Genomic DNA, 116,032 nt, shown 5'->3' on the forward strand with positions numbered 1-116,032 from the left:
TTTTCATTAAAGGTTATTACAAGTATTGAATATAGTTCCCTGTGCTATACAGAAGCAATTTGGTTTTTTAGCTATTTTTATATATAGGGGTTAACATTTGCAAATCTCAAACTCCAAATGTATCCCTTCCCACCCCCTTTCCCCAGTAACCATAAGATTGTTTACTATGTCTGCAAGTCTGCTTCTGTTTTGTAGATGAGTTCATTAGTGTCCTCTTTTTTCTTCTTTTTTAGATTCCTCATATGAGTGGTATCATACGGTATTTTTCTTTCTGCTTCTGGCTTACTTCACTTAGGATGACATTCTCCAGGGCCATCCATGTTGCTGCAAATGGCATTATTTTATTACTTTTTATGGCTGACTAGTAGTCCATTATATGACTATACCACAACCTCTTTATCCAGTCATCTGTGATGGACATTTAGGTTGCTTCCATGTCTTAGCTATTGTATATAGTGCTGCTATGAACATTGGGGTGCATGTATCTTTTCAAATTAGAATTCCCTCCAGATATATGCCAGGAATGGGATTGCTGGATCATATGGTAAGTCTGTTTTTAGTTTTTTGAGGGATCTCCATACTGTTTTCCATAATGGCTACACCAAACTACATTCCCACCAGCAGTGTAGGAGGGTTCCTTTTTCTCCATAGCCTCTCCAGCATTTATCATTCATGGACTTTTGAATGATGGCCATTCTGACAGGTGTGAGGTGATACCTCATTGTAGTTTTGATTTGCAGTTCTCTGATAATTAGCAATATTGAGCATTTTTTCATGTGCCTCTTGGCCATTCAAGTGTCTTCACTGGAGAATTCCTTGTTTAGGTCTTCTGCCCATTTTTGGATTGGGTTTTTTTTGTGTTATTAAGGTGTATGAGCTGTTTGTATATTCTGGAAATTAAACCTTTGTCAGTCACATCATTTGCAAATATTTTCTCCCATTCCGTAGGTTGTCTTTTTGTTTTGTTTATGGTTTCCTTTGCTGTGCAAAAGCGTATAAGTTTAATTAGGTCCCGTTTGTTTATTTTTGCTTTTATTTCTATTGCCTGGGTAGACTGCCCTAGAACATTTCTAAGATTTATGTCAGATAATGTTTTGCCTATGTTTTTTTCTAAGAGGTTTATAGTGTTTTGTCTTATATTTACGTCTTTAAGCCATTTTGAGTTTATTTCTGTGTATGGAGTGAGGGAGTGTTCTAACTTCATTGAATTACATGCTGCTATCCAGTTTTTCCAACACCACTTGCTGAAGAGACTGTCTTTTCTCCATTGTATATTCTTGTCTCCTTTGTCGAAGATTAATTGATCATAGTTCTGTGGGTTTATTTTTAGGCTATTTCTGTTCCATTGATCCACGTGTCTATTTTTGTGCCAGTACCACGAAGAGCAGGTAATTCTTGGGGATCAGATCAGGAGTAAGAACATCATTTATGACAGCAAAGCCCCCATATTCCCTCAGGGAGAAAGCATGGTGATGTTATCTCCTCCATAGCACTCTACTCCTCACTTGTTGTGTCTTTCCTTGTCCCCACTATCTAAGAATGAGAGCAAAAAGAGTTCCTGATGTTCTCCTGGTGTTTTGGAAAACCCTGGAAGCAGCATTCTTACCAGTGTCCCAGGTAGGGTGGCCAACTTATTCTGGCTTGGGAGTTTCTTGGTTTTAGCACACACAAAAACGTCCCACATCCTGAAAAACCCTCAGTCCTAGGCAAACCAATGGTATTGGTCACTCTAGTTACTAAAGTTTAAACCACTAAATTGTTAGCCAGGGGTGGGGGAGGATTTTCATCCCCTAGGTGGTCTCTGAGGTGAAAAAATCAGTTGATTGCATTTAAAATCTAGAATCCTTTAGGTATTATAGTACTAATTCATGTTGAACCCCATGAGAGCAGGGACTTTAGTGTGTTCTCTGCTCTATCTTGAGCATCTAGAGCAGTGTCCCATGCATGGGAAGCATTAAAATTTTGTTGAATGAAGGTATGTATAAGTATGCAAATTGAGAGGCTGCAGTAACCGAACTCTACAGTCCTTACCAGTTCTACCATTTCATGGCAAGTGCTTCAAATTTCTATTTTATTCCAATTTTAATTTATCTTAAAAGATCTTAGTAGGGGAGGGTATAGCTCAGTGGTAGAGTGCATGCAGGTCCTGGGTTCAATCCCCAGTACCTCTGTTATAAATAAATAAATGAACCTAATTACTGACCCCCTCCAAAAAAATAACAAAAAGGATTTTAGGTCTATGTTCCTAGAAGAGCTAACTTTACCAATAATGACATTCTACATGGTTTAAAAAATGAGACCCACAAATGCAAGTGTGTCCTTTAATAGTATCAGATTTAATTGGCAAAGAGTTTTATTCTTTGAATGTTAGAAAAACTCTGAAGACCATGAGCTAAAAAAGCAACCTAAATAACCCAGTGTGATTATTAAATTATGAGAATAAGATAGGAAAATTTTCATGTAATCCTCAAAAATATGATAAATATAACAATTTAGTTTTGTCTTAAGAATTATTTACTTTGATGGCTTCTTTTATTTAATTTCATTTATTACATAATGAGTAGAAGCTTAAATTTTGACAATAAAACCACCAAGATATACTTGTGGATTTTGCAGGACAAGATTTAAACATTTTCTTTTGAATTATTTGATTCTAAAGTTTAGTTTGCTTATTTAGAGTCCTTATTTCAGGAAATTATAGTCAATTTCAACATTGGAGATACAGTGTATGGGAGTTTTAGTTTTTGTCAGAAATACACTGGCAAGCAATGTCTCTCTTCTCACCTAACAAAGTTGTTTATTGGCCTTTGTGTGTCCATCTTGGAAAATTAAGTCAGTGAGAAATCAATTATTGGGCTAGAAGACCATACCAATGTGCCAATATGTGACTTTGGTTTTGTCCTATAATCCCTCTGATTCTGATTCTTTAACTGTAATATAGACTGAATATTTTAGAAAATGGCCTTCATTAGGTATTCATCACCTATTTGTCAGTGACAGGACATTACTTGGTCTCTCTTGACTTTCTCTCTAGAATCCTTATAGACCTCTGACGTGCTAGTTTTAACTCAAAAGGAAAACATGGCTGACCCTACTTTGGGATTCTGCAACCAATTGAGCACAGTAGAAATATAGACAGTAAGTCATTATTTCAGCCCTATAATATCTTCCCCCTGTGGCAGAAACAATTAGATGTGTTCATCAAGCTATTTCATTTTTTCCTGGGCACACAGAAAGACTACATTTTCCCATCATGCTTGTATTTAAATGAAGACATATGACCAGTTCTCTACAATGGATTGTAAGCAAGGTTATTTATCCTCCTTTGGAGGCTAGGCCCCTAAGATTTTAATCTCCAATGAGATCTTCTAAGCTCTCTCCTCTTACCTCCTCCATGGATAGAGAGCATTCAGTGGAGGATTCCAAAGCTGATCTATTAAAGAAGATGCCTTGAACCTAACGTCACTACTTAGAGAAAAGTTGCTCAGAACAACTGCTTAGCCAGAATAGCTACTCCGAAGTTTATATTGGCAGGAACTGAACTTATTGCTTCAAGGTTTAGAGTTGATTGTTACAGTGCTTGGACCTATCCTGAATAATATACTCCCTTCCATTCTGCAATTAGCCAGCAATTAATTATTTTATGTGGCTTGGTTTCCTTTCTAAATTAAGGAACTAGACAATAATTCATGATAACAACTGATTTGACAGTACAGTCAGATTTTGAAATGGTTAGATTTGGGGCACCTGTAGACATGAACTGAAACTTATCTCCAGGATTCATGTCCCTACACTGATAATACCTTTATAGGTGAGTAGAGAAAGAAAAGATTAAGGAGCCATTACATATTATTAAAGATAACGTCTTATATTTCATCCAGAGGCACATAGGAAGGTATTTAAAATATAGAGTTACTAGACCAACTTACCAATTTACATATAAGTTTGAAAATTAAAAATTAATGTTGCCCTTGTAATATGAACTCTTCTGAATTCTGTATTAACTCTGGGCCAAGGTCAAGTGGATGTAGCTAAGCCTCAAAGTAGAAATTTCCATAAAATTATGAGAAACTGAAAATAGTGTTTTATAATAGAAGTCTGGAAAAATTTAAATTATGGCTTTTAACTTCTTTTGGAGAAAGGAAAAATACTTCGTGACTATTAGGGGAAAATATGTTTTATTCCTAAGAAATTGAAGCATGGGTTTATATACTTAAATAGCATTATTATTTATTTTCCTGTTACAAAATCAGAATATTTATTTTTAGAAGTGTGTTGTTTAGTCTACAAGTATTTTAGGAGGTTTCTAGCTATGTTTCTATTACTGATTTCTAGTTTAATCCTCCATTGTGATCTGAAAGCATACTTTGTATGATTTCCATTTTTTAAATTTGTCAAGTTGTATTTTATGGCCCAGAATGTGGTCTACCTTGGTGAATGTTCCATGTTAGCTTGAGAAGAATGTGTATTTTGCTGTTTTTGGGTCAAGTATTCTATAAATGTCAATTAAATCCAGTTGGTTGATAGTACTGTTCAGTTCAATTATACCCTTACTGATTTTCTATCTAATGGATCTATCAAGTACTGATAGAGGAGTATTGAAGCCTCCAACTATAATTATGGATTTGTGGAATTCTCCTTATAGTTCAATCAGTTTTTGCCTCATGTATTTTGATGCTCTGTTTTTAGGTACCTACGTATTAAAGATTGTTATGTCTTCTTGTAGAATTGACCCCTTTACAGTTATGTAATGCCCCTTTTTATCTTTGATAAGTTTCCTTACTCTGAAGTCTGCTTTGTTTAAAGTTAGTGTAGCTACTCCAGATTTCTTTTGATTAGTGTTCAAATTGCATACTTTCTCATGCCTTCACCTTTAATCTGTGTCTTTATATTTAAAGTGTGTTTCTTGTAAACAGCATCTGATTGGGCCTTATTTTTTAAATTCATTCTGACATTCTCTGTCTTTAATTAGTATATTTAGATCACTGGCATTTAAAATGATTATTTATACAGTTAGATTAGTATCTACCATATTTTAAATTTTTTTGTGTGCCATATTTTAACTTTTTAAATTGTCCTTGTTTCTTTGTGTGTGTGTGTTCCACTGTTTTGCTGCATTCTTGGGTTTGAACTGAGCATTTATATGATTCCATTAATTCTTCTCATAGTGAAAAAAATACTTAATTTAATAAAATTATTTTTTATACTTCTTTAAAAAAATTTTAATGGTTGCTGTAGAGTTTGCTATATACATTTACAACTAACTTAATACACTTTCAAATAACACTATATTGCTTCACGGATAGTGCAAGTAACTTGTAACAGTGTATATTCAGTTTCTCCATCCTGTCCCTTATACTGCTGTTGTTAATTTCACTTATCCATAAGCTATAGTCACCAAATACATTGTTGCTATCATTATTTTGAACAAACTATTCTCTGTTAGATCAATTAAGACCAAGAAAAATAAAAGATTTTGTTTTGCCTTCATATATTCTTTTCTTTATATAGATCTGTGTTTCTGGACTACATAATTTTCCTTCTCTGTGAATAATTTAGTATTTCTTGCAAGACAGATCTACTGGTAACAAATTCCCTCAGTTTTTATTTGTTTGAGAAAATCTTTATTTCTCCTTCACTTCTGAAGGATAATTTTTCAAAGTACAGAATTCGAGGTTGGTTGTTTTTTTCTTTCAAAACTTTAAATATTTCGTATCACTCTCTTTTTGCTTGCATAGTTTCTAAAGAAAAGTTCGATAAAATTCTTATTCTTGTTTCTCTGTATGTAAGTTTGTCCTCCCCTCTGACTTCCTTCTAATTTTTCCCTTTGTCTTTGCTTATTTGCAGGTTGAATATTATATGCTATTATGAGTTGATTTGTGTCATTCCCTCCACCCCTCAAAAAAGATATATTGAAGTCCTAATTCCCAGAACCTCAGAATGTGATCTTATTTGGAAATAAGGTCATTGCAGATGTAATTAGTTAAGTTATAATGTATGACTGATGTTCTTCTAAGAATATAATTATGTACAGAGATACACAGGTGAAATGCCATGTGAGAATGAGGGCAAATATTGGAGTTATCCAGCTGTAGGCCAAGGAATGCCAAAGATTGCCAACAAACTACCAGAAGCTAAGAAGAGGCAAGGAAGGATTTCCCTACAGGTTTCAGAGGGAGCAGGGCCCTGCTGACACCTTCATTTCATACTTCTAGCCCCAGAACTGTGAGATAAGAAATTTCTGTTGTTTTAAGTCCCTCAGTTAATGGTACTTTGTTATGGTAGCCCTAGGAAACTAGTATGTGTAGGTGTAGATTTGGGGTATTTTTCCAGCTTCATGGTCTCTGAGCTTCCTGGATCTATGGTTTGGTGTCTGTCATTAATTTTGGAAATTTCTCAGCCCTTATTATTTCAGATATTTCTTCTCTTCCTTTCTCTGAGTCTTCTCCTTTTTCTGTTTCTTAAGCATATTGTTGCAACTTTTATAATTGTCCCACAGTTCTTGAATATTCTGTTCTATTTTTTCTATCCTTTTTTTCTCTGTGCTTTTCTGTTGGATGTTTCTATTGACATATCTTTAGGCACACTACTTTCCTTAGCTGTGTCCACTCTACTGATGAGTCCATCAAATGTATTCTTCATTTCTGTTAATGATGTTTTTCATTTCTAGCATTTCCTTTTGATTTTGTCTTAGAGTGTTGACCTTTCTCCTTACATTACCCATCTGTTCTTGCACATTGTCCAATTTTTCCATTAGAGCCCTTAGCATATTAATTATTGTATTAGTTTTCTAGTGCTGCCATAATGAACAGTCTCACAGATTGGGTGCCTTAAACAGAAATTTCTTTTCTCATAGTTTTGGAGGCTAAATGTCCAAGATCAAGGTGTCAGTAGGATTAGTTGCTTCTGAGGCCTATAGATGGCTGTCTTCTCTTTGTGTCATCACATTGTCTTCCTTCTGTGCTTGTCTATGTCCTAATTTCCTCTTCTTATAAGGACACCAGCTATATTAGGTTAGCGCCCACTCTAATGAATTCATTTAACTTTATTACCTCTTTAAAGGCCCTTTCTCCTAATACACTCACATTCTGGGATACTGGGGATTAGGACTTTGACATGTGAATCGGGGGGCGGGGGACACAATTCAGCCCATAACATAGCTATTTTAAATTCCTAACTTGATATTCTAAAATCTCTGCCATATCTAAGTCTGTTTCTGATGCTTCCTTTTTCTCCTTAGATTTTTTTTTTTACTTTTTAGCATGCCTTGTAATTTTTTGTTGAAATGTAGACATGGTAGACTGAGTAGAAGAAACTGAGATGGATATGCCTGTAGTGTGTGGTTTTATGTCTATCTAGCGAGGATATTTACTGTTTGCTGTAGCTGTGGTGTCAGAGACTACAGTATCATCTAGTTTTCTTCTTTTTGTCCCCCCTGTTATCTTTGGATTTCCCTAGAGACTTCTTAAATTAGGTCTGAGGATTATAGTTCTTTAAGCTGTAAACCCCTGTTATTATACAGGGGCCATATTGATGTGATAAAATGTGAGGGTAGGAGAAACATTTTATAATCTTATGATTAGGAGTCAGTCTTCAGTGAGACTGTGATTACTAAATTAGAGTAAGATGGGAAACTTTTCATGTACTCCTCAAAAATATAATTAATGTAACAATTTAGTTTTTACTTAGGAATTATTTACTTTGATGACTTCTTTTATTTAAGTTTCATTTATTACATAATAGGTTACATAATAGGTTTAAATTTTGACAGTAAAACCACCAGCTATACTTACGGATTTTGCAGGACAAGATTTAAACATTTTTTAAATTACTTGATTCTAAAGTTTAATTTGCTTATTTAGACTCCTTATTTCAGGAATCATAGTCAATTTTAGCACTGAAGATACAAAGTATAGGAATAACTTAGATGAGATAGTAAGACTACAGGGACCTGGAGTTGAGTATTTCCCTTCCCCTAGATCAGTTAGGCTGTGGTAAAATCTAAATGGGTTAGGCTCTGGCAAAACAGTTTCCCTTGTGGTTAGGCCATTGTTAAGGAGAACAGAAAGCTCTGGGCTCATTTCAAATTCATTACTCCCACAAATCCACCCCCAACCTGTAGCACAAGGCAGTGAGAGCCAGAAAGGAGAGAGAGATTTGAGACTTGGAAAGATACAGGCAAGAAAGCCTTGTGAAGACAGGGGCAGAGATGGGAGTGATGTTTCTACAAGCCAAAGAACATACTGAATATTGCCAGTGCCATCAGAAACTATGTAAGTGGCATGGAACAGTTTCTCTTTCAGTGTCTGCAGAAGGTATCAACCCTGCTGACCCTTTGATTTCAGATTTCTGGCCTCCAGCACTATGAGAGAATACATTACTGCTGCTTTAATCCAAATGTGTGGTAGTTTGTTACAGCAACCTTAGGTAACTAATACACACATTCATACAAAGATGCAGTTGTAGTAATGGCCTATTTTATTCTCAGTGGTCCCCTTGAATGGTAAACTTGCAAAAAAGTCATGTTACCAGACTTACATTGTTTTTATAATACTTGAAGAACTCATGGTGATTTGGAAAGTTTGTACCCACTTCCTACTTCACCTCTCTTTTGTCCCAGTTTTCCATAGCCCTTTAGACTATGAGTCAGCATCAAGCTAGCAGTTTGTCAAAGTAACAGCTGTAAGCATTTCAACTTTCCCATCCCATGACACATTTTATCATTTTCTTTCTTTTTCATGGCAGTTGTAAGGCCAATCAACTGAGTATATCTCTACTTGTAATTTGTTTTTTACTTAGAGTTCTAATTAGCATAAAGGGAATTGAAGAGTCATTTCTATGTGGAATACTTATTACCAAGGTTAAGAGACACTGTGTTTAACATTTAATTGGTTTATAGTTCTGTGAAGCTAGTCTTCAAGGTCATAAAAATCTTACTTATGAACACACACAGACAAAAATGTTAACAGCTGTTTTAAAAACATCAAAGTTGCATTTTCTTCTTGAGCAGTGAGGAGTTGTTCCTTGCACAGAACACCAAGTCTAATATATCTTGAAACGTTCCTTTGATTAATAGAAGTAAACTTGACCCTGTCCTAAGAGCAAATGAGTTGCTTGCAAATGCGACTTCTTTTTATTCCCCTAACATCACTGTGCACGAACCAATTTGCCAGTCATTCAGATTATACTGACAGGAAATAAGACCCACTTGTGAATCTGCCATGGTCTCACAGTCTCATACTCTCCCCTCATGCAAAGACTTGTTGACTCAGTGCTCCATTGCCAATAAAGTAACTAACCCCATACTGTCTCCTAACTTTCTTTCCCTAACCTCCTGTTCACCACAGTCCATTTTTTATACAAAACCCAGAATAACCATCTAAACATTTAAAATGGAATCTTTTACTCCCTGTTAAACTCTTTAAAGACTTTCTACTACCTTTAGAATAAAATCCAAACACACTACATGATCCAACCCCTCGCTGCCTCACTGCACGCTCTTCTTATTCTCAGATTAGCATTTGGCCATTCTTTCTGCCCACGGATTTTTCCCATGGTCACAGTTTTCTCATCAGTCAGCATTCAACTCAGTGGTTACAAATTCCAAGAGGCCTTCCAATGGCCAGTCTGTCTACATATTGTAACTCAGTTTTATTTTGTCTAGAATTATTAATCATTTCTATCTGGACTTGATGTTTGTCCTCATCACTCTCACCTTACACTGGATTATAAACTATTAAAGTAAATACTTTTTCCATCTTGAGTTCTGCCTGTCACTCAGCTGGTTCTAAATAAAATATTTGTGGAATGGAGGAATAATTACAACCAGTTTGATAAATGCTACTATGAATGTAGTTCTTTGAAATTTACCATTTATCACCAATAATTCATGTTTCCTTGAAAAGATACTCTTATATGCAATTGTACATTTTACTCTATGACCATTGTATTTGTTATTTATGGCTGAGTAACAAATTACCCTCCAAAATTATGGTTTGAAATAGCAAACATTAATTATCTCATAGTTTCTGTGGCTCAGAAAACTAGGAATAGCTTAGCTGGGTCCTCTGGCTCAGGGTCTCTCAGACTATAGTCAACCAAGGTATTGGCCAGGGCAGCAGTCATCTCAAGGCTCCAGAAGAGAAGTGTATGCTTCCAAGCTCACCCTAGTTGTTGGAAGAATTGACCTGTCACAGGCAGTCAGACTGAAGGCTGAATCAGGCTGGCTATTGGTGGAGGCTTTCCTTAGTTCCTTGCCATATTATGGGTCTTTCCATAGAACACCTGATGACATGGCATTTTGCTTCATCAGAGTGAGAAAGTGAGAGAGAACAAGAGAGGCTAAGCAACATGGAAACTAGGTCATTTTGTAGCCAAATCTTGGAAATGACATGCCATTACTTTTGCTATATTCTGTTAGAAGTAAGTCACTAGGTCAAAACCAAATTGAAGGGAAGGAGATTTCTCTTGAATACAAGGAAGCAAGGATCATTGGAAGCCATTTTAGAGGCTGCCTACCACAGCTACATACCTCTGTATTTGCAAAAAGTTTTTGCCCCATTCCTTTTACTCTGACTTGTTTTCCTGGAATTTTCTCCTCTTGGGTCCAAAGCACTGGTCATCATGCCCACTTTGTGTCATTTTCCTTTGAGTTATTCTTTACCACTTAACAATTTTGAGGGAAAAGTTTTAAGATATATAGTAAGCTGGGAGAAATAGCAGGTCACAAAACTTCAATAAAATATGGGTATCAGAACAATATGTACCAAGGACTGGTTATCATTAGAAGATAAATATTCATTTGTTCTTTCAAGAAATGTTTGTTGAATGACTAGATGTGCTAGATGCTGCAATACATCAGTGTACAAAACAGATAAAAAGCTTGCTTTCATAAACCTTTACAAACTAATGTAGAAAGAAGATAATAAACGAGATATAAATTAAAATACACTGTGTATTTTATGACAAGTGCTAAAGTGAAAGAAAGAGGATATAATGTGCTAGACTGGGAGGAGGGTGACAGTTTAGCTACAGTGGACCACTCTCCTTCCAACCCAGAACATTGTATCCCTCTCTTTCTCCTTATCATTTATCACTATATCCGCATTGAGAAGATGCCCTTTGAACAAAGATCTGAAGGATGACCTGAAAATATCCCGGGAAAATTATCGAGACAGGTGAAGGAGCAGGTACAAAGGAGAGACCAGGACTGGTGTGTTAAAGAAAATAAAAAAGTTTACTGTATCTGAAATGAATGAAAAGGGAAACACATAGGAGATAAGGTTGGAAAGAAGGGCAAGATCATGCATGCAGAGCATTGTTAGAACTTTGATTTCTTTTCCCTCTGAGTGATGTGGGGAACCTTTTAGAGGATTCTGAGCACAAGAGTGGTTATGATCTGTCATAATATTTTAAAAGAGTCATGTTGGCTGCCATGTTGAGAACAGACTAAAGGGGACTTAAGAAGGAAACAGACCATTTAGGTGGCTTTTAAATAAGCCAGATAATAGATGCTGGGGACTAAGGCTGAAGTAATAACAGTGGGGATGAATGAGAAGTGATCAGAACCTGGGTATATTTTCAAAACAAAGTTAAGAGCATTTGTTAGGAGATTTTGATGGTATATGTGGGAGAAAGGGAAGTCAAGGATAACTCTAAGAACTTTGGCCTGAATCAACAAAAAATGAAGTTGCCATAAACTGAGATGGAGGAGTCAGTCCATGGGAGGAGACGTTTAGAGAAAGATTACTAAGGATCAGTTTTAGACATGTTAACTTTGAAAGGTCTACTAGCCATATCAGAATGGAGATGTTGAGCGGGCAATAGTCTGGAGTTAGAAAAGAGGGTCTGTCTAGAGAGGTATATTTGCAGAGTTAGCATCTAGAAGATATTTAAAGCAATAACACTAGATGGAGATACCCAGAAAAAACAAGAGGTGAAAATAAAAACATCAAAGTGAAAAGCATGATTCTTGAATTAGCTCTGTGCTCAAACTAGGTCCAATGATTCAGAGTATGGTAGGATTTCCCTGCTGAATAGACAGCTGGGATGCTCCCAGGACGGTCCTGCTTGTTGAGATTTCTTCTAACCAGGACTAACATGAGTTAATTCAGAACTACTTCTTGCCTTCAACTAGGCAAGTCTCAAGGCAAGCTCTGCTCCACAATTAGGTTTCAAGAAAGTCCATTGTTTCCTTTCCCCAGCATTGGCCATCTACTTCCTCTGGGTCAAAGATTCTTGAACATCAGTATGTATAATAATTCCAAGGAAAGCTTGTAGTTTCTTACCTCCAGAGAGTCTCATTCTGTAGGTGGGGCTAGAAATCTTCATTCTTAGCAGGTACCACAGTTAATCTTAATGAGAGTGCTCCACTTTGAGAAAGCTTGACTACCATAAAAAATAATACTGACTATTCTATTACTCTAGAAAGTTTAAATATTCACAGTGGCTATTGACCTTAGCTTTCTGATAAGTATGTGGTTACTTCCTAAAAGCGGTTAAAGATTTTATACTGAAAATTATACATAACCAGTTAATTAGCTGCTTGAAAATCCGTATGGAAAATTTAAACACTCTGACTCTATTATTCTTTAAAATATCTTTGAAAAGAATACCAATCAACTATTATTGATTCAGGGAGTTAAGTCTTTGAGCTCACAAAAAGGCATTTCTATCTAAAGACTGTTGCGATAGAGTCATCTGTGTTCTTCCTAACCCAGTTTTCCTCTCCTACAAATACAGAGAAGTATTACGCATTGGCAAACCATGTAATTAGGTCTGGCCAATATTGTGAGAAACATTAGGTGTCACTTCCAGACCAAAGTGTTTCATAGCCAGTGTTTGACCTTCTAGTATTTCCTTCCTTTCCCACAGCAAACGTGGAGGAGATATGTTGAGTTGATGGAGATGAAAGATCAAAACAGCCTGCACCTCTGGTCATCTCATGGAATTGTTTACTTTGGAGAATCTCTAGACCCACCACAGACTTGGTGAGTGAAATCTAAATTTTGTGTTAAACTACTGAGATTTTTTGTTTGTTTGTTTGTTTGCTCCTGTGGCATAAGGTTATCCTATCCTGACTCATTACCTGCCAGTATATCATAGGATCTCTATAAAAGTATACATCTGGAAGATATGTGATTGTTGTAAATTTCTAACTCTGATTTTTAGACTTCATAGCCTTCCCTTGCTATAAAAACAAGCAAATAGTCTCTCATGTAACAGCTCTTTGCCTCTCTCATCTCTACAATTTCAAATTTATTCTTTAAATATAACATGAAACTTTGCTGCCTGCCTATTCCAAAATTGTTCTACTTAATTTATTTGGAAACTGAAACAAAGTGCATCCCATTTTTCAAACTGTTTTCTTTAGGCATTGTTTCCTGTCCTTTGCTCCTCTTTCATTCCTCAGTAAGCCTGTTTACCACCTCATCTTTTTTCTCTCTTTCCTTTTTACACTGGTTGGGCTAGGTGCCTACCCAGCATCTCCCTTTGCTGCCCCCATATGCTTCCATAACATCCTGTGCATACCTCCCACCACACGGTATTAAAACTTGCTGTATACATATTAGATTTGAGCTCTTTACCCATGGGGCTGTATTTCATTTGTGCCTAGTACCTGACACACAGAAGGCACTCAGTGAATGTTACTGAACTGAACCCAACTATAGAGAATGTATATAGCTTCTAAAATGACATCTGTTTCTTCACCAACTAACTTAGACCCTTGAGAAAGAGATGTTTCTCTGGAATCTCAGGCATAGCTCTCATTCCAGACCTCAGATAATGTCCCAGGTTTCCATGATGATACTCATAAGAAACACTTCTTCTTAAGAGGAATATTAACAGTTGTTATAGACATGAGATACCAATTGATTGTTCCATATCAGTGTGTCAAAAGAATCATAAAAGCATAGAGAATGCAGCCACATTTTAAAGTAGTCACCATATGCAGTAAACACTGATTTCTCATTCATGAAATTTCTATTATCCATCTTCTGAAAATGAGTTGGGAATCGAGTTTTATAGACATCTAATTTTAGTTGATTAGTTTAAGGAGCAAAAGCACGAGTTAATGGTGTATTGCCATTCCCATGTACGAGAAAGATGTGTTAATGAAATATAATTGTCAACTATTCCATACGTTAATGTGAACCATATGTGAACATTTGATGTGCTTGCTTGCTCTATAAAACATCTTGAAGAGGCTTTTATGAGTATTTTACAGCTAATTCCGAGATCTCAACCACAGCCAAGAAGAGTAACTTGATTTTGTTATCACTATCTACCTTTCTGCAGAGTATCCCTGCAGTTGGAGAGCACAGAACACTTTTTTCTAAACCATGTTTTATACAACACTAGTGATCTTTGAGATGTTAATAGGACCCTGTGAGCAAAAAATTTGGAAATAATAGGTAAAACAAAAGTAAATACGTTTTCTCTTCACAAGACCTCTGCGAGTCTTTACTTATGCATTATGAGCAGGACTGGACTGATGTACGATACTTGTAGGAGCCCACACAAATATTTTAATTTCCTTTCAAATAAGAAATATTAAAACATAATAATGAATCCACCCTGGATTACAATAATATTTATGCCAATGTAGTCATAAATATATTTTAATAGCTTTCTATGGAGTAAGTAGCCCATGAAGGCAAATGGCTCAAACCCATAAATATCATAGTGCAGCCCTGGTTATGATTCTCTAAAAGGTGTGCTATGCAGGATTTTCCAGAAGTTACTTGTGCATGGATATCTTTTTGTAGAGTTGCTCAGGACAAGGGTTAAAAACATGTAGAAATATTTATGTAGTGAAATAAACACTGGACCAAGAGTTATAAGAATGAGATTTTAGTGATGTCTGTTACTAACTAACCATGCATCTTTGAGTAAGCCATGAAATCTCTCTGGCCTCCAGATTGTTAAGAAACAGAGCGATGGCATTCAACTGGATGTCTCTACTGTGCCTTCCAGCTTAAAGGTAATATGATTTTATATTTTGAATATCCTTGTATGGTTTGCTGATTCTTTAAAAGCTTAGACATATAGGTTAGAACATACATTCCAAGGGAAAAAGTATTACTCTGGAACAAAAGTCAGAAATAGAAGTTTCAGCCCCACTTTTGGCCTTAACTAGCTTCTACCAATAACAAAATTCACCAAAGGTTTCTCTCTGAAATAAGAAAAAGAGTAAGAAATTTTAAAAATATTTGTATCTTTAGCATGTTCTCTACTCAGGTACATGGCAATTAAGCTGAAAGTCTTCTCTCCTTGTGATGGGAGCTGTGGTGGGGTAGGGGTGGTGGGTGATGACCAAGAAAGAAAAGGTAAATAGGTGACTTTGGGTGACCCCTTGGCTGGTTGTACTACCAACTCATCTTTTTGACAGGTTCAGTTTTGGGTTATTTGTTGGGTAACAAAAAACAGATGCACTATAGATGGCTCTATACATGAGCCTAAAGTTCAGGAGAGAGACCAGGTCTGGTGTCTTGTATTTGGGAATCTTCTACCTAGTGGAAGTAGTTCAGACTATTGGAGTAAAATAAATAACCCCAGGGAATAATAGAGTGAGAAAGATAGTGGACTAAGAATATAAGTATGGAGAACATCAACTTTGAGGGGTAGTTATGGGAAAATAAATTCCCAAAGAGAGGACAAAAGCCTCACAAAATAGAAGTACAAGGAGAACTAGAAGAGGATATTATGGAGGAAATAGAACAGAGAACATTATAATGAAAAGAGAGTAGAAAGTTTTAAGACCAAAAAAAGGAAAACAAGCACTCATACCCATTGCAAGTGAGAACGTGAATCTCCACCACTTTCCTGGAAGTCAGTTCAACATTGTGCAGCAAAACCTAGAAAATAGTTATACCCTTGCACCCAGTAATTCTTTTTCAATAATTTATTCTAATGAAATAATTCCAAGGAAATTGTCAAAGACTTATGTTTAAGGATGTTTATAGTAACTTTATAATAGAAAAGATTAAAAATATAGGTCAGATAGCTAATAGAAAGAAGCTGGATGGTGGTTGAATAGGACACAGGTATAAGGGTCTTTTCAAATGAAAAGGTCTTCAGGTGTTTATAGACTGAAGGAGGATCCAGTAAAGAAGCTGAGAAAGAGATGACTGACAGAGCAAGGACGGGGCAGATACAAAGGGAGATTGAGTCGGGCTACCGGCATGAGTTGGCCTTGAACTGGTAAGGGACATTGCAGACTTCTAGAGTGAAGGAAAGAAAGTAAAAACCAATGAATATAGATATGTTTACAGAAAAATTGAGTGAGACCTCCCTGATGACCTCAATTTTTCCACTGATGTAAAGGCAAGGTCATCTGCTGAGAATGAAATCAGCAGTTGTTTGGAGGAACAACTTGGGGTAAGTTTTAGAACAGGCGTTGATGGGAATGGAAAAGAGCTGACCAAGACCAAGTAAAATAACTGGCAAGTGTACTGGGAAGCCACCCACATTTGGAGACCATAAACGTGTGGAAACCATTGTGTGTGAAAATTTTTAAATTTAACAAGGTGAAGCTACCAGGTGCAAATAAGGTAGTGAGAAAGATAAAAAGTATTAACTTGTGGTCAGAAAGTGGGAAGCTAAAGTGGACCAGTTTCTAAGCCAGGACAATGTTTAGGTCATGAACTTTTGAATGGGGAGCTAGAGGAATCACAAAGCCATGAAGTTGGATGAAATATCTCCATAAACGTTAAAATCTCTTAGAATTATCCTAGGAGAGGAAGACTGGGAGTTGGGCTTTTTGGTGAGGGAATAGATAACCAGGTGGCAAGTGGATTGGCCACAATTAGGAGGGACTGAGAGTAGAATACTAGTGGGGTGCATCTCCAAGGAGAATGCGATTTTACAAAAGAATGGGAAAACTGCAGAAGCAACCTTGAAAATGCATTGAAATGCCAACTCACTTCTTGGATTCAAGGCTCACTGTATGGGAGACCTGGCAGCCTCTGCTCAGATGAGCTAAAGGGGAGGAAGTAGGGGGCTTAGGAAGGGGCTAATTATCATTAAGGCAAGAAGAGAGAGAGCTTTCTTCCCCTCAGAAGCTTAAGATGGATAGGACTTTGGTAACAATGGAATGAAGTTTTCAGTAGGCTCCACAGTTGAATGGAGCCAGTAGTGAAAACCATCAGGAGAAGAACACAGAGAATGTTAAGAGGGTGACGATACAAGAGAGACTAAAACAGGCTTATTGTTCAGAAGTTAACCAAGGAATATATAGGGGCAAAGTACTGGCCTTAGATGCTCTAAATTTGTACCAAGTGGTCTGGGGGCAAGAACTAGGTGACTCCCAGGCAGTGTCTGCCTCAGTGAGGTGGTGAGTAAAGCCACGTATGCACATACTTAAAAAACTATGATAAAACATGGAGGAAGAAAGCATTTTTTCTTCATTAGGAAAAAGTCTCTGGTATAATGTAGTACTGGATTTCTGCTTTCTAAAAGCTATAAAATCTTTTAAAGTTGTTTTAGAAACCTCAAATTTATGTTCAGATTAATACTCATGTCATATTTATTAAATACATAGTCAAGGAAAAAGCCTGATTTTTGAAGAGCTGAACTTAGGTTGTTGTTTTATTTTGTAATGGAAGGAGATCAATACCTGTTTGTGTTTTTTCCAGATATTTAACTTAGGAAGAAATAGTCAATCTTAGAAATAGGTTTTTTATGACCAATATCTGCACCCTATTATGTTCTTCTGTTTGGAAGGTGCCTGCCTTACACATCACTTTTCCAGGCTCCCTTGCAGCTGTGGCCTGGACATGTAACCTGGGCCTGGCCTATCAGCTGTGCACACATCAGGCTTTGAATCAGTAGCTAGGGATGCAAATAGGCTGAGACAGAGGCATTTGTTTCCAGCAGTAACAGCCATGGAAATGCAGCATTATGAGTATGTGGGCAAGAGTTCAATGTTGACTGTGCAAACTATGAGGTCTCATACATAGCATGACTGAAACATTGTTCTCCTGATGTTGGCTGTGTTTCCACCCACCTGGCTTTCCTTTCTCCTTGCCTAAGTGATCTTTCAATAAATTCCTTTCTTCTTAAATCTGCCAGAATTGATTTCTGGTGCTTGCAACTATAATCCCTGATTGAAACTTTTAGACTTGTACTGACAATTACTGAGTATTCTGGACATAAGCTTACTCTGTACTCCAGCAATTTTACTCCTAGGTATAAATTTAACAGAATGCATACATGCACTAGAATGTTTAGAACAACATTATAATAAAAACTGAAAACAATGCAAAAACACATCAATATTTGTTCATTATGTAAAAGGAACATATAATTTCTGGCAAATTCTTGCAACAGAGCAATGACAACGAACAACTACTACTATTTCAACTATATGGATGAATCCCAAACCAAAAGTTGAGCAAAGGAAGCTAGACAACAAAAAATATATACCTATGAATTCCATTTGTATAAAATTCAAAAACCTGCAAGGTTGTATTATGACATTAGAAGTCAGGGTAATGTTACCTTTGGAGGGCGGTTAGTAACTGAGAGACAGCACAAGGTATGGGCTTCTGGGTTTTTGGTAATTATTAGTTGACCTATATGATGATTATGTGAATGTGTTTCTTGTTTGATAATTCAGACAGTACTCTTATGATCAGTGAACTTTCTTGTCTGTGGTTTTTTGTTTGTGGTTATCCATGAAAGTGCATATGGAACAAACGAAACTGAGGCTGAGAGAGACCAAATAAATACCCAGGATCATGTAAGTGTTCAGTTAGCCAGGCTGCCTGACTCCCAATTTCAGGCTCATATGGTTGCCACAACGAACTTGGGAGAAAGGCGTTACTAGCATCACTCAGTGAAGAATCCAAGGTTCAGAGAGTTGGGTGCCTTGCCCCCATCTCAAAGCTAGTTGGTAAGTGAACTAGTTCCTATGTGCTTTCCATTCACCACATAGTTCTCCTGAAAGTGGAAAAATAGATGATACTGGTGGCATACAAATAGCACGTATAAAAACTTTACTGCAGATAGGGAATGCTATCTGTGATATACTTACACGAAGTCAAACAAACCGGGTACAGAATAATGTTTATGGTGTACTACCATTTGTGTAAAATTTGAAAATTGCTGTGTGTGTATATTTGTATTTTCTCTCATAAGTATTAAATATCTCTGGAAGGATCCTCAAGAAACTGGTAACACTGATTGCCTCTGGGAAGGTGAACAGACTGACTGAGAGACAGAAATAGAAGAGAAAATTTTACTATAGACCCTTTAAATCATTTGAAGTTTGAAACATGGGAATGTGATGAGTATTGGAAAATTTATTCAGAAATCTTAATTCCACCTCTAACCAAAGGTAGAGCTCCCCAGGGTAATGTATGAGTGGAGCTTAGAGGTAAAGATCTCAGGATTTTCAGGGACTCAGTTTATGTGCTTATTTTGAGTGGACACTTATTTTCCTTGTGCTTTATGTTCTTAATCTTATAATGAAGTAATATATGTCTTAGCTCCTTCTTGGCACTTTTGGAAGGTCAGTGGCATAAAAGGAGATTAGGAAAAGCGATGCTTTTTTATGATTAAAAGCCCTTCTCCCACCTGGCATACCACTAGAACATGATCCTCTGCTCTCTCTGCCTTCCCTCAGTAAATGTACCCGCGGATTTTCCACGGCTAATCCCTCCTCATTCCAGACCTCCCAAACACCAGTTATCTACAATGTGAAGAGCCTCTGCTACTTTCCAGGAGCCCTAAACCTAAAATTTTGTGTGTGACCTAATTTTAAAACATTGAGAGACTTGGCAATAGTGCCTTAGTATGTTTGTAATGAAAGAGAATGAGTTATGTGAAGTACAGGAACCCTTTTCTTAGAAGAAATTTCCTAACAGAATTCTAAACGTAATAAATGAATGGACTGAGTAAAAGAAGGAACTCTGCCCATAAGCATTCACTATTTGGAAGAACTTTTGCCTTTATTTTGTCCTGACATTTGGTCCCCAGTGCTATCAGAGCCAGAGGGTTAGTCTCTTGATAACCTCTTTTATTATAGAACTCAAGGATTGGCCTATACTTTGGAAAGCTCAGTATGCATTATTTTGATTTTTCAAGACATCAGTTGATACAAAAATATATATGGAAGTCTTTTTTGAAAAAAGGAAGCTTGTCATTTGTGACAACAGGGAGTGAACCTGAAGAACATTATGCCAAGTAAAATAAGCCAGAGAGAGAAGAGAAATACTACATGATCTTACATGTGGAATCTAAAATAGTCAAACTCATAACAGAGAGTAGAATGGTGGTTACCAGAGATTGGGGGAGGGAGAAATAGGGAGATATTGATCGGGAGAATAAAGTTTCAGTTATACAAGATGAATAATTTATAGAAATCTCTTGTACAGCAATGTGATCATAGTTAACAATGCTGCACTGTACACTTGAAATTTGCAATGAGGGTGGATCTTAAGTGTTATTGTCACACACAAAAAATACTAAGAATGTGACTGATAAATAGTAGCTTGATTGTGACGATTATTTCACAGTGTATGCTTATATCAGAATGCCAAGTTATACACCTTAAATACACTCAATTTTATTTGTCCATGATACTTCAATAAATCCGGGGAGGGTAGGAAGAGAGAAAAACGTCTTTTACAGTCAAGAACTTACAAAAGGCTGCCTTTAGTTTTATGCCTCACCAGTCTAGCTCTCAAGCAGTCAATAGTGGTTTAATATTGATAAGAAAAAAAGCCCAAAAATATATATGGAGGCAGACAATTAGCACTATCTACAAATTAATTGTCCTTATTGAGCATTTTGGCATTAAGTAGTTTCCAGATAACCCTATGTCCTAATTGTGTCAAATCTTCCGTATACAAAGAGAAATTCTCTACCTTGTGTATCTGTTTATAGTTCTCTCTTTCCATTCAACAATCCTGCAAGTAGTCGCCCAGATTTACATAACTGAATACAGCATACACAAATATATGTTTGGAGGTAAACCAGTATACTCATCAATAAAATGTGCATGAAGATTTTTTTCCAAATGATGTTGAGGGGGAACTGAAATGTTTCAAGGACATCAGAAGCAGTCGGCAAGCCTATTTGTATTGATGAAGCTTCTTGTGGGGAAGTATGTGTGAAAATGAAGAGTCATCCTGGCAGAGTTTTAGAAACTATACTACCTTATGGTTTTGAGTATTGCTTTGACATTTTTTAGTATGGCTCAGTGATATTGCTGGAAATTTCAATTCTTTGTTAATATTTTGCACTTTGTGACGAAGTAACTTTGTTTCTTTAAATATGTGGTTTTAAAGATTTGTTCATTCTTTTTAAAAACTTTTATTGAGGTATTACAGTGAAGCACACAAATTTCAACTTTTAACTCCATGAACTTTTGCACACACATACATACATACACCAGGGTAACTGCCACTCGGATCAAGATACAGAATGTTTCCCAATACCTCAGAGGGTTCCTTCATGATCTTGCCTCTCATGCCATCCTCCCAGAGGGAACCACTCCTCTGACTTCTATCACTGTACATTTGGTTTGCCCATTATTGAAACTCATATAAATGGAATCTACTCATTTGTGTCTGGATTTTTGTTCTCTTCATTCTGTCTCTGACAAATCCATGTCATTGAGTGTAGCAGTGGTTCATTCTTTTTTATTGCAGAGTTGTATTCCACTGAATGAATACACCACAATTTGTTCATTTTACTGTTGATGTGCATTTGAGTTTGTTTTTAGTTTGAGGCTGTTATGAACAAAGCTGCTAAGAACACTCCCATACCTGACTTTTGCACTCATTTTCATGGAGTGCAAATCTAAGAGTGCAATTGCTAGGTCATAGGGTCAACATTATGTCTAGCTTTAGTAGACACTGACATTTTTCCAAAGTGGTTACATCAATTTACACTCCTGGGACCAATGTATGAGAGTTCCAATTGTTCCACATCTTGGCTAATACTGGGTGTTGTCAGTGTCCCTAATTTTAGGTAGGTATTTAATGGTATCCCATTGAGGTTTTAATTTGCCTTTCTCTGAGAAGCAATAATGTTGAGAATTTTTACATATGCTTATTGCCCATTTGGGTATCCCCTCTTTGTGAACTAATAATATATATCTACTATCTATTTCTGACTTGAGTCATTCTTAGTGTTCTTTATTACATTTGTAATCCAGTGGGTTTCCCTCAAAAGTATAGAGGTCCATTGGAAAACAAAATAAATTTTAAATACATTCACTTTATGACATCTTTGCTGGGCTACATCAGTTTCTTTAATAAAGTATCTGTATGTATATGTGTGAGTCGAGATGAAAGGGAGAATATGTGTACCATTTCAAAAATAATTGATCAAAGAACTTGTATTATCAACTAAGTATTTGTTCCTTTTAACTAACAGCCTATCCTACCATTGTAAAAGTGAGCTGTATGCATTGACAACATCAAATGCTGGTAAGGATATTGGGGCATCAGGAATTCCCATAAATTCCCTGTGGGAATGCAAAATGGTACAGCTACTTTGGAAGATAGCTTGGTGGGTTCTTAACAAAACTAAACATACTCTTATCATATAATCCAGTAGCCATGCTGCTTGGTGTTTACCCAAAGGAGTTGAAAACTTATGTCCACACAGAAACCTGTACATGGATACTTGTAGCAGCTTTATTCATAATTGCCAAAACTTGGGAGCAACTAAAATCTTCAGGAGGTGAATGGATAAATACACTTTGGTACATCCAGACAATGGACTATTACTCAGCATTAAAAAGAAATGAGCTATCAAATCATGAGAAAATAGGGAGGAATCTTAAATGTACATTATTAAGTGAAAGAAGCCAATATGGAAGGGCTTCATACTGTATGATTCCAAATACCTGACATTTTGGAAAAGACAAAACTATGGAGACAATAAAAAAGACTAGCAATTGCCAGGAGTGGGGAGATGAGGGGAAGAGATGAATAGACAGAGAACAGAGGATTTTTAGGGCATTGAAAATATGCTGTATGATATGTATTGATATATATATGTATTATTATACTTTCATCCAAACCTGTGGAATGTATGACACCAGGTGTGAACCCTCAGGTTAAGCTATACACTGTGGGTGATTATGATATGTTCATGTTGGTTCATCCTTGTTTAAAAAAAAGTGTTCCACTCTGATCACTGGTTAGTGATGCTCACAATGGGGGAGCCCGTTATGTGTTGTAGGGGCAGAGAGTATATAAGAAACCTTTGTACATTCTTCTCAATTTTGTTGTAAACCTAAAACTGCTCTTAAAAAATAGTCTTTCATGGACATAGAAAACATACTATGGTTGCCAAAAGGGAGAGGGTAGGGAGGGACAAATTAGGAGTTGTGGATTAATAGACACATTACTATGTATACAATAAATAAACAAGGACCTACTGAATAGCACAGGGAACTATATTCAATTTCTTATAATATATAATGGAAAAGAATCTGAAAAGAAAATATATACATGTATGTATATGTATAACTGAATCACTTCACTGTACACCTGAAACTAACATTATAAATCAACTACACTTCAATTAAAAAATTTTTAAATAGTTTTAAAAAATGAGCCAGATTCTTCCAGAACATCCTGCCTCTTGCATTTTACTTCTAGAGCCTGAGATCAAGATGTGGAACCTTAATTTAGTAAATAATCATCATTCACTTTGGAACAACTAACAGAAACTCTGCTTATAGGACTTTGTTAACTGTGCATTCTTGCCTCATTAGATGTATAGAAGACGCAAATATACACAGTTTACAAAGTAAACTTTGCAAAAATGACTTCATTACATTTTGAAGTAACGATAATAGTAACAGCATGAAAAACAATTTTTCGAACCCCATTTATGTACATATTTTCAACAAGACTGGTGACAACCTGTGAGAAGGGTAAGCTGGGTATATTATTTACAATGTAAAATTGAACAAAAAAAGCTTAACGGTGTTTGTGTAAAGACATGTTTCTTCACTTCAAAAGTACTGATATATCAATAATGAGATATTGATCTGTCGATGAGCCATTCTTCTTTGCCATCTCAATTTACTTCTCTGTGGAAACGAGAGAATGTCCTCTCTTGTACTCATCCCCTACTGTTCACAGAACCAAATCAATGGACAGTTGATCTAAGTATTTTCTTGAGTTAAATCCATCTCAAAATGAGCACAAGATTGAATATTCTTTGGTGGCTTGTGACATCAACTGAGCAACATGAGTGAATTACAGCTGCATGTCCCCTCCAGGGCTATCTATTATCCAATATGTCTTATTTAATTTTCAGTTTCAGGCAGGCAAATTGACCATGTATACTTGCTTGTGTCAGTAGCTAATTTTAGATCACTAATCTAATTGGAAGTGGCATGCCCCTTTATCTTGTCATGTAAAAATTCACATTTTCTGATTAATGTGATTCATTTATATTAGATTTGACTTGACAGAATGGCAATGTGTAATATAGAAGGCAAGTATGACAGGATTTCTCTCTCCCACTCAGTCACACTCTTTATAAATGATCCAGTCAAGGCATCAGCCTACAGTGTCTTCCCTTTAATGAGATAAATTTTGAACTCACACCTATTTTAACGTGACTTTTTTGGTGTTTTCTCACAAGTAGAGCAACCTTTATCAGAATGGCAACAGTTTTATCCATAGTCCAACATGTACATTCATTTATGGCAGATGGACAAACTGCTATGATAGAAAGATTGCTCTTTCGTTACTGTTATTGTGTGTCTGTTTGCGTCTAAACTGCTTGCAGGTTGGAGAAAGCTGGACATTACTGTTTTAAATGCGATTTAAAAGCAGTGATAGGAGTCATGAATTACATAAGTGAGATGTAATGTTGCAGTTAGCATGGGAAAAGTAAGAGCTGGTAAAACGAGAATTGCAACTAAAAATGAAATGTTTAAAAAGACTGAAAAAGGAACCGTATCAGGTTAGGAATTTTTGTTATTAAAAGAAGACAACTTTACTTTAAATAACTTGTGAGTTTTACACACTCTATACCCTTTTTAAATAATTTTTTCTTAGTATAATTACTAATTCTCAGAGGTATTGAAGGTTCTTTTTAAACTATTTTTCTTTGAATTGGATAGGAAAGAAATGCTCTACCTGGGTAGCATTGCTCAGATTTACTCTTTAAAATATCTATAGGCCTCATATCTGTCTTCTCTTCCTAGTTAAATCTCTTCAGAGATTTTAGAAATTTTTATTGAAATAAATTTACAGATAAAAGTTGTATATATTCAAGGTGTACAACTTGATGATACGTTATAAGTATATATGAGTACCACGGTTAAGCTAATTAACACATCCATCATCCCCACATAGTTACCATTTTTTACCATTTTTTGTTTATGGTGAGAACACTTAAGATCTAATCTCTTAGCAAATTTCAATTATACAATACGGTATCATTAATTATAGTTACCGTGATGTACATTAGATCTTCAGAACTTTTACATCTTATAACTTAAAGAGTTTGCACCCTTTGACCAACATCTCCCCATTTCTCCCACCCCTAAGCCCCTGGCAGCCACTATTCTACTACTCTCTGCTTCTGTGAGTTTGACTTTTTTACATTCCACGTACAAATGAGATCATACAGTATTTGTCTTTCTCCATCTGGCGTATTTCACTTAACATAATGTCCTCCAGGTTCATCTATGTTGTCACTAATGGCAAGATTTCCTTTTTTTCTCAGGGCTGAAAAATACTCTGTAATATGTATATACCACATTTTCCATACACTTAGGGTGTTTCCATAGCTTGGCTATTATGAATAACGCTGCAATAAACATGGGAGTGCAGATATCTCTTAACGATACTGATTTTATTTCCTTTGGATATATACCCAGAAGTGGGATTGCTTTATTATATGATAGTTCCATTTTTAACTTTTTGAAGAAACTCCATGCTGTTTTCTATAGTGGCTGTACCAGTTTACATTCCCACCAACAGTGCACAAGGGTTGCCTTTTTTCCACATCTTCCCCAACACTTATCTCTTATCATTTTTGATGATAGTCATCCTGACAGGGATGAGGTGATATCTCATTGTGGTTTTGATTTGCATTTCCCTGATAATAAGTGATGTTAAGAACCTTTTCATATATTTGTTGGCTAGTTGTATGTCTTCTTTGGAAAAATGTCTATTCAGAGATGCTATAGGTAGCTTTATATAAAAAGAATTGTGGGTCACGGTGGCCTTTGCCAGAGCAAATTTCTAAAAAGACATTCTACTCCTTCTTGAAGTTATTTTGCTCATATTTCTGCCCTATTCATTTCTGTAATCTACTTCGGCATGAAATTGGGGTGAATACCTAGATACTTGGAATAAGGAAAATCAGGGCTATTTGATGAATATGGGTGGTCTTCATGCAAAAGATCCAGAACTCTTAAATATAATACTTGCTTTGTGGGGAAAACGAAACTGTCAACCAAAGACAGTTATAACGCCAGTAAGTAGTAGAAACAGGACTGGAACACAGATCTTCTGATTCTAAGTCTGATGGGTGTTTTTTAAGACTCAAACCCCCAAAATGTACTGTAATTATCCACTGCACTTGACCACTAGTGACCTAAGTTGAGAATGCTAAATGGGAGTTAGAACATAAATATTCTTTCATGTAGCTAGTTGTTCTTATACCTCTAAAGGGATTTCATTACTTAGTATAAAACTGAGTGTTGCTTTAAACATTCTTTATAACTGTGTATTTCCGTGAAGGCAGATAATCACTGCTTCTGTGATTTCATTGGATGGTAATTGATACACTGGTTGGCCACTGATGGTTAGTGAAATGATTTAAGCTCTTTGTTCAATAAAACAGAGGAAAGTTATTCACAGTTAATACTAATGTTTATTATATCATAGCATTTAATGTTTCCTGTCTGAACATTTTGTCTTTCATATTAACTACTAGACTTTGGAACTGTCAAAATTATTACACACTCTGTGTGTATGTGTGCTTGCATAAACTAAGTGCTTACTGCTTAACCTGATATTGAAAAATACATCTTCCCTATATTTTGTGTAAGTTAGTGCCTATCATTGTATCTTGTATATACAGGCTTAATAAATACATTTATTTAATTTGAATTATTGCTGTCAACAATTTAAGAATAGAATACTATCAACTTATAGCATCAGAGAAGGCACCTATCCATCTACTTTTCAATGTAGTGTTTGTACAAGGTAGATTTCACATGGTAATAAAACACCTATAATCAGGAAATTCCAAATGATGACAGATATTCCAGTACATAGAGTCCAACCCTTTGTCACCGTTCCTTTGCATAATCCAAAATTTGATATGCCAGCTTGACACTTCTACAGTAGTTTCATGGCTCTCTTTCCTGAGTCTGATCTCCAGCCAGCCAGTTTGTCTTGTCATTAACAGGAGTAATTTTTCTTAAGGGCTACTGTAATTATGCTACTTTGTTTCTCAACAAATGTCTTACCACATAGTCTCGGTCCTTCTGCTCTAAGGCCAGTTTTCCATAATAAGAGTTATGCTAACATTTACAAGCTCACATGTTTGTTTTTAATCCTCAACAAACATAATTTTACAGATGGGAAAACAGACTCAGGTGGGCAATGATCTGCAGAACATCACAACCAACCTGTATTTGGCAGAGAAAGGGTGTGATTTCAGGATGCCAATTTCTGATCATTGTCATGTACTCTTTGAGCTCAGTCATATTGCCTGTGTTTATCTTTCTAACCTTATTCTCCTTACATTTCTACACATAAAATTGGCACTGGTCATTCTGGTATCCACACTATCTCCACAAATATAACATGCTTGTATGTTTCTTCATCCCAGCCCTTTATTGGAATACCCTTTCTCCTTCCTTGAGAGACTCAAATTCCTCCCATTTTTAAGGGCCACACAAGCCCCATCTACCATCTACTCTGTCTTCATTTGACCTTCCTCTCCTTTCAACTTGTCTAGCATGTCATGCATTTCCCAATATTAGCGTACTGTCATCATCATTTTATGGATGTTAATCATTCCTACCAAAACATATTATGCGCTGCCTGGGGGCAAGTACGATGTTTTATATGCCTTTGGTATTTCTTAGAACAGTCAGAAGCCCCTTGTAGATGACAATAAATGCTGGCTGTTTAAATGTTATTTTTGCTTTAAACCAGCCTTTCCTTTTTGGGCCTTTTTCCAATGAGAATAAAAAGGATTTATTCAAAGACTGTAATTGAACTTTAGCCATCAATCATTCTACATTTCAGCTTTGCAATATAATAACAGTAATTCTTATTAGGTTAATTTTTTTCCGTTCAACATAAAACAGTAAATGTAAAACATGGGAAATGACAAATTACTTTAAGAAGTATTCCGAATACCATTTGGAATTTTCAGGCTGACCTGAATAAATTATTTGAAAATGGTGGCGTCATGCATTTTTATGCCCCCAAAGTGGTCTATTAAAATGAAATATTTAATCATTTACTAAGAACAAACACAGATCCGAAAAATGTAGTAGGCAAGGTAAGATTAGCCCGTTTATTTCCTAATGTCACATTACATTGTCTAAACACCATAGTGATGAGGAAACAACTCTACTAAGGTGCTGGCTGGAGTGTTAACCCCAGCTTGCTGCCTCTTCAGGTATCAAGAGCTGCATTTCTCTCCCAAGTCCTCCTCCTCTCCCTTGCACCCCTTCCTGCCTCCCCTTTCCCTGCCCTGCCTGCCAAATGTCTCAACATTTCTTAAGATTGATTTAGTCTAAATAATTGTCTTTGGATTTTAGTAAAGTAACTTAAAGTTATTTTTCTTGGAATAAATGGGTTTTTTCCTGAATTAGTGTAGGTCTCAAAGCCAGAGAGAGAGAGAGAAATGAAAATAGACAGAGATAGGCAGGCAGGCACAGGGAATCTCCATAGTTGCTTGATAGAACATTTCTTTTAAAATTCCTAGTGATGACTCCTTAGATGTAAACTTTGTATCCTTTTTTGTATCTTTTTTATTCCTACATCACTATTTTCTCAACTTTCTTACACATTAATGATCCTGGAATAGGCATTTTCCAAGATTGATGGGTGACTAGCTAAAAGGTTTCATAGCCCAAGGCAAGGGAGAGGTTCATTAACTTCACACGGTCAATAATTTCCCTGGGTAATGCCCTCTTCTGAGATTTTATTACTAATAAAACCCATGTTTTAATGTTCAGAAAAATTAAACATCATTGTAAGTTGCTCATTCTTGAAATTATAACTGTCCTTGCCTTTTTGCTGTGTCTTCATTCCTCAAATATGTTGGTGCACTCTTTTTTATATTTCTTTAAAACTTAAATTTTGTTTGCTTTTTATGTATTGAGTCCCACACCGAGAAACTAATATTCATTTTCAGGGGACACGTTTATATAATTCCCTTAACTAAAGGAGTTAAGTGTGGTATCTGAAATGGAGTGTCTATAACAAATAGCTTTAGTCAAACTGTGTATTTATATCTTATGGGTCTACTAGGATTACTAGGATGCCAAACTACTATCTGAAAAAGGGAAAAAGGAAAAAAAAAGACACTCACCATCAATTGGGGGAAAATAACATAGCTTTGTTTTGTTGCTGTGCTGTTTAATGAATTGACTGACTCAGACTGAATATGAGGCCATCTTTCCGGCAGACTTTCCTTTTTCATCCAAAGAAACCTTCTGTGGACTATTACTGGCCTTATAGTAATTTGTCAGGCCATTTGAAATCGTTGACTCTTCATGGCTTTTAATTTTTAAATTTCTTCAGATCACAAAAGGGTCCATTGTATTTTCTGCAATATGTCCAAATGAGCTTTCATTGTAATTTAAGACAGAGTTTAAGGCATTAAATGGTCAAATGAAAGTGAGAAAGTTTACCTAGTTTTCACTCACTGTGATAAATTACCAGTAATCTATAGTCTTGCGTGCATACAGTCTCATCCAGATTGTACCCAAATACAGAATGCAGGGTTTCCAATCCTAGTTTTCTTTATTTCAATGATGAAATTTAAAAAGACAGAATGAATGGGTTGCAAATCAAAAAATCTTATTTTGAGCTCACACTTACCAGCCAAGTGACCTCTGGGAAATCAGTTAACCTACCAGTAGTATATTAGTTGTATATTACCTCTTCGAAGCAATGTTTAATGGCAATGATATTTGCCCTGCCTAGTTTACAGGGATGTAGTGAGAAGCAATGGAGGCAGTGTGGGTGAAAGTGATTTCTAAAATCTAAAGCCCCAAACAAATAAAAAGTGCTTATTGAGATAACTACCAAACTGGAATAGATTTAGCTGCGTTTCAGCCTTGCTAGTTCCCTTGGCATGAAATGTCTCTTTATAAATTACTTTGTCTGCTATTGGCAACTTGTGAAAGAAAAAAATCAAGGTCAAGAAAATATGCTCATGAGTTATTCTTCTGCGTGTTAATAAGTGAAAATGGTACCCATTATGGCCTTATAAGTTGTAAAACCTAAGGGAGCCATGTTGGCTAATTATGTTAATGGTTAGGTGCTGGAGGATGTTGAAGATGAATCCCTATATAGAATTTGCCCAATCATCCATTTCTCACCTGCCAATCTGTTCCAACTACTAATCAATCAGGCAGAAAGCACAGAACTCTAGCCATTAGAAAACAAATGGCCACACATATTTAACTACCAATGTGCCTGAATCCTTCATTTTTGATGAAAATATATGGCCTGTGATGGAATCCAATTGTAAATATTTGTTTGACCTTTTCAAATAGAATGGATTTACCTTTCTATATGGAGCTGTATAATATGTGCATGCATAAAAATGCCTGTGAATCAGGTCAAACAAATACTTCCAATAGTATTATCCCTGTAATCTGGTCTAGAAAAATCACTCAGTTTTCTAGTTGATTAGAAGACTAAATAAAAGAAGCCACTGATGTGAGGCAGCCTAAAATAGGCTGTGGGAAAATTATTAAAATTAGTAAAATGTTGGGCAGGAAATCTTCATCTTTGGATATTTATTTGGTACAAAAATATATATTCCTTACTAAATTAAAAGGAATCTCAACCGTGTGCAGTGCTTTCAACTAGAGTAGTAGTGTCATTTGGGAAAGAACATTTTATTGTGAAGAACTGTCCCTAAGAGGGCAGGACATTTAGCAGCCAAGCCTTTACCTTCTAATGATCCTACCTGTGGTCATTATGACAAATGGCTTTTAGGAATAGAAATAGCCCACTATTGAGGACCACTGGAATACAAATTCTACATGTTAAGGTTGGGGAAATTTAGGGTTTTGTCAGAGAGTGGATCATAGGAACACACAGAATGAATAATTTTGAAATGACAGATAAACGGAATTTTGAAGATAATTTTAATTAACAAAAGTGGAGAGCAATTTTAATTATACTTTATTATTATATTTATAGGTGAGTAGCTTCTGATGAAACCAACTTTTACATAATTCTTAATCACTTTATCCCTTTCAGTTATTTATGATAAAAAGCAGTTTACTCTACAAATGGATTATTCATTTTACTTACAAATTGACAATTTCCTTACACTGACTTTAAATTTCTCAGTAAATACTATTTGTCCAGATTCTCCCAAGAACTCCAGCTCTGCTGTCACAGTTCTTAACACACATCACCCTGTCCTCACATGGCATTGTCTCCAAGAAGTTTCCTGTTGCATTCTTCTCCACATATTTACAGACTGGCTAATAAATGCCACGAACTTTCCTTAAAATGTGTAGTCAAGAACTGATAGCTACAAATACCATCAGTATTTTGAAATAAGTTCTTTATTATGTCCTATAGGTTCAGTGTCATTTGGTCCCTGGCCACCTCTGAGACTTAATTTCCTACTTTTTAACTGTTCACTTCCCTACTTCCCATAGCTGCACTGGCTTTCTCGCAATTCCTGAAGCTCTTTCTGCCTGCTCCCACTTTAGGGACCTTGCACTGGCAAATCCATCAGCCTCAATCAATCGTGTTATTCCTGATTGTCATGTGGCCCTCTCCTTTTTTTCTTTCAAATCTCCACCCATCTCCTCAGAGAGGTATTTCATGACCAACATATCTACACGCGTTTCCTCCCACTCTTTCACTGTCTGTGCCCTTTAGGTGGCTTTACTTTTCTTTAGCGAGCTCACTGCCACCTGCCATTTACTCCATAGTAATTATTCAATAAATCCTTTATCAATAACATATTGAGGGGGGAGGGCCTAGCTCAGTGGTAAAGTGCGTGCTGAGCATGGGCAAGGTCTTGGGTTCAATCCCTGGTACTGCCATGAAAAAATAAATAAACCTAATTACCTACCCCCTCCCAAAAAAAGTAGAAATTTTAAAAATGTAACATATTGAGAAGAATAAGGGTAGGCTGCCTGGATTTGAGTCCCAGTGCTGTGCTTTACTAACTGGGTGACTTTGGGCAGATTACTTAACTTTCAGTGCCTGATTTTCCTCAGTATCCACGATATAGTGCTGTTATCCCATCCCCATCCTTGGCATTAAGATATATCCAAGCTAGAAAGAATGTTAGAGAATATTTACTGCAATTTTTCATCCAAGGCAATACTTCCATGTCTCCTCCTCTCCTGCATCCCCCTCTTCTTTCTTAATTTTTCTTTTTCTTGTTACTCAAAAATCTCAGGATAGTGAGGAGGAAGAGTCACCTTCAAAGCTCTTAGCATCTTGTATTTGGGCCCTTTTTATAAAAATCCTACATGGAAAATTTTAATAGTCTTGATTTCATCTCAAAACTGATTTTCAACAAACAGCGCTTCAACTGAACTGATTTTCTCCATCACACACTGCAAAAAGTGATCATTATCATTTGATTATTTGACAGTTTCAGTCACAACAAACATCTACGTTGAACATGTCCTCATAGGGTGTGTTAGGTATTTGGAGTAAGGGGGGAGGTTGCAGAAAAAGTTTAGATATAGCAATGCCCTCACAAAAGTTGGACTGTAATTATGAATATAAAAATTAATGCTTATCAAATATGGACTCTTACTTTGAGTTTTTTTAAACATTTGAGGGTAGGTTTTTTTGCTCCCAAAAGAAATTTTTTGCTGCTGCATATATTTTAAATGAATATTTTGGTAAAGTTAAAAACTAATCAGATTTGCTAACTCAGATTTTCTCATGCATTTATATTCAATTACAAAGCTTGTCATACTGCTTGCAAATCTAGGGCTTTTAACCTAAAATTGTAAATAATCATTGACACATATTCTTTGATTGATGTTCACTAGCTCACATTTAATAGATTAAATTACCCTAAACAACCTCAAATTTAATTAATTAAATTCCCTTAAGAATTTTAATCTACATTTACAAATTTAATATATCTGATTCTCACAAGTTCTTCAAAAGCCTCCCAGGACAATACTATAAACCCAACAAACTAAATTTTCCTGTCCACCTAAGCAACTCCTATGAATCACATAAAGCAGAAACATTAATACAATGGATCAGGACCATTTATACATTTAAATACTCTTATAAATTCAGTAAGATTCTCTTAAACCTTTAAAGTCAAAGTCACAAGTCTAATATTAAATAACCATTTCAAATGAAAATCGATTCACATGTCAGTTTCTCAAATACACCAGATTCTTTTAAACATGTTAAACATCTTCAAAGAAAACATACAGAAGTCATCACTGAACTAGCAAAAGGTAATCCTAAATTTAATATAAAGTAATATTACTATGGTTTTGATTTTAGTTAATTTTTTTGCTTTTATAGCCACAAAGATGTAACTAATGGGTCTAAGACTCGGGGCCACAATTTCAATTTGTGGTCAAGGCCAGGACATAGTAGCCCTCTCTTACAGTATTGGTTATCTCCCACTTGATTGAACTTCGCTAATCCTCTTACCACCTGATTGGATGCCATATTGTTTTAATACTTTTTCCTGGCTGGTTCTCATCAGCCACCACCATTGTATCATAATTTCATATAAGACTGTATAGCATATAAGAATTAAAATATAATATCTAATAGTTATACTATGCCATACATACTGCATGCAAAACAGTAAGCTATTTTTGTCTTACCTTGAGAATTTCTGAGTGAATATATACTGGTATTAAAAGATGACATTGTGTTTTAGCTCACATTCATGTTTCACTTCAGAAATACGCAATTGTTTATTAGCAGGTCTTAAACCAAACAGGATAGCAAAAAGCCCAGCATGTTGATTTTAATTGAGCACCTTTTTAGAGTGAATGAAAAAAGTTTATTAAAAGGTAAAAAGGATCTGAAATCAATTGGTGGTTGGAAGAATTTCACATAGAACTTTCCAAGCTTTTAAAATAGCTGTTTTTAAATTATAGTCCGAGTGTGACCTATTATACATGAAAATATGAGCTGATGGCCCATTTCAATGGATAAAAACATGTATTCAAATCAAAGTTTATTTATACTCCCTCCTTCCTTTCTTTTAAACTGCCTCAATGTATTGTATTAATGGCATTTTAACTAAACCCAGAGGTAGAGAATAGAATATAAGGACAGGAAAAGCAGTTGAATTAACCTTAAAGTACTCTTCATGTTAACCTTTAAAATCTTTACCTCTACAAACAAACAAAAAAACGTCTTCAATGTGTGACATTATTTAAAGGAAACATTCAAGTGCAGGCATTTGCAAAGCTGGCTGAAGGAAACTATAAGCAATGATGTAGCCAAAGGAAGAATGTCAGAACGAGCCTGAGGTTTCCATGTGAAGGCCTTGCTCCTAATTGTTATTATGCTTACAAGGACACTCTGTAAAAAGAAAAATGAACGCCTTGTTCAACACCTGCTGTAAAAAGATGCTGGAACTCCATGGCTTGCTTAAATCATTTTTTTTCCTGAAACAAATTGCCGAACAAGCCCTAGGCCATTTAATTTCCAAATACCAGTAATTAAAATGAGTAACATCGTCAGAATTTGGCAGGGCCACAGCTTTCTTTTCCCTTTTCATTTTCACATAAATTTCAGTGAAGGTCAGATTTGTTGAAGGGAGGAGACGGGGCGAAATCTGCCGGCTGTGTGCTCATGGGAGGTTAAAATACGACTTGTTCATAGTGTCCCTCATAGTTCAGGACTTAATGGTCCTTGACGGGGATAACCTAGAAGTTAATTTTACTCTGTGTCCCAAAAGCAGTCATTGTCAATGTAATCTTTCTTGTAGGCTGAAGGGTATCGTCAACAAATGATCTGACTTTCAATAGCAATTGACCAGCAGTGTCTCAACCCAAAGAGTCATGGATATGACTCCTTATTGATCTGTTTCCTACTCCTAGTGGTAAAAAATAGTTTTACCTTTTTATTTTGCTTTAGCTCTTATGTAGTTCATTTTTACATATTTCTCCCTAGGAATTAGTTCTGAATAGTTCTCACATTATTTTTTCTTAATGTCATTATCTATACAATTCATAAACTTTAAAAATCCTTCAAAATACATGATATACTTATATCAAGAAAAAAAAACCAAACTTTTTAAAGATACGGCTAGCTCTTTATTTGGGAGAAATGGGGTGGATCAGTGCAGAGAACATGTGCTTTGGTTTCAGTCTTTGTTTCTCATCTTAGCTCTGCTACTTCCTGGATGGACAAACTGGGTTGAATTATTTCCCCTCCTTTGGTCTCATTTTCCTAATCTTGAAAATGGAAAGATTAAAATTTGCCTTGGTGAAAATTCAATAAACTGAAGCATACAAGGCAGATTAACTTTCTGAAGAATAACCCAAGTCTAATTCCCACAAAGGACTCATTGTGGATAAACAGGTAGGATTTTTCCTTTCCAGTCTACCCTCACCCTAAAGAGAACAGTAAAGTCTGATCTCCTTGAGGTTTGGGTTCACCTTACCCAGATGAGAAAAACAGGTATTGATTTTCAAAATGTTAGGACCCTGGGTTCTTCTCCACAGTGGCCCAGACAGAAAGGATGACTGTTGGAATCTATGGAAGCTGGACAATAAATGCCAAGGACATGAGCATCAGCAAGGGCCTTGAGTGGCACAGTCTGCTGGAAGGGACACTGCACTAGAAGGGATGCACTCTATAACTGAAGGCTTCTAAAAGTGGAAAATGTGAGAATAGAGGACAAAGAATCAGTCTGGGAAAAAAAACTTTCAAAGGCAATGTAAGAGCACATGGAGATTACAAATTTATCTATAGCATGGAGTGTAACCCAATGTACTTTTGCAGATAAATGAACAGCAATACTGAGATCTGCCTGGTTCTCTCTAATTGAGCCCCATGATACCAAAAAAGCAACAAAAAATATAAAGTGATTAAACCCAGGACTTTGTGTTCTTGGGAGGACTACTAGATGAGTCTATGAATAGGCAGACAGAGAGTTTCTTTTCTATTTGTAGTTTCTGATCACATATCTCATAATACAACCTGAGAGTTGGTTCTCATCATATTATTTCCAGTCAGTCCACAGGAGATGAAATAGAGCAGAAACAGACATACAGAAACAGAAACAGAAATAGACAGAGCGTAATGGACATGGGAGAGAACTAGGTAAAGAGTGAGGCTTCTGTAAATGTTTCACTGCTCAGGTCATCTTCCCAGGCCTCACTAGTCTATGGAAATGTGGTTGCCTTGACAATAGGAACAGATTTTCTAGCCCTGACCCACTTTTCCAGGGCGTTTAGGAAACCCCAAGAGTGATGTGCTCAAGAGCAAGTTCACTATCAGATTGTGACAAGGCTGTACCAGGAATATTCTATTCTCAGTGGAAAAGACAGAGTAGATCTTTCCCCCTCTGTTAAGTTGGCTTCTGAAGCAGAGTTACTTCTAGTACATATGTTAATGAGGTTTAATGAAATACCTTTTTCAGTCTTTACTTAAAAGTGTTCTTTCATTTTAGCACTTACATAAATATCCAAGTAGCTGGAGAAATGGATTCAAGCAAAAAGCAGAATGTTTCTCTTCCCTTTGTGCATGTAAGTCTAGATTAAGCCTGTAACAGATATTGTCAGTGTCTGTCTACGTCCCCAGAACTTCATGTATGTTTCTGTAGGCTTCCAGTTACCCAAATCTATATCCCTATCCCTAAGGATCTCCCCAGTGCAAGGAAGTGCTGTGAAATTAACATAACACCCCTTGGGAGCACCCTCAACCATTGATTCTCAGTATAGTTGTATGAACTTCCCAGCTCCCCCACCTCTCGGCAACTCTAGGTGGGTATTATGTGCTGTTTCCCAGAGGATTTCAGCTCCAGGTACCCACTATGGTAGTTGGCCTAATTTATTGGCTACCTTCCCTGCCTTGTCTCATGACCCCATTCTACTACCAACATTACCTGCACTTCCCAACTAAACTACTTGAACTTGAATTCTTGTCTCAGGTCCCAAATCTGGAAAAAACAAAAACAAGCACCTTCAAATGAGTTCTCTTTAAAGAAGTTTCTAGCAACTCCTACATACAGACTCTTCTTTGGTCATGTCACATGCTCATCAGAAGCATTCAGATATGTCTGTGCCACAGCAGTAGACATAGCTTGAATTCTTTTCCAGGATACTTCCATGCTCTCATCTGGCAGGACAACTCCACCTGTTCAACAGCCATGATTTAATTCTTCCTTGGCTCAAGCTGTAACTCATCCTCCTGTACCCAGACCACAGCCCAAACTGCTTTTTTAAAAATTTCAGCTTTATTGAGGTATACCTGACAAATAAACTTATAAGGTATTTAAAGTGTACATCATGGCAATTTGGTATATGTATACATTGTGAAAGAAGTTCCCCCCATCTAGGTAATTAACACATCCATCACCTCACACAATTTTCTTTTTGTTTTTGGTGAGAATATTTAAGTTCTTCTCTCTTAGCAAATTTCCACTATACAATTCAATGTTATCAACCAAATTGCTCTAAGCAAGAAATAGCAAAAGAATTTTTCTTTTGCCATAAAGATTCAGTTATCAGAAGCTTCCATAGTTGTTTAAAGACACAGAGCATTGTGAAATCAAAAATAATATACTGTATGTAGCAACAATAATAAAAATAGTATTATGCATTATCCAAGATTATTATTTCCACTAATATTTTCTCTCTTATTTATTCTGAAGCCATATAAGCTAATTACTCCATTCCTTGCTTGCTTCATGGGCATGAGAAAGGGATGGGAGTTGGAGGAGAAGTTTGACTTTAACATGAATATTTGAAGATTAAAAATATTTTACCTTTAAATTGTTTTTCCAAATATATTTTATGAGAACACTACTGTTTCAATACCATTAGCCCTTGTAATAATCATATGGTATAATTATTTGAAGCATGACCTATTTGAAAAATATTTTATTTATATGTTCATTCCTAACCTTTTGTTTTCTCAAAAGACAACAAAAAAATAGGTGAATATAACATAACTCAGGTACAAAAACTCCATGTTATTATATTTTTTACCTCTAAATAGAAGTCAAAATCACAAATGAAATAACTGAACTATTTCCCATAAAAATCTCTCCGTATAGAAATAGTTACCTTTCCAGAGTGTGGTAGGCAGAATCCTAAAATGGCTCCCAAGATTCCCACCCCCTGGTGGGCACATCCTTTACAATCCTTGAATGTGGGTGGAAGCTGTGAATATAGTGAGATATAAATCCCATGGTTAGGTTGCTAATCAGTTGACTTTTAATTAGGTGGGCCTGGCCTAATCAGGCGAGTTCGTTAAAGGGAGATTTGGCCCTTCCTGAAGTCAGAGGGATTCAAAGTGTGAGAAAAATTCTTCTGGCCTTGAAGGAGCAAATATTCATATTGAAAATTGGCCTCTGGAGAGGACCATATGGCAAGGACCCCAAGAGTGGCATCTAGGAGCTGAGAGCTATCCCTGGCTGACAGAAAGCAAGGAAACTGGGAATCTCAGTTATATAACCTTAAGGAAATGAATTTTTCCAACAGCTTAAGGAAGATTGAAAGGGGAGATTTCCCTAGTCAAGCTTCTACAGGGGGACACAGCTGGCCAACATCTTGATTACAGCCTTTTGAGGCCCTTAGCAGAGGCCCCCCACTAAAATGTGCCAAACTCCTGACCCATGGAAACTGAGATAATAAATTTGTGTTGCTGTAAGCAACTGCTGTAAGTTTGTGCTCATTTGTTAAACATCAATATAAAACTAGTACACAAAATTTCCATGGAAACTCAATACCATGGCTAACCCATTACATTAAAGGTCCATAAATCCCCTGTATAAAACTTTTGCACATTAAAAGGCACCATCAAGAAAGCAAAAAGACAACTACAAATTGAGAAAAAATACTTGCAAATTATATTTCTAATAAGGAACTTGTATACAGAATATTTAAAGAACTCTTAAAATTCAATAATAGACAAATAACCTTAAAATGCAAAGAATCTGAATAGACATTTCTCCAAAGAAGACATGCAAATGGCCAATAAATACATGAAAAATATGCTCAATATTATTAATCATCAGGGAGATGCAAATCAAAACCACAATGAAATTTCATTTTACATCCAGTAGGATGGCTATAATAAAGAGAAGATGTGGAGAAATCTGCAACCTCATACATTACTGGTGAAAAATGTAAAATGGTGCAGCCACTTCGGAAAACAGTCTGGCAAGTCCTCAAGTGATTAAACATAGAGTTACTATAATGCCTAGCAATTTAACTCCTAGGTGTCTACCCAAGAGTAATTAAAAGGTATAGCCACACAAAAACTTGTACATCCTTGTTCATAGCAGCATTATTAATAGAAGCAGAAAGTGGAAATAATCCAAGTGTCCACTGGCTGATGAGTAGATAAATAAACTGTGGTATATCCATACAATGAAATATTATTGAGCAATAAAAAGGAATGAAATACTGATACATACTACAACATGCTGAGTGAAGGATGCTTGTCCCTAAAGACTCCGTATTACATGATTTCATTTATATGAAAAATCCAGAGTTGGCAAATCTATATAAATAGAAAGTATATTTGCGTTTACCTGGGGTGGGAGGTGGACATGGGCTGTGCTTGCTAATAGTACAGGGATTCTTTTGAAGGAGATGGAACGATTGTAAAGTTAGGTTGCAGTGGTGGTTACACAGCTCTGTAAACTAAAAGCTATTGAATTGTACACTTAAAAAAGGTAAGTATTACAGTATGGAAATTCTATTTCACTTAAGCTATTCAAGAAAAAGCCTAGTTTCTCTTTTGTTTTGCTTAGACTATGCTAGGAAAGCAAGTGTTCTGTAGAAAAAATATTTAAAAAATCAGTTCACTGATTGGCATAACTCATTGGCCAGATCTGATGCATTTCATGATGATGTCAGAAACGCAGCATGGTTGAGGGAGAAGCGGTAATTGCTAAGTAGTGTTTTCTTATCCGTGCTCACTGCCTAAGAACTTGGTGACCTCTCTAGCCTGAATATTGCCTTGAAAAAGGAGGGACTGAACTGGGTAAATTCCCAGTCACTAACAATTCTAAATATTCTATTCAGCCTGATGATTTAAGCAAAGATAGCCACCAGAATGATACTCAGATTATCCTGTTATACCAAGATATCACTGAAAATTTTTATCTTGATTATTTTAAACCAAAGAATTGATCTAAATTCAAGAATGTAACCAAAAATGACATCAAGCATTTCATGTCATCTCTTCTGTGTTACTTTTTTCTCTATTTTAATGTGAATTTAAGATCAGAATTTTATACAAACTATCGTTTATGTCTGAAGCACAATCATTTGCCTTGGGTTTCCCGATACTAATTTTGCTCTCATTTTTTAACCAAATTATTTTCAAAGCCTCTTTAACTGCTCTGAAAGCTCAGAAATGAGGAAAGGAACGAACACAAACCAGTTAAATGCAATGAAAAAAAATTTTCAGTTCCACTTAGAACATCTAAATGACTTTCCACTTTCCTTGGTCACTAAATACTCACAAGGCCTTATTCTGTTAGTTACTAAGGTAACCCAAAGCTGGCAGCATGTTGACATACCTTTCAAGGCCAAGAGGTTTTGCAGTATTTCATAGATAATGTCACATTAACCTCAAACTTGTCCTTTTTACAAAAGAACAATAATTGTTTGAATGAATCTGTTCTAATTTTATTCTTTGGGTTTTTTTTTTTAAGAGACGTTTGACTGCACTTTCCTTCAGCTCACGTTCTTTTTTAAATAATGTTAGTAAAAGTCAGATACCTTTATTGATTCCTGTTTTAAACCACTCGCTTCTTGTGTGGGTTACTGACAGCCTGGGTCAGAATCCATGTAGTCGTCAAAATGGTCCTGAAAAGAGAGGACATCCTTTGATCTACCCTTATAGCCCCATAAAGATAGACCTAGTGAAAATTAAAACAAAAAGGATGTAATAGGAATAAAAGATAAAAACAGATGGTCTGTTTCCCTTTTTGTCATTAATTACAGTGCATACACTCAGATGAAAGAAGCAAGATTTTCTGTCCTCGGGTTATGAATGAGGCGTTGTAGCCAGGAATCAAGTGTATTCCTCCCGTAGCCCATCATTACAATGTGAATGTAGGTGTGCCACTGACTGCGTCTAAGAATCAACTACTTTCCAACGTCAAACAGTGCAGAGAGTTCATTAATCTTTTCCAAATAATCCAAAGTAATGGTAAATTTAGATAAATGTAAATTTGAGTGGGTATATTAAATAATAACAAAATCAAATATACTGACAGAAGATTATTTCTCTGTTCATCAATTATACACTTAGGGAAATTCTGAGATAATTCATGTATAACAAATCTGATCCAAGAAAATGCCTGAATCTAAAATCGTGGTAGTGTTCAACTTGTGTACCATTGCCACAAATCAAGCACTAATATTTGTGAGTAGTGAATTCTTCCCTCTTCTAAAGTTCTTCAAGTTATTATTCAACAGTTCTTGGGAGCTCTAAGTTTATTTGCTTTCTGTTTAGTGCCTCTTCAGGCATCCTTAATCCTGACCTTATTCACCTAGATTCTATTAAAAAAATAATACTTATTTCTGGACTTTGCCAGTTAGATCAGTGTCATATTGAATTGATCAAAAGGGTTAATAAAAGACTCTGAATAAAGTATTTTTTCCTAAAGTGACAGCACTCTATTCAGTTTAGCAAATATTTACTACTACCCTGTAATAGATAAGATGCTAAAGACTGCAACTAATTCAGGGGTTTATTTTATTTACTTGTGTAACTGCCCATTTAAAGTTTGTTTTATTAATGCTAATTTTTATTACTTTCCTGTGGCAACCTATCCTTTGTCTAAAGAGTGAGGAAATTATCCACTATATTTTGTACTATATTATTAACATCCAATTATGTTCTAGTTAATTTGAAGGTGTTAGAAAATGATATGTTTTGCTTACTGAAGAAAACCTTGTCATTAAAAGTGCGAAATTAGTCAACATCCCATTTCTTTATTCATAATTATAAGAATACCAATTTGCATGACATTTTATAACTAATGAACACTGTGAGATTAGAAATTGGGCTTACTTTATGCCGTAATATTTCCCAAGGAAGATTTTGTAGCTAATAATCCTGTATTATATACACTTGAAAGTTGCTAAGAGAGTAAATCTTAAATGTTCTCACCTCAAAGAAGAGATAGTAATTATGTGACATGGTGGAGATGGTTGACTAAGCTATGGTGGTAACCATTTTGCAATCTGTAAGTATATCAAGTGAGCACATTGTATACCTTAAACTTACATAATACTATATGTCATTTATATCTCAGTAAAGCTGGAAAAAGACATATTTTGTTCATTGAAATTCATTGTGAAGAATATACAGTTAGAAAACTGAATAAAAAGCTGTAAGACGAAGAATTGTGTGCATGTTGCATAGTTGCATACTCAGTTTTGTCTCGGTAAAAATAATGTCCTTGGTCTTCCTGTTTTAATAGTTTCCTCTGCTTATTTATAGTCTTTGTCTCACTCTATCAGTGAAATTCTGAGAAAGGCACATTCAAATGACTTGGAGCTTTATTTTGTCAACTAACCCTTTGCTTTTTAAAACTAGGTTCAAAATTCAGCTAAGATCCCATAGACTGTTCACAAATAAGCTACATTAAATAGAATAAAACATTGACCATAACACAGAAAGATGCAAAAACATTTGGAAAGGAGCTGTTGCTTGGAAGAATTCTAAAACTTAAAGGAGAAGAGAAAGTCTTATCAGAGAATTGAGATTTTATTCTTAGACAGTAAAAAGGTTGCCTTTTTCTTGCTGGGTTTTGTAATAAGTGATACACCGAGAATTTTGTTTTCTCTGTTTTTGAGCTATACATAAGTAACTTTTCTTATTTTAATCTTCTTGTTGAGTATATTTGACATACAACTGTAAATTTAAAGTATACAGTGTGTTACTTTGATACATTTATATATTGTATTATGATGGTCATTGTAGTGATACTTACCACATTACATAATTATAGTACAATATTGTTGTCTTTATTCATTATACTGAACATCAGATCTCTATGGCTTATTTTCTGTTCATTGCAAGTTTGTACCCTTAAACAATATCAGTCTTATCTCCCCCACCCCATCCCCTGGTAACCACCATTTTGCTCTCTGTTGGTTTTTTTTTTTTAACAAGTTTGACCTTTTTAGATTCCGCATATAAGTGATACCATATAGCACTTGTCTTTCTCTGACTTATCTCACCACTTAGCATAATGCCCTCATGGTCCATCCCTTTTGTCACAGATGGCAGAATCACTTTCTTTCTCTGAATAATAGCTCCACTGTGTATTTATATACCATATCTTCTATACTTATTCATCTGTTGATGCACATTTAGGCTGTTTACATATCTTGGTCTGATTCTTTTTGAATTAAGAAACTTCCCCTTAAGTATTTCACTGCTCAATTGCTTCACTCAAGAAGAATACAGCAGCTAATATGTTAGAAGGTACAGGATAAACCTTTAAACTCACTTTATCCTGTCAGAGAAAACCTAGTTGTATATAGCCAGTTATAGTATGAGATAAACAGATAATAACAAAATCACAAACTTTTATCATTTATTCAATGCCCAGCACTGTCTAAGAAGTTAATGAATATGAGATAGTTATATTAGACATTTAAAAGAAATGTAACCTCATTTTGTAACTAAGCTAGTCAAGCAGGATATATTGATGACATAATCATGCCTTATCTTTCCTTCTCAACAGTAAACAACTTAGGATCAGGGACTGGTTCTTACTCACTTTGGTATTCTCTACGTTTTTTTTTTTAATTGAAGTACCATCAGTTACATGTGTCAATTTCTGGTGTACAGCAGTGTCCTAGTCATGCATATACATACATACATTCATTTTCATTTTTTTCATTAAAGGTTATTACAAGATATTGAACATAGTTCCCTGTGCTATATAGCAGAAACTTTTTAAAATCTATTTTTATGTGTAGTGACTAATATTTGTAAATCTGAAACTCCCAAATTTATCTCTCCTTTCCCTCGATAAACATAAGATTACTATGTCCGGGAGTCTGTTTCTGTTTTGTAGATGAGTTCATTAGTGTCCTTTTTTTCACTTTTTTTTTTTTTTTAGATTCCACATATGAGTGATATCATATGTTTTTTTTCTTTCTCTTTCTGGATTACTTCACTTAGAATGACATCTCTAGTTCTATCCATGTTGCTGCAAATGGCATTATTTTATTCTGTTTTATGGCTGAGTAGTATTTCATTGTATAAATATACGACAGCTTCTTTATCCAGTCCTGTGTTGATGGACATTTAGGTTGTTTCCATGTCTTAGCTATTGTATATAGTGCTGCTATGAACATTGGGGTACATGTATCTTTTCGAATTAGAGTTCCCTTTGAACATATGCCCAGGAGTGGGATTGCTGGATCATATGGTAAGTCTATTTTTAGTTTTTTGAGGAATCTCCATACTGTTTTCCATAATGACTGCACCGACCAACATTCCCACCAACAGTGTAGGAGGGTTCCTTTTTCTCCACACCCTCTTGAGCATTTATCGTTCATGGACTTTTGAATGGTGGCCATTCTGACTGGTATGAGATGATACCTCATTGTAGTTTTGATATACATTTCTCTGATAATTAGCAATGATGAGCATTGTTTCATGTGCCTCTTGGCCATTTGTATGTCTTCATTGGAGAATTGCTTGTTTAGGTTTTCTGCTCATTTTTGGATTGTGTTTGTTTTTTTGTTAGTAAGTCATATGAGCTGTTTATATATTCTGGAAATTAAACCTTTGTCAGTTGCATCTTTTGCAAATATTTTCTCCTATTCTGTAGGTTGTTGTTTTGTTTTGCTTATGATTTCTTTTGCTGTGCAAAAGCTTGTAAGTTTAATTAGATCCCATTTGTTTATTTTTGTTTTTATTTCTATTGCCTGGGTAGACTGCCCTAGGAGAACATTGCTAAGATTTATGTCAGAGAATGTTTTCCCTATGTTTTCTTCTAGGAAGTTTATTGTGTCTTGTCTTGTATTTAAGTCTTTAAGCCATTTTGAGTTTATTTCTGTGTATGGAGTGAGGGAGTGTTCTAACTTCATTGATTTACATGGTGCTATCCAGTTTTCCCAACACCACTTGCTGAAGAGACTCTTTCCTCCATTGTATATTCTTGCCTCCTTTGTCGAAGATTAATTGATTATAGGTCTGTGGGTTTACTTCTGGACTCTCTATTCTGTTCCACTGATCCATATGTCTGTTTTTATGCCAATATCATGTTGTTTTGATTACTGCTCCTCTGTAGTATTGTCTGAAGTCTGGGAGGGTTATTCCTCCAGCTTTGTTCTTTTTTTTTTTTTTTCTTCAATATTGCTTTAGCAATTCTGGGTCTTTCGTGATTCCATATAAATTTCAGAATTGCTTGTTCCAGTTCTGTGAAAAATGTCCTGGGTAATTTGATAGGGATCACATTAAATCTCTAGATTGCTTTGGGCAGTGTGACCATTTTAACGATATTGATTCTTCCAATCCAAGAGCTTGGGATATCGTCCCATTTCTTTGTCATCTTTAATGTCCTTAATCAGTGTTTTCTAGTTCTCCATGTATAAGTCTTTCACCTCCTTGGTCAGATTTATTCCTAAGTATTTTATTGTTTTGGGTACTATTTTAAAAGGAATTGTTTCTTTACTTTCTTTTCCTGCTAATTCATTGTTAGTGTAAAGAAATGCAACTGATTTTTGTATGTTAATCTTGTATCCTGCTAACTTGCCAAATTCTTTTATCAGCTCTGGTAGTTTTTGTGTAGAGCTTTTAGGGTTTTCTATGTGTATAGTATCATGTCATCCACATATAGTGACAATTTTACCTCTTCTCTTCCAATTTGGATCCCTTTTGTTTCTTTTTCTTGCCTGATGTGGCTAGGACTTCTAAGCCTATGATGAAAAGTAGTGGTGAAAGTGGGCATCCTTGTCTTGTTGCAGATTTTAGTGGGAAGGTTTTCAGTTTTTCACCATTGAGTATTATTGTATCCTCTACATTTAGTATCACTAAATCTCAAATTCCAAATGTGAACAGACATAGGTACCAAAATTAGCCTTTTTCTTCTTGACAATTCAGTCTAAATCTTGGTTAGAAAGGCTTCAATGATTATGATTTATCTAACTGCCCCTCTTGTTCCTACTAGCCCACATGATCATCTAAGTTGCTATACATGTAACAAACTAAAGAATAAACTGATCCTCAGTTGTTTTATCTGTGTAAAAAAAGTATCTTACTCATACAGTGACCTGTCAAGATTTTCTAGCTCTTTGTAGCTTTGGTATGCTTTACTTAAAACCCATACACACAAATCACTTTACAACCATTGTTGTGAAAATATTCTGAATATAGAAAAGCACTCTAATTAGTTTCCATATAATGTTTCTGACTGTTAAAGAATTTTACTTGGGACAACATGTATTTTTACCCAGAAAGCATTTCAACCTTTGAGAAAGGTGGTGGGGGAGGAGAGAAAAAATATTGATTTGTCTAGTTCTGGTCAGTTATAAAGATTGTATAAAAAAGCAACAAAAATTACCTAAGGTTCTAGGGAAAAAAACAAAACTATTCAACCAACATGCTCAACTCAGAGCTCTAGAACAATTAATTGTCTTTGACCTGTAGCCCCACTCCATCCTTGAGTTTCTCATCCCTAAAGGAGAATAGTGGACTTTTTATCTTGGAGCCTATGAGCTAATTTAAGTATTTTGTTTCCACATTCTGGCAAAACCCTTCACCACAACTTTTCTCTACTGATGCCTATATCTGAAGTTTACCCCCTCTAAGTCATAACTTAAATAATATTGTCAATATGTAGTTGCTAAGAGAAACTGGTTCACTTCCACTGTTGCCACTCTTCAAAAGATAACTGATTGTTAACTATTAGGAGTAGCTACAAATATTGCATGCCTAATCTGTTCTAGATACAGTATTAGGCATTCTATGCATGTTTCTTAATGACAGAGAAAAATTTGCTTCTTTCATTATAAGTATGTAGACATTGCTTCTGCAACAGATTACTTGGCCAAGGCTGTGAGAATCCTCAAAACGCTTGATATTGAGAAAGGTTAAATGCCTCTTTAATTCATTTTGTTACTCATAATGATGGACCAGACCACACATATACCACAATTATATAAGGGAAAAGCCTCACACATACTCTCACCAATGGCTTTAGGCATTGGTTTTCTTCTTTATTGTAGCTCTAAGATGGTACCTTGTGCAAAATTATACACTTAAGATTGTAAAATTGAAAATTAAGGCAGGTTCTCTTACATTGACCGCTTAAGAGTCGCACTGTAAGAAGCAACAACCTCTCCTCCTCCTCTCCGCCATCTCCTTGGCAGCCGCAAAACAGCAACTATGCATGAGTGCATCTCCATCCACATTGGCCAGGCTGGTGTCCAGATCAGCAATGCCTGCTGGGAGCTCTACTGCCTGGAACACGGCATCCAACCCGATGGCCAGATGCCAAGTGACAAAGCCATTGGGGCAGGAGACAACTCCTTCAACACCTTCTTCAGTGAGACGGGCACTGGCAAGCATGTGCCCAGGGCAGTGTTCGTAGACCTGGAACCCACAGTCATTGATGAAGTTTGCACTGGCACCTACCGCCAGCTCTTCCACCCTGAGCAGCTCATCACAGGCAAAGAAGATGCTGCCAATAACTATGCCCGCAGTCACTACACTATTGGCAAGGAGATCATTGACCTTGTCTTGGACTGAATTCAGAAGCTGGCTGACCAGTGCACAGGTCTTCAGGGCTTCTTGGTTTTCCACAGCTTCGGTGGGGTAACTGGTTCTGGGTTCACCTCCCTGCTGATGGAACGTCTCTCTGTCGATTATGGCAAGAAGTCCAAGCTGGAGTTCTCCATTTACCCAGCCCCCCAGGCTTCCACAGCTGTAGTTGAGCCCTACAACTCCATCCTCACCACCTGCACCACCCTGGAGCACTCTGATTGTGCCTTCATGGTAAACAACGAGGCCATCTATGACATCTGTCGTAGAAACCTCGACATTGAGTGCCCAATCTACACAAACCTGAATAGGTTGATAGGTCAAATTGTATCCTCCATCACTGCTTCCCTGAGGTTTGATGGAACCCTGAATGTCAAATTGACAGAATTCCAAACCAACCTGGTACCCTATCCTCGCATCCACTTCCCCCTGGCCACATATGCCCCTGTCATCTCTGCTGAGAAAGCCTACCGTAAACAGCTTTCTGTAGCAGAGATCACCAACGCTTGCTTTGAGCCAGCCAACCAGATGGTGAAATGTGACCCTCGCCATGGTAAATACATGGCTTGCTGCCTGTTGTACCGTGATGATGTGGTCCTCAAAGATGTCAATGCTGCCATTGCCACCATCAAGACCAAGTGTACCATCCAGTTTGTGGACTGGTGCCCTACTGGCTTCAAAGTTGGCATTAATTACCAGCCTCCCACCATGGTACCTGGTGGAGACCTGGCCAAAGTACAGCGAGCTGTGTGCATGCTGAGCAACACCACAGCCAGTGCTGAGGCCTGGGCTCTCCTGGACCACAAGTTTAACCTGATGTATGCCAATCGTGCCTTTGTTCACTGGTACGTGGGTGAGGGCGTGGAGAAAGGAGAGTTTTCTGAGGCTCGTGAGGACATGGCTGCCCTTGAGAAGGATTATGAGGAGGTTGGTGTAGATTCTGTTGAAGGAGAGGGAGAGGAAGAAGGAGAGGAATACTCAAGTTAAAATGTCACAAAGGTGCTGCTTTTACAGGGAAGCTTATTCTGTTTAAAACATTGAAAAGTTGTGGTCTGATCAGTTAATTTGTATGTAGCAGTGTGTACTTCCATATACAAGTACTAACCTATGCTTTAAAACACAACACTTTGTTACGGGCCCAAGCTATCCATTTTTCTGATGGATTTGAATAAAGTATTCCATCTTAAATGAAAAAGAAGAAAGAAAAGAAAAGAAAAAGAAAATTAAGGAGTTATTGTTAAGTAAATCCCCACCCAGGAGAAGGAATAGATGGAGCTCTAATGGATGTTTTCCTTCCCTACACAGTCCACTGAGTGAAAGAGAGCATGCTCACACACCACCTGTGTACCTACTATAGCATCCCAAGGGGCGTGTGACCCTCAGTGGCATCACTTCCTGCCTGGGGAGAATGTTGTTGTTGAAACAGCCTAGTCTGGAACTTCAGCATCCAGAATACTGCCACAAACTTCCTAGGTAACTTCAGGATGTCGGCTCCCTTGCTCAGGGCCATGGTTTCTGTATATAAAACGAAAGAATTGGGCTATGCTTCTCTTTAAACTGAACAATCCATAAATGGAACTCAGAAAAATTGTACTAAGTACATCTTTACTACTACTACCGTACCTCTAAGCTGATCAGATTTTTAAAAAAATGGCTAGCACACACTACAGACTTATTTAATGAAAGCATATTTAAGAAAGCAAAAAGGTGTCCCTGCATTCTGCAACTGTATCCTGTATCCAAGGAGTGTGCCCTGTGAACCAAACCACACCCCTTCTCCAAAAGTTAGGCAATGAATATTCCCAGTCCCTAGAGCACATCGTCAAAGATCAGCCATCTTCATCCCATAAAGGCCCAGCAGTATTTATCCCTCAGCACCTCTTAAAATGTCTACATTTTTCTCAGATTAGAAAAAAAATTGATATTTATGGTCTAAATGCTGATGAAACTATGTCATTATCATTACAATGTTTTCCTCTCTTGTTTTAGTTTGTTTTTTTGTCCAAATCCCACAGTGCCCCCGGCAAAGGACGTGTGTTCACCATCCTCTATTTCTGAAATGAAATGTGAAAGCAGTGAGATGATGTCCATTATTTAAAACTGTCTCTTCAATCCTGGAATGAGTTTCTTTTGTAAAAGATCAGTGGAACTGAACAGTAAATATAGAGAATGGAGCAATACACAGGTCACTGACTGCAAGAACTTGCCCTTTTAAACTCTTGAACACACAGACACATCAGGTGATGTGCCTAAGGTTTATAAGTAAAATCTTTGGTTTAATCCCCAAATACCATGATTCATGCAGCAGTTAGGTTTCACGATTCTAATAGATAAAGTCACTTAACAATACATTTATTTTTCTAATAATAAAATGATATATATTCATTGTAGGAAATCTAGTGAGTACAAAGAATGCAAAGCTAGCAAATTATCCCATTAACCAGAGAAAATCACTATAAACATTCTGGTATATTCCTTTCTTCTACATTTCCTTTAACACTTACTGACTCATTCATTTGACAACTATTTATCACCTAAGTTCTCAACCTTAGCTACACATTGGAATCACCTGGGAAATTAAAAAAAAATACTCTTGCAGGAGTCCCATCCTCATGGATTCTGATTCAACTGGATGAAGTAAGGCCTGGGCATCAAGATTTTTTTTAAAGATTCTCCCTAGGTGATTCTAATATGTAACCAAGATTGAGAACCACTGATCAAATTTCAGTGATGTGTGAGACATTGCTAGGCATGGAAACTCAATGATGAAGAGATGTAGGGTCCTCAAGAACCTTAAAGTCTTGTGGAGCGACAGACAAATGGACCAACAATTTCAGTAACTTAAACAGTATAATGGAAGAGTCTTCAAATAACCATGGAAGCATGGGAAAAGGAACACTTAAATCTATCTTGAGAAGTCAAGGCAAACAGCTCAGAGATTTAGGCAGCCAAATAAGATAAGTGTTCCAGTTGTAGCAGCATAGGAGAGTAGAGAATGCTTGGAAAACTCTTAAGTGGCTCCACTGAGTGTGACAAGGGAAGTGTCTGGAGCTGATGGTGGCCATGTAGGCAGCAAGCAGGTCCTGAAGGACCTTGTAGGTATTTGGAATGATAGAAAGCCCTTGAAAAGTTTTGAGCAGAGGAATACATGATTACCTCCATGTCTAATTTACTTGCTTACCTTTGGCATCAGTGGACTTAAAGGTCTAGGTGAGACTAGCTGTAGCAAGACTAGAATGAAGTCTGTAACAAAACCCCAAGAAAGCATGACTGTTTATGACTCCCTAAGTCTCCTGGTGGTTCATTGTTCATCTTACTTATTACAATAACTTGCATTTGTGTACTAAACAATCGTGTTGAAGTTTTGTTTTGTAGAAAAGAAGATTCTCATAAAAGCCTAATATTTTCTTCCTGGGGATTATAACACTTCTTAAAGAAGTTGTATCTGTCAGGATCCCAGTAGGAAACAGAATTTGCCCCAACATGATTCAAAATAAAGAGATTTTAATACAGAGTTAAGGGGGAAATTAGGCATGACGTAGTGCCCAGGAACTAGCAACAGTGTAAATCCATTACCATCAATAGGGCTGAAAGGGGTAGGGGAAAAAATCAGAGCCCAAAAGAATTGGACTTAAAGAAGAGATCTTGCCAACAGATGTGGAGGGATGCAGCTACTGCCAGAACTATAGCCAAAGCAGGGATGACACAAAGAAGAAATACTCTAACCTCGTTTTCTTTCTTCTCCTAATCTCTGATCTGCTGTTGGCCAGTCCATCCTGAAGCCATCCAGTAAAGGATCCCAGGAGATTCGTTTCATTCACAGTAGTCAGACTCTTTGGGGCATAAAGTAGATCAGAAAAGGTCAGAGAATGAAGGCCAACAGAGAATAATGAGCCCACAGAGGAACACAAAGTCATAGCAAAAAGTTTAGACATAATATCCATCACTGTTTTCAATAGACACCTAACAGAAATCACAGTAGACTGTATAACATACCCACTGGCAAAAAAATAGAAACCTTTCCATGAACCAAAGTACCAGGAAATTCCTTACAGTTAATAAGGATTTTTGTTGGAAAAAGTTATCAGTTGACAAGTTGAGGCCATCTTAATTAAAAGCTAAAATTAGAAAGCAGATATAGTTCAGCTGTTAAAAGTTTCCAAAGCTACTCAGACCTTTATACATTTCCAATTATTCATCTAAGGTATAGCAAAATCAAGAACTCAAAAGAAATACAACAAAGTAAGTATGATATGTAAGATGCCAGGTATATAGAGTTAACTAACAGATGCTCCTTGAGTGCTTGGAGTAACATTCTAAAAGGGGCACACAGGTACTGTGTGCTAATGACTAAAGAAGGTCCTTCCTCCATTTGGCAATTGTGGCCTCTTAAGCAGTTTACAACTTTGGGAGGGTTCAGTGGTTCACAGAGAAAGAGAATACCTTTATAGACAGCCAATCAGAAAATCAGCTCTGGAAATAAATGGGATACGACTAGACTACAGATATCCCAAATTAAAACATCTGGTCCCTCCTTTCAGGGAGTTAACAATTATCAAATAGCAGATGTTAAAATTATAAATCTAAGGCTTTTATTAGTCTGCACATCAGGGCAAATCTGAACCACTGGAGTGTATGAGATAGTATTCACATGAAATAATGCAACATCACTACTATTGTCTATATTGACAAGTGATATTTTAAGATGTTCTTAATTCATTTCTGAGATTCTGCAGCAATTATTTACACATACCTTAATATATTTATTTAAAGATATATTTTATTGTAGTTACCTGTGTGAATGTCTTTCTGTTTCATCAGATACTGGGGGCCAGAGGGGCTTTGTCCTGTTCTTTTTGTAGCTTTTACATAACCTAGTATACTTTCTTGCATATTATAGATTTTCAGTAAATCTATATTAAATATCAAGAGGAACTTCTACATTAAATCTATATGTGACTTTAAAATTATATTTCTCATAAAATAATCTGTTGAGTTGAAGGCACTATACTTCTGTGCCATACTTGAATCCTCAATTTTAAAAGCATTTAAATCCTACAAGATATGTTTAACATTTAAATGATACTGAAGTTATACCATCTTCCTTTGATAATTTGGGGAAACTTCTGGGATGTTTCAAGACCTCAGGGTCACTAGTGAGAATATCAGTTTTCAATGATCTGTGTCGAAGAACCTATTTAATAGGAATTTCTAGTTGATAGAATACCAGAAAAACTAGAGTTTGCTATATTTTATTATGGTTGATTTTCATTGAAGTGACTGGAATTTTGCCTGTTGACCTTTATATTTAAAAGGCTATCATTGTATTACATAATGTTAGCTCTCAGTATTCAAAATTCCTTGCCTCCTCCTGCTTTCCATAGCCCATTTTTTTTCCCATGTAAAGTGATTTTATTCAATGGGAAAAACTGATTTATTCTATGACCTTTAGAAACTTTTGTCAGAACACTGAAAACTCTTTTACTATCAGTTATAAATGTTTAGTGAAATTAAAGAAATAGTAAAACTAGTATTTACTTAGTACGCTATAATTTAAAACATTAAGAATTATCCATAGTCCATTCTTAAAAGAGGGGAAAGTCTTTAAATTTTCCTAAGATAACTGAAGTTGACCCCGGACTTGAGTAAAAGACATCTCTTTTAGGTCTATAGTGGCAATTTCAGTCTTTCTTAAGATCTCCTAGTTCACTGCCAAGGGCTTAAAAAAAAAATCTGTGTAACATTCAGCTGTCCATCAAGGCTTAATGCTGCCACTAAATAAAAGCTTTTATTTTAGATTTAGGCAAAATGTTCCCATTACTTAGGAGTCCGCTATAATATAAAATTCCTCATACGGTTGCAACAAAGACATGTTTGAATGAAAAAAAATGAATTATACTTTTTAATAATTGAAGAGATTTCATACAGCCTTTATTCTCCCACACATCTAAGCTTGATGAAAAATTCTACAAAATTCAGTTTCCTTAAAAGTAGTTTCAGCTTCATACTTTTTACTTGTTTCTTTCAACACAGCACTTTTCTATATACTACCTCCAACATAAATCAGTTTTCATTATTTTATTTCCTATTTTTTATATAATTAGAAACTATTATTTGGGTTGCAGTGCTGGTTATAGATTTCTTTCAGATTCTTTTATACCAGATGTGTCTTTGCAAAATGGAAGAATTTACACACACACACACACACTTTAGCTGTTCCTCTTACTAATTGAGAAAGCAGAAAAGTCCTGGATTTAATTTTTTTTAATTGAAGTATAGTCAGTTACAATATGTCAATTTCTGGTGTACAACATAATGTCCCAGTCATGCACAGATTTAATTTTGTCCTACAACCTTGCTTGCATGCATTGGTGCATACTAACAGAAATGAATAACTACAGTTTCCTGTACCTTAGTTACTCTGGGAAGCTGATACGTTCTCTGTCATCATGAGATAGAAATTCTATAAGTTGGCCTCAAGTGTAGGAGTGTCTTTTTAGCCAAAGAGAGAGAATTTTAATGACGCTAAGAGTAACTATGGTTTTTATCAGTTGTCACTAGATATGTCCAGCTTGTTCACTTTCCACTGAGTCCCGACCTTCAAGCAAGCACTTAAATTATCATCTAGTTTAGCTAATAGCCTGGTTACTATGTAAAGGGAGTCTCTTTATAAGATTCATGTTAATTGCCATGGGGAAAATCGAAGACCAGAGATATATTCCAGGGATTTTCTCCAGTTAAACATGCCATTTAATGAAACAGGTAAGTTTCAATAGAAGAATTTGGAAACTGCTACTACTTATACCTTGTCAGCAGGTCTGCATTCTATAAATTATAGGAAGAACTTTAGACTAAAATGACTAGTACTATCTACTTTTAAAAAAAATTAGGGCTGAGAAGAAGATATGAGCCAATTTTCAGGTAACTATGTGTTTATATATATATATAATTTTAGTCAGTGCTATATATATATTTACAGTGCTGTGTCAGTTTCTGGTGTACAGCATAATGCTTCAGTCATACATGAACATACATATAGTCCTTTTCACATAAGTTACTACAAGATATTGAATATAGTTCCCTGTGCTATACAGTAGAAGCTTGTTGTTTATCTATTTTATATATAGTAGTTAGTACCTGCAAATCTTGAACTCCCAATTTATCCCTTCACACCCTTCCCCGCCCCCTGCCCTGGTAACCATAAGTTTGTTTTCTATGTCTGCGAGTCTGTTTCGGTTTCATAAATCAGTTCATTTGTCTCCTTTTTTTTTTAGATTCCACATATAAGTGATACCATATGGTATTATTTTTTCTCTTTCTGGCTTACTTCACTTAGAATGACAACTTCCAGGTCCATCCATGTTGCTGCAATTTGGAGTTTAGTCTTTAATTAAAGACTAAGGTAAAATTTTGTACTAACAATTCAATAAATAGATAAATTCCATTATACTTTGGAATAGTTGATGGAATAAAAGAAGAATCCAACCCATTGTTTATACAACCGAACCCTTTGGTTATACAACATGTCCTAGAAAGAAGACTACCTTTGGACAAAAAGCTGCCTTTTCCTTCTTAGATATTTTGAGTAAAGATTGAAGTAATATAGGTTTAAGCAAAGGTTTACCTTTCTAGTTAGGAATAGACACATCAGTCTTGTGAGGGCATGTATGTATTTGCCATATCAGATCGCATGCCCTACACCCAGTGGTTCACTGGTACACAGTAGGTTCTCTGTTTCTGTTTTGAAACCAATTTCTGTAAATGACTTCTTCCTTACCAATAGCTATTTAGTTTGATAAACTGACATAGTTGTGCTTAAGAATAGCCTAGTAATTGTATGAAAAACTGCATCTTATGAGGATCCTAGACTGAAGGACAAAACAGGAAATAATGTGAGAATGTCTGGAATGATACATGGGTGTTTAAAATTTACCTGACTTTGATTTGTCCACATCTGCTCTAGGAAGTTTGTTTCATAGCATTAATTTAATTAACATTTATCCTATCAAATTGCCTAATAGTGCTCATTCCTTCTTAATTCTGTTAATATCATATGTAGTAGGCAAAATACTGCCCCCTCAAAAGATACCCACATGTGAGTCCCTAGAATCTGTGAATGTGTTATGTTACATGGCAGGAGACAAGGTTGCAGGTCGAATTAAGGTTTCCAATCATCTAACTTTAGGATAAAGATATTTTCCTTGATCAACTACTGGGTGGACCCAATGTAATCACAAGGGCCCCTTAAATGTAAAAGTGAGAAGCAGAAAAGTCAGACCCGGAGAGATGGCAACATGAAAAAGACTCAACTGGTCGTTACTAACTTTAAAGATCGGAGGCTGTAACCAGCTAAGAAATATAGGCAACCTCTAGAATCCAGAAAAGGCAAGAACTCAGATTTTCCCCTGGGGCCTCCAGAAGGAACATAGCCCTGCCAACACCTTGATTTTAGTGCAGTGACACCTATTTTGGACTTCTGACCTCCAGAATTGTAAGAGAATAAACTCATGTTGATTTCAGCCACTAAGATTGTGATAATTTGTTATAGCAGCAATAGGAAACTGATACATGTGACAATTGTAATTTAGGATTGTTAGTAAAACTAGCTAAAGAGGTTTCTAAAACACTTAGCTTCCACTCAAACACTTCTTTTATTCATACTGCCAAGACTTCATTTTTGACAAAGACAATAGAGGCACAGTAGGACACCAAGAACCTTGGGGAGATATCAACAAATATGCATGCTATTTTTCATTAGCTGATTAGATATGGTTTCATACAATGTTTTATTTAAACTCCTTTGCTAAATACAATCGCCTTCATCCCTTGGAGGATTTATCTAGAGCAGTGTGGAGAGTGATTATGGAATTGAGAATCAGTAGAAAAATAGGTCAGTGCTGAATTGAGGCCTGAGTTCCTTTTACCTTGACCAGATTCAGTGTTTCTCTTGCTAATTCTTCCTTACCGTCTTTCATTCTATTTCTTCTGTGGGCTGCTCTCTGCATTCACTTCAAAAGAACAAAGCATACAGAGTTTCAGCCCCCCTTTCTGTGCCGACAAAGGGGACCTGGGCCTAAGGTCAGCACATTGAGGCACTGATTAGAATTGACCATAGGTAGCAGTTGCTACAGCTTCACCACTGGGAAGGCCTTGACAGCTTTGTGACTCTGTCCCCCTCTGTAGACCCTCCTCCTCCTGCTCCCTCTTGTGCTGCCGCCTGAACAAAACATCACATCAGCACTGTTTAAGGCAGGAACCTAGCCAAGGAAGTCATAACAGGACAATAGACACACAATCTGATAACCTTGTTAGCTCAAATCAAAGCTCCTAACAAGTAAGAGAGGTTAGTGAAGTGGAATAAAACTACTGCAGTATTTGGGTTTGTTGAAGTTGCTTTTCAGAATTTTCCCCCTTAAAAAAAAAAAAAGTAGCATTTCTTATCCCTTTATTTAAGATTAAAACAGGCACAAGGACACGAAACAAAACAACATGTACAAGGCTAAGGTTAACCTTTAAAAGAATACAAATGGAGAAGGATGTACAAAGTTCATAATTATCTTCTTAATGAAAAATAGCATAAAACTACTTTCTTTGTGTTGCCAGATCTCTGCAAAAGTGTAGTAAGTGTGGAATAACCTTCATTATCCAGAAAAAGTTAGGGATGTGGATTAATTTGTGTAAATGATAACTAGTAATGAACTCACTTCAGATAACAGACCAAGGATGATCAAGGTCTTTCTATTTTCTGTTTTATTTACTTCACATTACAGGATACTATTTCAACACACAGAGATTTTGCCAGGTTTGATTATGGCCTTTTATTACCTCCCTCATACCCACCTCATCCTCCAGGGAGCACCTCAACCTTTAAAAATATAATTTTAATCCCAATATTATCTTCCTATTTCTGCAAAAGACATTACTGTATGCTCCAGTACTGTCTAAAATGCAGCAGAATTGTATTCACTCTCCTCCCACCTTCAGTTCCTGAGTTCTTGCCATTTCCATGATCTTAGGGGAAATAGCCCTAACCTTGAAGTCAGGATTTGGCACTGCTCAGACCCTAGTAGGACCTGGTTAATTGTCTCTGTGCCTCAGTTTCTTCATCTGTAGCAAATGACAAAATAACAAGTCAATTCAACAAGTAGGTATTTGGATGCCTTTGAACATGTCATTTTTATATTTTGTGTCATTTTATTAAAGTTAAAAAGTGGTGAAACTTTATGATTCGACATGGCTCCCAATTTATCTTTTGCTCTTGTGTTTCCCTGAAAGATTAATGAACCATAGCTAAGTCCATACTGGCTTAGTACTCTGAATCTGTTTAGAGGATTTTACTGTGAACATTTTATTCAACTATATTGAACTATTGTGCTGAATGGAAGTCAAAGCAACACAATTCAGTTTGTGTAATGTGTGTATGTAAGTGTGTGTACCTTTTATCTGGAAAAAATGCTTCTTTTATAGCAGCTGAAAAATTGTAGTGATAAACAAACCATTTTACTTTTCTTACCGCCTTTTGTTTGTGAAGAATTATAAAGTGGCACTTCAATTAATTATGACTTGGAAATTTTGAAATCAGTAAGTTCTGCCTTGCTTCCTTTCCATTTTGTATATGACTTGAAACTGAAAAGAAAATTATAGAAACCGAATTTGGAGAAGAGAAAAATCATTATTTTTATATACATGGTATGTGCATAGTTCTCATTCACCAAGATGACAATGAGAAGAGAGACAGAAAAAAAGCAAAGCTTAAAAAATATATTTTAATTATATTTAGCAATCATTTATATAAACATATTGCAGGGATTATCTAACAATTATGTAAAATGATTGGATCTTGGCAGTGAGATGTTAATTAAATATGGATTTTCTCCTTCGTTTTGAATGTTTTCAATTAAAAAATATTTCTTTACATACTAGTTCCAGGCAATCTATTGTTTGGACATCTATAAATATACTATTTGAAAGGATGGCCCTTCCCCAAATCTCTTCCCCACTGGTATCTTCTAATAACTGAAATTTTTAGCACTTTAGCTGAAATTTTTAGTATTTTACACCTTTGTGGTAGATCTCTAAAAGACTGTTATACTGTAAACGGTATCTGGGATTAAGAGGTCATTATTATTCATCAACAACTCTAGCATGCATTAGCTAAAAATCTGTGGCATTTCTTGGGTTATTGATCTTCATGGAGTCTTAGACTTTGGACATGGTAATTAAGACCCAACTGATTCTAACCTGATTTCTGTACACCCAACTCAGGTGAAGGCTTGGTTTCATTGACAAGCATGCTTCTTGGAATTAGGCCTAATCCATCTATAATCATCTTTATCAAATACATTGAAGGAAGAGATACTATTAGTGTTAAACTTCTAAATTTACACATTGCCCCCATTTCTTTCTGTAATTCAAAATAACAAGTAAATTTCCAAATATTATATCATCTGAAGATGAATACTACAACTATAGCCACTATATACACATACCACATTCAGACTAGCCATTGCCTGAAGTAGGGTAGGGCAATTAAGATGTCCATGAAGTATCCTTCCATCCAAAGTCCAACTCTAAATAGTTCTAATGAGATATATGGTCAAATGAGACAGTGTGTTATCTGGTGTTTCAGTATGAAAATACTGACTCAGGCTAGCTCACTGATATGAAATGTGAAACTTGTAAAATTCAAGCATGCTTTGGCAATCCCATTTTTTTGTAATGTGTTCTTACTGACCTGTAATCAAGGCATAGCTTGGCATGTAAACAATTAGCTTGAGTATTTGAAATGTAAATAGAAGACAGTTCGTTAGCTTGTAAATTGTTGGTCCCTTAAAACATGGACTACCCTTAATTTTATGTTTAGCCACATTAAGAGTATGCCAAATACTAATGTAACTGAGAATAAGAAGAGAATGTCGGGGGGAGGGTATAGCTCAAGTGGTAGAGCGCATGCTTAGCATGCATTAGGTCCTGGGTTCAATCCCCAGTACCTCCTCTAAGAATAAATAAATAAACCTAATTACCTCCCCCTATAAAAAAAAAGAAAGAAAGAAAAAGAAAAAGAGAGAGAGAGAATGTCAGTATCCTCCCCTAGCTAAATGCAAATTTGTTCAATTGAATTGAGTATCTATCCATTTGATCTTCCATCTCTGAAATTCTACTAATTTAGAAAAGCCAGCTGAAAGGGATTTCTAGACAGGGCTCAGTTCATGTTTATCCTGTATTTCTTAACACACCTAGCACCCTGCTGAGTATGGGCTTAGTAGGTGAAGAGAAGACTGTAAATGACTGAGAAGGAATCAAGAGAAATTATTTTCTGCATTCCATTCAGATGTTGTTGAGGGCATTCAGTTATTTGTATTTCTCCCCAGAGTTGATGCATTTTGAGCTTCAGTGGCTAGAATTCCCAAACCCCATTTTCTGCATCAGAACATTCAGATTTTGTTGAAATGCCTTAAGATCAAATTAGATGTTTCTAGTATTGGTAGTCATTACTTGGATTGGACTTGGACCTAGTTATTTTTTAACTAAGAGGGAAATACTGTGTTGATTTCACCCAGGTTATTTGAAACAGCTCATGTTTTTAAATGAAAAATTATCTGGTAATGTAGGAAAATAACTATAAAATGCAGAAATAATGGATATTTTATATGTTTTTTAAATGTTGTATGTGCCACTTTTATAATTAACATAATTCAAACAGTGCAAGGTGAAGTTGGAGAAGTCACATGAACTGGCATGGTAGGACCTAACTCCTTCGATTCAGATGCTGACATGAGAAGTCATATTAGTGAGTGCTTCTCAGGCAGCAAACTTACCCTTCCAACTATTGGAATAATAAAAATCCAAACTGAAATACCCTATTAAAACATTTGCAGCTGTTTTCACTTACTTTTGGTTGTTCTCCTCCAACACTAAATTTACAAACAGCGTGCATGTGTATGTGTTTGTGTGTTTGTAGACATATTGGTACCCTTGGAAAGCTTATAGTCTTTTAAACTAAGATATTTTTTGGTACAAATTATAAATTACAGAGGTAACAAAAGTGTCACTGTATCTTGATTGAATTTCAAATGCAATCTTTGTTCACTTAAAAAATAATTAGCCTGATTTATTTAGAATTTGAATTATGACCTTGTAAATAAGGTAGCTTTGGAAACGACATTAACTCTTTTAGGTTCTTATTTTACTTCCAAATAGCTTTGCCTGCAATTCACAAACTGATGTTAACAGCCCCTTGTCATTAAACAAATGACCCCAGCATCAAAACAATAACAGAAACAAGAACCAAAAATCCACCCTGGAAGCAGGAACTATCTCAAGGCTTTTCCATCACAGCACTAACTACGGGGAAAGACACATCTTTACACAATGCTTTGCCATGTTCAACATTATGGGTTCCCAGCATGAGGATGAAGTTAATGTGGATGATGGACAAGCCTCTTGGAATATTCTGTAAATGCTAGAGTGAGAGATTTGAATAAGAGACATAAGATTGCCCTGAATATTAGAATTTCAAAATAGGGAGAAACCTAAGCAGTTCTCTAATTCAACCTGTTAATATAAGTCTCCTCCTCAATGATAGCATTCTAATGTTTTTGCTGTGACCCAGGTTAACAAAGAAATATAGGATGCATTATGATATAGTACATACAAACTGGATCATAACTGCACATAACTGAAACAGCCCTTCATAAAACAGTACTTACTCTGTGCAGTGAATTCAGGTGTTTCATTTTATTCTATTTGATATCTGTGTCTAATCTTTATAACAGCCCATTGCATTGATTTCATGACCAGAGATAGATTGAGACTTGCTCTACGTCCTTTCTATACAAAGTGTGGCCTGTGGGCCAGCAACAGCATCACCCAGGAGTTTTTGATTTTTAAATATTTTTTTCTTTATATTTTCTAGGTGACTATTTACTTATTAGGTTTTTTGGGGGGGGAGGTAATTAGGTTTATTTATGTGTTTATTTTTGGAGGCTGTACTGGGGATTGAACCTAGGACCTTGTGCATACTAATCATGCACCCTACCACTTGAGCTATACCCCCCAACACCCAGGAGTTTTTAAGAAATGTAATCTCAGCCCCCAGCCCGGACCTAGTGAAGCAACATACATTTTAACAAAATCCCCAGGTGATTCCCAGCACCTTAACATTTGAGAAGCATTGTCTACATCATCCCCAAGGAAGGTCAAATTATAAGCCTTTCCTTGAACCCTTCCACTGCTGAGATGTTTTCTTCCTCCCAAAGTGATGCATTTTATTTTCAAATAACTGTGCCTTACAGAAATATCTTTGTTGTATTTGAGTGAAAATTGGTCTGCAAGGTATCAACTTGGAGATCACCACAGAAACAGCATTCCACAAATGATATATCCCTTTTCTTTCCCACATAAGCGCCACTCACTGGCATTAGAATATCTCTGGTGAACTGATCTTCTTGTAAAATTAATTTAAGCTTCTTTGCACAGGATGATCTCTCAGCTGAGAATAGAGGAATCTTTGTGATTCTTCACCTTCTCCCTCACTGTACACTTAAACAATCAACAATCTTGATTAATTTATCTTCCAAATATTTCTCCAATTAAGCATTTCTCAAGTTAGCATCCAGCAATCCTAGGACAAGGGAGGAATGGTTAATAAACACAGTCATGGCAAAAAAAAAATCAGTGTTCATTATGTTCATTTAGTGAGACACTTAATCCATATTCTGAAAAAAAACTGACAGTTCTGGGTACATATTGTTAATAAAGCGCGATTGTTTTGACCTCAGGAGGCACTAATGCCCAACAGGGTGCCACCAACTAGGTTACCCTGCTATGACCCATTTCTTGACAGACTGTTTCCCACTTCCCTGGCTTCTGATTCATCCCTCTGGAAAATCTGGAATCTTCTGCACACATTCGAAATGCAATGAATATTTCTTTTCTCATGCTTTCTATTCTGCCCACTCGGAGCCAGATAACTCTTCCCACTATTCATTTCAAAGTGTGCCTCCCACTGTGTCAGCTGTTGAGTTGGAGAAAGGCCACTCAATTATCCAAGCTGTGATATAAAATGTAATTGAGAATTATCCCTGGGCTCATGCATTTTCTCCTTTGAGATACCACTTACTGAAGTTGGGTTACATACAAGTGTGAGTATAAACATATTTCCCATATCTTTTTGACATTCAGAATGGCTTGTGCTCTTAAGAACAAGAAAAGGACTTGGTATTCAAGGGGATGTCATTGCACTGATAAGATAAAGTCGTGAGAATAGTTTCCCATTCTTTGAGAAATGTCTGGGATGTGTATTGAGGGGTAAGGGAGTTGTCAGGCCAGTTCTGTGATCTAATTCCTTGGAGATGAAGCTTCCTTCTTAAAATCGGTTCTTGGCATTACTTACTGCTTTGCTGCCATTGGGTCAAGGAAAAACAAATTAAGCTTCTAAGCCTTAAAATCTAAGGCATAGGGCTGACTCAGGAGCAGTAAAGTGGAAGAAAGAACATTTCCTAACTTCTACTCCCCATTGAGAATTATTTTTATTGTTTTGTTTCATGCCCAACAATTGACTGAAGTGACCTGTAATGAAAATAGAAAACAACTAAACTCTCATATCATTGCCATGGAAACCAATCAGATGACCTAATGGTAATAAGTTTTGTTGGGAGCAAAGGTGGATAAACACTTTTTTATGAAGTTTTTTGGCATACTGTAAATTTACTCATTTAAACTGTACAATTCAGTGGTTTTTAGTATATTCACAGAGTTGTGCCTCCATCATCACAAACAATTTTTGAACATTTTCATCACCCCCAAAAGAAACCCCATACCCATTGCTAGTCTCCTGCTATTTCCCCCATCCTTCCATCCCTAGGCAATGACTAGTCTCCTTTCTGTCTCTGTAGATTTGCCTATTCCGGACATTTCATATAAATGGAATCATACAGTGTGGTCTTTTGTGATAGTCTTCTTTCATTTAACGTAATATTTTCAAAGTTTATCCAGGTATTGTAAGAATGCATCAGTACTTTATTACTTTTTATAGCTGAATAATAATGCCATTGTACGGATATGCCACAGTTTTGTTTATCCATTCATCAGTTGATAGACATTTTAGTTGTTTCCACCCTTTGGCTGTTTTGAATAATACTGTGATGAACTGTTCATGTACTTATTTTTGTGTACATGTGTGTTTTCAGTTCTGTTTGGTATATACCTAGAAGTAGAATTGATTGGGCGTATGGCAATTCAATGCTTAACAGTTTAAGCAGCCACCAAACTGTTTTCCAAACTGACTACACCATTTTACCTCCCACCAGCAATATAGGAGGGTTCTCATTTCTCCGTATCTTCACCAACACTTGATATTATCTGTCTTTTAATTGTAGCCATTCTAGTGGTTTGGAGTGGTATCTTACTATAGTTTTCATTTGCATTTCCAAGAATAAGCACTCTTAAAATATCTCTAAGTCACCCCCATGTAAAAAGTAAATACTTAAGTTCAATTAATTCCTGGATAGACTATGTCTGGAGAGGCTGCTAAAATTTTGAAAAACAGGCTGACTAATACCCATTCTTTATAGGAAGATATTTTATTACACAAGAGAATATCTGGGCTTGGGATTCAGAAATCATCATTTTAAATAACTAAATTCCCAGAACCTGTCCCAGCTTTAACCCTAATCAATGATTCTGTTTTTATTAAAGGTGGAGGTGGTAAGAATTAGGGGAAAATTAATTGTGTATTCATTAGGCACGTTGCATAAGTTGCTTATCTTCTCTGTGGCTGAGTTTTCTCATCTACAAAAATGAGGTTAATAATAGTACCTCATTCACACCATCACGTAAGGATTAAATGAGATCTTTTTCCATGTAAAATGCAATGCCTAACTGACAATAAATGTTAACTACTATTAATTTACAGGTGAATAGTTTGAGGTCTTCCCTATTATATGAGCTCAAGAAAACATCCTCTGCAAATATAGAAGATTTATCGAACATTTTGATCAGTTGTTTTCTACCTCTACAAAAGTTATTTAAAGAAATTAGCTCAAAAATTTATCAGAAACCTAAGTTAGCTACTAGTAAGAACAAACTCTGAAGCAGTCTATTAAGGGAGATGCTACACTGTCCTTCCCAGAAGTCTTTAACGGTGGGAAGAGTTGCAACTTCTCAGCAAGTTAGCTGCCATCTTACCAAAGGGTGAAAGTGGTAACTAGTTCCCTGAACCTAATAATTCTTTGTTACAGACTGAAGGTCTTTGGATTCTGTGGCAACCTAGGAAATACAACTCCCTGGCCTTGGATTCATCAGCCTTGTCCTCAGAGATTATGCTGGACAAAACTATAAAGTAGGTAAGGCTTGTGTTTCTTCTGTTGTTCTCATTTGTTGCTCCCTCATCTTGTTTGTTGCACTTTTGGGGAGCCAGTGCCTACACGAGACTCCCTGTTCACAAGGAGTCTTCAGGCATGAATCCTACTCTTCCTTTTTCCCTCAGAACCACATATGCCAGCCTTCTTTTGATCCTCTATCCCAGTCTCATCTAAACTTACCTTAACTCTGAATGACTTTTTGTATAGTTGATAAATATATTCATTTTGCAAGCCTGTGTTGAATACTTACTGTGCTAGGTTCAGAGATGACTACAACATAATCCAGGCCCTGTCATAGAAGGGAGAAAATCAACAAAAATACCAGTAGTTATAAAACAGTGTGCTGATAATGGAGTAGCAGATATATCATATGGTTGCTAGGAGAGTTCATAATTGTGAAGAACAATGCCTGGCACATAATAAGTGTTAACTGCCTGTTTATTAAGTAAATTATATGCCAGAAGAGGATTGTGCTCTGACATACATAGACCACCCATCCCAACTTGAAGTACTGAAAGTCTAAGCTGGGTCTTGAAGATGGTTAAGATTTAGTCAAGTTAAGATATGGAAGAAACGTGTTCCATGTAGACAGAACAGCATCTGAAAACACAAAGAGACATGAGAGAACATGATGTATCTCAAAAAGTTCAAAAGTTTCATTATGGCTAGAGTATAGACAAAATGAGGAGAAACAGAGGACGAGATTCAGACTGTAGTCTGTGGTCGGTAAATTGCATTAATGACCTCTCTCAGCCTCTGTTACATAAGTTGTGCTTTGTCATCACGGAACACTGGGGAGAGGTCTGGGTATTGGGGAGACAAGCACTAGTATTTGCCATAGTAAAAAAACATCGAGAATGTTGTTGGGAAATATTTTCAGGCCTTAAGTACCCTTAAAGTTAACATTATGACTTAGGTTTATAGTGATCTTTTCCTCAAATATAACTAAAATTGGTTAAAGCCACAGGATGTTTGAAAGAGTATAAACAAGTTATTTAACTTTCTAGAACTTAGAAGAAGTCTAGCAGTTGTTCCAGTTGAGTGCTGCACTTTCCAGGTATTGAAGGTCAATACTGTTGTTAGAGCAAGGTGAAATCCTGAATAAGATATGATGTACTGGTTTACTACTTAATGAATTATACTTGATTAGTTAATTAGCTCTCAGTGCCCTTTGGGAAAAAAAACCTATTGAATGCTGTATAGGTGACATGTCCAATATAAATAAGTCCATGTTTCATTTCAGTTCCAGGGAAATGTTTAAGGAATAATACATATGTGTGAAAATACTATAATTTAAAAATTGGCAGCCAGAGTCACAGAAATATATACGGCACCATCTTGTGATAGGCAGTATAATTGGCTCTTATAACCCTACCACATGCTTCCTGTGCCCTGTAAACATACTTTAAAATTCATCAATTTTCCTTTGAAATGTGATTATTATTTGGGGGATGCTTGACCAAAATATTTATTACTACAAGCTGATATGTTTTGTTTAATGAGAATCTTTTCAAAATAAATAAAATTTGCTACAGTCTAATTCTTTAGGACTAAACTTAATCATTTGGTTAAAATTTCTGTGGTATTCTAGGAGCTTAATGACCTATACCTAGCCTAATTTTCCATTCTTATTGGCCACTTATCCCAAACGTACTGACTTTTTTTTCACTTCCTACTTCTTCGTCTTTGCATACTCTGTTCCTTTCTTATCATTTGTTTTCTCTCCTTCCTCTCTTCACTTGAATCTTCACAGTTTCTCACTGTCTGCTCTTTCATGGAGAGCTCCATGCTTCCTTCAGCCATAATGAAATTTTCTTTTTTTTGACTCCATAACACAAAGCATCAACTCCTCTATTATATGTTACTTAGCTTTGCATACTTTTCTGTCACTGCTGAAGCTACTGCATTCTGGTTTCTGCCTCTTCCACACTACTGAGACTGGCCTTCAAAAAATATTCACATTCAAAAAAAAGACACAGATGAACTTATCTACAAAGCAGAAACAGACTCACAGATATAAAGAACAAATTTGTGGTTACCAGGGGTTAAAGTGGGTGGGGAGGGATAAATTGGGAATTCAAAATTTACATCTCTTCGGAAGTGATGGAAATGTTAGCTGTCTTGATTGTGGTAGTGGGTTCACTAGTGTATACATCTATCAAAATTCATCAAATTGTGCATCTGAAATATGTGTAGTTTACTGTAGAGGAATCATACCACAATAAAGGTATTTAAAAAAAGAAATTTAAAACAAATAAATTTTTAGAAAAGAATATTTGGTTAGTAACATTTGGATACTTTTCAATGATCTAACAAATTTTACATCAATTCCATATAATATGCAATGAATTCTAGATAATAAACTCAAATGTTTATAAATAAATCATACATATAAGCAATTTAAAAACTTACAGGTGCAAAAAAATATATTCACATTCTCCTACTTGCCAAATCCAGCAGATATTTTTTTCACTCCCTATGGTACTTTGACTGTTCCCCCATTTGAAGGTTCTCTTACCATCATCAGTGCAGCACTTTGAGTGAGGACTCGATTTCAAACTTGTTACTGCTCAACATGTAGACATCAACTCTACTCTCTGGGCCATAAATTGTTCTACCACGTGTGGTAGAAAGTGCTACAACGTCATGGCCCACCACCACCCTGTAGTAGCCCTGGTCTCTCCTGCTGGGATATGTTACATACTCAGTGTTGACAAAGGGGTGAGCAGACCATGTGGGAAAGGGAGGAGATGGCAAAAATTATAGGTAATCTTGTTCATATGTTCTTTTTTTTGAACTAAATTTTATATTGAGTTATAGTTAGTTTACAGTGTTGTGTCAATTTCCAGTGTAGAGAACAATTTTTCAGTTATACATGAACATACTTACATTCATTGTCGCATTCTTTTTCACTGTGAGCTACCACAAGATCTTGTATATATTTCCCTGTGGAGGGGAGTGGGAAGGGACAGACTGGGAGTTCGAAATTTGTAGATACTGATAGGCATATGTAGAGTAGATAAACAAGATTATACATACGTTCCTCTTCTGAAATGTTAGGTAGTAACTCTCATTTCTTATGAGTGTTATGAGGATTGTTATGTTCTAACACACTATATATCTCGCCTCTTTAGCCTATTTATTTTCTGCATCTCCACTAAAATGTAAGCTCTACGAGGACAGGAAATTTTACCTTTTTAGTTCACTGTTGCATCCCTAGCACCTAGAACTGGGCCTGACACATAAAAGACACTAAAAAAAAATTGGTGGAATGAATAAATGAAAAGTACTTAATATACAATAGTCATTCAATAAATTACAGCAGTACAGTACTGAACCTCAGGGAATTCTATACTGTTGTTAATTATTATAATAGATAAAGAAGTTTATCTCTCCCCTTGCGGTAGTTTAATCTGCTTTGTTTGAAATATTATGTTTTTATTGTTTCTCTTTCATACTTTTAGTCTGTCCACTTTTTAGCTTAACTGTATGGTAACTTTCTGTTATTTTTTATTCTAGATGGAGTATCTATAAAGTGGACTTCATAGAGAAGACTTAGAACTTTAAAAAGATGTCTCATCACTTCCAGTTCCTTTTGAAAGAAGGCAAAGCATAAATAGGTAAGAATATTTTAAGTGAAATACAGAGATTTTTTTATGGATACAGGCAGATCCTCCTAGCTATTTTTAACTCAGCACATATTATTGCCATTATTGAAAGGTTTTGAACTTGGAATACGTTTTGAAAGGCAATTACATAGCAATAGGATAGTTCCTGTGCTGATCATCTCATGTATAAGATTAGGTTATCAATCCCCCATCTGTAGAGTCTGCTTAAGGTGTTAATCCCAGTAATGGCACAGAACTCTCCATACATTGGCTTGTCAGGTGACCAGAAGCCACAGGTAGGTAGGGCTAAGGATGCCACTATTACCTTGAACGAGAAACAAACTAAGTGAATCATATGGAAATAAAATCATGCTTTTGGCTTCATAAATGTTCTGTTACTTCCAGCCAGCTAATCTGCTTACATGCATCACTTTCTGGCTCTTCATGTATTTATTCAACAGATGTTATTTTTTAAGCATCTACTATCGATTTGAGTCCTAGCTTCATACTTACTAACTGCGCGCCCTTGAGTACTGCTCTGTGTCTCAGTTTCCTTATCTGTAAAATGGAAATAACAATAATATCTGCTGTATAAAACTGTGGACAGATTAAATAGGCAGATACACTTGAGCTAGGCTTCAAAAAACAGGAAGTTCTCAACAGGTGTTAGTTATCCTCATACTATCCTCGAGGCAGTAAATTTCCTTTTTATTTACACAACTTTATATTAAATTACCATTGCTTGCAAAGAAGAGTCTTGATTTAAAGAAACTACAACTCATGCCAAAAAACTTCTATTTGTAAAAGACACATATCTGTGAAGCTCAATAAAATGAGTTATGCCTGTAAAAAAAAAGAAAGAAAGAAAGAAAGAAAGAAAAAAGAAACTGCAACTCAGAGGGGTGACATAACCTGCCTGAGATCATACAGCAAAATGAGTGGCAGATACCTCTAGAAATCCCAATGACTGAAGTCATGAATCTGGTGCCCCCAGATTACTGAGATTCAAGGTTCCTACACACAGCTGGAGCCCGTGCAATTCCTACTGATCAACGCAAACCCACTGGAAGTTGGAAATACAGCACTGGCTAGAGTGCTGAGATCTACTTCCTATTGATGCTCCTTTTAAATCACTTGAAACTTGAGTTCCTCAGCAGCAGTGACACTCCTCACACTATCCTGCCCACCTCCGGTATTATAGGCTTGACAGAAACACTACAGTAAGATGGCCCTTTCATTTCTCTAAATTGTCAAGAACAGAGGAGAGGAGAATATGCCTGTTACTTAGATGTTGGCCCACCAGTCACCTTGCACGATGCTGTGAGCAGTACCAACTGATGTTAGCTTGAATAAACAGTACTCCTGACAGAAGAAAACCTTCAGTCTCCACAAAAAGGCTTGCCTGACAGTTTAAACCATATTATCCCTAAGAATGTAAGTAAGAATGTAAATGTATTTATAGTTGTAGAGATGTACATATAGATAAAATGTAGATGTTTTAAACGGCAGATTTTATCACCTTACTCCACTGTGTGCATGTGTGTGTATAATATATATCTCACCTTATTCCACTGTATGTATACATATATTTTTATACCAGTTACACATATCTGAGCTATATATACATATATGTGTATATATACACACATATATATATATACACACACACACACATATATATATATTTATATATAAAATACTTAAGTGCTAAGTTGTGGGTCTTAGGGCTTTACCTATTTTTTTTCACTTAATATACCCTATATTAATAATGATTATATCTGGTGCTTCTATAGATGGTCCTAATTTATGCTTTCTTATCTGTCAAGCTTTCTACATTGAGCATATGTTATTTTAGAGTCAGTAAAACAGTTAAGCATGTTTGTTATTGTCCAAGAAATAATCCATCTTGAGTTAAATGTTTACAAAATTCCTGTACTTTTCAGGAGTCAAGTTCTAATTATTTTGTACACATTATTTCATTTAGAAATTTCCCAAGAAGTTGATATTATTATCTGTTAATTTTTAGAGAACAACATTCATTAGAATAACTAATTCAAGAACATACATGTAGCAAGGAACATAATCTCTAAGTTTTTGAACTGTACAATATCAGAGAAAGTAGGAGAAAGAAATAAAATGATAAAATTCAGATTCATTGTTGACAAATCTAGGAATGAAGGTTGAATATGTTTACTAAAATTGTTGTTACAATAGTATCTGTAGCTTTAATATCTCTATCCCCTGAAAGCAGAAAATATAATAGTAACAGTTTCTGAAGGGGAGTAGTTAGGGCTGACAGACACATAAGCAATTCAGAAAATAATTTAAGTGAAATTGAAACCAGCCTGAGCATATAGCTATTATGTTATTCACCTTAAAGTTTGCTAGTCGTGATTAACTACAGAGGTAAATTTTTGAAGAATATATCCTTTGGAAAAGAGGCAGAGGTGAATAAACTCAAAAGAGAGCTTAAGATGATTCATATTACTGGAGTATAAAATTCTTGTGATCTTCAAAGGCAGAATTTGATTCATTCTAAGCAGGTCAGATACTACTGCAGCTGGGTCCTACCTGCTTAATTTATAACTATAGTGCAGACACAAACTTCCCACCTGATGAGATATTACCTGTATTCAGATGTTCTTACAGTTCCAGAGATAATATCTTGCCTCCTTAAGAGTGATCCATACTGAATGCTTAACAACTAAGGTAATCAAAAAGTAGATTTTAGCTTCAAAATTAGTAAGATATTCCAACAGAAAGAGAAAATAACTCTGAGATGGTCTCCTTTTCTCCTTACTGTAGGTATAGTCATGATTTCAGCTTCAGACTCTTGGAAATTACTCACATAATCAATTACCTTCAAATTTATTGAAAATTCAAGTGAGGTATTTTAATGTAATATTAGACAGTGTAAGACAATCTCAAATATATTGACTTACAGCTTATCCACTACAAGTGAAAAGAAAAGGCATTTAGGGCTTTTGGATGATTAAATTATAGAAAAGTGAAAGTAAATGCATAGCCTTAGGTTATTTAATATACTCTTCCAGAGAGAACTACATGAACGCTATTCCAGAACCTCTAACATCTAACTACATCTAATTGCATTATCTCCACTGGGAAAGGATGCCAGTTCACTATTTTTGGTGCCTTGTTCCATTTTAATTAATTGTTATTAAAGGACATAAAAGAGATGCTCAAAGTGGCAGAATTTCTGAAACTAACATAAGCAGTCAGGTTCTTCCTACTTTGGGAGAGAAAAAGATAATTTCTGGGACAGAAGTCAGATTTTTTCCTACTTTGGACAAGAAAAAGGTAATTTCCAGAACAGAACAGGTATATGAATGGATATATCATGGTTAAAAATGTTTTTGATGGTGAAAATACCATTCTGCCTCCTTCAGCTCCACTTTACTTTCTAGCCCTCTCTTTCTTCTCTGCCAAACTTCTCAATAGAGTTGTCTATACTTGCCTCTCTCACTTTCTCCTTTACCTATTCCGTCTCTCTGGCTGTCATCCCAGTCTCTCTACCAGAATTGCTTTGGTGAAATAATCAACAATTTCCATTTTACATCCATCTACATTATTTCTCCCCTCATCTTGATCTAGCTTTTCTTGCATTAATATTTTGACACATACTTTTTGCTAAGCTCTATGCTAGGTCCTGGTGAGAAACACTCGTTAGACAAATGTTAACATCAGCTAGGTACTGGTGAACAAAACGCTCATTGTTGCTGCTTTCATAGAACTTACATTCTGGGGAGGAAATGGAATTATTTAAATAATCACATCTTTAAATTACAGTTAAGAACCAGGAAAAAAGTGATATGAAAGAAAAAATTAAGTGGACCATGAAAGCCTCGAGTAAGTGCAAGATAGGTCTTTCTTTTAGTAGTTTCTGGGAAATACGAAAGCAAACTTGATTGGTTATTTCTTCCTTTTTGAAACTCTTCCCTTGGAGTTCATGGTAGTAGTTTATGATTTTATTCTTACTTTCCTAAATATAGCTTTCTATTCTCCTTAGATAACTTATTCTCTACTACTCATATTACAAATGTTGTCCTTTTTCTGAGCCCAGTCTTAGGGCCTCTTCCTATCTCATGCCATGCTCCCCCAGTTAGTGATCTCATCAAATGCCCAGGGTCAGTTTCTGCCTCTTTGCCAATGACTTCTAGATGCACATTTCCCATGTAGGTTTTGCCTCTTAGCTCTAGTTTTGTGTATCCAATGGCCTTGGCAAATTAACCTATGTCAAACAAAATCTCCAACTTAACCCCTCTGCCTTAACTCTAGACTAGATTACCGTCATTCTCTTATATGCAGTAACCTCCTAACTCATCTCTCTGCTTGGACTCTCACCTTCCAACATTTATTCATCGTGTTACAGCCATAGTGATTTTTTTTAAAAAGTCATTATTTCATAAGTTATAGTAGACATTAAACGAGATTAATGAAAAACAAAAATTGTCTTACATGGGTGAAATGTCATACACAGCTTTATTACTACCTTGTCATTTGTAATAGCACTAGTGAGAACAATGTTTTTATATGTGTATATTAATAAGAGATCAGCTAAGGAAATTATGGTACATCCACCCAATGGAGTATCATGCAACCATTAGAAAAATGAACCAACTCTATTTGTGTGTGGGATGGATTTCAAGATGTGTTGTAAAGTAGAAAAGGTAAAAGAGTGTGGGTAGTATGCTACCACTTGTGTTTAATAAGTATAATTATTTGTAAGTTGAAATGTTTCTCTAAGAATTTGATCTTGCTCGTTGACTCTAAGGAGGGGACCTGAGTGGTTCAGGGACAAAAAAAAGCTTTCCACTTTACACTGTTTTGTATCTTTGCATTGTCTATTCCAAAATATGTTTTTAATGTTTAGGTTTTTTTTTTTACAGGAAATCAAGACTATACAGAAATCCTATCCTTAGAATAAGGATACACAATCACATACATAGACAGACATACACACACACACACCCACACACATATGTTTAGCCTGTTAGGCAGAAGCTATGCAACTTAGCTGTTCAAATTTTATTGCAGATTGAAGAATCAAATCTAATGATTTCACTGATGTTAGTCTCTCATTTTGTAAATGATAACACGGAAGTTCAAGTGAAGTAAGCCAGAAAGAGAAAGAAAAATACCATATGATAACACTCATATGTGGAATCCAAAAAAAAAAAAAGACAGACAAACTTATTTATAAAACAGAAACAGACTCACAGTCATAGAAAACAAACTTACAGTAGCCAGGGGAAGGGAGCAGGAGGGGATAAATTGGGAGTTTGAGATTTGCAGATACTAACTAATATATATAAAATAGATAAACAACAAGTTTATACTGTATAGCACAGGGAACCATATTCAATACCTTGTAGTAACCTATGGTGAAGAAGAATATGAGAATGAATGTATGTATGTTCCTATGTGACTGAAGTATTGTGCTATACCCCTGAAACTGACACAACATTGTAAACTGACTACACGTCAATAAAAATATATATATACAAAGAAAAGATTATAAATAAATTGCCCAGTAACATATCCAGCAAATGAAAAAAACAGAGCAGTACTCCAAGAATCTGGACTCAGAACACATTTTTTTTCCCTCTACACCATGCTCCCTCTCATATGCAAATGTTTTTCACAGCTGGCGTTCCTCACCTCTGCACTTAATTTTGGCAAAGATGAGTTGACTGCACACTGCCAAGTTATCAATTGCATAATAGCCTTTCTCTGATATGAAGTCTTCTGTCAAAAAAATAAAAATCTGTCAGTATACCTAAATTACCTGAAAAGCAGCTTATATAAGTTTTCAAATATGCATTTATGTGTCAACTTATATTTAATGGCTCATAGTAGAAAGATTTTTTGTGGATACCTAGAGGATTTCCATGTGCAATTTCCCCCAAATTATCACCTAAATAAAGTATATTTGAAAGGAAAATTTTCAGTAACCTTTACTATCATCTAAGAAAACTGATACTAGTAAAATTCATGTGCTAAAATTTTATATATTTTATATCAGTTTTTTTCCCAAGCTTTGCTGTACATTGGAATCACCTGGAATCTTTAAAAAAAAATACACCTACCTCCGGACATTCTGATTTAATTTTTATGACATGCAGCCTGGGCATCAACGTCCTTAAAATGTCCTGAGTGATTTTAATGTATATCACATTTTGGGAAACAGTGCTGTTTAGTCTACATTTGGAAAGTGAAAATTAAGTATGTCTTAAAATAGCATATCTTTGATTGTCTTTGATTTTAAAGGTAATTGATTAACATCTGATAATTTCTGTTCATTTGTCCTCTGATTTCAGATAATTATATACAATCAAAAAATTAAAATATCACAACTATGCATGATTATGGATTAATATATAATTCAGTATGAATATGGCTTTATTATTCTCTTTGATCTCATGTTATGGGTAAAAATGTGATAATGAGATTTGAGGGCTAAAAAACATCTACCCATTGCCTTTGATTTTAGCTGATCTGATGGGCTATTTAGAAAAGTACTAGGTGAGAGTGGTGCATTAATAAAATCTATGAAACTAGCTAGAAAAAAAGCATACTTGGATACTCACATAGAAAAAGGAAATGGCAAAATATTTAAACAAACTGCACTGAAAGGCATATTTTTATTCAAATTACTATAACATTTGAGGGTTGAGTTCAAGTTAAGGTATTTGTTAAATCACTATTTTTAATCCTGTCAATACTGCTAAGGATAATAAAGTGATGGAGAAATAAAATTCTTATTTGACAGTTGGCTTTTAGTATCTACATTCATTTTATTAATCATATCAAAGCCAAAATGAACTCAATTGCTTTATTTCTATGAAGAATGTTAAAAGTAGTACCATGAAAAAAAATATATATATATATATAAAATTGATCCCTGTTTACTTGGCCTGTTAATGTTTACCTGACAAAAATACTGGTTCGAAAGAAATTGGGCTGTTTTTCCCTAATGTCTGTCATGAAGCTTCTGACATTTCTCCCTACTCAAATGTTTGTTCATTATTATGTCAAACCAGAATCTATTAATGTGGAATGTATAGCTGTCTGGCTACCATGGCACAGCAGTTCTCCTGCAGGTCAGAATTGCAAAATGTTAGAATCATTTGTGTGGCTTATTGCATTTGTTTCTTCAGACTGAAGATTTCTAGTGAAATATTTTAATATAGTAATAAGCTGTTAAGTATTCCTAAAGTATATTACTAACAAAATGTACTATGAAAATATCTATTTTTTAATCTCAGAAGAAATTAAAAACTAATATGCAGTGGATATATGGGTTTTTTCCCCAAATACAGAATTTTGAACTTAGAAAAGTAGGTAATTAGTTCAATTTTATCAACTTAAAACCATTAAATTTCCAAGAAATTATTGCCAAGACTAATGTCAAAAAGGTTTCCCCTGTGTTTTCTTATTGGAGTTTTATGGTTTCAGGTCTTACATTTAAGTCTTTAATCCATTTTAAGCTAATTTGTGTGTGTGGTGTAACATAAGAGTACAATTTCATTCTTTTGCATGTGGATATCCCCTTTTCCCAACATCATTTATTGAAAAGACTGTCCTTTACCCACTGCATACTCTTGACACTTATATTGAAGATCAGTTGACTATATATGTGTAGGTTTATTTCTGGAGTCTCTGTTCTCTTCCATTGGTGTATATGTCTGTTTTTATGCCAATACTATATTGTTTTGATCACTGCAGCTTAATAGTATATTTTTTGAAATCAGGAAATATGATGCCTCCAGCTTTATTCCTCTTGTTCAAAATTGCTTTGGCTATTTGGGGTCTTTTGTGCTTCCATATGAATTTTAGGATTTTCTTCCCCCTATAAAAAATGCCATTGGGATTTTAATAGAGATTCCACTGAATCTGTAGATTGCTTTGGATAGTATGGACATTTTAACAAATATTAATTGTTCCAATCCATGAACATGGAATATCTTTCCGTTATTTGTGTCTTCATTTTCTTTCATTAGTGTCTTATAGTTTTCAGTGTGCAGGCCTTTCACCTCCTTGATTAAATTTATTCCGAGGTGATTTGTTCTTTTTGATGCAATTGTAAATGGGATTGTTTTCTCAATTTTTCCTTCTGATAATTTATTAGTGTATAGAAGTGCCACAGATCTCTATTGATTTTTTTATCCTGCAACTTTATTGTATTCATTTATTAGTTCTAATAGTTTTTCATATAGTCTTTAGGATTTTCTATATATAATATGTCATCTACAAATAGTGACAGTTACTTCTTCCTTTCCAATTTAGATGCTTTTTCCTTGCCTAATTGCCATGGTTAGGACTTTCAGTACTATGTTGAATAAAAGTGACAGTGCTGTTTTGTTCCTGATCTTACGGAAAAAGCTTTGAGTTGCTTACCATTGAGTATGATTTTAGTTGTGGGTTTGTCATATATGGGCTTTATTATGTTGAGATATGTTCTCTTTATACATACTTTGTTGAGAGGTTTTATCATCAGTAGATATTCAGTTTAGTCAAATGCTTTTCCTGCATCTATTGAGGTGATCATATGACTTCTGTCTTTAATTTTGTTAATGTGATTTATCATGTTGATTTCTTTGAGGATATTGAGCCACACTTGCATCCTTAGATTAAATCCCACTTGATCAGGATGTATGACCCTTTTAATGTATTGCTTGATTTGGTTTGCTAATATATTGTTGAGGATTTTTGCATCTATGCTCATTAAGGATATGGGCCTGTAATTTTCTTTTTTTGTGGTGTCCTTGTCTAGTTTTGTTATCAGGGTAATGCTGGGTTCATAAAATGTGTTTGGAAGGTTTTTCCTCCTCTTCAATTCTTTGAAAGAGTTTGAGAAGGCTAGATATTAAATCTTCTTTGAATGTTCTGTAAAATTTACCAGTGAAGCTATCTGCCCCTGGGCTTTTTGTTGGGAGATTTTTGATTACTGTTTCAGTCTCCTTATTAGTATCAATGTATTCAGATTTTCTATTTCTTCATTATTTGTCTTGGAAGATTGTATGTTTCCAAGAATTTATCCGTTTCTTCTAGGCTGTCAATTTGTTGATGTATAATTGTTCATAGTAGTCTCTTATGGTCCTTTGTATTTCTATGGTATCAGTTGTAACTTCTTTCACCTCTGATTTTATTTATTTGAATCCTCTCTCTTTTTTCTTGGTTAGTCTTGGTTTGTTGATTTGTTTATTTTTTCAAAGAATCAGCTGTTAGTTTCATTGATCTTTTCTATTATTTTTTCAGTCTCTGTTTTATTTATCTCTGCCCTAATTTTTATTATTCACTTCCTTGTACTACTTCTCTCTCTCTCTCTCTCTCTCTCTCTCTCTCTCTCTGCGCCTTCTGGGGCCCCTATAAAGTGAATATTATTCTGCTTGATGTTGTCCCAAAGGTCACCTAAGATATCTTCACTTTTTAAAATTCTTTTTGTTTGTTTGAGTGCTCTGTCTGGGTGAGTTCCATTGTTTTGTCTTCCAGCTGGCTGACTTGTTTTTATACTTCATCCAGTATGCTGTTGAACTCCTCTATTATATTTTTCAGTTCATTTGTAACTTCTGTTTAGTACTTTCTTATATTTTCTATCTCTTCATTGAAGTTCTCACTCTGTTCATCCATTCTCCTTCTGAGTTTGGTAAGCATTTTTAGGACCATTATTTTGAACTCTTTATCAGGTAGATTGTTTATCTCTGTTTTGATTAATTCCTTCTCTCAGGTTTTGTCTCATTCTTTCTATCAGAACATATTCCTGTCTCCTCATTTTGTCTCATTCTCTATGTTTCTATGTATTAGGTATATCGACTATCTCTCCCAGTCTTGAAGGAGTGGCCTTATTTACAAGATACCCTGTGGGACTCAGAAGTGCAATCCCACCTGGCCACCAGAGCCAGGTGTTCAAGTAGTGTCCCCTATGTATCCTGCATGTGACTCCGGTTGTGGCACGGCTGCAAATGCTGCAAAATGCTAAAGATCAGGGCTGTCCCCTGGACTGAATGCAAGGCCTGGTGGTGGCTGTCATGGTGCACTGGTGGGCAGGGTTATAGCTTAGCCAGCTGTAATGCCAAGCTGGGGTGCAAGGGTTGGCAGGGCTTTCAGCAGGGCGTGCCCACTCTCATGGGCAGCTTAGATAAAGAATTCCAAAATGGCGTCCACCAATGCCAGTATTAGCAAGGTAGTGTGAGGCTGCATAAATGGCTTCTGCCAATGACTCAGTCCCCAGGGAGCATTTCAGCGGTTCTTGCCTCTCCAGCAGGTATTTCAATATTAGTGAGTCCCCTTCACCTATGGTCCATAAAATTTTCATTCTGGTGTTTTTGCACTGGTTTTCAGGACAAGTAAGTCTACATACAAGCCCTTTAAAAGTGACTTTTTCCAAAGTATGGAAATTAGTTAATAGTAATGAATTGATGTTGCTTCCTTAGTGGGGCAAATGTACCATAGTGATATAAGATGTAAATAATAGGAAAAACTGGGTGAGGGGTATATGGAAACTCTCTGTAAGATCTTTGCAACTTTTCTGTGAATCTAAAATTATTCTAAAATTAAAGGTTTATTTAACCAAAAAAATAAAAGTACAGAAAAAAGTGAGTTTTTCATTCCTTGTAGTTCTGTAGTTCTCCTGAGCATTTTGCTTGTTGGTTTTTAAACCTGGGGTTTTGGAGGCCCATCTGTGATGTGCAGGATCTAGGGGGTGAGGTGCTTGATGTGGGGTTAGATCTCTCACTCCTCAGGGAAGAAGTCCATACTTTATGATCTCTCTTGATTGTGGATCACCACAGCTGGGATGTGGGGTCTTCCCTGGGAGCACCTGTCTCTGCCTCTCCTACCCATCTCAGTGCTGTCCTTTTACCCTTTGTTTTGAAGAATTTGTTCATGCAATTTTCAGGTCTTTTTTCAAGGGAATTATTCTATATGTAGTTGTAGATTTATTGTGCCCGTGGGAGGAGGTGAGTTTAAGATCTTCCTATGTCACCATTTTGAACCTTCTCCAGAAACTGTATTTTTTAACTGTCATTTCTCTCTTCCCTTGTCCCTCCCCAACCCAGGCCTAAGAAACCACTAATAGACTTTCTATCTCTATAGATCTCCCTATTCTAGGCTTTCATATGAAAGAAATCATATAGTATGTGGTCTTTTGTAACTGACTTCTTTTGCTTAGCATAATGTTTTCAAAGCTCATCCATGTTGTAGCTGGTCTAAGTATTTCATTCCTTTTTATTGCTGAACCATATTTCATATTTCATTGTATGGATCTGCTACATTTTGTTTATCCATTCATCTATTGGTGGACATTTGGGTTTCCACCTTTGGCTATTAGGAATAACGTTGCTATGAACGTTCATGTACAAGTTTTTTGTGGACATATGTTTTCATTTCCCTTGGGTATATATAAACCTAGGAGTAGAATTGTTGGGTCACATGGTAACTCTATGTTTGATCATTTGATGAACTGCCAGAACGTGTTCTGAAGTGGCAGAAAGGCTTTTCATAAATCACTGTAATCTTTGCCATTGATGAGGCCAAGCAAAGTTTCCAAGCGGATGTGTAACCTGCTGTTTTCTGGCAGGAAAGGAAATTCTTGGATGGAAAACCATACAGTACTAACAGCCAGAAGACTTGGGTTACAATCTTGGCCCTGCCTTTCATTATATATATGACTTTGTGTCATTCATCTTCAGTGGGCACAGTTCCCCTGTCACTATCTATAAATAAAGGAAATTGGATTTGTTGTTATCTAACCCTAAACTCCAACCCTGAGAATCTAAAGTGATGTGGCATTCTTCTCTTAATCCCACAAACCATTTCTCTCACATTCAAGATTTTGTTTGGCAAAGAAATAGGATATGATTTTTATTTCCAGATTATATCTTATTTCTGTAGAAAACCAAAGATTTCTTATTGTTGCTTATTTCATTCTTCCTTAGGTAGATCATGTGCTGCTAGTTCACATAGATAATTACCATAAACTAGAAGTATTTCAGATATCTTTTGGGACATATATCTTTTGAAAGAATGTCTTCATAGAACTGAAATTGGCTTATAAAGATGCCCAGTTTAAATATGTCACTCTGGGCAGAAAAACAGTTATTCATTAGATCTACACTACTCAGTGTGTGAGTCACAGATGACCAGCATTGACATCACATGACAGCTTGTTATAAATCTAGATTTACTGGCCAGATGAGTCAGAATCTCTGGGGGTAGGGCCCAACAATCTGAGTTTTAAAAAGATCTCTGAGTGAAACACTAAACTCAAAATTATTGCTTCAGACTCTATGAATTGCAGTCTTTCATCTTAGTACACTGTATTCAAAACTTGTCTCTAGATTTAATTTCTAATCAGTTTTGAAACAGAAGCTCTGGGCTTCACCTGAGTGTTTTTCATGAAGGAGTTGAAGCTAAATGTGCTGAATTTAGCAGCTGACACTTAATCCATGCCAAACAGATGATGTCTAATAGCAACAGCTGAATCAGTAAACCTTGGTTTTACTTTGATCTGGCTCAGAAGAAAAAGCAGTTCTTTGCTGGATAGCTTGTACAAGTAAGCCTATCTATTTGCCTTATTTCTTTATCAGTTTTTTTATTGAGGTATAGTCAGTTTACAATGTTGTGTCAATTTCTGGGGTACAGCATAATGTTTCAGTCATACATGTACAAACATATATTCCTTTCCATATTTTTCATTATACGTTACTAACAGATATTAAATATAGTCCCTGTGCTACACAGTATAAACTTGTTGTTTATCTATTTTATATATAGCAGTTAGTATCTGCAAATCTGGAACTCTCAATTTATCCCTTCCCACCCCCTTTTACTCCTGGTAACCATAAGTTTGTTTTCCATGTCTGTGAATCTATATCTTTTTTGTTAAAAAGTTCATTTGTGGTTTTTTTTAGATTCCACAAATAAGTAATATAAGATATTTTTCTTTCTGTCTGCCTTACTTCACTTAGTATGATGATCTCCAGGTCCATTGATGTTGCTGCAAATGGCATTATTTTATTCTTTTTTATGTCTTAGTAATATTCCATTGTATATATATACCACAACTTCTTTATCCAGTCATCTATTTATAAACACTGAGGTTGTTTCCATGTCTTGGCTTTTGTAAGTAGTGCTGCTATGAACATTGAGTTGCATGTTTTTTTTTTTAATTAGAGCTTCCTCCGGATATATGCCTGGGAGTAAGATTGCTAGATCAGTTATTTTTAACAACAATGAATTACAAAACTTCCAACAATGTATTTCATTACCATTTTCTTGTATTTTCTTCTCAAAGAGGAAAATATCTTTATTCAAATATTTGTTCTTTTTTGAAGTATAATGTTTTATAATTCTAGGGTGTTTTCATGTACATTTTATCATTTAATTCTCCTGGGATCCCTGCGAAATTGTATAAGTGTGACTTTCCACATAGCATGCTGAAAACGTCTAAATGGAGCCAGAATAGATTAAAAGGAAGATCTGACAAGATTGGGGCTAAGAGACATTGACTTTAGCAAGTGGGAATAACCCCCATTGTGACCCATTTACATTGGGGTTCACAGTCCAATTCATGTCAGGCATCAACACCCAAGGATTCCTGTGGAGGTAGCATGAGGAAGCTCACAGTCTGAGCAGTCAACATGAAATGGTAGAATAGATACCAGAAGAGGAGCATAAATGTGCTGAATGGGTCACCAGAATCCCCATGGGAAGATTCAGTCCCCTGACTTGACAATTGGAGACTCAGATCTGGGAAATAAAATGACAGGTTCACGAGAATTGTTTCTCCATTCATTCCACAAACTGAGTTCTAGTTCTGTGCCAGGCATAGTGAAAGGGAACTGTGTCCCTCCTGGGAATACACTTGAGAGAGAAGTTATAAGTGCTCCTTGCAACCATGGAACTTTCCATCTTGTGGGGGAGACAGAGACTAATGGAATAACTATGGCAATTAATGTATAATCATAATCACAACTTGAGATAAGTGCTCAGGGCAAAAAGGAATCATAAGTCTATTAAGGAGGATCTGACATGGTTGGGAGAAGGACTTCCGGAGAAGTGACTCTTGAACTGGGAATGAAAGATTGAGTAGGTGTCAGCTAAGCCAGTATTCTTCAAAGTACTATTTATTTTCACCTCATCATCTTGTAATAAATCTAAATTTGTGACTACATTATATATATATATATTTATATATATATATATATTTATATATATATATTTATATTTATATATATATATATATATAAAACATATTAGAATAACTATATATGTATATAATTTATAATAAATATACATATATTTGGAGGAATGTTCTTAGACCCTCTCTTATAATTGTAAGGCCTAGATGATTTAATAGAAACATGTGTAATTGGGTGGAGACAGAAGACAAAACAAGTATCACGACTTTTATATTTCTCCCTATTGGGAAAACTGAATAAGCAAATACTGTTCTCACTAAAGGATCTTTAAAACTCTCCCATCTCTCCACACACATAAGAATGCTAAACCTGCAGGGTAAACTTCCTCCTGAGTGCTCAGTGTAGAAACAGAAGTGCAGCCCTATACTATATATTACGTTGTAATAAATTAGCTCAAAAATGAGTGGCTTTAAAAAACATTTATTATTTCATAGTTTTTATGGGACAGAAATTCAGGCATGTTTTAGCCAAATCCTCTAGCTCTGGGTTTCCTGTAAGGCTAAAGTCATCTCAAGGTGCTGATTGGGAAAGATCTGCTTTCTAATTCACTCATGTAGTTGGTAGCAGGATTCAGTTCCTCATGCACTCTTAGACTGAGATCTCAGCTCCTCATGAGCTGTTGGTCAGAGATCTCCCTTGGTTCCTTGCCACATGGGCCTCTCTGTAAGAGCATTTCACAGTATGGTAGCTGCTTTCATCAGAGTGAGCAAGTAAAAGGGCAAGAAAGAGTGCCAGCAAGAGGAGGAGTGCTAGCAAGACACAAGTCAATCTTGGAACCTAACATCCATCACTTGCCATATTCTACTTGTTAAAATCATGTCACTAGGTCCAGTCTGCACTCAAAGGGAGAAGATTATATAAGAATATGAATACCAGGAGTCGGGACCATTGGGAGCCATGTTCAGAAGCTGCCTACCACAAGTCCCAAAGTAATATTTGGAAAACTCAGCAGAAATGGGGTAGCTAATGCAACAATTATTCCATTCGCCATCTTGGATTAATAGTATCACCAAAAGTTTATCACTAAAACTTATCACTGTAAGTTCTACTCTAATTTTATCTTAATGTGATGTGTAGACATGTGTACTGTATTCCATGCATAGTTCTCATTCTAGAGCACTGAATCCTGGCTATCTCACTTACCTCACTGCCCAGAACTCCCCTCACTCAAGGTTTACCAACCATACTGGCAGCCCACCCCAGGGCCTGATCCTATCTGTCTAGAACACACTTCCTTTGCATGTAGGCCCATCTGTCTGATCGCTCCATTCAGTTCTCTGCCCCAGTGCCGCATCTTCACCCACTCTTCACTCTCTTTTCTCTGTCTCATGTTTCTCCATAATGCTTATCACTACCTGACATTCTATAATATACTTATCATTTATCAGTTTATTGTTTGTCTCTTCCAATATACGTGTACTTTTGGTCATAAATTCCAGATCCTAGAGTGGTACCTGGCACATATAAGTACCCGATAACTATTTGTCAAAATGGTGAAGGAATATTTTTGTATTTAACTCAGTAAAAGTATTTTGTATTCAATATTTTATATTTAACTTCAAATTTATGTTTGTACCACCTTCCTAATGTGATACATATCTACCTCTGGCTATTAGGAATTATGCCATCATTTTTTCCCACCTATGATAATGAGGAAATGAATTATTAGAAATACAAATGTTTTCAAGGACTTCTTTTGGAAAAGAAGTTGACATTTAGCAATCTTAATTCCATTAACAGATATACTTTTGGTCTGCCGATAAATTTACATTCATTGAGAAAGGAAAAAAAACCTTTAGAAAATACTACATGTAAGGAATTAATTGGGTTCCTTTGCTATGATTTTCTGTATAAGCTTTATGGTATATTTGTTTATTTGTTTCCATTGTAAAGAGCAGCGAAATGCAAAAACTTACTGTCAAGATGTTTTCAGTGGTTTTCCCAAGCATCTCATTCTGTACTGAAAATTCACTTTGCTAAAACAAAAAGAATTGAAAGCTTATTCAGAACTCATCTTGTATGAATGCAAAAAAAGATTGTCCTTAGATCAAAGGCTTACTGAATGCTTTATTTGGTCTGGTTGATCCAAGTCAGTATTTTAGGGAATATAATGATTTATGTGTCAAGAGCTATGTGACGAGTACTCTTAGATTTTATGAGGAACCCAAAGATAAATAAGGCTGCTATACAGGTAGATAGGCAGTAGGATAAAGTGTCATCTAAAATGTGTGTTCTGGTGTTAAACTTCCTATGTGACTTCATCACATATTTGTTAATCTCTCTCTGTCTCAGTGCTTACTTCATTGGTGGTGTTGTGATGGTTAGTTTTGTGTCAGCTTGACTGAGCCACAGGTTACCCAGATAAAAACATTATTCTGATTGTATCTATGAGGGTGTTTCTGGATGAGATTAACATTTGAATCCATAGCCAAAGTAAGGCAGATTGCCTTCTCCACTATAGGTGGGCCTCATCCAATCCATTGAAAGCCTGAATAGAACAAAAAGGCTGAGTTTAAGGGAGAATTTGCTCTCTGACTAATGGTCTCTGAACTGGGACATTAGTCTTCTTCTGCCTTTGAACTCAGACCTGGACTAGAGCTTACACTATTGGCTCTCCTCCTTCTCATGCTATTAGACTTGGACTGGAACTGTATCATGGACTCTCCTGAGTCTGGACTTCTCAGCCTCCATAATCACATGAGCCAATTTCTTATAATGAATATCTCTTTATCTGTCTGTCTGTCTGTCTGTCTATCTATCTCCTGTTGTTTCTCTTTCTCTGGAGAACACTAATTCAGTTGTTGGGTTAATTGAATGAGATAACTTATATGATGCTTTTAACACAGTTTATGGTACATACTAAGCACTCAGAAATATTACCCAAGAAAAGGCATTTAAATTATAATTAGTTACAGCTTTGAGGCTGAAAACCCAAACTAACAGTAGATTAAAGTTTAAAAGGTTATATAACTCTCAGATAAATAAAATCCCAAAGTGTGGTATAACAACTGCTCATCAGCCAGTCTAGTGCCGGTATGCCCGCTCAGTACTCATCAGGAACCACGGTTTCTCCTATCAAAATACCCCACACCAAGCTCAAAACTTGATATCAACCTTTGTCAGGCCTGCTCTTGGTGGTTTGGGCATTTGGCCAAACAAATCAAAATTACACAACTATGGTAGGCCACATTTGGCTTTACTTTAGAAGAATAATGATCTCATATATTCTGACTAGTTGTATATGAGAATTAAAACTGCTCCACATCCTCACTAACACTTGGTATTATCAGGCTTTACATTGTTTCTTCCCAATCTGATGGCTATATGCTGGTGTCTTAGTGTAGTCTAAATTTGCATTTCCCTGATTGTAAATAGAATTAATGCACTTTTCATATGCTTATATCATTTGATTTCTTCTTTGTGCAGTGCCCATTCATGACTTTTGACTAATTTATTATTGAGTTATTTGTATTTTTCTTATTTATTTGGAGGAGTTCTTTATATATTCTCAATATTAACGCTTTATTGGTTGTATGTATTGCCAGTCTCCTCTCCCATGCTGTGCTATTCCTTTTCCATTTTTGTGGTAACTTTTGATGGAACTCTTAATTTTAATTCATCAATCTTTTCCTTTTGATTAGTGCTTTTACTGTTTTGTTTTAGTTTAGAAATTTTTCTCTGCCTTAAGATCATAAAAATATTTTTCTATGTAAACTTCTAAAGTTTTATTATTTTGATTTTTATGCTTAACCTATAATACATCTGGAAATTATTTTGATGTATATTTTGAGATAAGAGTTTGTCATTTTCTTTTGTTCCCACATGATTACCCAGTTGTCCCAGCTTCACTTACTGAAAAGAATGTCCTTTCTCCACTTCTGTGCCCTGTTTGTCATGAGTAAAGTGTCCACTGATGTTGGATCTGTGTCTGAGTTTTCTAATCTGTTTTGTTTTCCTACTTTTCTGAGTATCAATACAGTAATTACCATAGCTTTATAATAAGTTTTGATATCCAGCAGTGCAAGCCCTCGCATCTTGTTAATAACCTTCAAGATAGTTTTGTCTGTTTTGGGCCCTTTGTATTCCCATATAAATTTGAGAATAAGTTTGAACATTCCACAAGAAAATTTATTGAGTTTTGAATGGCATTGAATCTGTTTATGAATTTGGGATAATTTTTATGTGGTTATATTTTTAAAATATTCCTCTCTATGTGTATTTACATGCACACACACACAGTTTGGTGAGCCACCCAATCCATGAATGGTATGTGTATATAGGGGTGTGTGTGTGTGTGTATGTATATATATATAAAATTTCATTTATTTGGATCATCTTTATTCTTTCTCTTTAGAATTAGGGAGTGGAGGTTTAGATGTATTCCTAGCTGCTACATAATTTTTAATTACAAATTATATCTTTTTATTTCCTTTTCTTTTAGTTGCTAGTACAAAGAATCAGCTGGTTATATATTCAGGGCAATTGAGTTTCAATATTGATTTCCTATCACAATCTTGTTAAGTGCTACTAATGTTTCTGTTGATAATTTTGGATTTTCTGTGTATACACAATGATATCATTTGTGAATGGCACTTTCATTTCTTCCTTTTCAGTCCAGCCTAAAGACTTCCAAGATGTCTATCAATCATTCCAGATTCTTATTATGCCTTTGTACTTGTATACAAATGTATTTAATTTTTAAGTAAGTTTTTATGGAGTGTTGACGTATATACAGAAAAAAGTATAATTATACAAGTTGGTAGTCACAAAGAAAACACACTCATGTAACTGCCACCCAAATCAAGAAATAGACCATTACTAGCACATCAGAAGCCCCCTCCATGCCTCGTCACAGTCCTTAACCTAAACTTTTTCCCCAAGTATCTAGTATCCTGTTTTCTAACACTATAGCCTAGTTTTACCTTTTTTGAAAAACTTATATGCACACCGTAGTACTTAATCTTTTGTGTTGGTTTCTTTCTCAGTATGAGTAAGTATCCATGGTACTGTATATTGCTATTCATTTACATTGCTGTGCAGTATTCCATTGTAATCTACCATGTTGATGACATATTGGTAGTTTCCAGTTGGGGATGAATAAGAATAATGTTATGAGCGTTCTCATACTTGTCTCTTGGTGTGCATAGGTACATGTTTCTTTTCAATAATGCCCACAAATGGAAATTCTGAGTCAATAGAACAAAAAGGAAAACTTGTAAGATTTCAGTAAGTGCACTAAAAGTATTATAGAATAATGACTAAGATCACAACAGATAGAATTGTCAAGCACATATATCTCTGAGCATGTATAATCAGTTATCTACGTGTCTTGGAGAAGCTGTGCAGCATTTCTGGCCATGGAGGTTAAGTAACTTGCCTAATAACTACATTCATTCAACAAATATTTATAGATTTCCTATTAAGTTCTTGGTATTGTTTTAGACTGGGGATTCAATGATAACTAAAATGCAGTCCATTGCGTTAACTTGCTTATAGCCCAGCACAGGGCTCTTTCTCTAAAGAGCCTTTGTAACTTCCCCACTAAGAAATACTAGTCAGTACACACTCTGTGTGACTCCAGTCACATACTTTCTAACCTGTTTATTATACTGTCTATAGGTGTAATAACAAGTTGCCTTTACAAAGTTACTAATGATTTAAAATGGGTCAGTGATGTGACACAAAGAAATGAAATCATAATACCAGGGTTAGTTCTTAGGGAAATGTAATACAGCAGAGAAAAACTGTGAGAGAAACAAAGAAACAAGGAATATAAGAAAGGAAAATGAGACAGAAGAGAAAGCCTATGTTATTTTAAAAAAATATTTTTCAAGATAAGCATTTGAAAATAACAGGAATATACTATTAATTACCTTTGTCACCAGATGAGATATAAGAAAAATGAGAAAAATACTCCCATGATAATAAACATATGTCAAAGAGAGAGTATAGGACGGTTATGTGTGCTCAGTTAAGAACCTATCTGAATATCATGAGTTTGGACATTTTTATGTAATCATCAAAATTGTTTATAACTCTAGTTTCAAGTTCCTGATCTTTACAGAGAGATAAAACCTGTTGAGGTCTCTCTGAAAAGTCCAGAAGTCTGAGTAACTTTTAAATCTTGTGTAACACTTGGATAAAGTATAATTTTTTAAATCCAAATTAATCTGTAAATATGTGGATTTCATGCTTGAGACAAAGGATCTCAATAGAATATATTTAGGGTCTAACCCAAAATTTAGAATAAATTGAAAATCAGATTTAGACAGCCCAGAAAGAGCATAGGATTTATCATCAGAAGTCTTTAGGTTGGATTGTTCTTCTAACACTACCAACTTGTGAGATCACTGTTAAGAAACTTGATCTGCCTAAGTGTACCCTGTGTTGTCTCTAAAACAGGCATAGTACCTGAAAAAGTTGTTATTTTTTAATTGATTCAACTACTCTTGTCCTTATGCACAAGGTCGTACCAATATCTTACATATTTAGCAAATAAAAGCCACTGATGTGTTCCTAAAGTTCAGGACCCCCAGTCCCTACCTTTAGTGATTTAAATGGAAATTCTGAAGGTGGTACTTCCTTCATTTGAGGAGGAAAGAACTGCAGCAAAGCACAGATCCAAAAATACCTTTAGCAATCCCTCAGAGTCCTGGAATTTTCTATACCAATCATAGTCCACTGCACATAGTGTATGTGAGCTGTGGAAGATGTTACTGTGATATATAATAAATGTTGCTGAGTTCTCACTTTTTGTTCTCTATTAATTGCTCAATACCTCCACAAGGGTTGATTTTGTTGATTGCCTGCACCCTTGTGTGAGAACCTTGTAGAATATATTCCTAGACAATGCAACTCACTTTCGTATACTGTTAGTGGAAACACAAATTGGTGCAATATTCCTGAAGAACAATTTTATATATATTTATATAAATATAAATTTAAGTGCACATACTCTTTGACCCCAAAATTCTAGTTTTAGATATTTATCCTAGAGATATACTCTCATATGTGCACAAGGATGTGTGTTCAAAAATATTCTTGCAGCATCTCTATAATAGCAGGAGAACAAAACAAGATATGTGTCTATTTTCAGAGGATTGGCTGAATCAATTATGGTAATCCTTAGAGTATGATATCCTGTCATCTTTGAAAAGCATGAGGTAAAGCCATATGTAATGGCAAGGAATAGAGGTCATGATGTAATATTTTAAAGTAGATTACAAGATAGCATATGTGGTCTATATTTAGACAAATATCTTCATATCCATGTATTTACTTATATGTTCAATTGATAGCATCCATTATCAATAGCTCTACTTGGGCTTAGTAGATTGTCACTTTCTACTTCATACGCTTATATGTTGCTTGAATATTTAATAAAAAGGTCACAGAACTTCTATAATGTTCAAAGGAAGCCTCTCCTTTTGGAAAAAAAAAATTACATTAAGGATCATTGTTTCAATTTGTCATGGCCATTTGAAAACAAATCTTTTTTTTACAACCAGACATAAATCTGGAACACTGACAGATATTCTCCTCGGTCCACATCATCAACTAAGATTTATTCACAAGGTTCATTCCTCCCATTTTGGCTTCTCCCCAGTCAACTATCACTGACTTCTTGGATCCTTCTGGAGTGCTATGACACCATCCTGGCTCATGCCCTCCCCTCCACCATACCCTACTTCCTGTTGTTTCTTATCCACTAAGTCACCTACTGTTCCTTTCACCCACTGTCCGTACCTGACTGGCTTGATTCAAGAGTTCATATGCATTCCAACCCACACATTTCTACTTCTTTATGGACCCAAATGACATGAATTTAAATATATCAAATATATTAATTACCATCCCTGTGACACAGACATGTAATTCTTACCAAATATTCATGTTTTCACCTATATTTCCTGGCCACTTTGCAATTGGGCAGAGCCACAACCAACTGATCTGGGCAGTGGACTGTGAGCAGAAATGGTTATTTGTGGACTGAGACGTTGAAGACTTGCTCTGGGAACCTCAGCATTCTCACCTTCTGTTATGATGATCTGGGATGGCAAGATGGCAGTGGACTGCTTCCCCTTCTTTCCCAGTTTCCAAATATCATGCAGATGCTTCTCATTGATGAAGTCTAATTGAAACCCTGTTCACAATAGTGTGAGAAATGTAGTTTCCAAGATTCCACCCTTGGGATATGAGAGAGAGTTTTAAAGGGCATAGTGTATACACCAACAAAAAGTATTGCCCATGAGAGACATATTTCCTTGGAAACAGAAGATGGGATTTATTATTCCTATAGTAAGCACATTCTCCTGCATTTGCATGCCAGACTTCCCTGAGAAGGGAAAGAATAGTGTGATGTTATAGCGAGTGAGCCAAGAACTCACATTGGAGAATGTTTACTCATGAGATCATTGCTGAGACAGAAAAAAAAAATGTTGAGAACAATTGGACTGGAGAACCTAGAAACACGTCTTCAAGTTTTCTATCCCAACTCCATAGCAACATGAGAAGCATCATGTCCTTGATATATTCTAATCAAATAAAGTAAAAGATAATAATTGAACTTTAAAGATGAAAGTGCAAGCTTTGTTTAATCATCCCTAGAAGAATATTTCAGGTCTTGGAAATGAGATCATTTGAGATTCTGTCAAAATGAGTGGCTTCACATTAATCTTAATTTAGTTTCTTGATTATACTAACACTGAAATTGATTCCTTCTACGTACTTCAGAGCAACTTTTCACTGTATTGTGTAAGCATTCATGTCTTCTCAGCCACTATCCTTGGTGTTAGCCATTTCACTAATAATAGAATGGATTCTTCACTCATTATAGAATGATAGGAATTTAATCAGTCATTTTCAGGTCTGTATTGCCCTCCTTCAAGCTTTGGGGAGGCAGTATAGAGTAAAGCTTGCTTTCTTTTTTTCCCCTTTCAAGTGGATATACGTGATTTAAATACTGTTATGTTTATATTAATCATGTTTTGAGTGTGTCTCCTCCTTATGTTAACTTAAATAGGTTTTTTTTTACCCTTATTCTGCAGGCAGTAGGGAATAGAGATTAAGCACACAGTAGATGGCATCAGACTGGGTTTGAGTCTGGCTTACCCACTACTAGCTTTGTGACCTTGAGCAAGTTCCTTAATCTTTCTCTGTCTCAGTCTGTTCACCTGTTTAGATGAAAATAATAATGGTACCTATCTTATAGGATTGTTGCGATGATTAAATAAAATAGCAAACATATAGTACTGAGATCAGTGCCAGACACATAGTAGGACCTCAATAGTGTTAGCAATTATTATTATTTAATGACATATTTCTCCCATGGGCCTAATCAGAACTGCTGTTAACTTCTATGTGAAGCTTTCTTACTCCATATAGTGGCAGTGGCCCTAAGAATCTCTCTGTGCATCACAGTGTGAGATTTGTGTGCTTGGTTGGTCGACTCACACACTGATGGCCAAAAGTCATTGTTTTATCTGAAAAAGAAGTAAAGAAAACAATCTCATTTACAACAGCCTTGAAAACAATAAAATACTTAGGAATAATTTTAACCAAAGAGGTGAAAGATCTCTGCACTGAAAACTACAAGACATTGATGAAAGAAATTGAAGAAGACATAAATAAATGGAAAGGTATCCCGTGTTCATGGATTGAAAAAATTAATATTGTTAAAATGTCCATGAAACCCAAAGCCATCAGTAGATTTAATGCAATTCCTATGGAGATTCCAATGGCATTTTTTACAGTAGACAGAACAATCCTAAAATTTATATGGAGCCAAAAACGACCTGGACAGCCTAAGCAATCTTGAGAAGGAAGAACAAAGCAGAGGGCATCACACTTGCTGATTTCTGATATATCTTGTGACCATCTTAAGTAGAAAGTGTTTGGGAAACACTTTGAAAATTGGATCATTTCCCCATACAAAATGAAGGTTGAAGTCTCACTGAATTACATGCAGTTTCCCAAACATGTCAGGCTCACTGTTCTGTAGCATTACAGGCACTGTTCCTCTGGGATGTCCTTCATTCTTCTGCATCTGGATAACTCCTATTTACCCCTTAAGATACAGTATAAACTTTGCCTCCTCCAAGGAACCTTTGCTAACATGCTCCCACCCATCATCTCTACCGGGTACCAAATTGAGTGAGCTAGCCATCACTGTTCTTCCCCTGGGTCTCTTTGTTCTCCTCTGTCATTGCTTTATCCACTATCATCATACCATTTTCTTGTCTTTTTCTATTGTCAGCCTATGTATTGTTTCAGTGCAAGAACTGTAACTTTTACCTTTATTCCTTGCATCTGGATGGAACAGAGTAGAAGTTTAATAAACATTCGTGAATGAATGAGTAAACATATATGTACCCAAAACACCATTCCTCTATTGTTCTAGTTGTGTGCATACTGAAGAAGATAAAGCGTGACTGATGCTGTCAAGAATGTATATAGTCTAGTTAGAACAAGAAGGCACAGACACTGAAAATATAGAAGTGAAAGATAGTATATCAGCAATTGCTGCAATAAGGCTACATAATAAGCTCACAGTCTCAGAGAGATAAACCAGCAGGCATTTTTTTTTCATTTAAAGGCATGTTATTCTGCTGGTCAGATTCAGGATGCATTCCAAACTTGATTCAGATCTGCCCTCCCAGCAGCTAGCAAAGGCACGACCTCCTCATGGTGAATCCCTGGTGCACAACAGGCAAGCCAGACCACCAGGGCACACTTAGGCTTCTGCTTAAATTCTGTTGGCCAAGGCAAGTAACATGGCCAAGAACAGCATCCTTGGGGAAGGAAGCATCCTCTACCCAAAGTTGGAGAGGTGAGGAGTGAATATTTGCTGAATGATAAATCAAATTATTGTGCAAAGCATCAGAGTATTCATTCTAAATCCTTGGTAATGCCACTAAGTGCTCTGGGAATGTACAGAGAAGGGAGAGATTTTAATGGGTCAAGGTAGCCTAGGAAGATTTGACAAATAAAACAGCATTTCAGTTAGGCCTTTAAAATAGATAAGATTTAATTAGGCTCAGTGGGGATAAGGGAGCCTTCCAGAAGGTGGAACTGAATGAGCAGAGTAGGGAAATGGGATAGCCATAGTAGAATTCACAGTGTGTTTAAGATCAACTGAGTAGTTGAAAGGGTACCAGAAGGGTCAACCACAGAACTTAGAATTTATCCTTCAGCACCTGTTTAACTATTGAGGTATTTGGAGCAATTAGGTCATGTGACTCCTGACTCTACATCTTTGCTCATTTTGCCAGCACAGCCTTCCTGCTCCTAATCGTCAGTCAGAATTCCTTAGCTGTAAGCAACAGAGACTAGCTCTTAGCATAATAGAATAACAATGGATTTGAGTAAACCTGGATAGGAAAATGGAGACTATGTGGGAGCCACGGCCACAGTCACATCATTTCCCTAAAGTCTAGCAAGAGCAATATGTGTCCTGTTAAAAAATGGGTTCAGAATTCACACCATCGGCACTGCAGCACACTGGGACATAGGCCTCAAGCCTCACCATCAGCTTCGCTGTCTCTGTGGCTCCTCAACAAGGCTGCTGCTGCGATGCTGCTTCTGCTGCTGCTCATCTACAAGATACAGTCTAAGTAATGCTTGCTGTCCTGTACCTCCTCTGGGCTTTGGGATAGGTGTACCTAATTGGTTGAGCAGCCATCACCTCTCCATATCCTAGCTACAGAGAATGCTGGGAAATCAAGTATTTAGCATTTTCAGTGTTAAACGGGGAGATAAGCTCTGATTCCCACTTGTATAGCAGAAAAGTCTTCAAAAGCAGGAAGTGGATCAGAAGCTGACATTCAAAACAGAAATATTCTCTGGACCTCTATGTCGAAAAACATCTCCGTGTCTTTTTTTTTCCCAACTATTAGCATACCAACTTCACACTTTCTTCCTCTGAAATCCTAGAGCAATTTGTATTGGAACTATGCCTTAGATATTTGTCTCATGCAACTTTGAATTTCCGGAATGCATGTGTTTTGCATCACTAGCTAGCTTATAACTAGTGTAGGGGCAGTGACCATGAATTATGTTTCAGCGTATCCAAAGTGCTTATCCCTGGGAATTGCTCATAGAGGCTCAGTGTGGTTTTTATTAATTGACTGATAAAAGCAGTGAGTGAGTGCAGAGAAGTGGAAGGGGCAAAAAGATGATGACATTCTAATAATGTTGTAGGCAAGCAGTGATAAAGGTCTGAACTGTGTGTTGAAGTGGAAGGGAAGAGACAGATTCAAGACATTAAGACAGCCGAGCGCTGGAGCTGCCAGCACCCACGTGGGAGATCCCACTGCGCACGTGTTTTCCCAGCTGTTCCAAAACCTAGCCTTTAGTGACATCTCACTAATAGCTTGGAATAGGCCATGGTGGGAATATTTATACTGCAGAATTCTGCAAACACTACAAATCCGGGATTTTTTTCTTCTCCAGGGAGCCAATTGTTAAACATTTACCAGGATACCATTGCACTAAGGGAAAATAAAGACTGTACTTCTTTCATTTTTGAAATTAATATTCAGCAATTTAAACCCTTTTGCACATGTTCTCCATGTTTTTAATAGAACTCTTCCTGGTGTGGCTATCTAAATATGAATAATTTTATTTACCTGTAGGGAAACTATGAGAATGTACGAGAGGGTGGACAATTTCTATATTCATGTATTTGATAAGAAGACCTTTTAGTTTCATTTTTAAAATACTTGCAGCATATCTTAAAATGATAATCAAATGATAATTTAATAAAGTGTGATCTAATTTTAGGAAATTAATTAGGTGATAATGATGTGGAAAAAAACAGGTTAACAACCAGAGGCAAGTTTCCAAGTCAGTCTTCATCCACTGCCACTTCCACCCTACTCCACTAGACAACTTCCATCATTAATACGAGAATTCTCACCTCAGAACAGAGGAACAGTGAGTCATTTAATTCTGTAGGCAAAGGACAGCCATGGCACCGTGCCTTCAAATGAACACTGGCGTAAGACAATGGAAAACAAGTCCCCTCAAATAGAGAAGAATATATGCATGTCCATTTGAACTGCATGATTCTGTTACAGCTTCATAACCTTGTTCAAATGTTAATGAAATGCTTTTCAGCATGCTTTAATAGTCAGGCTCTGCTCAATGAAAGCTTCACCACTAAACATCGCATCCGGCTGTGTTATTCTCCCAGGGTTATGTGGACCCTGCTGCCACGTGTCCTTCAAAGGGAAGAATGCAGAAGGATCTCCAAATGACCCCTTTGGCCAGTATTAAGTGGCAGAATGGCAACGTTTCCTTTTGTGAAATGAAGGACGTTTGCACTTTAAAGTCTTTAAGGAGAAGAAATATTGAGAGCAATTTCTGTAAAACCTTAAAATTAAATGTGTGGCTTTTCCCTATTGTGCTGCATCTGGTTTCTGTAGAATGAATCTTGTTGATGCCAGTTTCAAGGTTGCTATTCTTTGTGCTTTTAAACCAAGGTCAAGCAAGAGGCAGCTCAGAGGCCTTGAGATTGTCATTGACAAGGAAAATAGAAGCTTTATAGCTGGAGCACTAATTAATCACTTCTAGAAAAATAGAAATAGGAAAATAGATATATACAAATAAAATTTTGCTTGTCAACAGCTAACAGAAAATTTACTTTGTGATCTTATGCTTGTAATAATAGGTATAGAAACATAGTTTAAGGTACATTAAAATATATCTGCTGTAGCTAGGTAAGTTTAGGGGCAAATATGAAGTAGTCTATATTGCAGTAGCTTTCCAAATTACTATGTAGTCAAGGCCGCCCTCCAAGAAGTCCAAAGTTTCAAAGTTAACTGTCTCAATTAAAATCTGAATCTTTATTGCCAATGTGTTTCACTGGATTCTGATATCTCATAAGTAACTTAAGACAAAGAATGCTGTTGATAGCATGTTTATATTCATTTACAAAATAAAACACCACCAAAAGAATTCACATGTGAAACATTTCTGAAAATATGTGTTTAAATTCAAAACTTGTATATGAAAATTAATTCATTTCATACAGTTTACTCATTCTGACTGGTCTTCGGCAAACCTTTAGTGAGCACCTATTATGTGCCAAGTGTTCTGAAATGACTTTACTACAGGCAAAAAGTGTATTTCAGATATTCTTCTGAAATACCTAACATAGTGAAGAGCTTATTCAGAGTGGGTTCACAATGAACACTTTTTGTTAATTGCTAGTTTGAAAATTTGATTGACTTTTCTGTTACCTTAAACATGTTTGCTTTAAATGGAAATTGAGAAATTGTTTTCATGAGGAAATTCTGTTTCTTTTAATTGAAGTATAATCAGTTACAGTGTGTCAATTTCTGGTGTACAGCATAATGTTTCAGTCATACATATACATACATATATTCATTTTCATATGCTTTTTGATTATAGGTTACCATAAGATATTGAATATAGTTCCCTGTGCTATACAGAGGAAGTTTGTTTTTTATCTATTTTATATATAGTAGCTAGTATTTGCAAATCTCGAACTCCCAATTTATCCCTCCCTACCCCTTTTCCCCCTAGGAACCGTAAGTTTGTTTACTACGTCTGTGAGTCTGCTTCTGTTTTGTAGATAAGTTCATTAGTGTCCTCTTTTTTTTTTTTTTGGATTCCGCTTATGAGTGATATCATATGGTATTTTTCTTTCTTTTTATTGAAGTATAGTCAGTTTACAATGCTATGTCAATTTCTGGTGTACAGCACAATGCTTCAGTCATACATGAACATACATATATTCGTTTTCATATACTTTTTCACCATAAGTTAGTACAAGATATTGAATATAGTTCCCTGTGCTATACAGTAGAAACTTGTTGTTTATCCTATTTTATATTTATTAGTTAGTATCTGCAAATCTTGAACTCCCAGTTTATCCCTTACCCCACTTCCCTCACTGGTAACCATAAGTTAGTTTTCTATGTCTGTGAGTCTGTTTCTGTTTTGTAAATAAGTTCGTCTTTTTTTTTTTTTTTTTTACATTCCCCATGTAAATGATATCATATGGTATTTTTCTTTCTCTTTCTGGCTTCACTTACAATGACATTCTCCAGGTCCATCCATGTTGCTGCAAATGGCATTATTTTACTCTTCTGTATGGCTGAATAGTATTCCATTGTATAAATATACCACAGCTTGAGTAGCACCATGCTCCTATAAGAAAGCAGACTCTTCTAATTTAAAAAGATGTGAGTAGAATAATATTTCATTCTTTCAGAATGTTAAGAAATCAAATATTGTATATAATTTATTCCTTCATTACATAAACAGTTAAACATTTAACACTTAAACGTTGAAAACTCAGTATGAACCAGGAATTGTACAAAGCTCGAAAGATACAGGAATGATCAAAATGTCAACCATTTCTACACTCATGGAGTTTTCAGTCTAGTAAGGGAGCTCGATCACTTTTCTGACAGAAATGATAACTACCTGCTGTAGAAAGATTTAGGAAGGCCACTCATCCCAGAATTGGGAGTTCAGTCAGGCTTCTCCACAGAAGGTAGCCTCTAAACCAAAACCCAAAGAAGAGAAACAGCTTAGCCAGGCTGAAGAAAATAGTGATTTTCCAAGTAGCAGAAAGAATAACTATTCAGGAGTAGAAAAAGACCTTGAAGGGATTCAGATCTGTTTAGTTGTGTTTTGAGTTTAGCATTTTAGAAAAAAAATGGTGAGAGAGAAGATTCCGAAAGGTGAGCTGGGGCAACCTCAATACAGCTCTGTGTGCCCTGTTAAGGGCTAGGGCTTCACCCGGAGGGCACCCCCGAGCCGTTGAAGTGCTTCAGGAAGGGATTAGGATAAGATTGTGTCTTAAAATGGTCACTCTGCCCATGACGTTGAGAATGAATGTAGGACAGGAAGACTGGAAGTGTTGCCAGAGAATAGGTTCTTGTATTGCGCAGGAAAGAATTCAAGAGCAAGGCATAGTAAAGTGAGAAGAAGTTTATTTAGAGAGATACACACTCCATAGTTAGAATGTGGGCCATCTCAAAAGGCGAGAGGGAGAGAGGCCATGAGGCGTGTGAGGGAGTGTTTAGTTTAAAGTAAAAGTAGTTACGGACTCCATAGACAGAGTGAGGGCCGTCTCAGAAGGCAAGAGAGAGAGCGACTATGAGGTGCGTGGTTGTTAGTTTTTATGGGCTTGGTAATTTAATATGCTAATATATACGAGGATTATTCCAACTATTTTGGGGAAGGGGCAGGGGTTTCCAGGAATTGAGCCCCCGCCCACTCTTGGACCTTTTATGGTCAGCCATAAAAGGAACTGTCATGGCGCCTGTGGGTGCACCATAAGGCTCAAGGTCTACTGGAGGTCAAAACTCCCACCCTCTTGATTCTAACCAGTTTATCCCATCCTCAGTGGCTGTGTCATTCCTTCAGTGGTTGTGCCCTGCCCCCTTTCCTTCTGTCTCAGAAGGAGGGAGATAAGACCCTTATGGTATCAAAGCATGAGGGGCTGCTGATCTGAACTAAGATGGTGGCAGTGGGGCTAGAAAAACAGTAGTATGATTGGAGTGGCGATTAGTCAGTGGAATCAGCAAGATTGGTGATTGGTTGTACATGGAAAGCAAGAATGAGACAGGTCTATGCCAGGATATTTCAACTTTGACACTGTTGATATTTTGGACCAGATCATTATTGTTGGGGAGTGTCCTGTACATTGTAGTAGGTTTAGTAGCATCCCAAGTCTCTCCCAACTAAATAACGGAAGCCCTCTCCCCTTAGCTGTGATAATCAAAAGTGTCTCCAAACATTGTCAGTGTCCCCTGAAGGAGCAAAACCACCTCTGATTGAGAACCACTTGTCTATTCAAATGACAGTGTTTTCTGGCCTTGGCTCCATATGAGAATCACCTAGGAAGCTTTTAAAACACACTGATGTCCACTACCCATTAGATAAGAATTTCAGTGGGTAAGACCTAGGCAAGGCTATTTCTGAAATAAATTCTGATGTGCAGCTAAGCTCAAGAGAGAGCTGCTGATACAGGTAGCATTGCAATTTAAATTTTAAAAACCAGATAGATTAACAAGCTTCTGCAAACATCATACCTTTTGTTAAATTTTAAATATTTTGAAGTAAATTTTTGTGTACTTCTCTTCATAGTGAATATAATGTAAATGTTCTCTTGTGGTTCAGATCCATAATGATAAACATTTGAAAATATTAATATACAGTTATGAGACTGCTATTAGGCATTATTGCAGTGGTTGGGGTGCTTAACTCATGCCTGATGGCCCAGGACTAAGAGTCAATGCTGATTTTCTCTTTGTTTTTGGATACCTCTAGCAAGTCCAAGAAATCATGACATTCGAGGATCATTTCTTGTTGTTACAAATATTTCTCTATCTATTTGTCTCTTGCCTTGCCCTCACTCAGCAGTCTTCATTCACTACACTTCATGCTTTAATTTGGAGTTGGTTAATCAGCTGTAGACTGAGAAACACTCTAAACCATATTATTATAAGTGAGCTAAATAATAACCAACATGGCTTTCAGGAAGAGGTTAAGAATGTCTTCAACAAAGCAATGTAATAATATTTAGTGCATGGAAAGCTTCCAACTCATTCTAAGAGCTTAATATAAGCTAGGTATCAAATTCAGACAAGATACTACACACACACACACACACACACGCAGAGGGAAAGAGAGAGAACTGATATCAATAGGGGTGCAAAAATGTAAATAAAACAAATTATCAAATCAACTGTATTATTATCAAATCAATGTATTAAAAGAGCAATATGTTTAGAATCTACAAAGTTTACCCCAAGAACAAAAATGATTCAACATTAGAAAGTGTAAGAATGAAATATAGTACATTAAAAGAAAAAAGTAGGAAAGGCATATAATCATCTTTAATAGATGTTTAAAATGTGGTAAAATTCAACAACCATTCTTGTTTTTAGAAAAGATTTAAATTAGCTATCTAGAAATACAAGACTTTCCTAAATCTATAATACAATGAACACAGAAACCACCGAAAAAAGGTTGCTGAAACTTGCCACATAAAGATTGGAAAAGTTTCATATCACAAAAGAGAGCATAAGCTAGTTTAAAAGGTAAACAAAAGACCAGGGGAAATATTTTCAAATATTTTTAAAATTTTTAAAATTGAAGTATATAGGTAATTTACAATGTGTTAGTTTCTGGTGTGCAGCATAGTGATTCAGTTATATATATATATATATATATATATATATATATATATATATATATATATATATATATATATATATATATATATATATATTCTTTTTCATTATACGTTATTATGTTCCTTGTGCTATACAGGAGGACCTTGTTACTTATCTATTTTTTATATAGTGGTTTATACCTGCTAATCCCAAACTCCTAATTTATCCCTCCCACCTTTCCCCTTTGGTAACCATAAGTTTGTTTTCTGTGTCTGTGAGTCTCTTTCTGTTTTGTAAGTAAGTTCATTTGTATCATTTTTTTTAGATTCCTCAGATAAGTGATATCAATATGATATTTGTCTTTGTCTGATTTACTTCACTTAGTATGACAATCACTAGGTCCATGCATGTTGCTGCAAATGGCATTATTTCATTCTTTTTTATGGCTGAGTAGTACCAAATATTTTTTAAATGGCAAAGAATTGCCATCCACAATATCTTAAAAGTCCTAAAAACTGTAAGAAAATGACAAACATGTAAACAACAATCAGCAAAGAACATAAACAGATGGCTTATAAAAGAAATCGAAATGGCCAGATAGTATACAAAGAAAAGGATAACCTCACAAGTAACTTTGACTATTGTTATAGAGTTGCTTTCCCTAATATATTGTAAATACTAATCATTTTAGAATTTGCAAAGGTATCGGGGGGTGGGGGAAGAGCACTTTCTTACACGTTGTCAGTGGAATGATGTTGTTACAGCCTTTTAAAGGGGCAATTTGGTAGCACTTATCAAGATTTTAAATAAATTGATCCCAGCAAATTCCATTGTTAATAATTTTTCCTACAGAATAATCTTATATGTGCCCAAAGAAGTGTAGATCTTTTGTGAATTGCTTTCAAAAGTGAAAATTTTGGAACCTGCTTACTTAGAAACATCAATAAAGATTAAATAAGTGATGGCACATCTATATCATGGAATACTGGAAAACTGTAATTATTTAAAAGAGTGCAATAGACATATATGTAATAGAGTGAAAATAGCTCCAAGAGACAGTTTACAAAAACAAAAAAAGATTATACTTAGTTTCTTACCCTTCCCTGCCCTGCTTCCCTCAGTAGCTTATCAGTTTCCCCTGGAACAGTTCCTTAATAAATCACTTGCACATGAATCTTCATTTCAAGGTCTGTTTCTAGGCCAATCAGCCAAAGATAGACTCTTACAGGAGTAGAGGGGAATGGAAGGGAAATCTTTTCATTTATCCTTAGGGGCTACTGAACAGAACCAGCAGAAGATCTCCCTGTTAAATGTAGCACTCCCCTGTGTACATAGGAAAATGACCAAAAATGTAAAGTTACATTGAAAACTGGTAATGCCTGGGAATTAGGGTTGAGGAAAGATGAAGGAAGATTTTTACTTTTTACTCTGCATGCATCTTTATCATCTGAATTTTGTATAGTGAGCAAGAATTCAGACATTACAGGTGTAGTTTTAAAGGGGGAGGTGTCCCTGCCATTTTGTTTGCATAACAATCTTCAGTTATACTAGAAATACATAGAGCCTTTCCACGGGTATGTGGGCGCCAGGAACTTTAAGAAAGTCAATTTCCAGATCCTAACTTCCGTATGCACCCTTACCTAAAACTGATGATACTGGACCCCTTTTCAGGCTGACTTTGCAGAATTGCAATTGTGTCACTTTAGTTCTCCCACATTCTAAATTTGACTATTGTACATTTCCCCCAGAGTATTAAAATATCTGGGGTGCAAAAGAATAATTAAAAATATAGAAATATTAGCATTGCTCTTGGGAAAGTAAATGCATCTAATGACTAGGTAACCAATCCTTTAGTGTGACAGGTGAATTCCAGTGTTTTGCTTTTAACAAAATAAAAGTACCTAACTGAGTTGTCAGCTAATAGATCATTAAAATTTATTTTTGATGATGTATGACTACCTTATATTTGGCACATAATTCAGAAGGAGTTAAATGAATTGAGTGTTATACCTTTAAACTCCTTCTATTCCCATGTACTTGTTTATATGAATGTTTATCATTACTTACATCTATAAGAGCAAACAATGGGAATAGACTTGATGTTGAATTCTATCTCTTTGTGGAATTCATTTTCATCCAGAAATATAAATGAATTAGAAAAAAAATCCCTAGCCATTTGTTGAAGAAGTACACTTGTAATAAATGTTTACTTTTAATATTTAATAACTATTTATCAAATTGTGTACTATATTTCTAGTGTTTGGGTTGTGTTCTGATAATAACTAACAGATAGTCCAATAAAGATTTTTTTAACCCAAAGATCATGGGAATTATAAAAATAAATTTTGATTTATATACATATTTTTGCAGTGGAGAGATATAGAATAACTGTGTGATAGAAGTGGAATAAAAGTTCAAGGGGAAAAAGGAAACAGTAAAACTTCCTACTGTTTAAAAAAAAAGCTTGTGCATTTATTTTGAAATTGATAATGCTTGCTATCAAGTAACTGACACTCTACATGCTATGATATTCTCCAGGATAGATTTGTTTCTAAGAATGATGTAATAGCTTTATTTCTAAATGTGTAGCTAGTGGAAGGTGTAGCAAATTTTTTAAGTATAATTCTGTTTTCAGAGCAGGGTTCCAGAAGGTGGGGCTTTTAGAGTTCCAAGCTCTACAGAAGTAAAGATTGACTGTGACGTTTTGAAAGAGAGGCAGAATCTCATCAAGTTATTTTAGTCAGTGCCAAGAAGGAACAGTCTCTTCTAGGATGTGAGCTCTTCAGATGACAGGTTTGGGTACCAGGGTGACCCTACTAAGCCGTGTTTGAAGTGGTAGATTGTTGCAGTAAAGGGGCAGGAAGTAGCTGAACAGGTTAGGAGAAAATGTCTTCAGAGAACGTTCCGCTCTTGAAATTAGCAAAGGAGTCTACTTTCTCTGACCAATAACTCATGACCTTTAGAATATGCTTCTTGGAACTTGGCTGATCTTCCATTGTGTGCTTTGAGCCCACTCTTCATTTTTTTAACTTCTGAAAAGATTGTTACTGATATTTGGTAGAAGGCTGAAATTAGAATTTTTAAATGCTTCTATGTTGAAATAATTATATTAAGAAACCCAAATAGACATTCCCTTAGGAATCTAAAAATTGTCACCCTGGTTCACTTGGTACCAGCAACCAGCAGAGGAACTTATTTCTGATAGCTGTTTTTAAATTTGTTCAGAAATCAAATGTAAAAATTTAGGTCCACACAATAGCCTCAATCCCCTCCACAATCACTTAACACTTATTGAGCATTTAATTTGTACCTGGCACTATGCTAAGCACTTTACATAGAAAGTCATGTAATCCACATAGCAACCCACGTGAAAGGTATTATTTAAGCACCATTTTACAGATAAGAAAACTTATACCCAGAGCACTTGAGTAACTTGTTCCAAGTCACACAGCATTAATACCCAAGCACGCCAATTTGCTTGTAAATGACAAATCTGGAGTTTGCAGGTGTTTGCCATGCTGTTGACAGTTAAAGCAGGTCATTTACATTTCTATTGCAATTTATTATCCACTAACAGCTTTCAGGATAATTCATTTCATAAATTTATTCTCCAGAATCCATGATGTAGATACTTAAGAATAATCATTGTGGTAAATGTTTGCATGTTGAAAATGGTAAACTAAACTTCCTGTTTTGTAATTTTCATTTTCAAGTATGTACTTCTGAAACTCAGTAGTCTTTTTCCTCTTCCTGTCCTTCATGTTTACTTGGGGGACATGGTCGTGTTAATACAAATGAAAGAATTGATCAGAGACGCCTTCACAGTGGAACTTTAATTTTTTTTTAAAAAATTTGCTTGGAGAAGGGCAAATGACTTTTCCAGAATTATACACCCTCAGATCAGCAAATAAATATAAATCATCCAAGCAGTTTAAAAATTGTCATGAAAGAAAGAAACAAGAATTAATTCTAATAAAGCCAATGAGCTTTATCAAACATTTGTGCTAACAACAGCAGGGTAAAATGCAGGGTCCATTCAAAACTGATTCTATATCTTGGAGACTTCCTATTACAACCTAAGCTTTGTAAGGGCCAAGGCTCATCTGTTTTATACAGTGATGTATCCCTAGCTCTTAGGACACAGTGTTGCACATAGTAGATCCTCAGTTTATATTTTATTACTCAATTAATTCTTCTCATGTATTACCATATGAAAAAATTATAATCATATTGGTTGCCAGAAGGTGATGTTAATTGTATCATTTCATTATTTCTTATTACCAAATATGATTATGCAGAATAGTGATACCCTCTAAACAATGATACCTTCATGCTTACCACTTTCTGCTTGTCTGAGACAGCAAGATGGCTGTGGTATTGCCAAGGAAACAGTTTAACAGAGCTTGTGTCTAACATCCCCTCCTGTCCATAATTTCCCACTGCAGTGCTCCTCACAGTATGGACCCCAGGCTGGTCCCAGGCTGTGAATTTTTTGTTTCCTGTTCACAAGATTAACTACAAAAACTGAAGAGTAAGCCGATAAAAACCTTTATAGCAATTTTACATTGCTGCAACATCTAGGAATTTGTTTTTATTATGATTTACAAAAATATCACAGCTTGGTGAGTTCAAAATTTAAAACAAAAACAGTCTCTTACTGGTTCTTGCATACCAGCTGGGCCAATGTTAAATACAGGCTGGATGGGAGCAATCTGTATTTTTGTGACTTGTGTGGAAAGAAGGTTATCCATCCCAAAGAGTAACCCACACTCCATGCCAGACCACTATTATAGCATAACTCCTTTGAGTACTGAAAGTCTTGGGATGTTTGAGAAACCCCCTACTAAGTAAGTGCAAATATCTCTAATAGAAATCTTGTTTACATCTACCCTTAACACTTTAATCATCAACTCCTACCTTGGCATAATAAAGGGGAAAAAGGACAAGTCAACTGGTACTGAAGGTGCCTAGGAACAATCTTGAGTAGCAGGATAGGAGCAATAGTGGTCTCCAGGGGTGAGACCAAATGGCTTTAGTCCTAGAAATACGGCAACTGCAAAGTTAAAAGTTCCTGCTGCTGCTCAGCTCCCAGATGTTGCAATGACCCATGATTTCTAACTGAGTGGTAGTTGAATACCTATTATTTTAGCTTTTTGCAATGTAAGAATTTATTAGTAGATAAAATGCAACCAGTAATTTACTGTATGTGACTTTGTTTCTTTAAAGGGTACTGTTGACTTAGTAAGATTTTTAAATAGCTCCACTCTATCAGTTCGATATTGCCACCAAAATCCAGCATAACAAAGCGCCCTGAAATTCAGTGCCGGAAAACAACAGGGGTTTCGTCTTGCTCACACCTCTGCAGTTCGGCTGCGCGCAAGCTGATCGGGGTTGGCCTCTGATGGGCTGAGTGCCACACTGCAGATTGGGTTCAGGTGAGCTCCAGGTGGCCTTCATCTCCTCCTTCTCATGGCACAGAAGCACAAGAGGGTGGGTAGAAACACAGATGTCTCTTAAGGATTTGGCTCAAAACTGGCATATTGTCACTTCTTCATAAGCCAAGGCAGATTACATGGCCAAACCCAGAAAGAGTGCTCTGCGTCTCATGGGGATAACTGAAAAGTCATACGGAAAAGGAAATGGATATGAGTAGTTATGACAAATTGAAAACTTTACCACATCCAATAAGAGTCTTACTAGAAAATTTTTTTCATGAGGCCAGAGACTATGTCTGATATATTTTCCACTGTGGCTTTTGCTGTGTAAAAATTCTGCCTAAAACTTAGTGGGTTTATAAAGCAACAGCCACTTATTAGCTTATAATTACATTGCTGAAATTTGGGCTGGGCTTAGCTGAGCAATTTTTATGCTGGTCACATCTGGGCTCACAGAGTTATCAGAATCAGATGGCAATTTTTCTCGAAGCCAAATGGTCTAGGATGGCCTCACCCACATGCCTGGTAGTTGGTGCTGGACTGCTGGCTGGAGCGGTAACGGTGACAGGGCCACGTGACTCCAGCAGTCTAGTGTGGCTTTATTCACATGCTGGAGATTGAAGGTTTCTAGGACCAGCAAGCTATCATGCACAGATGTTTTTAAAGCTTCTGCTTGTGTCGCATTTTGTATTATCCCATTGGCTGAAGGAAGTCGTAGAGCCACGCCCAGATTTAGAATACACAAAGGCACAGATAGGGAGAGTGTCAACAAATTGTGATGTGTTACTCCAATAACCCTCCATACCTGGCACTGTTCCTGCATATCACAGGCACTCAAAAGTATCAGTTGAATAATTGAATACTGATGATTTGCCTATTATATTTTTGTTATGAGTTATATATGTTTAAAATCTTCCAAGTTACTATTGACACATGACTAATATATTGATTTCTACCAGAGTAAAGTCTCTAGTGATATACTTCCCACATTAAGGGGCTATCAAAGGCATGCTTTTCAAAATTTCAGATGCCATAATGTTTGAAACTAATATATTGAGTGTTATAATTAAAATCCAAAATATTGGGTTGGAATAAATATAGTACTTTAAAAAAGATAATTAGTAATTCCAGCATTTAGATACCAAAAATGTGTTTTTACAAAAGGACACAAATGAACTTATTTACAAAACAGAGACAGACTCACAGATATAGAAAACAAACTTAAAGTTACTAGGGAGAAAAGGAGTGAGGAGTGATAAATTGAGAGTTCGAGATTTGTAGATACTAACTACTATACATAAAATAAGCAACAAGGTCCTACTGTATAGCACAGGAACTATATTCAATACCTTGTAATGGCCTATAATGGAAAAGAATATGAAAAGGAATATACATGTGTATAAATTAATCACTATGCTGTACACCAGAAATTAACACAACATTGTAAATTGACTATATACTTCAATAAAAAAATGCATGTGAAAATTTTAAAGTTTAAAATGGAAGGCCACATTTGGCCCCCGTTCATTTGAAAAGATGTTAGCTTTTAGATAATCCTGAGTTCAGATGAAGCTCACAATATAATATGTCCAGTAAAAAATAAAAATAAAAATGCAACCTTTAGCCTACATGGATATTTAGTATCATCATCATGAACCCTAATAGTACTAGTAAGAACATAACCCAATCAAAAAATGGGCAGAAGACCTAAACAAGCAATTCTCCAAGGAATAAATATAAATGATCAATAGGCACATGAAAAAATGCTCAGTATCACTAATTATCAGAGAAATGCAAATCAAAACTATGATGAGGTATCACCTCACACCAGTCAGAATGGCCATCGTTCAAAAGTCCACAAATGACAAACGCTGGAGAGGTTGTGGAGAAAAGGGAACCCTCCTACACTGCTGGCGGGGATGCAGTTTGGTGCAGCCACTGTGGAAAACAGTATGGAGATTCCTCAAAACACTAGGAATACACTTACCATATGACCCAGGAATCCCGCTCCTGGGCTTATATCCAGAAGGAACCCTACTTCAGGATGACACCTGCACCCCAGTGTTCATAGCAGCACTATTTACAATAGCCAAGACATGGTACCAGCCTAAATGTCCATCAACAGATGACTGGATAAAGAAGAGGTGGTATATGTATACAATGGAATACTATTCAGCCCTAAAAAACCGACAACATAACGCCATTTGCAGCAACATGGATGCTCCTGGAGAATGTCATTCTAAGTGAACTAAGCCAGAAAGAGAAAGAAAAATACCATATGAGATCACTTACATGTGGAATCTAAAAAAAAAAAAAAAAGGACAAATACAAAACAGAAACAGACTCAGACATAGAATACAAACTTGTGGTTGCCAAGGGGGCGGGGGGATGGGAAGGGACAGACTGGGAGTTCGAAATTTGTACATACTGACAGACATATGTAGAATAGATAAACAAGGTTGTACTGTATAGCACAGGGAAATATATACAAGATCTTGTAGCTCACAGCAAAAAAAAAAAAAGTGACAATGAATATATGTTCATGTATAACTAAAAAATTGTGCTCTACACTGGAATTTGACACAACATTGTAAAATGACTATAACTCAATTAAAAAAAAAGTTTAAAAAAATGGAGCAATAATGAGGAAAAAAAAAGAACATAACCCAAACCTTTCATGCATTTCTAGATGTTCCATCTAAAGAACTTTCACATATTAGAACATATGTCAAGGAAAGCTGCCGAGATAGTGAATGATGTAGAAATCATTTTACGTGAAGAAAAGTTGAGAGAAGTACAGGTTTTTATCCTACAGCATAGAAACTTGGAGAAACATGCTATTGATCTTCAGAGTCTGAAGATGTATCGCATGTGGAAGAAAAAACAATCAACCTGTGATGTAACAGTTTCCTAGAACCGGTAGCTAGAAAGTTACAGGGAGGCAGATTTTTGCTCAATACAAGACCTAACAATTAGACACCAATAAAATGGAACATCTAGTAACGAATGAGCTCCCCTCCCTGCAAGTATTTAGGCAGACATCATTTGGCCATCTCTCAGAAATATTGCCAAATTTTTTTTTTTAATTTGGAGTAAGGTTGATCTAATGCCACATAAGTTTCCTACCAGATTCAAGGTTGCATCTAGTGCTTTGTATGTATTGAGGAAAGGGAAGATTTGGGAAGGCAGGGCTGCTGGGATTATTAAAAGAGACTCACTATTTTCACTGGTATATGAATTGATTAGAATAATAATGTTGCAGGGTACCAAATTGAATAGAAAACCGACAAGGTTGTTTTCTAATGGAAACTGAATTACTGACAAATATTGTCAAAATGAGAGTCACAGATTCACTTCAAATAAAGTAAAACTGGAAATTTTCTATTTTAATTATTTTCTGTACAAATTCTGTTCTTAGCACAGCCATGAGTTTGCCCTATCGTTCCAGGAAAATACATGTTTCTTTTTTCTTTTTTCCTCTTCTCTCAATGTAGTGATTTTGTCCTTTTATTACCATTAGAAGCAAATATTTATTTTTAAATTGTAAAACCATTTTTATACTTTCAGTAATTAATTCTGTCTCTGTGGCTGTGGTTTGTAAAGTACTGCTTTTCTGTATCTGGAAGTAGAAGCAAAACTGTTTTCAAACTGTTCTCTGTGATGTTAAGCACAAAGAATAAAATAAATAAGTTCTGTTCACTGTCAAGATTTATCTGTTTCAAGTTTTTCTAAAGCACAGAGCATTATTAATGATGCACTTAACATTAAACTCCCAACAGCCTGGTATAAAAAAACAACAGTAATCCACCAGATAAAGAGAAACATGGGAAATTGTTTTCAGTGGGAGCAGGGGAGGGATTTATGAACTTTTTAATAGAATTGTATAGGTTTTGAGTTCCATTATTGTGTCAGAGATATGTAGAAAGGGAAACTGAGTAACCTTTTTAATTGATTTCCAAAAAGTTTAGAAAATAATTGAGTAGATCTGAAGATGAATAAGTGTTAGAGTGAGTGGGTGAGAGCAAATTTTCTTACTAAATTTGCAAGCTGAATCCTAGAGATCCAAAGGAAGTTCAGCCGTAAACCAGAGACACCATCTTGCTCCTTAGTGGTCCAATTGTAAGAAGGGGACCACACCAGGAAAGAGGGCTGCCAGCAAACTCAGATTAGCAACCCACTGGATAATCTTTGTTAGCAAAAGAGATGGAGGAATCTATCAAGACTGTCCCTAATGGGAACTGAATTTGTGCCAAAACCTACTAAAGGAGAAAGGGAGGCTGCATTTTGAAATGATAATCGTGCCTTTTCTGTTCAAAAGAATGTGCTTGAGAAGCTGTGAGGGATGTCTTTGGGAACAAGAAGCAACAGAAGAAAGAATAGGAGTCCTCTGGTATAAATGATGTTAGAAGCACACCAAAGTTTTCAGAGATACACTGTACATTTATCTTTTTTCGGCTGTTTCATAGGTCTTCATCCATATAGATGATGCAACTGAGTTTCTTGTCAATAAGACATGTATATGGAGTCTTCATATTTTTGGATATGGATTAGACTGAGCCCAACCAACTTTTGAGCCTTATCCGTCTCGTGGCCAAGAACAGGTATGTGAAATGGCTGGCTGTGATTTAAAATAGTATTTTTTCCCAAGAAACCTAATTTCTCCATTTAAAAGACTTACTGACCCCAGTAGAAATCATAAAGTTAACACAAGTCCTACAGATACAGAGCTCATAGAAATATTACCCATTTCAATAGCTATTAGCCTCACATAAAAGATTTTCTTTCCACAAGAAGTAAATATGCTTGTTGCTAAAGAATCCAATATAACTGGATGAAACTGCCAGATTTTTAAGTTCAAGAATTAACATGATTATTGCACTGGGCATCTTCTGTTTGCCCAGGGTACTCACTCTGCTGTGACCCAGGAGGCTGCTGCAGTTGAACTATATCAGTGGACTTCACTTCCCTCTAGTTTTGGGGTTCAGTTTGGCCACTAGGGAGTATGGGGAGGACAGAGGAGGGAGGGGTGGGAGTTGGAAGAATTTAGTTCTCTAGCTCCCTCTCTGCCCGGTCACCTAGTCTTGGCTGCTTTCCTCCATCAAAGGCTACAGCTTACATGATCCTTCTCCCTTTTCCACATCGCCTTCTCTGACTCCAAGTCCTAGTAACAGTTCTCTCCCCTTAGATTTTAAGGCTTAAGGTGGTAACAGCATTCAGGAGTTACCAGCCCAGGATTATTCCATATCTTTCGTGGATTTCCTATACTCTGATGACTGATTTGTAAATGCATTTATTAAACTATCCCCGTATGACCCAAGGTTGATGGTACCATCCCACACTAAATGATTTAAATACCTAGCAAATTTACTAATATATGAGGAACAGAGACAATTCATAAGAAAATAAAATTTTTATACTTGGGTTTTCTTATTGAGTAACTACTATTTAAAATAATAGTCAATGTTTACTGAGACCTTACCCTGTGCCAAAAATTGCTCTGAAGAATATACATGAGTTAACTCATATAACCTCACAATTAAACCTGTGAAGATGATATGACCATTATCCATATAGGCACAGGAAGGTTAAGTGAGTTGCTCATGTGACACTGTGATTCATAATAAGAAATATATATTTATTCTTATTCCCTGTTTCTGGCACAGAGCTCCTAAAACCCTTGGAATTTCCTAAGTGATAAAAGTGATAAAGGTGTGTTGATATTCATAACAAACCTGTTTCAAGCACACCTGGGTTTATATTAATGAGGTAACCTTTTTAATTGCATGAAAGATTACTTAAACTCTATAGTGGTTTACAGTTTTCAAAGTTTCACACACATGATTTCATATAATCCTGTAATAATCCTTTTCTGCCCCTAGCCCAATATTGCCCCTCACTCATCCCCTCTCCCCACTGGTAATCACTACTTTGTTCCCCATATCTGAGTCTGCTTCTTTTTTGTTATATTCTCTAGTTTTTTGTATTTTTTAGATTCCACATATAAGTGGTAACACAGTATTTGTCTTTCCCTGACTTATTTCACTGAGCATAATGCCCTCTAGGTCCATCTATGTTGCCACAAATGGCAAAATTTCATTCTTTTTTATGGCTGAGTAATATTTCATTTTATTTTATATGTGTATATATATATATGTGTGTGTGTGTGTGTGTGTATATATATATCTCACCTCATCTTTCTTTTTTTATTAAAGTATAACCAGTTACAATGTGTCAATTTCCAGTGTACATAATAATGTCCCAGTCATGCATATATATGTATATACATATAATTGTTTTCATATTCTTTTTCATGCAAAGTTATTACAAGATATTGAATATAGTCCCTCTTCTTCTTTCTTTTAAAATTTTTTTTATTGAAGTATAGTTGATTTACAATGTTGTGTTAGTTTCTGGTGTACAGCATAGTGATTCAGTTATACATATATATATTCTTTTTCATATTCTTTTTCATTATAGGTTATTATAAGCTATTGAATATAGTTCCCTGTGCTATACAATAGGACTTTGTTCTTTTTTTTAACATTTTTTATTGATTTATATTCATTTTACAATGTTGTGTCAAATTCCAGTGCAGAGCACAATTTTTCAGTTATACATGAACATATATATATTCATTGTCACATTTTTTTCTCTGTGAGCTACCATAAGATCTTGTGTATATTTCCCTGTGCTATACAGTATAATCTTGTTTATCTATTCTACAATTTTGAAATCCCATCTATCTCTTCCCACCCTCCGCCCCCTTGGCAACCACAAGTTTGTATTCTATGTCTATGAGTCTATTTCTGTTTTGTATTTATGCTTTTTGTTTGTTTGTTTTTGTTTTTGTTTTTTAGATTCCACATGTGAGCAATCTCATATGGTATTTTTCTTTCTCTTTCTGGCTTACTTCACTTAGAATGACATTCTCCAGGAGCATCCATGTTGCTGCAAATGGCGTTATGTTGTCAGTTTTTAGGGCTGAATAGTATTCCATTGTATAAATATACCACCTCTTCTTTATCCAGTCATCTGTTGATGGACATTTAGGCTGTTTCCATGTCTTGGCTATTGTAAATAGTGCTGCTATGAACATTGGGGTGCAGGTGTCTTTTTGAAGTACGGTTCCTTCTGGATATAAGCTCAGGAGCGGGATTCCTGGGTCATATGGTAAGTGTATTCCTAGTCCTTTGAGGAATCTCCATACTGTTTTCCACAGTGGCTGCACCAAACTGCATCCCCGCCAGCAGTGCAGGAGGGTTCCACCTTCTCCACAACCTCTCCAGCATTTGTCATTTGTGGATTTTTGAACGATGGCCATTCTGACTGGTGTGAGGTGATACCTCATCATAGTTTTGATTTGCATTTCTCTGATAATTAGTGATATTGAGCATTTTTTTATGTGCCTTTTGATCATTTGTAAGTCTTCCTTGGAGAATTGCTTGTTTAGGTCTTTTGCTCATCTTTGGATTGGGTTGTTTGGTTGTTTCTTATTAAGTCATTTGAGCTGCTTATGTATTCTGGAGATCAAGCCTTTATCGGTTTCATTTGCAAAAATTTTCTCCCATTCCGTAGGTTGTCTTTTTTTTTTTACTTATGGTTTCTTTTGCTGTGCAGAAGAGTATGACTTTCTTCTTTATCTATTTTATATATAGTAGTTAGTATCGGCTAATCCCAAACTCCTAATTTATCTCTCCCTGCTTCTTTCCCCTTTGGTGGCCATAAATTTGTTTTCTATGTCTGTGAGTCTTTTTCGGTTTTGTAAATCAGTTCATTTGTGTCATTTTTTAGATTCCACATATAAGTGATATCATATGATATTTGTCTTTCTCTGTCTGACTTACTTCACTTAGTATGATAATCTCTAGGTCCATCCATGTTGCTACAAATGGCATTATTTCATTCTTTTTTATGGCTGAGTAGTATTCCATTGTGTGTTTTTGTGTGTGTGTGTGTGTGTGTATCACAATTTCTTTATCCAGTTATCTGTCAGTGGACATTTATGTTGCTTCCATGTCTTGGCTATTGTAAATAGTGCTACTGTGAACATTGGGGTGCATGTATCTTTTCAAATTAGAGTTTTCTCTGGATATATGCCCAGGAGTGGGATTGCTGGATCATATGTATACCACCTCTTCTTTATCCATTCATCCATTGATGGACACTTAGGTTGTTTCCATGCCTTGGCAATTGTAAATAATGCTGCTGTGAACATTGGGGTGAATGTATCTTTTCGAATTAGTGTTTTTAGTTTTTTGGGATATATATCCAGGAGTGGAATTGCAGGGTCATATGGTAGTGCTATTTTTAGTTCTCTGAGAAACCTCCATATGGTTATTCACAGTGGCTGCACCAATTTACATTCCCACCAGCAGTGTACAAGTGTTCCCTTTTCTCCACATGCTCACCAACATTTGTTACGTGTTCTTTTTGATATTAGCCATTATGACTGGTGTGAGGTGTTATCTCACTGTGATACTGGCACAAAAACAGACACATAGATCAATGAAACAGAATAGGGAACCCAAAAATAAACCCACACAGTTATGATCAATTAATCTGTGACAAAGGAAGCAAGAATATTCAATGGAGAAAGACAGTTTCTTCAATAAGTGGTGCTGGGAAAACTGGACAGTTACATGTAAAAGAATGAAATTAAAACATTGTCTAACACCATATACAAAAATTAATTCAAAATGGATTAAAGACCTAAATGTAAGACTGAATACTGTAAAACTCCTAGAGGAAAACATAGGCAGAACACTCTTTGACATAAATCACAGCAATGTTATTTTGGATCTGTCTCTGAAAGCAAACAAAAGCAAAACTAAACAAATGGGACCTGATTAAACTTAAAAGCTTTTGCACAGAATCAACAAAACAAAAAGACATCCTACTGAATTGGAGAAGATATTTGCAAATGATATGACTAATAAAGGGTTAATATCCAACATATATAAACTCAACTCATACAACTCAACATCAGAAAAACAAATAATCTGATTTAAAAATGGGCAGAAGAACTGAGTAGACATTTTTCCAAAGAGGAAATGGAGGTGGCCAACAGGCACATGAAAAGATGCTCAACATTGGTAACCATCAG

General features: G+C 35.9%; 1 long non-coding RNA gene and 1 pseudogene across 1 annotated transcript; both read left to right on the top strand.

The window, feature by feature from the left end:
* The first annotated feature begins 12,873 nt into the window (after nt 1-12,873).
* LOC123613116 (uncharacterized) lies at nt 12,874-65,490 on the top strand. The gene is made up of 3 exons (XR_012504730.1): nt 12,874-12,989; nt 14,921-14,983; nt 65,387-65,490. It is a non-coding gene; the product is annotated as an uncharacterized LOC123613116 (long non-coding RNA).
* Nucleotides 47,772-49,498, top strand: LOC105081138 (tubulin alpha-1A chain-like; annotated as a pseudogene).
* Nucleotides 65,491-116,032: the final 50,542 nt, after the last annotated feature.

The sequence above is a fragment of the Camelus bactrianus genome, chromosome X (assembly GCF_048773025.1).
Source record: "Camelus bactrianus isolate YW-2024 breed Bactrian camel chromosome X, ASM4877302v1, whole genome shotgun sequence".
Classification (NCBI taxonomy): domain Eukaryota; kingdom Metazoa; phylum Chordata; class Mammalia; order Artiodactyla; family Camelidae; genus Camelus; species Camelus bactrianus.